The sequence below is a fragment of the Engystomops pustulosus genome, chromosome 2 (assembly GCF_040894005.1).
Source record: "Engystomops pustulosus chromosome 2, aEngPut4.maternal, whole genome shotgun sequence".
NCBI lineage: Eukaryota > Metazoa > Chordata > Amphibia > Anura > Leptodactylidae > Engystomops > Engystomops pustulosus.
In genome coordinates, this window is record NC_092412.1 from 38,575,943 (window position 1) to 38,720,121 (window position 144,179).

At 43.6% G+C, this 144,179-nt stretch overlaps 2 protein-coding genes across 5 annotated transcripts; both read right to left on the reverse strand.

The window, feature by feature from the left end:
• Positions 1–3,176: 3,176 nt before the first annotated feature.
• MIPEP (mitochondrial intermediate peptidase) lies at positions 3,177–58,253 on the reverse strand. Of its 2 annotated transcripts, XM_072134305.1 has the most exons (19): positions 58,029–58,253; positions 57,460–57,633; positions 56,275–56,363; positions 53,937–54,023; positions 51,225–51,288; positions 50,782–50,964; positions 49,812–49,968; positions 49,644–49,692; positions 49,470–49,530; positions 49,062–49,114; positions 35,481–35,634; positions 34,526–34,603; positions 34,009–34,213; positions 32,010–32,119; positions 31,202–31,276; positions 30,645–30,764; positions 22,495–22,616; positions 20,298–20,371; positions 3,177–4,487 (listed from the first exon to the last, which is right to left on the reverse strand). In XM_072134305.1, exons 1-19 carry the CDS (start codon positions 58,176–58,178, stop codon positions 4,390–4,392), a joined length of 2,103 nt encoding a protein of 700 aa, XP_071990406.1. In that variant the 5' UTR covers positions 58,179–58,253; the 3' UTR covers positions 3,177–4,389. The 2 variants fall into 2 exon arrangements, with proteins under 2 accessions (XP_071990406.1, XP_071990407.1); XM_072134306.1 differs by lacking the exons at positions 57,460–57,633; positions 58,029–58,253 and adding an exon at positions 56,496–56,630.
• Positions 58,254–59,042: 789 nt separating this feature from the next.
• LOC140117513 (complement C1q and tumor necrosis factor-related protein 9A-like) lies at positions 59,043–70,204 on the reverse strand. 3 transcript variants are annotated; one of them, XM_072134309.1, is made up of 3 exons: positions 70,119–70,204; positions 59,749–59,944; positions 59,043–59,664 (listed from the first exon to the last, which is right to left on the reverse strand). In XM_072134309.1, the coding sequence occupies exons 2-3, from the start codon at positions 59,942–59,944 to the stop codon at positions 59,156–59,158; spliced, it is 705 nt and encodes a 234-aa protein (XP_071990410.1). In that variant the 5' UTR covers positions 70,119–70,204; the 3' UTR covers positions 59,043–59,155. The 3 variants fall into 3 exon arrangements, with proteins under 3 accessions (XP_071990410.1, XP_071990409.1, XP_071990408.1); XM_072134308.1 differs by lacking the exon at positions 70,119–70,204 and adding an exon at positions 60,950–61,037 and having other exon boundaries at positions 59,044–59,664; XM_072134307.1 differs by lacking the exons at positions 59,043–59,664; positions 59,749–59,944 and adding exons at positions 64,430–65,080; positions 65,462–65,657 and having other exon boundaries at positions 70,119–70,201.
• Between the last annotated feature and the right edge of the window lie 73,975 nt (positions 70,205–144,179).

The window sequence follows — 144,179 nt, forward strand, 5'->3', positions numbered from 1 at the left end:
GACAGAACAGAGCAGCCCCAGGAGTGGTAAGTACTTGTCAGCTGTACAGTACTGCTCTCATGTCTTCTCCTGCTCCTGGAGCAATTCTGTTCTGGGCCAAAAGTTCTACTTGAGGAACGCAGAGCAGCACATGGAGAGGAGAAGAACCTGCAATGTGGTGCAGGCAGGAGAAGAGAAGTCAGGAGAGGAGAGGGTTTCTTTATTAGTCTGTCTGCTCTGGGTGTCTTCAATATTAATATTCTGCTCTGAGGGTCTTCAGTATCATTATCTGCTATGAAAGCAATATTTGGTTGTTGGGGTGATATTTATTGTTGTACTGTGTTATTTATCATTTTTAGGGTGGCATTTTGTGCTGTACTGTGGTAGTGGGTGCATCTAGGGCACTGGTTACTGGTGAGCTGTATGACAATGTATGTTGTTCATCCCTGGCCTAAATTTTAAGATCAGGAATAGGACAAACAAAGAACATTTCAGAATTTATTTTATATTTCTGGAATTGGTTCATTTTATCACAACTCCGACTCCACAGCCCCGGATACAACTATCGCTTGTCAATTCATGATCTTAAGTGAATTTTGCAGACTTTGTTTTGGCACAGATTACCTTGTAATCACAAAATACAATCCAAATCACAATACCTGGGGCTTACATGTTACATGTCTAATGCACAACGCATAACACAATGGGGCTCATTTACTAAGGGTCCGAACGCCGCACTTTCGTCGGGTTTCCCGAATATTGATCTGATTTTGGCACATCGGCGCTGACTTGCATGTGACAGAAATGGGGGGGGCATGGCCGTCGGACAACCCGACAGATTCGGACAAACCGCGGAATTTAAAAAAGGTTTTGTGTTGTAATATCAGCACTCACATGCACCAGGAAGAAGCAGGCAAACGGCGGAGCAGCGACACCTGCAGGAGCTCGGACGCACAATCTTAGTGAATCGCGCTGGACCCGAATCCTTGCCGGACAACGCACCGCGGGATCGCGATGGGACCGGCTAATTAAATGAACCCGAATGCACCAAGTAGCTATGGCCTTATGAAATTATAAGAAAAAAAGAGCAAAATCCCCATCACAGTTTGACATATTTTGGCCCTGGAATTCTCCTTTAAATCCATGTGATCTTATATATGACGTCCCGGATCAGTCCCTGTAGGATCTTTAATCATCGGCCAAATGACAGTAGGTTTCTTTCAGTAAATAGAAATAAGACGGTTGTGAATGGTGCCCATTCATCTGCCAGGTGCGGGCACATTGATAGTCTGATACTCGCTAAATAAAAGCTACGTACATAAAATCAGACTCAGACAGCGTGTAAGACAGTCTGTAATTTAGTGTGATGAGTGAAACCACGATGACTTGATCTTTTCCAGCGCTGACAACCAGTATGGAAGAACACACAATGGAAATAAACTGGGGCCGCACATTCCAAAACCGCAAAAAGCGGGGTCACACAGAGGACAGAAGATTGGCTAATAATAAAAATGTTGGCATAACCAAGATGTAAAATACATAGTGGATTACGGTAAGGAGTTCCATGTGTATCACTAGAGATAGGAGAAGGTGGGTGGAGGGAGTAGTGTGGATGAAGGATTGTGGATTTTTAGATGGTAAATGTGACAACAAGGTCTGCGTCAGAGCTGCATACCTATAACAGCAAGATGATTACTTATTATCACTTTGTATTTCAATGGGTTGTCCAAGGTTATCTGTTACAAAATTTTACCCCATTAATCTACCAGCCTCCTCAGGAAGGATATAAAATGTCCTTTCTAGAATTCCCTTTTCTATGTGAAATGTCTCCCATTTACCTATAAAAAAAAATCTCCTCCAAAGTCATGTGACAATGAGCAGAGAAGAGTCATATCCGCCTGAGATGAGACCACTTTAGAGGCATTTAGTTGTAGTGTTGCTTCAGTTGTAGTGTTGTCCCTATCTTCAGTTCAGGTCGCATCAGGCTTGTAGTTCTGTTAACTAGAGAACAGATAATTTAGAAAAGTTTATAATAGCACAAACCTGCGGTAACCAGAAAGATGAGATTATCTTTAATGTGACACCAAAAGCATATTCCTAAGCACTACAGAACTAATATATGTGTGTCTGAAGTCACACTTCCCCTACAGGAGTGGTGGCGAACCTATGGCACGGGTGCCAGTGGTGGCACTCAGGGCCCTTTCTGTGGGCACTCAGACCATCATTCCAGGACAGAGTTCACCAAATAAAACAACACTTCATTGGCTGTGTGGAACTGCGGGAAAAGAAGAGAAGGTGTTGACGGAACTGCAATATCTTTAGAGGTTCTCATTCTAGACCCACCATTTTTCCTCTACAGAGAGACCCGAGAGAGAAGGTGCAATGATGGTCTGAATTTGCCCTCCTTCTTTCAACTGTATTAGTTGCCTCAGGTGGACAATACGATTGAAAGATGTGGAGGAACAGGTAGCAATAAGTTACTGCTTAAAATGCCATGTTGGCACTTGATTGTAAATAAGTGGATTCTCGTTGCAGTTTGGGCACTCAGTCTCCAAAAGGTTCGCCATCACTGCCCTACAGCCTCATCTCAGGCAAAATATGACTCTTCTCTGTTTATTTTCACATGACGTTGGAGGAGATATTTTAAAGCAAATGAGTAAGATTTCACATAAAAGAGGGAATTCTAGAAAGGACATTTCATACCCCACCCTATATTGGTGTAATAGGGTAAACTATGGAGAAAAGTTCTCTTGAAATTGTACTTGCAATATGGATCCAAGAGACAAAGTAACTTTACATTTTTTTTTATTTTGAAAAATATATACAATTCAAAAACACATTAATATCCAACATTACTAGTTCTACCTGCATCAAAATCCATGTATGGTCCCGGAGTGGATCTCCGTTATTCTAGTTTCCCCCTTTTACAGCCATGACACCTCGCCTTCTACTACAATAACTTTTCTATTTGTATTCTTTTCGGAAGATATTTCATCTCATGAAATGAAAGCCATGTCTGCTGCAGAATAAAACTTCTTATAAAGTGGATTTGTAGAACTATGCCGCTGTATCACTGTATAGTATCGGGTCGGCCTGGAACCGTTTGACTGATCGGGTATCATGGGGGTTGCCATTTAATTGCAGAAAGTGATAGCACTGGGTTGGTTTAGTACAGTACCAGTTCAGCAACGGTTTGGTTTAGTATAGTAGCAGTTTAGCACTGGTTTGGTTTAGCATAGTACCGGTTTGGATCACTTACTACCTAGCCTGTAGTAGGTACTAAAAAAAAGTGCCCAGAACCAGGAATCTTACCCTCTTGATGTGCCAGTTATGCCCTTCATGTTATGCTGGTTATACTAAGATTCTGTGGTGTACAGTGGTACGGCCAAACTAAACTTACCCCAGGCCATGCCACAGACTTGCACAGGGTATCGCTAATTGGTTAGGGGTGTCCCCACCATGGTTAAGCAAATTCACTTTGCCTTGGGGAGTTGTAAAGGGGGGGGGGGGGGGGCAATAGTTGCAATTTCTGGTTGTGTTCCAGGAATTATGACTTTTTCATGACTTGTACAGGGCATGGAGTCCCTACAACACAGTATTATGGAGACTTTCTCCCTACATATAACTAAGCAATTCATGTTTTATTTTTATAATTTTGTTATGATAAAAAAAAAAACAGTAAAGGGCTGTTGTAGGTCGCGATCGAAGGTGTTCACAATCTCTGTTCTACAATGAAAAAATATTCTTATAATACAGAGGAACAAAAAGGTCTCTAATGTATATTATGATATGCAGGATTTTGTTTAGTATAAAAGGGATCTTCCCTAAATGACTATCCCCCCCCCACATACATAACAGATAGTAAAATTGATGTGAAATCCATTGGACCTTGTTTTTTTTTTCTTGTCATGGCTACAATATCCTAGTGGGTAAAATGTCAAGACTGATATCATGTCCCTTCGAGGCGGTTACGGCTGGAGGTGGATTACGTATGTAAAGCTTGGTGCCTTATAGCGGCTCGCAGTGAGAACTCGCCTATCATGACATCTTATTACTCTGCAGAACCACAAAAGGGTCAAAGCTGTTCCCGACAGAAAGATGGAAATGACCACAAAGAATCCTCTAGTGATAAATCTGCCCCAATGTGTTTGGTGGTGGGGGACCTCATGTCCAATGTTATACACTGTATGAGCTGCTCATGGTGATCCGTGGTGGCCCTTGCCCTCATCCGGCTCTGGTAGCCTCCGCGCTCCTGCTCAGGGCCATAGACAGAGGGGATTGGGTCTATGCTGCAGGACAGGGGAGCAGCTTTTAGGCAACGTCTGGGAAACGCCTTTAAATGTTCCTACGTTTTAGGACCCGGGTGACATCAGTGTAACACATCCAGTGTTTGGATCGCTTCGTCATCTTCTATTCGGAGTCCATAATAAACGTCTCAAAGTCTGGATCCAAGTCCGAGACCAACGCGTCCACAAAGTCATCCACCGACGGACACTTCTGGAGCATTCCTGTAAAACACAAGGTCATCCAGCATCAATATATATATAACCTACCACAGAGTCACGACTCCAGCCACATTATTATAACTGCAGTGCAATACTCCAACAAGTGTCCCACCGGATAAAACGGGCAAATCTTGGCCGCTGCATAAAGTCTAAAAACTTTCATTATATGACAGTGCTGAGTTACAGGAGGGAGTGACTGCAGGTGCAGAGGCTGCTGTGATCACAGGACCTTCCTCACACACACAGCTTGTAGGTCCCTGCACTGGTATCATATTAACCATCGCTGTATCATCGCCCAGTAGTGAGGAATGAAAGGACCGCAACAGTTATGGTGGTTTCCATCTCTATTGTAAGGTGAACAATCAAAGATCACTTCACCGTAGTGAATATTAGCGATTGTCAGGAGGCAGTGGACATCTTTGTGTGTATTAGAAGTAGCAGCAGAACTGTGGAGAAAAAAATGTAATTATATTTCAGGTTTACAATGGGGACTCTGATTGACTGTAGCATTTATTCAGATGTCTGCTACAGTGCACAGGGCTATGGCGAGTTTATTGCAGAGAGCTAAGGGCACAGCAGTGAGAGGACAATCCTAGTGCAATCCCAGTGTGAAAGTAAGTAGCATATAACAATCCTGGAATATAAATCCGCTTTTTAAATTCAATCGCGGCTGAAGGGGTTTAAAGAGAAGGCTAAACAGTGCCCTACATGGGTGCCACCGTATTGGCTAATGATCAGGCCTACTCTCCGGTGATGTCATAGGAGGGCATCGATCAGTTGCCATGACAGCTGGGAGCATGTAAGAGGCCATTCAGCAGACTCCATTACGGCCTGCCAGAGGTAGACTGTAATATAGAAGAAATATATTCACAGTAGTATTGCAGTATATAGTATAAGTGATCAGACCCCCCTAGGGTGCCTGAAATAATTGTAAAAAAAAAAAAAAAAAAAGTAAAAAAAAAAATACATGGAAAAGTAAAAAAAAAGGGGAACATTCAACTCACCCCCTTTCCCTAAAATACAATGTAAAAGTAAAAAAAACAAGTAAATCATAAACATTTGAGGCACTCCCACGTCCCAAAATGTCAATCTACCAAAATATAAAACAATTATTCCCTGCAGTGAATGCCGTAGTGGAGAAAAACCCTTCACACACATATTTGCCACTTTGTTTTCCATAAAACGTGAATAAAAAGTGGACAAATGTAAAACCAATGTAAAATCAATGAAAACATCACACCAAAAAAATGTCTCCTCACCCAACATTGCACATCGAGGTATGAAAAAGTTTGGTTGTCAGATGATGACGACGCAATGCAAAGTTTTTGAAACTTTTTTAAAGGCATTAAGACTTTATCAATCTGGTATCTCCGTGCTCCAAAGAAGAATACTTACAATTGGTAATCGTGGGTATGAGCGGTGGGTGTTTGCTGCAATATGCAGCAAACACCACCTCTGTATGAAGAGGGCTCAGCCCTCTGAAGGAGTTATCCATAGGTGCTGCTACTTTATTGGGCATCTACAGTACTGCCAGATTTTGTAGAATAGTGAAACTTGCATAAAACAGCCCGTTTGCTCTGCCCGGTGGGGACCACAACCGTCCTGTAAATAGGGGATGAGTTGGAATCACCAGAATACCTATGTAAATCCATTACCATACCCAAAAATCCTGCTGCTTCCCTGAAGCTTGGCATAAACTGGCCCGATACTTGGAGCCAGAACTTGATTCACTCTACAAACTCCTCTGCTCCTTTGATGTGGTTCTTTATCCTCCCATGTAAGAGTAAACATGACCTGGTTGTGGACAGCCACGCCTTGTGTACATCATGCAAAATAAGAATGCCTTCAACAATTTGGCTTCTCTCAGAATAATTATAGGCAGAATTTATTAAAACTACAATCCTTGCCCTATATCCCAGAATAAACATTTGCCGGAGCCGTCCCACCACCCCCCCAGCCTGCAGCCATGACGGTTGAATCAGTATCAGGCACTGAGAAGAAAGAGCCACGGGCAGTCATCAGCAGCTACACAGAGTGTTCCTGGTACACGCACTAAGCTGCTTCATGCAAGTGCCGGCACGAAGAATCAATAGTATCAGGAATAACTGCAACTTCCAAATAAAAATCTAATTACTAACATATTCCAGGCAGAAGATTGTTACAGGAATGTGGATGGAATCTAATCTCCACATTCCAAAGAGCACAAAACAGAGGAATACGCCTGGGCCATAGCCCCAATAGCCCAAACTTCTGCCCCCATGTGCATGGTTAGAAATCAGAAAAAAAGGGGGTGCACCTGTAGACACCCTTGAAATGTGTGAAATCAATGTGAAATCTCCGCCTAAGTCAGGCAAATATGACTCTTCTCAACTCATTTTCACATGAGATGAGTCAAGTTTAGTGGTTGAACGGGTAGTCTCACTTCAGATGCCCCTAAATCTGGTTCTATAGCACCTAGCAGCATGCTTTTTGTGTAATATTAAAGATAAGATCTCAGCTTTACAGAACCAGAGAGATACGGGCAGGAAAAATAAGCAGAATCAGGATCTTTATCTGCAGTTTGCATTTCCAGCTATGTCTGGAGCTGCCTGTGTCTCCAGTTGTGCCTGATGTGATCTGAAAGATGAGATCTGTATCTTTAATATGACATAAAGAATGTTTTAGGTGCTATAGAACAGAAGCTGGAGGCTTCTAAAGTGATACTGCCTTGCAACCACTAATCTTGACTCATCCCATGTAAAAAAAATGTTTTCCAGGATGGGATAAGGAGAACATTTCCTCTTTTTGCTACCTTGAAAGGCAGCTCCCTTACTATCAAGCAAGACTTTAATGGACATCTACCACCAGTGACATTGTGATTACATTAATCTTCTTATATTTGTTATTCATGGCCTCCTTTCTTCTAAAATTAACTTGAAAAATTATGCTGATGAGCCTAAGGGGCTACTGGGGCAGTTCCCAGAGCCTGTCTATGCTACAGATTCACAGACTGTTACACTGTCTCACACTACCCCTCTGCTCCTGCTCGCAAAAACTCCCAAGCGTGTGAAGCTCCAGCACAGAGGTGCACTGGTTAAACCCCTCAGAACCCTTGTGGTTCATTACCATAATTGTAAAAGTTGATTTTAGAAGGAAGGAGGCCACATATCAAGAGAAGAAGATTACCACAGAAACTTTGCCTCAATCTATGTGTCCCTGGTTTATTGCGATGGATTTTTATGGTAGATTTCCTGTAGGTTACACAGTGTATGCTCAAGATTTGCAATGAGAGATGTGGTGATGCTTGAGTAACTTCAGTGCTTTCCAAGATCAAGCTGATCAATGAAATTGTATTCTGCTGGAGACCACAAACACAATGAGACGGAGCTTACTGCCGCTTGCTTCCTAGCAGTATCCCGACATTACAGGTAGCATCAGGGGAGGGCTCTCAGCCAATCACTGGACGGCGCAGGTACTATCCTGATCTGCTATTGGCTGATCTCCAAGTGTTTCCTGTAGTGTCTGGATATATCCTGGAAGTGCACTGGGAGTGGTTTACTGGTCCCCTGTAGAGCCCTTAAAAATATCAACTTTATTCTGGGGAGAATATTCCCTTTTCCAACTGGTCCATGAAGAAGTATTACAGTGGACAATCCAGACATCGGATACACAATATACAATCGGTAAAATACCATGCAATGCATTAGCCGGTGACTACAGAGAGGAGCTGCAGAGTTTTCACAACATAGTTTAGGAGCCAGGAGTGACTAGAGCAGGGCCGCTCCCCAGCCCGGGGCCATTGTCAGACTCACCTTCCTGACTTTGAAGTTTCGTCCCTCATGAAAGGAAACAATTTCATTTAATTACGATGGTGACAAGAGCGGCTCCTGGATCAGGCGGTGATTTATGAGTCTGGGACATGTACAGAGGCTAAATGTGCTCACAGGTGGCAGGTCCTTGTCCTCCCTCTGAGCCAAACTGACCAACAAGACATGGCCGGGCCTGCAAAACTCAGGAGACAGGTGCTACACCTAGCGCAGGGCCTAAGGGGGAGAGAATCCAGCCCCGGACTCTCCAGTCCTCATCAGCACAAGCATGGGCCGTCTGTACACGTTCAGCATCGCAACACTTGGGAGGGTAGGGCTCAAAATACTTCTCATTTAAAATCTCAAAATTGGCCAAATCTAGAAAAATACACAGAATTTGGTAATCACATTGGGAAAGATTTACCAACAAGGTCTAAAAATTAGACAACAGTCTCATTATCGGTACCAGAAAAAGCACCAACAGCCACACCTCTTTCCTGCTAAGGCACACCTTTTTCCTGTTAAGCCACTCCCATTTCATGCAAAGCCACACCTCTTTCCTGCAAAGCCACACCTCTTTCCTCACTAATGTGTCTGAAATGCTTCATAGAGTCAACTACTGGAACCTGGACAGCTGTGTAATTATATATATATATATATATTATAGTTATTAGTAGCAGCCATGTATCTTCTTTGATGAAAATATATAATTTGATTTCATACATTTTGAAGCAAACATACCTTGAGAATGCTGTAGCTACACTGATGCAGCAGCATATCTTGTTAAATCCCCGTCGCTGAGTGGTTTAGCTGAAAAAACAATTATACAATTCAGGATAATGAGGTTCTGTTGCTCCTTTGCCTGGCTCAGCGCTTTTCCTCTTACACTGCTCAGGAGAATGATGTGATCACCTTGTTGTGCCTGACAGGCAGAAGTAATCAATTGTCCCACAGCTGCTGTGTATAAGTCACCCAGCTCATGTTGATTAGTCCTGTCTGGACAGTTCAGAAAGCTCTGTATAATGTGTTTATGAAGGGCAGCATTCATGCAACCCAGCTTTCCTAAGGTCCTGAATGTTATAATTGTTTTTTCAGCAAAACCACTCCGATAACGAATTAAACAAGATATGTTTCTGCATCAGTGTAGCTACAGCATTCTCAAGGTATGTTTGCTTCATAATGCATGAAATCAAATGGCGGATTTCCTTTAAGTGAACAAAAGTTGTGTCCTCACACCGCACCCTTTGCTTGAAGGAAATGCTTTATCAGGCTTCTGGTGGGACACTGGTTAAGTGAGGAGAAATTCAATACAGAGAACTAAGAGCGTAGCAGTGAGAGGACACCTCCCTGTTCACTTGTAGAAACTTAATAAAATCCATATCCACAGTCCTGCTGCTACAAACATACATAAATCCATAGGATGCCCAGAGGCACCACAATTTGTATGAAAATTCCAGTGTAGAATCTTGTGTTACGTGTTTGTTTTCAGTGTGTACAATTTATTATAATTTATTAGGAATAGGATTTCACGTCTCATTGTTCTATACGATGGAATCCCGAGCGGCGGGCCAGGACGTTATATCTGCTTGCCAGGCCTGGCTCTATCCTCCCAAGTGCAGCTGTGCCTTAGGTCTATGGACGTGGCATTGTACAGCCGCACTTATCATCCTGCACATCTGTGCTCTTTGTAGTGTCTGCCATCACAAGTAATGAGACAATTTGCCCATCGGGTCTTTGTAGAGATAAAAATCGCTGTATTGTAGAGAGGAGTGAAAGTGGATCAAAGGCGAGAACATGATGACCGAGCCAAGCAACAAAAAGTAACAGTATATCTCCAGCTACACAGGATTAGATGTCAGCCCAAAATTATGTCCTACTCCCAGGCTACAACACGATCTAGAGGCGAGATGACCTGAAACCAAAACCTCTCTTAATCAAATGAATGAAAAAAAAACAAAAAAAAAACCCTGCTGCCTTAAAGGGGCATTTTGGTTTACTAATACATACAGCAGTTATGACTGTGCCTGATAGAAACCATGGAAAGAAGTTTTTATCATGCTGTAACTTGCGTGTGAAAAATGTATAGTCTAAGAAAATAGCTTATCAAAGAGGCGTGTCCTCACACTTCTGTGCTCTGTGAACTGTCCCTCCTGCACTATGTTATATATAGCTGCAGCTGGCTTCTGGTTGTACGCTACAGCAGCACCCCCACTCTACAGTACCTTTTAGTTTTCTGTATATATGTGTCCATTGGTGCCTCTATCCATGGGATTAGTCCCCATTCCTTTAAAAAAAATACTTTTAGGCTATGTACACACATAGATTTTACACACGCAGATTTTATGCACAGAATTTGGTGCTGAATATATGCAGCGTAATACAGTAGCATTTAAGGGATTGTGGTTTTGAATACATAAAGTAAATATGGGGCAGCATGGTGGCTTAGTGGTTAGCGGGGACCTGGGTTCAAGTCCCATGGCCAACAACTGCAAAGAGTTTGTATGTTCTCTCCGTGTATGCAGGTCCTCCAAAATATATTGGTAGGTCAATTACATTGTGAGCCCCAGGGACCGATTTGGCAAGCTTTGTGCAGTGCTGCGTAATCTGTGCGCGCTATATAAAGGAATTAATAATGATGCATTTTTTCTACAACAAATTATATATCTCCCCTACTTACTCCCTACTACACCTGGATTACAGACAATCCCTAGTTGCAAATGGACCTCTGGTAATTGTTAATTTACAGTACTTTAGCCCCAGGCTACAATAAACAGCTGTAATAGTCATCACAGGTGTCTGCAATTACTGTATATACTGGAGTATAAGCCGACCCGGGTATAAGCCGAGGCCCCTGATTTTACCACCAAAACCCGGTAAAAACTATTGACTTCAGTATAAGCCGAGGGTGGGAAATGCATAGGTCACAGCCCCCCCAGTATATAGCCAGCAAGCCCCCAGTATATAGCCAGCCCCCAGTAGTATACATCCTGCCCCCCAGCGCTTAAAAAAAAAAAAAAAATTATATACTCACCATCCGATGTCAGCGCGGCTCCCCGATGCCCCTGTCTTCTTTCTTCCCCGCGGCTCTTCTTCTGTCTTGGACGCGGCCATGTTTTCTTCTAGCAGGCGCATACTAGGACGCGGCCGCTGCTGACATCATAGTATGCGCCTGGTGGAAGAAAACATGGCCGCGTCCATGATAGAAGACAGAAGAAAGAAGAAGAGCCGCGGGGAAGAAAGAAGACAGGACGCGCCGATATCGGGGAGCCGCGTGGAGCATCGGGCCGCCGGAGGGTGAGTATATAAGTTTATTTTTTTTTAAGTGCTCGTAATAGACTTGTGTATAAGCCGAGGGGACATTTTTCATCACATTATTTGTGCTGAAAAACTCGGCTTATACACGAGTATATACGTGTATATCTTTATTGTTAATCCTGGCTTTTGTGACAATCCAACATTTTTAAAATCCAATTGTCACAGAGACCAAAAAAAAATTAGTCTGGAGTTACAATTATAAAATATACAGTTCCGACTTGCATACAAATTCAATTTAAGAACAAACCTACAGAACCTAGGGGGAATGAGGTATCAGAGTGAGACATTGGGGCATATTTATCAGGACCTCTGCGCACCGCCACTGGCGCAGAGGCCCTGAAATAATCGCAAATGCTAGCTTATTGCTAGCTTTTGCGATTATTTTCCCCAATCCGCCACCTTCACGCCAGTGGGGCGTGAAGGGGGGGGTGCGGCCGGCCGAGCGGGGGGCGCGGCCGGACGGGAGTGGGCCGGCGCGGGGCGTTACTGTCCCCGCCCCTGCGCACTCGCTGCTGCCGGCGACTTTTCATACGTGAAAAGTCGCCGGTTGCGTTTTTTTCTACGCCAGGCAGAAGCCTCTTCATGTATCGGGCTGCGAATTTGCAGCGGCGGGGCTATCATACGCTGGCGCACGAGCGCCAGCGTATGATAAATATCCCCCAATGGCTGTGTGTGACTCACTGAAGATAAATAAGCTTCCTCATTCACCCCTCCTTTAGGAATTCTCTTCAGCGAGTTCCACACATCCAAGAATTTGCAGTTTGGACCATGTGCTCTCACGTGCCTTTATTGCAATGCAGTCCAAAAAACGTGCATGCCACAGTGCGACTGTCCAGGTCTAGGTTACAGTTCTTGGTATTGAAGCGTTATTAGCCTAAATACATTCAGCATTCCCTACACCAACTTAGAAACACAACTTTATTCTGAGCAATTAGACTACACCCGGATAATCTGCCCTGGATCAGAGCCATCCTTCCATTTCATATACGGCTAAATATCTCTAAACACAAGGATAAATATTTAGACACATTCTGCTCCGAAACTTTTGGCATCAGAATGAGATCTAAGTGAGTTTTTGAGGTGAAGCCATAATTCCATGTGTACACATACAGTCACATCTGGATTATCCGCCATTTTGGATTATTGGATGTTCATTCAAAGTGCATTTAAGTACATTTCATTTTCATGCAAATAAGCTTCTCGGTGCATCAGGGGTGGGGCCTTACCTGCTGGTGCACCTATTCTAATTTTTCTATACCTTACCTTCCTTGGGAGATGTTAATCATCATCATGTAAAGGGGTAATGATGTGAAATGCTCTAAAAAGCTAATTAGCATAAAGATTAAGCAAGGAATTTTCTTAGAAAAAAACAGACTACTCTACAATTTGAAAGATAGATCTGGAAACCTTATCTGGTTACCAGATAAGCAAAGTCTTGTTTGGTAACATCTGAGCAGAGCAACCCATTATAATAATAATTCCTTTATATAGCGCACACATATCACACAGAGCTGCACAGAGCTTGTCCAATCGGTCCCTGTCCCCAATGGGGCTCACAAACTAATCAACCTACCAGTACGTTTTGGAGTGTGGGAGGAAACCCACACAAACACGGAGATAACATACAAACTCTTTGCAAGTCCGTAGTGCTAACCATTGAGCCACCGTGATGCCCGAATAGTTATTAGTATGTGTGCCACTACTTTACGACTTCTTCAGTGGTTATATGGTTCCTACTCTTGTATAAATCAGTAGCACAGTGAGAATACATCTATAATCATCATTATTCAGCTTCCTCCCCCACCACAGCGAGTAGAGACCTAGGTGTGGTAACTGTACTACAACTCTGTCCCCCTCCCCTCTACACAGGACACCAAATGAAAACACGATTTCAGAGCCAAGTAACTCGAGAAAGAAGCCGATTCCTCTGCAGAGATATATGACATGGTTTTACATTTATACTATTCATTTATGCATTTTTGCACATTTAGTGACATTTAAGGGGCAATCCAAAAAAGACAAAATTCTTAAAGGAAACCTACCATTGGGAAGTACTGTAGTTACTGATGTAGCTTCCGGTGACCTTTTTTAATCTAAATCTTTTATTCAGTCATTATTGAAATAATTTTAACTATTCTTATAAAATTCATGGAAATTGATTGCAGAGACTACAGGCAGTCCCCGGGTTACTTACAAGATAGGGTCCGGAGGTTTGTTCTTAAGTTGAATTTGTATGCAAGTCGAAACTGTATATTTTATAAGTTCTACACGATTTTTCTTTTTGTCCCAGTGACAATTGGAGTTTCAAAATTTTTTGCTGTAATGGGACCAAGGATTATCAATAAAGCTTCATTACAGACACCTTACAGCTGATCATTGCAGTCTGGGACTATAGTAAAGTATCCAGAGAGCTTCACCAGAGGTCACAGTGGACAGAGGGGTCCGTCTGTAACTAGGGGTCTTCTGTAAGTCGGGTGTCATTAAGTAGGGGACCGCCTGTACTGGTGGCATGGAGTAGCCTTAGACAGCAACAAAGACGAAGACCACTCCACGCCCCCAGCCTTCCCTGCATACCCGCTTGTCGTGTCCTCTTTGTGACGCATCTCTGGCAGAAGGTGAGTTCTGCGCAAGCACCCGTTTTGATGCACTTTTTAAGTAAGGTCATTAAAAAAAAAAAAAGTTTGACGATAAAAGCAGAAATTTTTTATTCAAAAAACAGATTAGCATATTTTAAATATACTGCAAACAAAGTAATAAATCACCAGTAAAATATATGAAACCCAAAATTATGCTATTACAAACTACAATTCACCCACTAAAGAACAAGACCCCATAAAGTGACAGAAAAATATAAAAAAAAAGTTTAAGCTTTTAGAAGAAAAAAAAAAAAGCACAGAAAAATGGCCTGGGCATTAATGTGGAAAACAGGTACCAAGGGGTTAAGGACCAAGCCTGTATTATGGCCTTACCTTTCTGCCTTCAAACATCTTTAACTTTCTATTTTATTGTCCGTGTAGTTATTATGAGGGTTTGTTTTTTGCCAAGCGAGGTGTATTTTTCAGTAGCATCATTTTTTTTAAATTACACATATATTTAGAAATATACTTTTTGCACAATTTTAGATGCAGCTCATTAATCTGTGCAATGTTTGGTATAATATTGAATAATAGCTGGAATAATATTAGTGATCACTATTTATTAGGAGCTGAATTCCACGTAACCTCATGATACAATGAGCACCTCGCCCTTTGTTATCTTAGGGTGACATCCCCAGCTTATGTGCTCAATGTCTCCTGCAGATTAAGTTGATTTTAATCCTTTCTGATGTTTGTCTAGCAATTGACATAGTTAATAAGATATGTGGTAGCCAACTCCTATACCGGGCTAGGCTCATCAATAGTGATATTGTAGGACATATAATAGCAGGTCCTGAACTCTACTGTGTGTATAGAAGTGCTAGTGTATCTGCAAGGTTTCCGATTCCTGGTAGCCGGGGCTGGAATTGGGGGTAGGGGAGGAAGCATACTTAACTGGCACCCTCAGCTTTTCACCTAACCAGAAGCGTTAGAGCAGGGGGTCCCCAATCTATGGCCCGCGGGCCACATGCTAGATGCGGGCCGTTTTTATCCGGCCCCCGTTGCCTTCGGCAGTCGGGCAGGGGCCTCTTTCCGGACAGGAAGCTCCTGCCCGTCACTGTATAGCGCTCGAAACGGGTGCTCAAGCATAGGAAATAATTAATTATAAGGGGCAGCATAGGAAATGGTGAGGGGGCAGCATAGGAAATAATTAATGGTGAGGGGGCAGCATAGGAAATAATTAATGGTGAGGGGGCAGCATAGGAAATAATTAATTATGAGGGGCAGCATAGGAAATAATTAATGGTGGGGGCAGCATAGGAAATAATTAATGGTGGGGGACAGCATAGGAAATAATTAATGGTGGGGGGCAGCATAGGAAATAATTAATGGTGGGGGGCAGCATAGGAAATAATTAATGGTGGGGGGCAGCATAGGAAATAATTAATGGTGGGGGGCAGCATAGGAAATAATTAATGGTGGGGGGCAGCATAAGAAATAATTAATGGTTGGGGGCAGCATAGGAAATAATTAATGGTGGGGGGCAGCATAGGAAATAATTAATGGTGGGGGCAGCATAGGAAATAATTAATGGTGGGGGGCAGCATAGGAAATAATTAATGGTGGGGGGCAGCATAGGAAATAATTAATGGTGGGGGGCAGCATAGGAAATAATTAATGGTGGGGGGCAGCATAGGAAATAATTAATGGTGGGGGGGCAGCATAGGAAATAATTAATGGTGGGGGGGCAGCATAGGAAATAATTACTGGTGGAGGGGCAGCATATGAAATAATTAATGGTGGGGGGTGGCAGCATAGGAAATAATTAATGGTGGAGGGACAGTGTAGGAAATAATTAATTGGAACTGGACATTGACCATCTTATCAACCAAAAGCAGGCTAATACTTCCCATTATTGTATTATTGTATTTGTTCCTGCTTTGTAATATTACTTCAAAATAAGATATGTGCAGTGTACAGAGGAATTTCTTTTCTCTTTTTTTTTTTTAAACTTGAGTCCGGCCCTCCAACGGTCTGAGAGGGATCGTGAACGGCCCCCTATGTAAAAAGTTTGGGGACCCCTGCGTTAGAGGGTCAAATGATTTGCTTCAGCCAATGACTGGCCTCCTTTTGACACTTCCTGTGTTGTTCCCAGGTCCAACGGGAACACTCATTGGTTGAAGTGGGTCATGTGACCCTCTGAAACTTTCTTCTGGGGGTCAGTAGTACCGGAACAATGCAGGAACCTGGATCCAGGGCAAATTCCTGGATAACCATCTTCTATATTCTGCACACTTCAAACACTTATGGGGGGAGATTTATCAAGCTGCCTAAAGAGTAAGACTGTGCTTAGTTGCCCTTGGCAAAGTTCCTTTTAAAATATTCATGAGCACTGGTAAAATGAAAGCTGAGCTGTGATTGGTTGCCATGGGCAACTAAGCACATTCTTACCCTTAGATCCCTGGCACGTGGAGTTACAATCTGACAATTCGGAAATAGAAAGCTGTATATAAAAAATAATTCTGGATATTTCTGGTTCTATGAAGCCTCCATACACAATCTATACATCATATTAAATAGGAGATTCTTCTGTTTAAATGAATTGTGTTTCTAGGTGCCAGGGTTCAGGAGTCCGCTTGACACTGCCATGACATTTATAAACGTCCTTTCCGCAGGGGGTTATGTGCAAATAAGACGTTTATATCCATACGGCAGTCGTGAAGGGATTAATCTTATAATCATGAATACAACATCCTGGATGGGAGATGACAATAAAACATGAGGTACAGTAGCCAACCCTTTTTGATGTTTTCTTGTCCCACTGATGTATTTACGTCTGACACAACATCACAAAAGGAAAGCCAAACAATCTGCCTATTGTAGAAAGAGGAGTAAGCAAAAATAAACTGTGGTGAGACTGAAGGAATAGCACAAGGGGAAATGTATATATACATGGAAATAACATGTACAGAGGGGGATGTCTCCAGCTGGGAGAACACTATGGGATAATGGTTTATCTGGTATCCATTGTACAATGTACTCTGTATTGGAAATCAAAACATTGCTGATATTTTTAGCCCAGTGTGTCCAAAAATATATAGATATATTTATGATTTAATAAGCTATAGTCCACCACAGGCCAAAACTAAAGATTTCACTGGACCCAAGGGACATCTCATGTATATGGAGGTGCCCACGAAGAGTTGGGCATATTGGCTTTGAAGGCACAAAGACAAGTGACCACCAGACATATCCACTAGCAACTTATTTCTCCATCCCTGCCGGACTACACGCACGCACACACCGAGCTCATATCCAGATCACTAAAATTAGAATTAGAAACTACAGGACAGGCCGGCTGCCGACAAACATATTCAGTGCGTGGATACGGACATGTATGTTTATCTGATCCCACAGACTGTACATATTGCACAGGATGGGAGTCCTTGCATTATACAGAAATATAATGCAAGCACTCCCTGTCAGTTTTTGTACTGTAAGAACTGTCACAGTGTCAATATTGCAGTCCTGTTAGCAGGGACTCCTTGCATCATATGTCTGTATGATGCAATCACGCCAGTCCTGTGCAATGTGCAGTACATGGGATTGGACCAACAGTGCGCGCTGTAAGATTGTGTGCAGCAGGACTCACTGTGTAGTTTTTGTTTATGTAGTTTTGTAGTTGTCTTGGGGTTTTAACGAAAGGTTGCACTTTAAAAGGTTTTTTTTTTTTTTTTTTTTTTACAATTTTTTAAAAAAAATATTCTATGCTAAAGTAAAAAAGAAATCATTTTTATTTTTTCACCCCGTGTGCCAATTTGAGCATCAGGAGTGGCACAAGCCGCTAGTGGAGCCTATAGCTAAAATCTCCACTAGGTTAGACCTTATTTTAAAACAGGTCCGACCTGGCAGAGATTCCATCTGGAAATTTTGGCAACTGGTCTAAGTACACATCGTTTCCGGGGCAGGGGGCACCTTGGCACAAGAAAGAATATATACAGCGCGTCCCTATTATGATCATTGGCCATTAATGCCCAAGCTACTGTATTTTCAACCTATGACATTGACAATCCATGGCATTTTTTTCTTTTTCTTTCATTGTAGCTCTATGGGTCTTGGTTTTTGCAGGTTGAATCGCGGTTTTGAACAGCAAAAAATTTTTCACATCCGGGTTGCTACTGCCGAATTGACAGTAAATAAGCCGGCTACAGCTAGTGTTTGGTTATTTTATAAGGGTCCTGCGGACAATGCACTTTAGGGATCTCCTCCAGACCGGGTATGTAAATGTGCCCCAACGTATCAATCATTTCTTCTGCAGTCTATAGGGTGGCTGTTAATAAAACTGTATGACCCCTAGTGAGGACCCCCTGCATGAGAACCCAGTATTGCTCTATATATTAGTAGTAAATGTTTTATAGGGACAGCAGGAGGGACTCTTCCCTATCCCGGCTCAGCATATATTGTGTATATAATTTTCGTAGAACAGTAGGGGGACAGAAAAGTTTAATTTAAAGTTCACATAAAACATAACAGGAAGAGCAGATGTCGGCAGAGATAGACGCAAGCAGCAGCCAGAAATGTGCCCAGGAATGTGAGTGGAAATCGATCAAAGGCTTCCTGCACTTTAGTCTGGGAATTTCGATAACACTTGGACACAACATAAATATAAGGCGGATCTATGGCACGTAGATATAATGGAGGGATCCCCCTGCAGGACCTGATAATGAGAGACATTCTCTACACTGTATAAGGGGGTAATACAACCTCAATACAAGCCTCCGAGTGATCTATTATCTGTATTAGAGCAAGGGGAAAGTATGACAGGGGAGGTTTAAGTAAAAACAAAATTAAGTTTAGACCAGAATTATGTTAAAATACAAGTCCAGCCAATCAATGCTCAATTTTTGTCTGGTTATTTTCCATTCAAGAGCAGGTCCTTTCTACAGCCAACCAGTGGTGGGGATTGGGAGGTAGGGACTTCAACTGAACAAAAGAATGGGGGTCTCATTCCTACTAATCCAAGGTAACATGGCCCTCCACTCAATGTCTGTGGCTGGCTATAAAAAGGTCTGTAACATGCAGACAGGACAATATGTACAACGTGCTCAGCTCCTCCTATCGGCAGATTGTAAATGGTGTCCTATGTGCTCAGCTCCTCCTGCTCTAAAATATGCTGGCTGTAAATAGGGCACTATATACAATCTGCTCAGCTCCTCCTGCTCTATAACATTCTTGCTGAAAATAGGGCACTATATACAATCTGCTCAGCTCCTTCTGCTCTATAACATTCTTGCTGTAAATAGGACACCATGTACAATCTGCTCAGCTTCTCCTGCTCTATAACATGCTGCCTGTAAATAGGACACTGCGTACAATCAGCTCAGCTCCTTCTGCTATATTACATGCTGCCTGCAGATAGGACACTATGTACAATCTACTGAGCTCCTCGTGCTCTATAACATGCTGCCTGCAGATAGGACACTATGTACAATCTACTGAGCTCCTCATGCTCTATAACATGCTGCCTGCAGATAGGACACTATGTACAATCTACTGAGCTCCTCATGCTCTATAACATGCTGCCTGCAGATAGGACACTATGTACAATCTACTGAGCTCCTCATGTTCTATAACATGCTGCCTGCAGATAGGACACTATGTACAATCTGCTGAGCTCCTCCTGCTCTATAACATGCTGCCTGCAGATAGGACACTATGTACAATCTGCTGAGCTCCTCCTGCTCTATAACATGCTGCCTGCAGATAGGACACTATGTACAATCTGATCAGCTCCTCCTGATCTATAACATTCTGCCTGCAGACTAGTCTGTATTTTCATAGCACCAGGTTCCTTGGGATATAGAAATTGTTGTTTTTTTATTCAAAATGAACCTTTTCATGAAGTTGAGGGTTTCCTCTATTAGACAGATATTTGCTTGACCTTACCTTATTACTCATGCCATACACTGGGTATACAGTACAGGGTAGAGGGTGGGCAGCAGTGGGGGTGCTGTACGGGGCTTTGTTCCGGGCTGCGGCCATTGATAACCATCTAGTGACACAGCTGCTGTTTGCCCAGCACACACCCTGGTCAGGCAGACAGACACACAGATCAAAGAGCTCGAATTTTACTTTACCTTCAACCATGAGTGTTGGCTCCTTCCCTCCGCCATGTGCCAGCATCTCCTTGCGATAGCGCTCTCCCATCTCCCTATAGACGAGACATATCCGGTTACCAGCACCTGCACGCTCAGGAACACCAGCGGTGACAATCTCACCCTGACAGATTACATCTCCATGATACAAGGACATTCTTCATTCTAGAGAATCCCTCAGGAAGAACTGAGTGTCAGTTCTCTACTACAGCCAATTTTATTATTTATAGGGAACCTGTCACCACATTTTAACCTACTAAACCACAAACCCCCCTCAGGTAAGGTATGAAATTTCATGTGAAAACAACCATATTTTGTCTCCGATGAGTCAAGTTTAGAGGCTGCAGGAGTAGTGTCACTTCAGACGTCCCCATCTTCTGTTATGTAGTATCTAATAGTATCTAGAAACATGCTTTTAGTTTGTGGTTCTGTGAAATACAGAACCTGAGATACAGACTGTTATTAAAGAAAAAAAAAAAAATAGGTGGGAATTGGATGTTTATCTGCAGCTCACATTTCCAACTATGTCTTTATCTGTCAGTATCCTCAGTTCTGTAGATCACAAAACATCAAGCCTCATGTGATCTGAAAGAAGAGATTCTTATCTTTAATATAACACCAGCAAGTTTTTAGGTAGTATAGACACAGAGATATGGGCATCTGATGTGACACTCCCCCCTGCAGCCTCATTTCAGGCAAAATATGATGCTTCTCTGCTCATTTTCACATTACTGGAGGTATTTTACATTGATGGAGGTATTTTTTTTTACAGTAAAACAGATAAGATTTCGCATAAAGGAGGGAATTTCGAGAAGGGACATTGTATACCCTACCTAAAGGGGCTGATAGGTTCCCTTTAAAGGGTTTTCCAGAAACTATTTGCATTCCTTACATCCAAAATGACAAAAAAATAAGGTGATAAAGTGTCTTCCCCAATCTCAAACGCAAATGTACAATGAATTAATTCATGAAATGAATTCATTCATCTACTGACAGTGCAAGGAGATCTGAGGAGCTACCCGAACGTATGCTAAACCCGGGTCCCAGCTCGGGAGTAGCATACGTATGTGTGAAAGCCTTAGTGTAACTTTGTGCAGAACTGTAAAAAATTCATTAATATGTCAGGATTGTACCTTCTCAAAGTGCGCAGGGGGTGTCCTCACAGTGCTTTACACCAAGTCCTCTGCATTCATCTGCTCTTCAATCCCTCTTCTTTAACTGCTGTAGTATTTAACCAGAAGCTCAAATCAGAGCGCTAAGAGCACAGCAGTGTGAGAATGCTGCAGAGAAGCTACAGCACTGAGTATAAATGCATTTTTCACAGTCCTGCTGCTACTTATACATACAAAGATATGGTAACAGAGATCTCTCACATGGTCAGCAGACAGATTGGGGGTTATTTATCATAAAGCGGCTCCCTTGGGATACTTCAATGACTTTGGAGCTCCGCTTCCTGTTACATCCATTAATAAATGTTCTTACACTGTAAGTACGGTCTTTTTTGATTTTTTTTTTTTTTACAAAAAGTCGCAAAATGCATAAAAAGTCCCGGCACATACACCAGCAGGAGACTGGAGTGACTATGCAACTTTTTAAAAAGTCCCAAGTCATGAATCTGGCTTAGCACAGCGATGAAGCAGCAGTAGTTCTATATTTACGTCAGAATAGTGAAGTGGTGGAAATAGTCCTTGTGACATTTTAGCAGTGAAAAGTAAAAAAAAAAAACTCAATGAGACTTTGTGACCTCAAAAAAGCCTGACAAAACCAATAATAAATAACCCCCACTGCCTTTAAAGGGATTTTGTCACCATAATGGAAGCTCTAAAATGTGAGAGATTTGACACTGGCCTAACATGGTTAAAATGTCAGAAAATTACCAAAGTGCCTATTGTAAAAAATGATTTTAACAAACCTTCTAATTGGCCCCACACCCAAGGCAAACCCTCTCCGCCAGTCAGGAGCTTTAGGTTTTATATGGATCATGATGGATTAAGAGAATGATTGTAGCCTCCTAAAGTTACTGGAGGTGGAGAGGTCATAAGTGGTGTCATTCATGTGATTGTAACTTGGCACCTTCATATGTAGCAGCGATGACAAACACAGCTCTGCTAGTGCAAAGCTCTTACTATGGATCCTAAATATACACTGTAGATAAATCTAGAAGGATGAGATTACTTACCGATCAAATGGGTTTTTCACAAAACACTGTTTCCATACCATGGAGGCAACCGCCCGAGACATTAAGTAGGAGTAGTATTTGGCACCATATCCGGCTAGATGACTGAACCGCAGTTGCCAAGCCTGAAACAGACAGAGATTATTTGTATACTGTGTATGGATTGTATGACTAAATTGGGAAACGGTTTTGTAAAGTTTCCCAAAAAATAATAGATAGGATTAGATGCAATACCAGATAAGGCCTGTGGGCAGAAGTGGCGCCATTTTTTTTTTATGGTGCTCTTTCAAATAATACTCTTCATTTCGGGTGACAAGGTTCTCCCTTCAGGACATCACGCATATGTTACCGACTACACTACTTACTGGCAGCATAATGGGCTGGGGTGTTAAACCAATATATAGAGACATGTATGTAGAGAGATGTATAACAAGATCTTGCCTTCTATCTACTGATGCATCTAGCCATAGGAGAGGAAAGACGGAGTTAGAGTTACACACACAAAGCTGAGTAAGGAGGGGCAAAGCTGAGTAAGGAGAGCAGTAGAATTTAACTGCATCAGACTGAGCTGTCTGCTGTGAGACAGGAAGGGCATGGCTTAGAAAAGAGGCGTGACAGGGGAAGGAAGCAGCAGGATTGAGCTGTCTGCTGTGAGACAGGAAGGGCGTGGCTTAGAAAAAAGGCATGACAGGAAGGAAGCAGCAGGATGGAGCCATCTGCTGCGAGACAGAAAGGGCGTGGCTTAGGAAAGATGCATGGCAGGGGAAGGAAGCAGCAGGATTGAACTGTCTGCTGTGAGACAGGAAGGGCGTGGCTTAGGAAAGAGGCGTGGAAGGAAGCAGTAGGAGCATTAGGATTGAGCCATCTGCTGTGAGATCGGGGGGCATGTCTCCGTTGCAGAGTTTCCTGGTTCTTCCAAATGGGGATAGGGGGAATGTACCTTTAAGTAACCAATTAGCAAGAAAGTTCATTAGTGCAAATCTATCCATGCAAACTGCCTGGCACAAAAGGAAGGACATTATTAAACACATCCCTATTGGTAAAGTAATTTTAGTTGCTTTATAAATGCAATAGGGAGAAAAAAGTAAAGAGTGGCACAGGTGTACATAGCCTGTAATGAAGCTGACAATTTTAACCGTTCCTGTCGGAAGCATTTTCTGACTTTTTCTGCCCGATCCTTGTTTTTTTCCCACAGATCTCTGGTGCCGCAGGTATGTGGTTTGGTTTACAGGCAATAGGCTGGGGCAGATAAGCTGCTGTCAGACACATGTCAGGGGGACTCCGTGTCATTCAGACATTTGCCTGTCCCACAATTATCTTGTGTGTCATCTGTAACAGTAAGGATTATACAGTGTAGCAGCCCGTCGCTGTCATTTCCCTGACATGTCTTAGCTGGTGTGGGGGAATATTTGCCTCTTTATTTCCTAGGCCTACCCAATTGTCAGTGGCAGCTGGATGAATTTCCACAACTATACACAAAATCCTTTATACAAAATGTTATCATGCATTTGCTTGATTCCACCCCACAATCCGTTTCAGGAAAGAAATCTCGTTCCCTTCTGACACATGCACCCTTTTCTCTGCATGTAGTTTCCATGAGTAAAGGGAAGGAAGCCCCTACTACATTCCCAACACTAGCCAACATTCTTCTTTCATCATCTTCTTTCTAATCTGTTACCTACCCTTTAAGATACCCAGCCCACCCATAACAACACGTTTAGCAGTCATTACAGCCAACTTCTGTTCCAATTTCTAGCTCGGAGGATAGAAATGGGTCCAGAACCATTAATAGGCTGGTATATATTCACACTAAAAGGAGGTCGACTTGCAATACCAAAACTGACCTGAGCACAAAAGGGGGCACTGTTTTTGGAAAAACAATGCAAATAGGTTTTATGAGATGATAAAAGTTTCAAATGGAGTGCTGGATCTGTAACAGGGTGAGAAAGCAGACACTTGGAACGTATTGTGTGATGTTGGGCTGCTGAAAGATCTCTACATTTTCAGAGAAGAATGTAAGCCACAGGCAGGAGGTGCAGCGTGTGCGCCTTCTAGCTGAAGGTTACATTACAGGTAATACTGGCTCCGGAGAGTCCAGATTACATTATTCTATGCAACACCAGATGTAACAAGACCAGGAAGGGGATTAGGACGCTCCAGCCATGTAATAGGCGCATGTGCTTGGGGCCTGATATGTGCCATGTGAGGATCATGTCTCTGCCTGTTCTCAGTAGCTACACTAATCACTAGGTGAGATAATATGTCAATCTGGGATCATTAACCTGTCAAGAGAAAAGCCACTGTTTCACTTTTAAAAACTGCAGCTCAATTGAGCAAAATCAGGCTCCGTTTTTGTTCCCAAAATGTAAAGGAAATCCACCATCAAAATAATGCATGAGTAATCACGGACACTTACGTATACATCCAGGCACCGTGACTGTGGTAATCTGGTTATATATTTGTTATCCAAGGTCTCCTTCCTTCTAAAATCAACTTTTATAATTATGCTAATGAGCTTGACGGGCTCCTGGGATTGTTACCAGAGCTGCTCCGCGATACAGCTTTAAAGGTGTTTAAACTGTTTCAGCGCCCCCCCTCCCTCTGCTGCGGCAATCTTACACAATGTTAGCCTGTGAATCTACAGCACGGAGGGGCTCAAGTAACGCCCACCACATCATTTCTAGATAGATACATAGATATGAACTTTAATAATCCCAAAAAGGGAAATAGTGTTGCCACAGCAGTACATTTAACACAACAATTGCATTATTTTTTAAGTTGATTTTAGAAGGTTAGAGGCCATGGATAACAAATATAAGAAGATTACCACCGTTACAGTGCCTGGATCTATGAGTAAGTGTCCCTGGGTTATTATGCTTGGCTTTGATGACAGAAATATGACTCCAACCAAACATGATCCTTTGGGCTATTTTAGAAGTTTTAAAGGAAATCTATCACTATTCTACAATGGTTGATTTCCCAAAGCAGAGTGACTTGAAGAGGCTGGAGGTGAAACATCACTTTAGATGCCCCCAACTTGGACTCTATAGCATTTAGTCCATGTTTTGGTGTCACTGTAAAGAAAAAAATCCTCTCTCTCATTCTATATCATGTCATAAAACTAGAAATGCATACAGATAGGAAGGTAGACATCACATTTTCCAGTATGTCTAACTATATCGCCTTTTTCAGATTCTGAATCACACACATGTAAAGATGAGAATCTTATCTTTGAAACCACACCAGAAGCATGGTTCTAGCTGCTACAGAGCCCTGAAGCTCCCCATCAAGCCTTTAATCGCGACTTCAAAAAGTGACTTTTTGACTTTGGAAGAGATTTTTTTTTTTTTTTATAGGTACAACAATGAGTTTCAAAATAAAAGCAGGATTTTTTTAAAAGGACATTGAATCCCCTACCTGGGGAGGCTCAAGTTTAAAGGGGTAAAGGCTGGGGATAGGTTCCTTTATGTCCTACTGCAGAAGAGGCAGGGGAAGTGGGGAGCTGCTGCTGCAGCTAGTAGTCTTACAGCCGGTTGTCCTTTATATACTGTATATAACCTCATCTATTATTAGGAGACAAAGGTTTCTGTTTCTAGGTTTGCAGATTATGATCTGGTGGTATAGATAAAGCATCTCTCTATAGATCGTACAGTAACATGGCAGCTCCCAGGTCTGTCAGCTTCGTCTGCAGGTATGAGAGGAGTCACAATCCATCTCTTGGCAGGATTATCTATTCTGTCATCACCATGTTATTCCTGACACCCTCCCCTCAAATCCTCTCTCCATCCACAACAACATAATTATTTTTATGACTTGTCCTGCGGCTGTTTTTATAAGCAGGTAAGTTGCGTCTCAATCCTTCTTTAATTCCAGTCTTGTCAATTACTTCATCTGTACAAGAAGCAGCATTAGATATGAGGACCTGCAGAGCGATGCTCAAGAGGAGCTCCGAATATCTGCCCTCTGCTGGTTGTGAGGGGCAGAATACGAATTATAAGGTGGTTTACGGGGGTCCCACCACGGGTGGTAGGTGGTGTAGCATTCTGCTATAGTCTGTTTCGAGGGGAGACTAAAATATACATTAAAAAGAAGCACTCCAGCCTCTATCCAATAATTCTACCACTTTGAAGGAAATCTACCATGGAACATACTAAGGATCAAGTGAAGGAGATTGTACCTACCCAGGTTAATTCTCAGCAGTCCATGAGAGCCCAAGGTCACGTGACCACCTTGCAGCAGGACATGGAGCGCCCCGCCCCTGTACTGGGGAGGCACCTCCGCGCGCCCCACCCCTGTACTGGGGAGGCACCTCCGCGCGCCCCACCCCTGTACTGGGGAGGCACCTCCGCGCGCCCCACCCCTGTACTGGGGAGGCACCTCCGCGCGCCCCACCCCTGTACTGGGGAGGCACCTCCGCGCGCCCCACCCCTGTACTGGGGAGGCACCTCCGCGCGCCCCACCCCTGTACTGTGACCAGGTTTGGAGTGGCCTAGAGGTGGACAGGTGAATCCATCAGTGGGCTCCTGAGCTTGCTTGCCCAAAGGACCTTCATATGTTTTGCAAAAGCCCTAAAGTACATCATACAAATATTCAGCATTTCATTCACCCTATGATAATATAGGTAGATTATCTACCAAACTCCCCAGTTTATTTTTGGATATTGTAGGTGACTTGGGTGACATAACTATAAAGTCTTGCCCACCAGTATCCTTCATCATCACATTGCAGCATCCTCCCGGGGATAGCTACTTTATTACCACATTTTCATTGCTCACGAAGATAAGAGGGCAAAGAGCAGTAATGCAGGTTACTAACAGCGCCTCTCGGGGTTCATGTTATTTTAAGGGGTAGAACGCAAGCTATGGGTCCACTATGTTTTAGGAATTTTTGAATGGATATCAGGTATAATGGGGCACATTTACTTACCTGTCTGACGAGAATGCACTCTTGTACTTTGTCTTGCGACAGAAATTGAAAGTTAAATCCCGGGCTCAGTCCGAATCAGTCGGATCGTTCGTTGGCACGCCTCCCCCCCCCCCCCTGACGCATGGAAGCCAGCACAGCTGCGCCACAATCTGATCAGGTGCAACACAATCCCACGTTTCCAAAAAACGTGAACAGTCCCATGCGATCTTCCACCCTTAGTAAGTAAGCCCCAATATGTTGATAAGATTTAACTGGTGGGCCCTAGTCACTCCAGTCCGGCACTGACTGTGACATCGCTGTGTGCATTATCCCTGTACTGTAATGTGACATCTAATGGCTACACCTCTGCCCCCAAGCATAAAGTAAAATTTGATGAAACAAACTCTACTTTCAGTACTTACTAGAGAAATCACGAGGCCTGTACTTTCAGAAACCCTCGGCCAGATCATTTGTCTTTTTGCTGGAAAATGTGTTTGATTTAAACGACTTAAATAAACCAATGGAGAGGCCATTTCCATATTGTTAACACAGCAGAGGAGAAGATTAAAAGGTCCGGTTCACAGCACTTGACTGTTTGTATGAAGCTGTCAGGGATACATATAGAACAGCGCGCAGTGTAAATATTTGGGAGGTATGTACTCAGGGGAAGTGGGGAGGAATTTAGCGTCCGATTAACCACTTAGGGGGTTCTAGACATAAGCCAGGTGTTAGTGCAATTATTCATTCCTCATGCTATTGTGACCTGCTGCAGGGATTTACCAAAACCAAGCAGTTCATCACATTCATTACACAAAGATCAACACATCATAACAAGCAGAAAGCAGCCAGGGAGGAAGACAAAGCGGCAGGGGGACGCATGCTGGAACTGCGGGCGCAAAGAACATACACAGGCATTAGCTGCTGTATAGGTAGACTAGGGTGAACCTAGTCTCTCTGCTGCGGGAGGCAAACTATAGGGAGATGGCCTGCTCCTGACAATCCTTGATATATTACATATATGAGGTAGGGCATCATATTAGTTTGGTAAGAAAATAAAGCAGTGCAAAATGCATACAGCGTACCACCATATAGTATGAAGTTCATACATCGTACCACCATATCGCATCTATTGTCAATAGTGATGAAATGATAGGTCAGTGTTATCTATACAGGGAGGGGGAGGAGATAAGTTGTGACATCGTCTATTGTCAGTAGTGATGTAATGATGGGTCAGTGTTATCTATATAGAGGTCATTGTACAGGGAGGGGGAGGAGATAAGCTGTGACATCATCTATTGTCAGTAGTGATGTAATGATGGGTCAGTGTTATCTATATAGAGGTCATTGTACAGGGAGGGGGAGGAGATAAGCTGTGACATCATCTATTGTCAGTAGTGATGTAATGATGGGTCAGTGTTATCTATATAGAGGACATTGTACAGGGAGGAGGAGGAGATAAGCTGTGACATCATTTATTGTCAGTAGTGATGTAATGATGGGTCAGTGTTATCTATATAGATGTCATTGTACAGGGAGGAGGAGGAGATAAGCTGTGACGTCATCTATTGTCAGTAGTGATGTAATGATGGGTCAGTGTTATCTATATAGAGGACATTGTACAGGGAGGAGGAGGAGATAAGCTGTGACATCATTTATTGTCAGTAGTGATGTAATGATGGGTCAGTGTTATCTATATAGATGTCATTGTACAGGGAGGAGGAGGAGATAAGCTGTGACATCATCTATTGTCAGTAGTGATGTAATGATGGGTCAGTGTTATCTATATAGAGGACATTGTACAGGGAGGAGGAGGAGATAAGCTGTGACATCATTTATTGTCAGTAGTGATGTAATGATGAGTCAGTGTTATCTATATAGAGGTCATTGTACAGGGAGAAGGAGGAGATAAGCTGTGACATCATCTATTGTCAGTAGTGATGTAATGATGAGTCAGTGTTAGCTATATAGAGGTCATTGTACAGGGAGGAGGAGGAGATAAGCTGTGACATCATCTATTGTCAGTAGTGATGTAATGATGGATCAGTGTTATCTATATAGAGGTCATTGTACAGGGAGAAGGAGGAGGAGATAAGCTGTGACATCATCTATTGTCAGTAGTGATGTAATAATGGGTCAGTGTTATCTATATAGAGGTCATTGTACAGGGAGAAGGAGGAGGAGATAAGCTGTGACATCATCTATTGTCAGTAGTGATGTAATGATGGATCAGTGTTATCTATATAGAGGTCATTGTACAGGGAGAAGGAGGAGGAGATAAGCTGTGACATCATCTATTGTCAGTAGTGATGTAATGATGGGTCAGTGTTATCTATATAGATGTCATTGTACAGGGAGGAGGAGGAGATAAGCTGTGACATCATCTATTGTCAGTAGTGATGTAATGATGGGTCAGTGTTATCTATATAGAGGACATTGTACAGGGAGGAGGAGGAGATAAGCTGTGACATCATTTATTGTCAGTAGTGATGTAATGATGAGTCAGTGTTATCTATATAGAGGTCATTGTACAGGGAGGAGGAGGAGATAAGCTGTGACATCATCTATTGTCAGTAGTGATGTAATGATGAGTCAGTGTTAGCTATATAGAGGTCATTGTACAGGGAGGAGGAGGAGATAAGCTGTGACATCATCTATTGTCAGTAGTGATGTAATGATGGATCAGTGTTATCTATATAGAGGTCATTGTACAGGGAGGAGGAGGAGATAAGCTGTGACATCATCTATTGTCAGTAGTGATGTAATGATGGGTCAGTGTTATCTATATAGAGGTCATTGTACAGGGAGAAGGAGGAGGAGATAAGCTGTGACATCATCTATTGTCAGTAGTGATGTAATGATGGGTCAGTGTTATCTATATAGAGGTCACTGTACAGGGAGGGGGAGGAGATAAGCTGTGACATCATCTATTGTCAGTAGTGATGTAATGATGGATCAGTGTTATCTATATAGAGGTCATTGTACAGGGAGAAGGAGGAGGAGATAAGCTGTGACATCATCTATTGTCAGTAGTGATGTAATGATGGATCAGTGTTATCTATATAGAGGTCATTGTACAGGGAGAAGGAGGAGGAGATAAGCTGTGACATCATCTATTGTCAGTAGTGATGTAATGATGGGTCAGTGTTATCTATATAGAGGTCATTGTACAGGGAGGAGATAAGCTGTGACATCATCTATTAGCTTTAATTTTTTTGGTGACCGATTCACTTTAAGTAAAGTATACTCACAGTATGATGAATATAAGGCAAGCCATAGAAGGATTCCTGGGTTTCTCTCAAAATGTCTGTGGTTGAGCCTTTTAGAGGATGCTTCCCATGGTAAATTTGATCCAACATGGAGTAAAAGACCTGAAATAGTAAATACTGAGTAAAACAGAGTAAGAATTAGGACATACACAAGGAAGCCATCCAAATAAGTGGCTTTTAGAGAGATGGTCCTCTTAAAGGCATTTTTTCAGCTTCAGGGGATTGAAGACTGACACATAGTAGCTCAGCTACTACGAGAAAAAGATGTTCTTCCTGCTCCATCCTCTCTGTTGATTTCGGCTTTGAAGGTAAACAGAATCATCTTATCCGGAGTGTCAGACCCCCAAAAACTGATATTCATAGAGGGACATAGAAAACCCCTTTAAAAAGAAGATGACACAGCAAATTGGACATCTGTAACAGGAATGGGGAAGGCTCTTCTCAAAAAAAGGGGCCACTTGACTGTAATTTTTTAGGAAAATGGGAACCTCCTCCCGCACATCGGCTGCAAAAACCAACTGAGGACTGAAGTCACTGACCTGGAGCTGCATATCTGAAGCGGCACATACTTTTTTGGATTCACAAAGACGAGACACCATAGGTTTAGACAAAGCCTACGAGGGAAAATACATTTTAGACAATAATTGTCAAAATGTTCAAGAAGATATACTCGTGGCATTAGTTTTGACAATGTTAATAAAACCCTAGACGGGCTGCCATTCACAACATAACTATTGGGTTGCCTTACGAAGACACGATCAAGCATCACTTACTGTCAGATTGAGGCAGATCTAAAAATCTACATTATGCTAATGAGCCAGAAGGGCTCTAAGGAAGTTAACAGACCCTCGCTGTGCTGTATCTTCACAGGCTGTTACACTGTGCAGGAGCACTTTTCCCTCCCAGTGTGGGAAATTACATCAGGCAGAGGGAAGGTGGAAGTGCTGCTTGAGCAGGGGAGGGGGAGACAGCGTAACAGCCTGTAAAGCTAAAGCACAGTGGACTCTAGTGAGGCCCCCCAGAGACCTTTTGACGCATTACCATCATTTTAAAAGTTGATTTTAGAAAGAAGGAGGCCATGGATGACAAATACTATAAGATTACTACAGTCACACTGCCTGGATCTATAAGTAAGTGCCCCTGGTTTAGCCATGCTTGAGTTTGATGGGAGATTTCCTTTAAATTGACATTTCATGATAAAATTAAAGCTTATACTTGCTGCACCTAAAGTGTCAGCTCACTGGGGGTCTTGCGTTTTAGACATTACTGATCATGAGAACAGTGGTCCTGTGACCTCTGCCAAAATAGAGCATCAGACATATAATAGTTAATTATATAAAACGTCACCTGTCCGGTCTGGTAGTGTCGTGCAAACTGGTTTACCACGCGGTAATCACTGGCAAAGTACTCCATAAGAATAGAAGGGACCTCGGCGAAGTCTGTAGCACATCTGGTACCTAGAAGGAGGGAGAAGAGAAGGGTCCGACATTATCACCAGGAACAGGTACAGGATCACACGGCTTTTCTCTTTACTTATTCTGTGCACGGATCCCTAGTGGTGACAGACGTCACTGCAGGGGATCTGGTCCCGGTGGTCTCTACACGTATGAGGCGCTAGTTTATCACCTCACATACTCTTATTTTTTTTAGAAGTCGCCTATTAGGAGCAGGAAAGACAGCAAATTAAAACATGCAGTGGAAAATATGACACTTCTTAATGTAATAAGCGGAAATAAAGCAACATCCACCACAAGTTCATTCGTACTTGGTGAAAACTGAAAATCGAATAATATTTGCACAGCTGTGGGAGGCACATGCTCACACCCTTCCCAAACATGAAGCGGGTAGGGCAAAAAGGGCCCAACATGAAAAGCTTACATCGTCATTGTGATACAGGTGGGCTCTGCAGACCCCATGTACACAGCCTGGGCATCAGACATGGGGGAGAGGGGTAATATACTCTATTGACCTGTGGATAGGTAATCAGTGGTGATGTGCTATAGGGTACGTATAGGGGATAAGCTCCGTAACACAAGGTCTGGGCATCAAATGGCTCACAATCTGCAGAATAGGGAACCACAAGTCTGAGACTATGAATACGTTTGGATTGGTCAGAACGGGTCACTGGTGTTATGCCACTGAGTTTCCCGTATGTTTTAACTGTACTGAATAAAGGAATATAACAAAATAGAAAAATACACACAGCACATAAGGTTACAAAGCATGGGAATCGTTGCTGTGGGTAGTGAGACACATTAGAACCTCTATAACAACTGGATGGTCTTTCATTAAAGTCTTTGGGGAGCTCCAGCATCACCTGGTTTCTGGATCTGACTAGGACCGGATTGTAGAATTGGCAAAACCAGGTATTTTAGCTTGTATTGCTGAACAACGGAAGTCTGTATTATCACCTACCACTTTCGCCTGCGGAGTCGTGCTGGGACCTATGGTTCTACAGGGAACAATAAGTCCTTCTTTCAGCTCCATACCAGCTGGACTTCTGGGTTTCTGCCTTTAAGCCGATCCAGCTATCCCATAGGTGTCACTACATTGTACGATGGAGCTTCATCCTTCTTTGACTTCTATGGAACTTATGAAACCCAGAAGTCCTTATTGAACAGACTTGTGGTCTCCTAGTCTACAGATCCTGGAAAGCAGTGGGTCCTGGCTTCTCAGACCATCCATCTATATTCTATACCCTATACTCTGGATAAGGAAATTATGTAAAACCTTTAAGTCTGTGATACATTACTCCTATAGGTAGAGGCTCAATGTTCCTGAAATGTGATGGGAATGATATGAAAACTTGTAATATATTCCTGCTGCTATTCTGTAGAGAGAACATCTGTCTCACTGAGGACACTGAGCAAATGTCATCAGTGACCCAATAGCCCTTATTCATAGTGCGAGATGACAAAATGTACTAGAATTATGCAGAGTAAGGGGCATTATGAGAAAGGAATGGACACAAGCTTTCTCAGCGGAATAGAGCATGAAGATCCGGCAGGCAATGCTGGGAGAGGCCGGCTTTAAACTATATCCTGGAATGGCCACCACCAATCAGCGGTGCGCTGGCCCTTTAAATCTTTGCGAGTCAGGGACGCGCACACACAGCCGCCGGAGCAAGAACGGGGACAGGTGAGTGGCGTGGACGATGCGCTGGTGGGGCGAGAGGGGCATGGGTCACGGGAGCAGTGTCCCATTCATCGTATGGAGCTATCAGAAGACCTGCATGCTCTGTGGACATAACATTATTGTCTAAAGTGAATATATATCCCTAGTCAATTGGGCCAGCAATCACTGCACATTGTGAACAAGGCCTATAAGTCACCGATACTGCTCTTACCCGTCACATGTTGGTAGCGTGTCCTTCCCAGCATAGAATGCATAGCATGTCCCATCTCATGGAACAGGTTCTCCATCATGCCGGGGGTCAGAAGTGTCGGCGAGCTCTTTGTAGACTGAGGAAAGTTTAACATTAGGACAACGACAGGCATCTGATATTCTCCATCTTCTTTCAGCCTCCCGCCTCGAATTGTGAAGTGACAATCCTGTTGTAGATCCACAGAATAGATCATGGTTATAAATGATGTTGCACGGTATAGATTAAAGGGAACACGTAGTAGGACATGCGATGGCTCTGCTGATAGGGGCAATATTTGGTATTTTACAGATGTACAAAAGAGAAGAAGAGATGTAAAGGGGCAGGTGAATAAAAACCTATTCCACAAGACATATTTGTAACCATTCAAAAAGGAATCCGGATCAGAAGCTTCCCCTCCACTGTACATGAATATGGCTTTTCTAACTAGACAACCCTCTGTCAGGACCACACCAACATTTAGATATCCCACCGGACCTACCTGCGGAGGCTTTTCTCCCCGATGAAAGAAGTCACAATAAATATACCCCAAAAGTCCTTCACTTTCATGTACAACGGCCTAAGGGGGGAAAAAAGCAGAATAAAGCTTAATTAAAAAAATGTTTCAAATTGACAAGTTAAAAGTGTATTCCAAGCACCATGTGGATTTCACCCCATAAAACTACCAGCGCCCCCCCCCCCTGGTAAGTGAAATGTCCTTTCTAGAATTTCCTCTTATAGGAAAGCTTCCCTGTTTACCTATAAAATATTTCCTCCAAAGTCATGTGACAATAAGCAGAGAAGAGTCATATTTGCCAGATATTAGTCAAGTTTAGAGGTTGCAGGGGGCATGTAACTTCAGACACCCCTATCTTCAGCTCTATAGTACCTGGAAAAATACTGCTGGTGTCATATTAATGATGACAGATCACATCAGGCTCTGAGTTCTTTTATCTACAGTACCAGATATATATTCAGTTAAAGAGTGGAAATGAAAGCTGCCAGTAAAGCCTGATGCTATATCTTTAATATGTCACTGGGTGCTTTGAACTAAAGAAAGGGACATCTGAAGTGGCACTTTCCCTTGCAATTTCCAAACCCGACTCATCTCTGGCAAATATGACTCTTCTCTGCTCATTTTCACATGACTTTGGAGGAGTTTTTTTATTATGTAAAATAGGTGAAATATAAAATAGAAATGGAAAAACTAGAAAGGATACATCATACCCTACCCGAGGAGGTGAGTAGTTTAATGGGTTAAAATCTGGTGATAAGTTCCCTTTGAAGTGTTTTTCACTGATGCAGCCTGATGCTTCTCCCACCACGGGTCAAGTGACCAGAGCGTGGTCAATGCCAAAAATGGAAGTAGGGGGATCACCCTCTACAAGGTTCATTAGGCGAAATAGCCGATGGGGTACATGGAGGTTACCATTTTCCTCCTGAGTTTCCTGACTCACCAGTTTCCTGACGTCCTCTGACCAAACCTCCCCCTTCTCTGGCTGCTCGGAGTACAGAGAAATGCCAAGAAGTTGGTTGAAAAGTGAATTTAATCCTTCCATGCAGGCACCAAGGGAGAAGAATGGCGAGTACAGGCTGGGCTCAATGTTATACCTGAGGGAGACACACAAATGGAAAGAGCAAGTTAATGGAATGTGAGAAGAAGCAGCCAGCGCCAGCCATCAGTAATGCCGCCATCTATGTGCCAATACTAAAACAAAACTGTGTCCCACTGAGAACCAGCGCCAGGCTGAGGCCATGGAAGGATGACAAAATAACATTCTGCAGGAAAACAGAAAACTTATTTTACTTTGTTACCATTGCAGAAGTAATATGATCAAATGTGCGCCCTGTAGTAAAGATATAGCGCCCCCTGCAGGCTGCCCGCACAAACCGCACCAATACTATACTGGGCATACAGCCAGCCTTCAATAGGGGAGATGTATATACATGCATAGCATACACCCAGTATACACAGGCCGTGCATCACCAGGGTCATATCTACAGGCAGTGTAACTACTATACCCAGCACATAGCCAGCCTTCACTAGGTGATAGAGATATATATAAATACAGACACACACACACTATAAAGACACATTTTTAGCTTGAAAAAATCTTGTTAAAAAGCGCCTGCTACTTATAGAGCGAAGGTCAGGAGGATCCAGCACTGCCAGACTCTCCTGACCGCTGTAATGGTGATCGGGTGATGCCCTGACATAGAGCTGCACCCGATCTCCCAGAGAGGAGAGGCGTACTGCTCTCCCCTCTCCCGGGTGTCCTACTTCTTACATTACCACATACTGCCAAGAAGGGAAAGAAGGAAATAGGGGAAGGGGGGTAGTACGTGTGTGTGGGGTTCTTTGTGTATAGCTGAAGCTGAGCTGTGTGTGTAACTGTATGGATGATGAAGAGCTGCGTGTGTAACTGCATGGGTGATGCAGAGCTGCGTGTGTAACTGCATGGGTGATGCAGAGCTGCGTGTGTAACTGCATGGGTGATGCAGAGCTGCGTGTGTAACTGCATGGGTGATGCAGAGCTGCGTGTGTAACTGCATGGGTGATGCAGAGCTGCGTGTGTAACTGCATGGGTGATGCAGAGCTGCGTGTGTAACTGCATGGGTGATGCAGAGCTGCGTGTGTAACTGCATGGGTGATGCAGAGCTGCGTGTGTAACTGCATGGATGATGCAGGCTGTGTGTGTAACTGCATGGATGATGCAGAGCTGTGTGTGTAACTGCATGGATGATGCAGAGCTGTGTGTGTAACTGCATGGATGATGCAGAGCTGTGTGTGTAACTGCATGGATGATGCAGAGCTGTGTGTGTAACTGCATGGATGATGCAGAGTTGTGTGTATAAAAGTATGGATGGAGCAGGGCTGTGTGTGTAACTGTATGGATGGAGCAGAGCTGTGTGTGTATAAAAGTATGGATGGAGCATAGCTGTGTGTGTAACTGTATGGATGGAGCAGAGCTGTGTGTGTAACTGCATGGATGATGCAGAGCTGTGTGTGTAACTGGATGGATGATGCAGAGCTGTGTGTGTAACTGCATGGATGATGCAGAGCTGTGTGTGTAACTGTATGGATGATGCAGAGTTGTGTGTATAAAAGTATGGATGGAGCAGGGCTGTGTGTGTGTAACTGTATGGATGGAGCAGAGCTGTGTGTGTATAAAAGTATGGATGGAGCATAGCTGTGTGTATAACTGTATGGATGGAGCAGAGCTGTGTGTGTAACTGTATGGATGGAGCAGAGCTGTGTATGTAACTGTATGAATGGAGCAGAGCTGTGTGTGTAACTGTATGGATGGAGCAAAGCTGTGTGTGTAACTGTATGGATGGAGCAGAGCTGTGTGTGTAACTGTATGGATGGAGCAGAGCTGTGTGTGCTGTGCTTTAGCACGATCAACAGGGATATTTTAATTGGTGTAAAATATATATTTCCTTTTTTGGAAGCCTAAATCTGGGATGCATCCTATAGTAAGAAGAGTCTTATAGTCGGAAAAATATGGTATATACATACACAGTGCACACCTAGTATACAGACTGTACTGCTCCAGAGAGGCAGAAAAAACAGGCCTTGCCCCCCCACAGAGGCAGTATATGCAGGCCATGTGCACCTCCACAGAAGCAGTATATACAGGCGGTGCACCTCCACAGAGGCAGTATATACAGGCCATGTGCACCTCCAAAGAAGCAGTATATACAGGCGGTACACCTCCAAAGAGGCAGTATATACAGCCGGTGCACCTCCAAAGAGGCAGTATATACAGGCGGTGCACCTCCACAGAGGCAGTATATACAGGCCATACACCTCCACAGAGGCAGTATATACAGGCTGTGCACCTCCACAGAGGCAGTATATACAGGCCCTGCACCTCCAGAGGCAGTATATACAGGCCGTGCACCTCCACAGAGGTAGTATATACAGGCCGTGCACCTCCACAGAGGTAGTATATACAGGCCGTGCACCTCCACAGAGGCAGTATATACAGGCCGTGCACCTCCACAGAGGCAGTATATACAGGCTGTGCACCTCCACAGAGGCAGTATATGCAGGCCGTGCACCTCCACAGAGACAGTATATACAGGCCGTGCACCTCCACAGAGGTAGTATATGCAGGCCGTGCACCTCCACAGAGGTAGTATATACAGGCCGTGCACCTCCACAGAGGTAGTATATACAGACCGTGCACCTCCACAGAGGTAGTATATGCAGGCCGTGCACCTCCACAGAGGTAGTATATGCAGGCCGTGCACCTCCACAGAGGCAGTATATGCAGGCCGTGCACCTCCACAGAGGTAGTATATGCAGGCCGTGCACCTCCACAGAGGTAGTATATACAGGCCGTGCACCTCCATAGAGGTAGTATATACAGGCTGTGCACCTCCACAGAGGCAGTATATACAGGCCCTGCACCTCCACAGAGGCAGTATATACAGGCCCTGCACCTCCACAGAGGCAGTATATACAGGCCCTGCACCTCCACAGAGGCAGTATATACAGGCCCTGCACCTCCACAGAGGCAGTATATACAGGTGGTGCACCTCCAAAGAGGCAGTATATACAGGCTGTGCACCTCCACAGAGGCAGTATATACAGGCTGTGCACCTCCACAGAGGCAGTATATACAGGCTGTGCACCTCCACAGAGGCAGTATATACAGGCCCTGCACCTCCACAGAGGCAGTATATACAGGCCCTGCACCTCCACAGAGGCAGTATATACAGGCCGTGCACCTCCACAGAGGTAGTATATGCAGGCCGTGCACCTCCACAGAGGCAGTAGAATTCCGTGGAAAAGGTTCTTTTATTTCACAAGTGGATACAGCGACGTTTCGGCTGACTCTATGCAGCCATTCTCAAGCATAGTGCATAGTATTACAAGGCGGGCTTAAATCCCCCGCAGGATGTGACATCGTATACAACAACCAATCAGGGTACACAGTGATCGGTAACATGGTTACAAGAATTATATTAGTGCAATTAATAACATATAGTGCTATTCAATACAATGTGACAACATATGAATATTACTAAATAGAGAATGCTGAAAAACAACCACCTCAGAACGACTAATTAGTGGAAACAAAAGCACATGTCAATTGGTTGCATAGCAACTAAGAAAGCTATGCCGCATCATGAAGGCTACAGGGGTGCAGGGCACGGAGATCAAACCCAAACGTTTATAGGATAGCCATACCTATTACGCGTGATGAGGGCACACTGTGTGGCGCCACCGATTGTCGCTAGTAGTCCAGTTATGGGAGACTGCGCTCCCGGACTGTGCGATCCTGGTTTAGCCGTAAACACATCATGTGACACTCGTAATCTCGCGAGAGCTATGCTCATGCGGTTGTGGCCATCTTGAGTGAGGGAAAGTCATCCAAAGTGCCAATACACCGGTGCATAGAATTCAATGTGTAACCCCATGGTGTCCGGGCACAGCACGTTACCAGGCCAACAGGATACAGTGCGGGGCTCCCATGGCAACAAGTCCAGAGGGGCCAAACTCTGGCCAGAAATTACCCAAGACCCGGGTGTATGGCTCTATGGGCCCCACGGAGTCCGGACACTTCTGTAAGGCCTATGGTTAGCGCTGTGTTGTTTCACACCATGCATTTATGCATAATCGTGGTAATTAGCAAAAACTGGAATAATAATGACATGGCTAAAATTGTAGAATGAAGATATTGATGATGTCGCCCAACAAGGGTAAGTTGAAAAAATCACAGTGGTGGTTGTTATTCAGTGATGTGAAGATTGTGATCTAGATTAAAAGGAAGAAATGAAAAAATGGTTAATAATATATACAAAATCCCAAAGGATATAAAATATCTATTTCCTAACATGAATGTATGTGTAGCCGCAAAGACTTGGTATTTGGACCGAGGGGGACTCAATTCAGGGTGTTCAAGTTAAATTCTACATTAAGACCCATTGGTTGTAATGAGTTCAATTTATATATCCACTCAATTTCACGTTTTTTAAGAATTTTCTGTCTGTCACCCCCCCTCCTTAGTGGTGGAACGTGGTCTATGATGCAGAATCTGAGTTGGTTTAGTTTATGACCAACCTCAAGGAAGTGTCTGGGTACTGGCAAGTCAATTTTAGACGTTTTTATGGATGACCGATGATTATGCAGCCTCCGTCTGCATTCAGTGGTTGTCTCCCCAACATAAATTTTGGGGCAGGGGCATATCAACACATAAATGACATACTCGGTTCTGCATGTTAAGTGATGGTTAATCCGGTATGTGACATTGGTAGTAGGGTTGCTGAAGGTATCTCCTTTCAGCATATATTGGCAATTCTCGCAACTCATACATGGGTAGCACCCTGGTTTTAATGTAGTTGCAAGATTCGGTCTCCTATCCATGGGACCAATATCACTCGACACCAGATGGTCTTTCAAATTTCTGGAGCGTTTGTAGGAGAACACGGGGGGTGATTTAAATTCCTCAATCTCATCGTGATAATGTGTGAGGATAGCCCAGTGTTTACGGATCACTTTTGATACATGTTGGCTATGTGCGCCATAGGTGGACACAAATGGAATTCTATTTTTGATGTCACCTTCCTTCACTGTCGGTCTAAGTAAAGAGTCTTTGTGTAGACCTTTCGCTTTATCCCTATGTCTAGCTACAAGGCGAGTGGGATAACCCCTGGATAAAAATTTTTCTGACATCTCTTGTAGTCTTTTGTCCATTTGTGTGGGGTCATCAACAATCCTACGAACTCTCACCATTTGACTATACGGTAAGGAATCTATCGTCTTTTTGGGGTGGACGCTATCATAGCGTAAAAGATTGTTGCGGTCCGTAGGCTTGACATAAAGGTCTGTCTTAAGCCTATCTCCGTCAATGTAGACACTAGTGTCCAGGAATTGGATGGTCGATTTTGAGTAAGACATAGTAAACTTAATGTCACGATCCATCTGGTTAAGGGCATCAAAGAAAACTGTGAGATTGTCCATACTGTCGGTCCAAATCAGGAAGATATCGTCGATATACCGCCACCACCCCAAAACGTGTGTGTAGAGTGGTGACTGGTATATCGACGACTCCTCCAAATCCGCCATGAAGACATTGGCGTATGAGGGGGCCATATTGGCCCCCATTGCAGTCCCACGTAGCTGCAAATAGTAGTCATCTCCAAATAAAAAATAATTACACGTAAGTATAATCTCCAGTAAATCCAACACGAACTCCTGACTAGTAGGAGAGAGGTTGGTCGTGCCTAACGCTTTCCTAATGCATAATAGGCCCCGTTCGTGATTTATGCTGGTATACAGGCTTGTTACATCAAAGGAAGCCAAAATGGCGTCCGCAGGGACGCGTATATGACCTATTTTGGTGATAAAGTCTGACGTATCGCGGACAAAAGATTTAGCCGACACCGCCAGTCGGCACAAAGTTTTATCCACAAATATTGCTGCTGGTGATAGCACTGAATTCCTACCAGAGACGATAGGTCTACCCGGGGGGGAGTGTAAGTTCTTATGTATCTTTGGGAGACAATATAGCACCGGGGTAACTGGTTTCTCGGGAATCAGGAATATGTGGGTGGCTTTGTCGATGACATCATTGGCAAAAGCATCATCAACCAATAATCTAAGCCTTTTCAGAATCCAAGGTAGAGGATTCTCGGATAACTTGTGATAGACTTCCTTGTCTGCAAGTTGACCCAAAATTTCTTGTATATACTTATCCGAATCCATCACGACAATGGCTCCGCCTTTGTCGGCGGGTTTTATAACCAACTTGTCGGTATGGATAAGTTCCGTAAGTGCTAGTCTGGCAGTTCTAGGTAGATTATTATGTATCCTAGGCAGGCTATCATGTGTCCATTTATCATGTAATGCAAGTACATCTTGTTTCACCAATGATATAAAGGTTTCAATGGCACATGAATTGATAAACAGCATAAAATCACTTTTATTAAACAAATCCAGTTCTTTCAAGCAAAGTTCAGGTACATTATCACATATCAATGGTCTAGTGGGTGACTGTTGTTGGGAAAACCACACTTTCAGTTTAACAGATCTAAAGAATCTAGCCAATTCGCCCTCAAGCTTAAGCCAGTCTATCTTATCTGTGGGGCAAAAAGATAACCCCCTACTTAACAGGTCCATTTGTGTGTGGGATAATGTAATAGAGGATATATTTACCACCAAGTCTTTCTGTAGTGGACCTATCGCTTCTGGGTCGTAGTTTTCAGTGTTTTGCCGCTCCTTGTTACTGGACTGTTGGTGGTGGGGCTGATTCATGCACCGGTGTATTGGCACTTTGGATGACTTTCCCTCACTCAAGATGGCCACAACCGCATGAGCATAGCTCTCGCGAGATTACGAGTGTCACATGATGTGTTTACGGCTAAACCAGGATCGCACAGTCCGGGAGCGCAGTCTCCCATAACTGGACTACTAGCGACAATCGGTGGCGCCACACAGTGTGCCCTCATCACGCGTAATAGGTATGGCTATCCTATAAACGTTTGGGTTTGATCTCCGTGCCCTGCACCCCTGTAGCCTTCATGATGCGGCATAGCTTTCTTAGTTGCTATGCAACCAATTGACATGTGCTTTTGTTTCCACTAATTAGTCGTTCTGAGGTGGTTGTTTTTCAGCATTCTCTATTTAGTAATATTCATATGTTGTCACATTGTATTGAATAGCACTATATGTTATTAATTGCACTAATATAATTCTTGTAACCATGTTACCGATCACTGTGTACCCTGATTGGTTGTTGTATACGATGTCACATCCTGCGGGGGATTTAAGCCCGCCTTGTAATACTATGCACTATGCTTGAGAATGGCTGCATAGAGTCAGCCGAAACGTCGCTGTATCCACTTGTGAAATAAAAGAACCTTTTCCACGGAGTGCTGCCCGCCTGCCTTATTCATCTGTAACTTTGGGGTCATTGAATCAGACCCTTCGAGCCTGCTTCCAACTTTTGGATCTCAATCCGTTCTCACTGTGCCGCCCTTCTTTGACGTATGTTCCACAGAGGCAGTATATATACAGAGATACACAAAAAGGCAGAAAATCCCTTCTTTTTGCCTCATCTTATTTTCAGGTCACTTCTCTTCTATTTTAGGGTTAAGCGCTCTCTGCCTGTGATCATTTGGGCTGAATCTCACATCCATCGCCTCACTTCAAAAGTGTTTTCCCTCAGACTGAGCTAATGGGGCTCATGTGCCTTTGATTAAGTCGCAATCGTTAGGCCAAGTCTCCGTAGCAGTAATAGAAGGATCTCCCCAATTGTCATAAAAATGACAGCCAGCCCCGTTACATAAGCTTCTGGTTGGCAAAGGAGAAAGAACCACAAGATGTTTGACATCTGCTTCTCACAACGCTCCCTCTTTTCAGCCGCTGCCAGGAAAACAGATCTATTTGCCCCTCCCGATACTGTGAGCGCACAAGTCGACAATCACAAAAGGTCGAGCAAACTTAAAAGGCCACCATATGAATTCAGTCATTGATGGTTTTATATCATGGGGGGGGAGGGGGGATGAGGAGGGGTGAGAGGAGAATCCGGGTCACTACCCCAGTTGTTTGGCGAAATGTAAGAGCTGAAAGAATGAAACGCAGGCAACATCTGTGCGAAGAGAAGATTGTAAGGATGGGAAATTAATTTTATGGTAGAAACGGAGATTTCAATTACCGCTGCTCTACATGTGAAAGGAAATCTACCAAAAATCCATCATGATAAACGCGGGACGCTTACTCATAGATCCAGGCACCGGGACTGTGGTAATCTTCTTATATTTCTAAAATCTAAAAATAATTCTAAAATCACCTTTCAAAATTATGGTAATGAGCCAGAGGGCTCCTGGGGAAGAGGCGCAAAACTAGAGCCCCTCCATGCTGCAGCTTCACAGGCTGTTAGACTGTCTGACCTTCCCCCTTTCAGCACTTCCCCCGTATTCTGCTGGATGTAATCTAACAGCAGCAGAGGAAATTTCAGCACACAGTGGGAGGATGAACTGTGCTCCTGCACAGTGTAACAGCCTGAGAAGCTGAAACACGGAGGGGCTCTGGTAATATCTCCAGAAGCTCATCAGGCTCCTTAGCATAACTAAAAAAAAAAAAAAGCTCCAGGAATAGCCAAGGACATTGCCGTTTTCATCACACCCGAAGACATATAAGGTGTTGTACCAGCTTAGGGTAATCGGTGAGGGTCAAACTTTTAGGAGCCCACAGATCATGAGAATGAGACCCCCAGCGACTCTGGAGAAAACTAATGGGTGGAGTGGCAGGACGAGCACACCTTATGCTACTCCATGCTTTTGTGTGGGAGCAGTTGGAAATCGATGAGCACAGCGCTCTGGTATCTCCAATATCTCATTCACTGCCTGTGAGGGTGATGGCGATAGTTGAGCACAATGCTAAGCAATTTATGTGTCCTACCACAACACCATTAGTGAAAAGGGACCCCCGTCCTCCGTTTTCATACATGGTGTGGTCCCCTTACTAATTGCAATGTTATCCCTTATCCTGTAGGTAAAGGAAAACTTCCTAAGTTGGTACAACCCCTTTAAATGCATGCTCGACCTGCTGCTCCAACAACTATACATAAGTATATATAATACTTAATAAGACCCCATTCTCGTTAATTTGGCATTCGGCTACTTCATTCTTCTACTGACGCGAAAAGGAGTTAGGGTAAAAACCAGAGCGTCTGAGTTAGATGGGCAACAATTGGTCCATATGTCCTAATGGTGCAAATGTGTCCAGGTTGGAATCACATGTCCCGCTCTACAGATCAAAAACATGGCAAATCCTTAAAAGGTCAGGCAGTTATTGACGACCCACCACCCACTGAGGAATTTGCAAAAAAAATTACAATTTTTTGCGAGGGGACTCAACAATGTCATCCAATGCCTTCAACCCTTTAGCTTCAGGGCTATTTTCACAAGTTTGCCATAAGTAAATAACACCCGAATTACAAAAAAAAAAAAACACCACACATAAAATAAGCAACCCGGCAGCTGACACTCATAGGCACCTTCATGCAATTTTGTAACAAATCTGCACAAAATCCTCTGAAGCTCAAAGTCTTACCTAAGCAGAAAACATCTCCTAAAATGAGAGCACAAAATACAGAGTTGATACAGTTACTTATGCAAAGGTCTACATTCCTTCACAGAATTACCAACTAGGGAAAGCCAAAATATCTATTCGCCCTGTGACGCTGCAAGTGATCGTACTACTGACAGCACTGAAGTCTAATGGGGATTTTCTCATACTAGTGGCATATAAAACAGATGATTTATCACCTATGTAACATCACCTATATTCTCCAATCAAAGGGGTACACCTAGCTTGTAGTTACCCCCCATCTATAGGAAAAAATACAGCGGGTCACCAGAATGGAAATGATACCCACTGCCGCTTAAAAGGGTTTGCCCCTCAAATTTTAATCCCCTAGTGATGTTTATACAATAAAGCTCATTTTAACCCTTAACTTTACAATTTGACTCAGTTTTATTACGGTTTATAGCTTATGTAATATGCAGAGTTTGACTTTCTAAGCAGACACTTCATGATCCCTCTAGTGCTGTGAGATGCTGTGTGCTGACAATGTGCTTAGATTATCAGGGTACAGGGTTTATCTACACTTTTATTTAGCTTCTGAACATTCTACTAGTATCTGACACATCGGAAAAAGAGAGATGAGATCCACGAGATGGATATAACACACAATGACACTCTCAGTTCTGCTACATCTCAGCTATAACACACATAGGGTGCCTCCCTCCCCTAGATAAAGACCTTATCTTATCTATAGCGCATACAGTAAACTCTGCATGCTACTTGCCAGCAGGAAAGAGCAGGTCTTGTAGTGTAGGAGGGAGGGACGATGCAGAGACACTGCAGTGTGCAGATAGGAGAAGCTATTCATGAGAAAAATCTGCCCTGTCTGACCATAGTCAGAATATTTATAGTTGGATCCCAGGGCAAAACAAATTGTGTACTGTACACCAGGACTGATAGAGCCAGGTTGGAATTATATCTGTAAAATTCTGTAATTTGGTTAATAACAGTGAATTAGAGAATGTATTCTTTTGTTAACCAGAGGATATTTAAGAATCCCTTCTCATGTGAATACCCCTGTAATTATTTCTCTATGTATGGTCATGGATGGCCAAGTACAAGATTGGGCTATTTCCGGCAGCTCCATACACAGCTGTGCTCTGTTGTTCCATATATTGGGCGGATTGGGACCCTCTTTCTCATGATCAGTTGGATCTCTAATAAATAGCCAGTTCTCCTTCCTTCTTAATCTTGTTCGCTCAAGGCGAAACGTAATTTATGCAGAAACTTTATGCAGAGAGGAGGGGGAGCAGCGAGCCACAGCAGCTACCATAGGTCTCCACCGACTAAGGCCGCTTGCACACCAACTTATGATGATTGGGCCATTGTACGGGTGGGCATACAGCTGCATGCAGAAGAGAGGAGGGGTGAGCGCCGCTCTTCATAGAGAAGCAAGAGGCCAGCGCCTTAGCATGGCAAAATATAGGACATGTCCCATACTTTTCTGGTCACAGCAAGTCAAAGTGTGCTGACCGCAACGTGACTGGGCGCCATAGGGACCGATATACGGCTGCAAACTGCACAACCGGATATCGATTCCCCGCACGTTTGTAGAGGACTGAAAATTCAAGGACAGACTGCAGAGATGAGAAATACTATAAAATGAAGATTACATGTCACATATACTCAACAGGGCCACCGACTTCTGCAAAGTTTGCAAAAGATGAGGAAAACTTTAGATTGGATACTAAAGTTCTGATTTCAAGATCTGATCCCAATCCATTATATTCCAGCTGCAAGGTATGACATATTACATACGTGCATGAAAGAGGAAAGGTACAAAAATTATATAAAACTACAAGAATAATCCCACAGAATTACCACCAATGGAGGAGATTATCCTGCTGTACGACTGAGATGTTCAAATATTTTGGTTACCTCTCGCGCTTTCCTTATACTAGTTGTAACATATTTCGGCGTATGGCCCGGAGCTTTCCCAAGGCCGAGCAATTACTGGATCGCTACTATGACTGAGCTGTCGCTGACCTTGCAATGTCTGCTGCCAGATTCTCCTAAACATGCACTTACAGGATTAGAGGCTGGGAGCTAGAATAGTTACAGAAAATGACATGTGGAGCTGCAGAACTTCTCCATGAGTCATGTTCTCATTATAGGTTAGTCATCCTGCCCCAGGTCCCAGATAAATAAGAGGAGAGCCATGCCGAGAAATCACAGTCTATATGTACAGCGTCAAGGTCTTCTATAGCTTTTACATACAACAGGAGAGGAGAGGATACAGAAAAGAAAGTTTTAAAGGAAAGTGACGAAACTATAAGCACATCAGGGCAAAATAACGATTCTCAAACTTTTGGAAATGTAAAGTTCATGTAATAAAAGGGATTGTATCAAAGAGCTCAGAATGTTCTAGTTTCCATCCGTTCTGAAAATAGTAAAAAGCCAAAAAGTGTGTAATAGTCATACAATTTTCCAATATACTTTCTGTACCAATTTGTTTCTATATCTCTGCTTGCCGTCATTCGGAAGAAAGCTTCTATGTATACTTCCCGTTTCTGGTCATGTGATGTCACACAGGTACATGGCTCGTTATATCCCTGGTCATGTGATGTCACACAGGTGCACGGCTCATTATATCCCTGGTCATGTGATGTCACACAGGTGCATTGCTCGTTATATTCCTGGTCATGTGATGTCACACTGGTGCACGGCTCGTTATATCCCTGGTCACGTGATGTCACACAGGTGCACTGCTTGTTATATCCCTGGTCATGTGATGTCACACAGGTGCACTGCTTGTATATATCCCTGATCATGTGATGTCACACAGGTGCATGGCTCATTATATCCCTGGTCATGTGATGTCACACAGGTGCATTGCTCGTTATATTCCTGGTTATGTGATATCACACAGGTATACGGCTTGTTATATCCCTGGTCATGTGATGTCACACAGGTGCACTGCTTGTATATATCCCTGGTCATGTGATGTCACACTGGTGCACGGCTCGTTATATCCCTGGTCATGTCATATCAGACAGGTGCACGGCTCGTTATATCCCATGTCAAAAAAGCTGCTCTAAAGGATATCACCTCTTATTGGCGGCTATTGGAAAACTCTTCAACTTTCACATATCATCTCACAAAAATGTTGCCTTAACTGCACACAATATGAGAAGTATTCGTTTTTTTTAGCCATTTCAGACCCTAAATGAGTGAAAACTACTTCTCCTACAATTGTTATCTGAAATATTATCACAGAAATTCCACTAGTGAGATAGGGGCGCCCTCTGCTGTTCAAAACCAAGCATAACATAAAAATGAAAATCAAATCCAGATTTCACCAGGTTTCGAGGTCAGCAAATGAAAGCAGTATTTTATAACCTGGAAAACTGCAACCAACATGCACACTTGCAGGGTCAAAATCCAACCGGGGTTCCCTTCATTTGGACATATTCAATTTGTACAATACAGATTTTGTTGCCTGCAATTCCAACACTGACCCAGTACCCCCACTCCCATCATCACAGTCATATATGATGTTAAAGGTGTTGTTTGAGGGTGAAAAATATGGCTGCTTTTTTACAAAAACAGGACCATGCTGGAATAGAAATGAATGGAGTTTAGTTACAGAACATCACATTACTCTTATTATGGTGCTGATTTTGGAAGAAAACAGCCATTTTTTTTCAAACACCAATAGGGAACTGTAGTCTCATGGGGAGGCATGGACTCCTATCATCATACAAGACTATGATGCCAGGAGTCAAAGGATCTAGAACCTGAAATACGCCAGTGTGAAAGGGACCTTAAGGACTTTGTATTTCTTTATGTCTTAAAAAAAACATAACATCAATACTGTCAATCAGTTAAAGTAGCAGCTACTACAATGCAAAGACTGCAACCAATACACCAGATGCAATTAGAATATTTGGTAACCCCCTTTAAACAAAACACAAGCAGTGTCAAAAGCCTGACTTACTTCTCTGCACGTAAGACACCGGCATAATAAGGAGGATCCCACGGCAGCAATTCCTAATGGAAAAAAAAAAATGAAAGGCAAAACTTGTAAGGAATATATATTCACAGCACAGGCCATAATAAAAAAAAAAAACATACTGAATAAGGGAGAAATTACAAGATAAAAAAACAACATGACAAAGAAGAGAGAAATTGTGCTACCCATAGAATTCAAGCCGGTGTTCACATTGGAGCTGCTAGGGACCCCAATTCAGGCCAATCCCTTTATAAGCAGTTGTGAGATACAGATCATCACATACAGGACACACAAGTGTTTTACATATTCCCAGAATTCCATAAAATATCAAAATTTCTACTACTTAGTTGGTAGTCAGTAAAGCTTTAGAATGAGAAATAAAACCCTCCTTACAGGATTCATGGGATTCAGCTTCGTTTTCATTCCCAGCATCATTTCAAAATCTTTCATTGTTCTTGCGGGAAAAAAGAAACCAAAAAAACACATGTTAAATGTAAACAAAAAATAAGAAATGCACAAAATGTAGCAAATTTTTTTTTAAAAAGCCTCGGTCTTTGTGTTACTCACCGTTCTCGTAGTTTGTTGGACAACTTTTCAAGAAACGCCATCACGTTCTCTGTCAACACAATTCGATACAAAGTCAGAAATGGTAAGAAAATATTACAGTATATAGTCATGGAAAAAAAACATCAAACAGGGCACTGAGTACACATACTTTTCTAACCAAAATAGTACCTGGGGTTTTCATCATGGTTCCAAGTAACGCTCTGTGTGCAAATGTTGGATATCCGACCAGCTGAGCCAACGCATTTCTACTGCTGAGCAATTCATCCAGGCATCTCATTTGGCTACCGTTGGGGTAAAGGAAGATCTTGTAAGCAGCTTCCCGAACCTACACACACAAAAATTATAGACTATGGATAAAAACTTCAGTCCATGTTACAGTGCAGGAGGAGCTGAACAGATTATACATAGTATCCTATCTCAAGGCAGCATGTTATAGAGCAGGAGATGTGAGCAGACTATACAGTGTCCTATCTGAAGGCAGCACGTTATAGAGCAGGGGATGTGAGCAGTTTATTCAGTGTCCTGCTCTATAACATGCTACCTGCAGATAGGACACTGTATAATTTGCTCAGATCCCCTGATCTATAATGTGCTGCCTGCAGCTAGGACTCTGTATAATCTGCTCAGATCCTCCTGCTCTATAACTTCTGCTTGCAGATAGGACACAATGTACAATTACCTCAGCTCCTCCTGCTCTATAACATGCTACCTGCATATAGGAGGAGCTAATTGTACATAGTGTCCTATCTGCAGGCAGAATGTTATAGAGAAGGAGGACCTGAGCAGATTATGCAGAGTCCTATCTGCAGGCAGAACATTATAGAGCAGGGGATCTGAGCAGATTATATAGTGTCCTATCTGCAGGTAGCATGTTATAGAGCAGGAGGAGCTGAGCTAATAGTACATAGTGTCTTATCTGCAGGCAGAATTTTATAAAGCAGGAGCAGATTATACAGAGTCCTATCTGAAGGCAGCACATTGTAGAGCAGGGGATCTGAGCAGATTATACAGTGTCCTATCAGCAGGTAGCATGTTATAGAGCAGCAGGAGCGGAGCTGATTGTACATAGTGTCCTATCTACTGGCAGAAAATTATAGAGCAGCAGCAGTTATAATAATATACACCTGCAATCACTTACCAGGTCATCCGGGCAGTCTGCGTGTAATCCATTGATCTGTATGTACTTCCCATCCCAGGAAAAATAAGAGCGGATATGTTCTGGAATAACGCTGACATCTATTCTATTAGGCAGGCTGGATCCCATCAGGAAGTCACTACTTAGGTCAGAAATCGCAACATTCAGATTGACGGCTTTCTTACGCTGCATTGAAACAAAGAAATTATTAATTAGAATACAGATTCTACCTAAATTTATCCTTCAAAATCTGGTCAGAGATTGGTGGTATCGCGTAGAGATGATTGAAAGGCAATTATTAGGCAAGGGACAACCTCCTGGCCATTCATAGTGCATAACTGGTATATGCGTGACCCCTCACAGGAGAAGACAGACCACACAACACCATGAACACATGAAGAATACATAAAACACAACGTTATCTTCTCATACAAGAGCGAACTGACCTTTTCCTCATTCAGGTGGATTCCACTGATCTCAAAATCACTTAAAAACAATTCAGCCACGCGCCTGGATAGGGGAAAAGTCAAGAACTTCCGTTAATACATCTAAGACCATCATTTATCAAATGAAACAGAAAGTCATAGGAGACGTTAAATGGAGTTTATGGAGGTTTGGAATAAGAAAATATGACTGCAGCGCCACACCTGGCCACAGGTTGTTTGTAGTATTGCAGCTTAGCCCTGTTCAGTTTAGTGAAACTGAGTTGCAATACCACTCTTCACCTGGGAACATGTGTGGTGTTGTGTTTGGAAGACAGCAGTCAGGTGGTTGAGCCTGAGGCTCATTAGCATAATTTTAGAGCCTTCTTTTCTTAAAAAGAAGGATATAAAAAGCTAAAAGAAGAGTGGATCCTGCCAAAGGGGGCACACACCAGTATGTCACTGTGCTTGGCTTACAATCCTTCATTCTGGTGGTAGATGTCCTTTAATCCATGGGTTGAGTCCAAGAGGGTGCAGGAGGGCAGGTAGTGGCAAGTGAGAAGTCCTCACTGTTTCTGGGTCCTCTCCTGCTGCTCCACTCTGTGTCCTGATGGCAGATTTTCTTTAACCGGTTAAGGACCGGGCCCTTTCCTGTTTTTTCATGTCCATTTTTCACTCCCCACCTTCAAAAATCTATAACTTTTTTATTTTTACACGTAAAGAGCTGTGTGACGGCTTGTTTTCTGCGTAACAAATTGCACTTCATAATGATGGTATTGAATATTCCAAGCCATGTACTCAGAAGCGGGAAAAAAATTCCAAATGCAGTGAAAATGGTGAAAAAATGCATTTGCACCATTTTATTGTGGTTTCAGTGAGCGCCCCAAATGCCACGTCTACTTTATTCTTTGGGTCGGTACGATTACGGGGATACCAAAATTGTATAGGTTTTATAATGTTTTCATACATTTACAAAAATTAAAACCTCCTGTACAAATTTTTTTTTGATTTTGCCATCTTCTGGCGCTAATAACTTTTTTATACTTTGGTGTACAGAGCAGTGGGTGGTGTCATTTTTTGCGACATTTGATAATATTTTCAATGATATAATTTTTAGGACTGTACGACCTTTTGATCACTTTTTATAGATTTTTTAAATATTTTTCAAAATGGCAAAAAAGTTCCAGTTTCGACTTTGGGCGCTATTTTCCGTAATATTTTTAATATATTTTGATAGACCGGGCATTTTCGGACGCGGCGATACCTAATGTGTTTATGATTTTTACTGTTTATTTATATTTATGTCAGTTCTAGGGAAAGGGGGTGTGATATGCATTTTTAGGTTTTTTATTATATTTTTTTTACTTTTTTTTCTTTTTCTTTTTACTATTTTTCAGACTCCCTATACTACAGTATGGCAGTAAATCAGGATTTTCTTCCTCATTCATTACAATGTGCTATCAGCACATTGTAATAAAGAGGTTAAAACGAAATAGCATCGGGTCTTCGGAAGACCCGAGGCTACCATGGAGACGGATCGCCGCTCCCCAATGACGTCACGCCCATGCGCCGCCATCTTTTTGAGGCTGCTGGCAGCTTTGCCGGCAGCCATCGCTGTGAAAACACCCGCGATCGGTGCTAGCAATATGCAGCAAAGACTTACCGGCTATGGAGAGGGCTCAGCCCGTGAGCCCTCTCCATGCAGCGGGACCCGACCGCCGCCGTGAATACATGGTGGGCGGTCGTAAACCAGTTAAGGGGTTTTCCCCAAATCAAGATAGGCCCTATCCACAAAATTTTCGTCAGCTACATTGAGATGTATGGAGCAGAATGGTCATGCGCGGCCGTCTGCTCCATTACTCTGACAGAGCGACGAGGGGTCTGACTGAGGTAATTGGGACCCAATGTTTTCGTGATGTGTGGGGGTCTTATCACTGAGACCCCCACGATCAGCAAGTTAGGCCATCTTCTGTGGATAGGGCCTAACTTTGATTTGTGGGAAAACCCCTTTAAAGATGTTTGACACTTGCTAATAGCTGTTGTAAGATGTGTAAGGAGCTGGTGCAATCTAACCATGTGTCTCCCTGTTCATCTTGGCTAGCTACGTCCAGATACTTATCTTTTTATTATTCCACAATTGCAAATGACAAAGTCTACCTAAGGAGTCTACTTAATTCCTGGACCATCTATTCACAACTGTATCCGAAAACAAAATCCCATATGTGTCTTTGTGAGGCCACCCGATGGTTATATTGTAAATTGCAGCACGTCTAGGGTTTTATTAGCATTGACATATTGAAAGAAGGAATTGTCAAAACTAATACCACGAGTATCTCTTCTTAATGGAACCTTTCTACAATTATTGTCTAAAACTTATGGTGACTAATCTTTGTTAATCCAAAAAATTATGTGCCGCTTCAGATATGCAGCTCCAGGTTAGCGATCACTTATATAATACACTATATCATGCACCGTCAGTATTACTATTAGTACCAATAGGCTCCTGGCAGTAAACGCCAATCTTTAAATATAATATGGGTGACCCTTTTAGAGTCTTGCCCAAGTTTGCAATAAGCGACAAACCCCTATTACTCTTCTAAGCTTTCAGGAACCTGTATCATGGTGGATTGTAAAATCACAATGTTCAATGTTGGAAATCACATGGTTAATAGTAAGTGTATTGTAACCCCTGCTACATAAAACAATAGCACCCTGTTCACACAGACTAGAATGTACCTCGTTTCAGGGTCCAAAGAATCCAAAACAGATTTGTTGTCCAGAAGTTTCCTCAAACTTTCACACAGTTCAACATTTGTGTTCAACCTTAAAAAAAAAAATTATAAAAGTCCATTAAACATGCATAAAGAAAAATAAAAAAAAATGTACATTATGATTGTATATTATGCTGTACACAATAATGTGCATATAAAAGCATAAACCAAATTCTATCAGTGTTAGGCTACATTCACACAATGTATGCCCGCCGTACCGTAGTACGGCGGGCATACATCGGCGCTGCGGAGAGGAGCAGGGGATGCTCACCCCCGCCCCTCTCCATAGGAAGATACAGCGCACAGCGCCGTATTGCGTGGAAAGATAGGACATGTCCTATCTTTTCCCGGGCTACGGAGTGGTACGGTGCCGCACGTGTGCTGCACCGTACCGCTCCCGTACAGGGCCGTGAGCCCATAGAAGTGTATGGGGGACGTATATCTGCCGTATATACTTCCCCCATACATGTGTGTGAATGCAGCCTTAAGAGAGAAAGTTCTCCACTGCAGAGTAGACCACAATGTATATACCAAGGACGTCCTACAAGCTACCAATGTTCAGGGTCCTCCCAACTTACGTACTTAAAGGGGTATTCTGGGAATATGAACGTCTGACACAAAAACCCATGATGATATAAATAAATGAGTACAACAATACTCAATGTCATTAGTCACAAAACTGAGCTTAACAGACATCTACCTTCAGGTGAAGGATTGTACACCAAGCACACTGACATACTAGTGTGTGCCCTCTCTGGCAGGATCCACTCTTATTTTAGCTTTTTATATCCTTGTTTTTTGGGGAAAAAATGCTTCAAAAATTATGCAAATCACATTAACACCTATGGAGCCTGGAGCTTCTCAAGCTCATTTGCCTTAATTTTAAAAGCCTTAAAAAAAAAAAAAAAAAAAAAAAAAAAAAAACAGGGCATGAGAAGCTAAAAAAGAGCAGATCCTGCTGGTTTACAATGCTGGTCATAGATGTCCCTTAAATCTAGGTAGCCACACCACCAAATTTCAAGCTGATCATTCAACCTGTGAAGAGCCTTGAAATATATGTTATGTATGGAAGCGTAGTCATCCCTTATAGCCCAGGTTAATGGATTTTAGAAAAACTGAAGTTTACTCTCCATTAATAGAGACTAGAGTTTGCTTCTAGCCTATGACCATGGTGATGTGTATGTCTACAGAGGAGCTTGACACTTCAATACTCTCTTCACACTCTGCAGCAATGCTACATTTATTGCAAAATTTTAAAGACTCCAAATAAATTGCACCAGAACGACTTATTGTGGCAGATTTATCAAGCTGTCTAAAAGTCAGAATATTCTTAGTTGCCCATGGCAACCAATCACAGTTCCCCTTTAAAATATTCATTAGCACTGGTAAAATGAAACATGAGCTGTGATTGGCTGCCATGGGCAACTAAGAATATTCTGACTTTTAGACAGCTTGATAAATCTGCCCTGATCTGTCAACATCTACGAGACTTCTGCAATCATCCACAACAGAAGGTGGGGGAGAGGAGAGACTGCAAAACACATCAATAACAAAGGTTCAAAGGAATAAAAACACATGTGCCGGGCGAGTCAAAAGTCCTAGGACCCCCAAATGGAAAATGATGTGAATACCCCAGCAAGTAATGGGCTTATGTATTAGGCTACGGGACACATGTACCTTTGTTTTGGCTATGTGCTTTAGGCTTTTTTTTCTCTTTTTCTGCTGGTCAGTTGGGTCTTTTTGAGTTTTTCCCAAAAATTTGCAACTTTAACATTTGGCATAGAAGCCCAGAAATAATTGCAATTACTTGCTAAACACCAGTAATTGCAATTATTTTCTACTTTACAACATCTTCACACCAAGTGGGCATAGAGAAGATGTGCAGGGGCCGCAGCCTGCACGTTCCTACTAACTACATAAAGTTGTGTGTTTTTTGTGAAAAACTATGCCAGCAAGTAGCTTTTGTAGTTTTGGCCACCGGGAGAGCCACCAGCCAGATACATCGGGAGGCCTCCTAGTCTTCACGTATCTGGCTGTGCCGGGCGTATCTCCCCAATAGACTCTGAGAACTCAAAAAACACTGCCGAAAACTAGAGAATGGCAAACCATGGCTTTTAAGATGGTGGCCACATGCTGGACATAGTCTACAAGACAGACCCATCGCCCATTACTTGTAGGGTATCAGATATGAGTATCAAATAAAATAGGGTCCAGAGTGAAATGTATCTAGAAAGGAGCATCCAACCTATACTCCACATAATGTAAAGGGATAAAAGAAGATGGAAGAGACCCAGGGAACCTACTTCTCCACCATGGTACCTATGTTCCTGCAAGCTTCTTCTGCTGCATCTCGGAACGAGGGGTCCGGATGGGCGACCTTCACAAAATCCGCCTGCAATATGGAATAAAAGGATCATTATAGCAGGATATCTCATACCCACCAATTATAATAAGTATATGGGACTACATGAGAATATGCAGAAAGTTCCACAATGACCGGGCACCCACTAGGTGCTCCATTCACCTGGGTCCCTAGTGAATACTGCTCAGGCATGTGATGTCACACAGGTGCACAGCTCATCATAACACAGACAGTAATCAGAGCTGTGTGTTATAACGAGACGTGCACCGGTGTGACATCACATGACCAGCGATATAACGAGTGGTGCACCTTGGCGATATCACATGACCAGGGATATATACGTGCAGTGCACCTGTGTGACATCATATGACCAGCGATATAACAAGCTTTGCACCTTTGTGATATCACATGACTAGAGATATAACGAGCCGTGCACCAGTGTGGCATCACATGATCAGGAATATAACGAGCCGTGTACCAGTGTGACATCACATGATCAGGGATATATACAAGCAGTGCACCTGGGTGACATAACATGATCAGGGATATATACAAGCAGTGCACCTGTGTGACATAACATGACCAGAGATATAACGGCTTGTGCAGATGTGACCAGGGACCAGTTTTTAGCTTCCTATAGAATGTCAGCAAGCAGAGATCTAGAGGAGTTGATACAGAAAGTATATTGGAAAATTGTATATGATTCATTTATATAAATATATGAATGGTCCATACAAAAATATGGTGGTAAATTGTTTCAGATTAAATCAAATCAAAGGGGGCACTGTCTCCATCTGGAGAAATCAAGATTTAATCACCAGAGGCGACTTCTTTTTTTACTATGAGAACTGTCAATCTGTGGAATAGCCTGCCTCAGGCACTGGTCACAGCAGGGACAGCAGAGAGCTTCAAGAAGGGTCTAGATGACTTTTTACACCTAAATAACATTGATGGTTATGTTATATAGAACCGTTTCCCCTAAAACCCTTCCTCATCCAATCCCTTCCCTTCCTTGGTTGAACTTGATTGACATGTGTCTATGATACTATAAAATAATATCAATTATTTGTTGAAAGTGGACAACCCCTTTAATAGAAATAGGACCTCTTTACAACACACTTCTTACCAAGTCAGCTACTTTACACAGCTCATCGCTCAGCCGGTCAAACATCTTCACCGTCTCGGCACTGGGGGGCGCAGTACACACTCTCTCCACTAGGGACTCAGCATTTCTCAGGGCGTTATCTTGAACTATCCGAAATCCTTCCGGAGAACTCAGCTCGGGAACTCCGAACAATCCCTGCAGGATAACGAGATGCATAATAGATGTGAATATGGGGAGATGATATATAACTGTACCATGTGTATAAGGTTGCAGGACCCCACATCTGTGTAAGATAGATCAGGGGTCTGACTCCTGATACTGGAAATAGGGGCACAGACTTTGAGCACAGCGCCATTCATCTTATAGTGGCAGTGTTGGGTATTGCAGGTCCAATTTACTTAAAGGGGGCGGAGCTGTAACCAGATCATGTGACAATCTTGCTCTTGCATAGGATTTTATGGTGCAATACTGCAAGTTACCACTGGTGGAGCTGTTTTTAGGTGAATGACATTATTCATGACGTCTATAAGGTCAGTGCTTTCCTATGGAGACCCCAGGGATAACATACAGCAGCCATCGCCGCCTCTCACCGTGTTCTTCCCGAACACATCCAACCTCCGCTGCTGCTTCACATTGAAAGCGGCACCGACAGGAGACCAGCCGGTGCTGACCCGGCGACACGCGGGGAGACCCCCGGCCCGGAGCCGCAGGCTGCACAGGAGCCTCTGCAGGGACAGCATGGTACCGAGCAGAGGACACCGGCTGCGATACACATGTACCCAACCTCCGGCAGCACTGTGACCCCGGAATAAGGCGGCGACAAAAAAAAAACAACGAACTGATTGGTTAAATCATTTGATTGATGGCGGCTGTAACCAATAAGAAAGTAGAAAGACTGCGGTACTAGTTGTAATTGGTCTACCGCCGGTGCGCTGTTACGCATGGCATGCTGGGAGTTGTAGTTTCACATGTAGGACTGCTTTACTACTGTACTTACAGAGTCAGTGGGAGGAGGGAGAGAGAGCAGGGGGTGGATTAGACATGTTCTATTCATTGTAAAAGCCTGTGAATCTGCAGCACCGAGTGGCTATGGTAACGGCCCCAGGGCCCTTTAAGGTCATTAGAACAATTTTAAAAGTTGATTTTAGAAGGAAGGAGGCCCTGGATAACAAATATAAGAAGATTACCACAGTCAAGGTGCCTGGATCTATGGGGCACATTTACTTACCCGTCCTGCGTGATCCCCGAAAGTGCATTGTCTGACCGAAATGTACTGTGCCGCGATTCACGAAGATTGTGTGTCCGATATCCTGCATGTGTCGCTTCCCTGCTCAGGTCCGTCCGAGTTGGATCGTCCGACAGCCCGGCCCCCCGATTTCTGTCAAATGAAAGCCAATGCAACCGCGCCACAATCCGATCGCGTGCGACACAATCCCCAGTTAAACACCTGTCACAGCGACGCAATCCCCGAAAATGTAGGAAAATCCCACTAAAGTGCGGCCTATTATGGCCCCAGCCATAATGTTCCTGCGCCCTGTAGCATATGATGCCCCCTTTTGATGGAAACATGACAGTTCTGTGTCATAGATGCTGTTTTATTACTACATAATTGTATACAGGGAATGAATTATTTTATGTGCTTCATTGCATTACACTTTATGGTTATATATTCTTGTACGGGTGTTGTGCAAATTTTACGTTCTTCATCTTTCCAAACTTATGAAATTAGAAAACCTGAGAATGTAGAGTCATCATCACCATCGGCATAAAGACCATTGTTGCTGTCTACAACCTCCAGCCAAACCTCCGCATCCCGTTTCAGCGACAGAACTGAGGCCCCGGAGGCTTGATTCGTATTGGATGAAAACACATGATACATGTACTGTACAATCTTCCCATCACGCATTAGGGTAATATGTACATTTTTATTATAGACCGTGATTTGGTAGGTAAGAAAATAAAGGCCGTCTTTTGGAGCCGTGAACTTTCCACTTTCTGTGCTGTAAATACTTTGCTCGTTGTAGAAAACTTTTTGAAACTTTATTGGGCCGTCAGTAGATGGAAAAGAAGAGGTCAGTCCGACGTGAAACGCATAGGTTTCCTTTGTCACCGGTGATGCTGGTGCCCCTGGTAGACCTGGAAAACCCTGAAATCCTGGAGGCCCGGAAGATCCTGGAGGACCTAGTTTTCCAGGAGGACCTTGTGGACCTTGGTAACCAGGTGGTCCTGAAAAAAAATAGCAAAAATGATAGGATTTCCTAAAATTCCAGAATATAGACTATTTCTACCTCTTCTATCAAAGGAACATACCTGGGTCACCTTTTGGTCCTGGTTCTCCATTTTTACCATCTCTTCCTGGAGGTCCATGCTGGCCGTTCAGTCCTGGGGTTCCTGGGATTCCCGGGACTCCTGCATTGCATTCATTATGTTTGATGGCCACATCACAGTTTCCTAATAGACCATGTGTGACCAGAAGGATTGCAACCAGGAATATATCACGTCTCATCTAAGAAAACAGAACAATGGAACTGTTAGCATCTGGTCCTTTCTTTCTCATAATGAAAAGTAATAAGAATCTGTGCAATTTTCCAATATACTTCAAGATATCTGCTTGTATTCACTTAACAGCTACTGAAACCAATCATGACTTACATCAATTGCAACAATGCCACCTAATCTGTTCAAACACATGGGTTGCTTTCTATCTATCTATCTATCTATCTATCTATCTATCTATCTATCTTCTATCTATCTATCTATCTATCTATCTATCTATCTATCTATCTCTGTCTACAGTATCAATCTATATGTTAAACTATCAATCCCATTTCTCTATTAATCTATGGGGGCAATTATGAACACAAAAAGTTTTGGGCAAATGGAGTTTTGTGTCTGTCCTCACAGTTCCCCAAAAGGAGGCCAAGTGAGGGTAGGGAAAAGTCAAATAGAGTCCAATATGTACAAGATAGTTCTGTAACCCCAGTCAAATTTATTTTGGGTCTCTGCGACAATTGGATTGTAAAAATGTTGGATTGTCATAAGAACCAGGATTAACAATAAAGCTTCATTACCGACGCCTTTGATAACTGTTACAGTGGATCATTGTAGCCTATGACTAAAGTCCTTTAAATTATCAAGATCCAGAGGTCCGTTTGTAACTTGGGGTCGTCTGCAAGTTGGGTGTTCTTAAGTAGGAGACCGTCTGTAGTGTCTTTTCATATCTGTCTCTTATCTATCTATATTTTATCTATTAATCTTGTTTCTATCTATCTCTACCTCATATCTATATATCTTATATCTATCAATCTCTATCCATCTCAAATATAATCTATCCCATATCTATCTTTTTATCTCATCTGTATGTTTTAATGTAAAAAACGTGTACCAGCATTGTATTCCTTACAATGTTTCAAAATTAATTTGATTTTACCTAAGACTACACAATAAATCAACAAAAATACTAGAGGTAGTTTCTTAAATCTATGACCATATAAAATATAAGATTACTTACAGCTTTGAAGAAGTAGAGAAAATTCTAATGTTTTCCAGAGAAACACAAATGTGACAGATGTTACTCTAGGGTTGTCATCTGCTCTGTCTAATCTGGTCTATTATTAATGGGTTTGTGTATGAAGCCTGTAAATTAATAAATATCTTAGTTAATATGTGTTTTACATAACTGCTTGTGTAAGTTAAAATTAAAGGGGTTGTCCAGTCCTTTGGATAGATACTTACTTGCTAATCAGTGGTGAGACCCCAAAGGATAACAAGGAGGGGTCAGTTGCACCCCAAAAGAATGGATGAGCATGTCCAACATGCACACTACTGCTCCATTCATTGGGGGTAATTTACTAAGGGCCCGATTCGCGTTTTCCCGACGTGTTACCCGAATATTTCCGATTTGCGCCGATTTCCCCTGAAATTCCCCGGATTTGGTCGTACGCAATCGGATTGTGGCGCATCGGCGCTGGCATGCACGCGACGGAAATCGGGGGCGTGGCCGAATGAAAAACCGCCGGATTTTTAAAAAAAATCTGTCGCGGAGCTTGCACTTAACTTCACTCAGCCCGGCTCGGTGAACTCCAGCACGTTCCGATGCTTTGCAGCGTAGCAGCGCCACCTGGTGGACAGCGGGGGAACTACCTTAATGAATCCCGGCCGAATCCACCGCAGAGAACGCACCGCTGGATCGCGAATGGACCGGGTAAGTAAATCTGCCCCATTGTCTATGGAACTGACGGAGAAAGATGAGAATGGCGCTTGGCTATCTTCTTCAGCACCATAGAGATAAATAAAGCAAAAGGGCGGATGTGCAACCGGCTGCTCTTTTCGGGGGAACAATGATGGTACTACAGACCCCCATTCTCAATATCCATGGAGACCCCCATATTCAGCAAATTAGCCCCTATCCTGGGAATAGGGCCTAATTTGTGACTGGACAACCCCTTTAAGGTTCAACTTCCTGATACTAGATGCCAGAAAATTTGGCAAAAAAGAGCTGCAGAGATGATAACATTAGATGTTGTCTGCTTCAACTTATTTTTCCACAGCTGCTGCTATTGTGATAAGGTCTTGTTCACACAAACATGTGTGGTCTGTGAAACATGGACTGCCCAGGAACTGGAGCGAATGCTGAAAGTCCCTGCAGGACAGTGGTAATATACATATCACTACATGATGGCACTGTTTTCTGGTGGCAAGGCAGGGGCTCTTTAGGGGTCATTTATTTGTATTTTTCATTCTTTCTTTTTATGTGCCTTTTTGGGGACTTTTTGAAATGTGCACTGGAGTCGGCTGGACATTAGTTTTGTGTGACATTTTTGAAGCATTTGTAACAGAACCCATTTAGCGCAAGGAAAAAATACCACACTAAAAAAAGACAAAAAACAAATAGAGATACAATAAATGACCCCCTTTGAATCGTATACAGGTAGTCCCCGGGTTACGTACAAGATAGGTAGATTTGTTCTTTAGTTGAATTTGTATGTAAGTCGAAACTGTATATTTTATAATTGTAGCTCCAGACAAATTATTTTTTTTGCCCCAGTGACAATTGGAGTTTCAAAATTTTTTGCTGTAATGGGACCAAGGATTATCAATAAAGCTTCATTACAGACACCTTACAGCTGATCATTGCAGTCTGGGATTATAGTAATAGCATTCAGAGAGCTTCATCAGAGGTCACAGTGGGCTGAGGGGTCCGTCTGTAACTATGGGTCGCTGTAAGTCGGGTGTCTTTAAGTAGGGGACCGCCTATATAGCTATAATTTTTGGAGTCTCACTCCTGGATTAGTGTTTGATCTGAAAAATACAGGCATCATAGAGTTCTTGTTTCACAGATTCATGTGTATAAGCTCTGAGCCTATGTGGCTCTTCTGACGGCATAAATTGTGCTTAGAAAGATAAACACTTACAACTTTCCCCCTCTCCGTGTCCAGTACATGTTCACTTCTTGGCAGAACCTGAGAACCCAGGTGTGTGTGTAGATGTAGCTGGGTGCGAAGAAGAATCCGATGTGTTCGATGCCTACTCCTTCATTACAGGAGCTTTATTGTGGTGGTGCCGAATGAGACCTTGTCAGCCACTTTTGAGAGACAGTGGATGGTATTTTAGGTGTCAAAGGGGTTCTCCAGTGTCAATAATTTGAATACTACTGGCCTCAGATTTTCTGAAAATAATAAAGAAGTAATAGGTACCGTATATACTTGAGTATAAGCAGAGTTTTTCAGCACAAAATTTGTGCTGAAAAACCCTAACTCAGCTTATACTCAAGTCTCAAGTTTTTTGTGTTGGCTACCTCGGCTTATACTCGGGATGGTTTATATTCGAGTATATACGGTACCTCAATCAGTCCCTCAAGCACAACACCTCCTGTCAACCCCTGGCCTATGTTGGTATACATAGGCCCTGCTGTGATATCCTAGCTACTTGCTACAAACTAAGGCTACGTTCACACAAATGTGTGATTTCCTCAGTCCTGTATATTGCTGTATGAATCTGTATATACGTGACAATTTTCATCCGTATGTGCATGTATGTCACTGTATCCGTACAGTATCCGTATAAAATACAGTGCGCTGGCAAATGATGGATAGCTTTCTATTGGCTGGCTGGCAGAATGCAACGCCCGCTAGTTCCAGATACTGCACGTATATACGGCAGCATACAGTGCACACCTGTATACAGCACATATGCAAATTGTATTTTATACATTTCCATAGACTTCTATGGGGCATAATGAAATAGGACATGCTCTATATTTTTATGTTCCCATTGCCAGCCTGTGGGGGACGTATATACATCCCCCAACGGTCCTGTGAATATAGCCTAAGGCTGTTTTCACAAATACGCATGCTCGCCGTGGGCCACAAACAAATGCGTAGTGGAGAGAGGATTAACCGCTGCTTACCCCTCCCTCTCCATGCGGATGAGTGGGAAAGTAGAGAAAGCTCTACCTTTTTCCTTAGTACGGTGGGAAATATGTCCATTTAAATGGATGGAGGCATTGCCCTTTCTAATGCTTGTGGCCATATGCTACCAGTACCAAAACAGTACAGTACGGGTAGCATACACACAGTTTGTGTTAAAGAGGCCAAATACAGACCAACAGACCATAGCCAGAAGTTGTAGTGGGTGTGCGCCCCCGGAGTATATAGCCTGCCAGTCCCCTGTAGTATATAGCCAGTCAGCCCCTGTAGTATATAGCCTACCACCTGTAGTATATAGCCTGCCAGCTTGGCAGGAGCGTCAGAAGGTGAGTTGAATTTTTGTCTTTTTCCTTGACTCGAGTATAAGCCGAGTTAGGGGTTTTCAGCACATTTTTTGAGCTGAAAAACTAGGCTTATACTCTAGTATATATGGTAAGTCCTTACTTCATGGTTTAAAACTAAAATAAATCTTTTTGTCCACTACATAATGGTAGATGAGACCAGTGAGAGGATAGCAAAAAATACAAGTTTCTGCAGCAACCAAATTGCTTTTATTTGTGAACATTTTTGAATGTGTGTAATCATTCAATGAGCTTTATACATTAAGCTGTGCAGTTAAAGGTCGTGTTTCATCACATGTTTTATTTTTGGAGATAACACCATGAGATTTCAGGTTAAATGAAGGTTTGATCTGCTCTGGTTTCATGAAATCAGAAAACCTGAGAATGTAGAGTCATCATTACTATCAGCATAAAGACCATTGTTGCTGTCTACAACCTCAAGCCAAACCTCGTCACCTTCTTTTAGAGCCAGAATTGAGGCCCCGGAGGCTTGATTTGTATTAGACCCATTAAACACATGATACATGTACTGCACAATCTTCCCATCATGCATTAGGGTAATATGTACATTTGTTTTATAGACTGTAATTTGGTATGTAAGAAAATAAAGACCATCCACTGGAGCCGTGAACTTTCCACTTTCTGTGCTGTAAATATTTTGCTCGTTGTAGAAAACTTTTGGAAACTTTATTGGACTGTCGGCAGGTGGATAAGCAGATGTCAGTCCGACATGAAAGGCATAGGCTTTCTTTGTTGCTGTTGATCCCGGTAAGCCTGGAAGACCTATTATACCAGGAAGTCCTGTAGGCCCGGTAGGTCCAGGGGGGCCGATTTTACCAGGTTGACCTTGTGGACCTGGGACGCCAGGCATTCCTAGACAAAAAAAACACCTTAAATTAATATTGCTGTTAATTCTGCTATTAGGCTACATTCACACTGCCGTTGCCCGCCCGTACCGTAGCGGGCAACGGCAGTGCGCGGGGAGAGGAGGAGGAGGTGAGCGCAGCTCACCCCCGCCCTTCTCCATAGGAAGTTATGGCGCACGGCGCCATACTACGGAGAAAGATAGGACAGGTCCTAACTTTTTCCAGGGTACGGAGCAGTACGGTGCCGCACGTGTGCTGCACCGTACCGCTCCCGTAGGGCGCCGTGCGCCCATTGCCGTCTATGGGGGACTTATATCGGCCGTATATACGTCCCCAATACAGTAGTGTGAATGTAGCCTTAATATTTCAGTTTTCTCTGATAACATACCTGGGTCACCTTTTGGTCCTGGTTCTCCATTTTTACCATCTCTTCCTGGAGGTCCATGCTGGCCGTTCAGTCCTGGCGTTCCTGGGATTCCCGGGATTCCTACATTGCATTCATTATGTTTGATGGCCACATCACAGTTTCCTAGTAGACCATGTGTGACGAGAAGGATTGCAACCAGGAATGAATCCCGTCTCATCTAAGAAAATATTACATTATTTATGATGAAAAGTAATAACATATTGTACAAGGTTTTCACCAATTATTAGCTCTTGTCATTTAGGACAACTTCGCCTATTACTCTCAATTCCTATACAGGGGTGGATTAAGACCGCCATCAGTATTAGAGCTCCTACAGGTCCGGAAATTACTTCCTACATTTGGTACTAGAATCAAGCATCTTGGGTAATGAAAGATGTGTCCTTTCGGCTGCTTTCAATCTGTGGTTTTATGTGTATTGAGAGCAGGAACAGATGTGAGAGGATTTCATGGGTGAAGGTCCTTCTCAGTATAAAATTTGGTGGGTGGTTTGGTTGGCCATGGGCCCCCAGAAGGCTTGGACACTAGGCTACTGCCCAAAGCACCTGTATTATAGTCCACTACTTTTTGGTCCTATATCCACTTTCCTTTGCTATCCTCCTCAGTGTAGCCCCTCAGAGCATCGATCTGTGTTTTTTAATCACCTCACACTGTGCTGATTATTTCTATAAATCCATAAAGTATCAGGATAAGCAACAGGAGACAATTCCTACGGATGGGGTGGGGCTGGTGCATCAGTACCTACGGTGAATTAAGTTCACACCTCTACGGCAATGCCAGACAATTGAAAGGCCCAGGTCTCTTGATGTATCCGGCGTCTGGCTTTTCAGTGCATATATTTTTACACCAGATCCATTGTGAAGGAGGAAATAGTTCCCAGCAACTGCACTTTTTTCAGAGCTTCTATGACAGTCTTCTAGCGCCCTGTTAAACGTCTCCCTCCGTCCAGTGTACTCCTAAATGTCCATGTAAACCTTCACTGTCTGCAGCCCACTACCTCCAGCTCCTGCTTTCAGAATATTTATCTACACACCAGGGAAGTTGTCAACCCTTAGTGCATACACAGCATGGGCCATACTGCTAGTTATTACTACTTATTCCATATGCAATGCTCCTCCACGTGATAACAGCTTTCAGGCTACTCATTATATAGATCCCCTATGTACAGATATTGCAGCGCTCAATGAATTTACTTATTGAAATCTCATTGGATTAGCTGCTGAGCACAAGGCAACATGGGAAATGAGGGCAGTATGCAGTAGAATCAATTGTAGGGCAAAGATAGGAAGTAATGAGACCAGCCCACTTCTCTGCTGCCGAGGAAGATTTTTGATGAGTAGCTTCAGCACAGAAAATGCCATAACTCTGAAAAGAAAACAGTGAGCAGCAGAGTATGGGCATTATCCTATTTGTTTAGCCTATCTGTAGCAAAGTTACCCTTTAAGTTAAGATTTAATAAAGCCTAAAAGCCATACATTTTTTTTTCCACTGTAATTAAACTGAAGTTATATTCTCCAAGAACACTTTTGTTGGTGTAATTTTTGCTAGTTGTAACTAGTTGAATATAAATAAATATTCAGTCTATTCAGTTTTTCTGCATCATTCACCCACTAGCTGCCAAGACCCAAGAGCTAGCCACTCAGCCCCCTAAGAAGTCTGGCACCCCTGAAGGACCTCCACCAGTCTCTGCCAGGTCATTATATGGCTCAGCCACCATGTGAGGGCTACCACCATATTGGGGTCTGCAACTCCAGCAGTCGCCGTGCTCACTGCTCACTGCAAACCTTGATGGACAGTTATATTAAAACCCTGGTCATGTTAGGTATACGGCTTATTACCATAGTTTTATATTGTGTATTTTTTATGTAGCCATGCATCTCTGTAATAATATGTCTATTAGAAATTAATAAATAAACTATATTTAAAACAAACAAATTAAAAATAACGATCAAAAACATAGGGGCAAATGTGTCTTGCAATTTGCGCCTGCTTTTTATTTATTTTTTTTGGGAAGTTCTGCTCTTTGAATTATCATTGGGCTGATTTCCTTTAGATAAATTGTGGGTTTTTTGTGCAAATTTGCTGCAACCTATACAAAACAGTTTTCAACATCTGGTGGGGGGTATTTGCACATTTTTTTTAACACTTTTTAGGTGCAAATTAGTGAAACATCCTGCACAAACATCTGCCACCAGGATCAGTTTAAAGATTAATTAGGCACAAAGCAGGAAAACCAGTGCACAACAAGCTTCAGAGAACATATGCCAATAAATATGCAAAAGAAGAGAGAAAAGAATGCAAAAAAACCCCACTGTACATCTATCCCATAGTATATAATTTATATATATATATAGTCCTCTACATGTTACTTATGTATAGGATTGTGTTCTTATTTGGTTTTGCATCAAATTATATAATGATGTAACCAACATATAAATCTATGTAAAGTATAAATCTGAGTGTATGTATGTATGTATGTATGTGTGTCCACTAAAGGAATCTGCACCATAGGGTTTACCATCAGAAAATTTAGCGAAATAGACTCAGAGAACGTCATAGTTTTGAATCTAAATTTTCACCCTGTACTTTCCAAAATAAATGTATTAACCACCATATACAGGAGCCATTGTCTGCTGCGGCTGTGGCAGTTAGAAGCTGAGCCGTGATTGATCACTATTCTGTCACAGGTGATTAAAGGGGTTATCTGGTTGTTAAAAATTACTGAGGGCGGGCTATTTAAAAATAATAAACGTGTACTTACCTCCTCCGGCGCCGCCGATGCCGCGCGCCGTGGTCCCTTCGATCCCTGCTTTGGTTTGTTTACAGGTGCACAGAAGCCGGGCACAGGGAGCTTCCGGTATGCGCTGTGGCCGGCTTCTCCCATCCGTCCCTATCTCTCAGAGTTGTAAGCGCTGGGAGATGTTGTCGGATGGGAGATTTCGGCGACCGGAAGCTCCCTGTGCGCCCCTGTATACAAACCGGCACACAGAGGAAACGGACAACGGCGCGGGACATCAGCAGCACCAGACAAGTTAAGTAGATGTTTATTATGTTTAAATAGCCCGCCCCAGCCCGGCCCTCAGTAATTTTTAACAACCGGATAACCCCTTTAAGATAACCCCTTTAATATGAGCTCAGAGCTTTGATTGGTTACTATAGGCAATGAGTATAAGATACTGATGTGTGATGTAATATGGAAAGGGAGAGAGATGGGTAGGGAGAGTAAGGCCCCTTCTCCACTGGCGTTTTTCACGCGCGAGTTCTGCGCGTGCATTTGACGCTCAGAACTCGCATTGCACTCTGTCCCATTGTATTCAATGGGTCTTTCTCCATTAGCGTGGTTTTTAACGCGCGTGCTTGCGTTCGTTTGCACGCGCGTCAAAATCGCAGCATGCTCTATTTTTGCGGGTCACGCGTGTTTTTCACGCCCCATTCAAGTCTATGGAGATGCATCAAGAACGCATTGCACTCGCAATCATTGCAAGTGCAATGCGAGTGCAATGCGTTTTAAACGTAAGGGTTGCTAGGTGACCAGAATAACATTATTTCCCCTGCTCGCGATCGAGCATTTAATTAAAAAAACACAATGAAGAACAGTGAAGAATAGAATAAAATCATTGTACACAGTGAACACAGTGACCACAGGATCATTTAAGATAAAAACACAGTGCAGAACACATATATATATACACATATATATGTGTGAAGAACACATTGCAGATGTATTTAAACATCTGCAATGTGTTCTTCACACATATATATTGTTCTTCACATGCTATTTTGTTCGCGCCGTTCCGCGCGTATCTCCCGACAAGTAAGCAGATGTGCCGAACATCTGTAATCTATTCTGCACTGTGTTCTGCACTGTGTTTTTATCTTAAATGATCCTGTGGTCACTGTGTTCACTGTGTACAATGTTTTTATTCTATTCTTCACTGTTCTTCACATCTGCTAAATTGTCGGGAGATAATATACGCGCGGAACAGTGAAGAATAGATCGCAGATGTTTGCAAATTATCAGAAGACATTATTTTTCAATTAAATAACACATTTTAATCCCAAACCATGGTCCCTTTGAAATATGCTCGAGTCTCCCATTGAATCGCGCGTCAAAAATGCGCCGAAAACGCAAAAAAAACGCAAATTACTCCAAGGAAAAATGGAACAAAAACGCAGCCAAAACGTCAGTTTTTCACGCATTGCACCCTGACGTGAAACGCAACGCTAGTGTGCAAGAGGCCTAAGTGAGTGAGAGACAGGCAGGGAGAGTGAGTGAGTGAGTGAGTGAGAGACAGACAGGGAGAGTGAGAGACAGGCAGGGAGAGTGTGATAGAGACAGGCATGGAGAGTGAGTGAGATCCAGGCAGAAAGAGCGAGTGAGAGACAGGCAGGGAGACTGAGTCAGAGAGGCAAGGAAAGTGAATGAGAGACAGGCAGGGAGAGTGAGTGAGAGAGAGGCAAGGAGAGTGAATGAGAGAGAGGCAAGGAGAGTGAGTGAGAGACAGGCACGGAGAGTAAGATAGAGACAGGAAGGGAGAGTTATAGCTAAGAACAGTTATTTACGATCCCAGCGACGCCAGGATCTACAGATAGTAAATATATAAAACATAAGTTTACTTACTGCTACAAATATGTGAACAAGATTCTGAAGTGCAGAAGTGAAGCCTAGTGATACTCAGGTTGACATATCTGCTATGTCTAGTCTGATTGTACATGGAAGCCTGTAAATAATTATGTCTGTTAATGTATCCTGTAAATTATTTCTTATGTCATGTAAGATTACATATAAATTTTCTTATACTATTTACAGGCACTGTTTTTCTAACATTTAACCAGGCTATTATATGTGTACAGTATTGGCTAAAGCTGCAAATTTTGTCTGCTTCCACCTGCCATGTGATGTGAAAGGGGCCTCATGACTTTTCACAATTAGAAGATTTGGTGGGAGATAATGGTCAAATGAACTACATGAGCCTTAGTTTACAGATGTACTTTTTAGAATTTCTCAAATCTGTATTCCTCTCCAAGTAATCTCAGGCAGACTGGCTAATCTTGAGATTAGGACTAATTATGATGAAAGCAATTAATACCTGAGTAATTAAGGTGGGCATTTGAGAAAAAGTGTCACTTCTTGATTATCATAACAATGTAGCCCACCCGAGGTCATTGAAGAAGGTAGACCCCCTGATAGACTAACAGCGCGTGATTTTTTTTTTTTACCAGGTTTAAAGGGGTTATCCGGGTTTAAAAATTAGGGGCTAGTTAAACATAATAAACATGTACTTACCTCCTCCGGCGCCGCCGATGTCCCGTGCCGCGGTCCCTTCGATCCGTGCCCCTGTTTGTTTACAGGGGCACGGAAGCCGCGCACAGGGAGCTTCCGGTCCGCGATGTGGCCGGCTCCTCCCATCCGCCCCTCCTATCTCTCAGCGTTGTAAGCGCTGGGAGATGGTGCGCATGGGAGCTTCCGGCCGGCCGGAAGCTCCCTGTGCGCCCTTGGGCTGAAACTGGCGCACGGAGAAGACGGGCCGCGGCGCGGGACATCGGCAGCACCGGAGGAGGTAAGTACATGTTTATTGTGTTTAAATAGCCCTCCCCAGCCCGGCCATAAGAAATTTTTTAAACCCGGATAACCCCTTTAACTTTATGTCAACATGTACATTAAAGGGGTTGGCCACTTTTCAATAAATCTGTTCCATTAGACATGTCTTATATATGCACCTGTAATTTTGCCTCGTGTGAGAGCTTCAGCCTTTCCCTGTTCTCACCATGCTGCCCTCTGCATGTACACAACTTCTGGTCTTCTCACTGGTCTGGTCTTAGTGGCACTGGACAGACACAGGAAGAGGGGAGGGAGAAGAGCATAATCTCCTGATACATCCCCTCCTATCCATCAGTGCTCAGACACTTGAAGTAAAATCTACAGAAAGTTTGTAGACAGCACTAAAGTAAATAGCAGGAATGCTGATTCACTTGATAAACACTCAAGGATTATTATTAAGACTGTAAAGGTACAGGTAAAGGTATAAACTTTAAAGAGTATGTCCAGTAAAACAAATTCTATTTACATTTGTGCTACATTCATTGCTTTGTTTTCGCTGCTCCCGTTTCCGGCTGTATTCCACTTCCACATAAGAGAGGTGCCCCGGAAGAAGCTGGGATTTGGTTGTTAGCTTTTTTAATGGAGGAAGAGTTTTAGATCGTGAGTACACTACAATAAAGAATATTTCATTCTATCCTATGGGTTATGCTATAAAAATTCCACAGTGTGAACAGTGTTCTACTTTCTTCATCGGATAGTTGATGACAGAATAAATACGTGTTGCTGCTGCTAACCCTATACGGTATTTGGTGTTTGTAGCTGCGGCTCTGGTGGTTTGTATTATTCTACCAAGCGGTGACCGTCTCGACTGCTAATGCAGGTCTGGTAATAATTTCTTTACAGTTTGTTAATTATTTTTCTAACATGCGATTATTCCGGGAAGATCCGTGAAACGTTGCATTATTTGTTTGTTCATTTTTGGTCCATTGCTTTTTGGGTAAGCAAGACAAAAACAGAAGCAGAAAGAAGACTTTGTTCTATTGACCCTCCCCAGTAATCCCCAGACCTTACTGCTTGCTGGCAGTAAATAACAATATTCTCCTCTTGTAGAAGTCTAAAAGCAGTTTTGCGCTATTCCTGCTCTCACAGCTGAGAGTGCGCCAAAGGGTAATCTACCTGCCTCTGTACTGGGGTCTCACAGGAAACCATTATACACTGTAGGAGTAATAGGGGCCTCATACTGTGTAGGTCTAGTAAGGGGGCATAATAAAGTATAGGGACCATGAAAACGGTTATGTATTGGCAGAGCTGAATCTAAACTCTCTGCTGCCTGAAGCAAACTTTACAATGGCGACACCTCCGCCTCCTCAAGAAGAAATATACCAGTGGGTTCTCCAGGCAGAGTCTCACACCGATACTGACATCGGGTGTGAAAAGACACTATTTTTGGGTGCCAGGTCCTGATTTATATCAGGTGACAGTCCCCCTGATGCTGCCCCCATCTTTCTTCAAGTGGTGCTACCTGAGGCAAGAGGCTCAACTCTCCTTATGGATGGTCCCATGTGTAAGGGGAATAATTATATTCCACAGGGCTTTACAGATCATGGGGTATGTATACATAAAAATATGAAATTACACAGCAAAAACATAGATGAAACGACAGAAATGAGGGCCCTGATCACTAGAATCTATTAAAACCTTCTGTGCTTCACCTTCACCAATCAAAGGGCCTGCAGTCTTGTACAGTGGGTACAGAAAGTATTCAGACCCCTTTAAAGGAAACCTACCATTTAGAATGGTAGGTGTAAGCTGTAAGTACCGAGCACCAGCTCAGGGTGAGCTGGTGCTCTAAAGTTTATAAAGTGTTAAAACCGCAATACCGCGGTTTATAACACTAACAAAACTAAGCACCGGCACCAGCTCACCCTGAGCTGGTGCTCGGTACTTACAGCTTACCCCTGCCATTCTAAGTGGTAGGTTTCCTTTAAATTTTTCATTTTGTTTCATTGCAATCATTTTGTAAGTTCTTTGTTTTGCTCATTGATGTGCACTCTGCTCCCCAACTTGACAGAAAAAAACAGAAATGTAGATTTTTTTTTAACAAGAAAAACTGAAATATCACATAGTCATGAGTATTCAGACCCTTTGCTGTGACCCACATATTCAACTCACTGTCCATTTCCTTCTGATCCTCCTTGAAATGGTTCTACTCCTGCACTGGAGTCCAGATGTGTTTAATTAAATTGATTGGACTTGATTAGGAAAGGCACAAACCTGTCTATATAAGACCTCACACCTCACAGTGCTTGTCAGAGAACATGAGAATCATGAGGTCTTAGGAACTGCCCAAGGAGCTTAGAGAAAGAATTGTGGCAAGCCACAGATCTGACCATGGTTGCAAAATAATTTCTGCAGCACTCAAGATTCCTAAGAGCACAGTAAAAACCATACTACTGTGTGTAACTACAAAGTGTTATTATTGTGCCGGGCTAAAGGAGCCTCTGACTGACTGTGACTGTTAATAAATGGTTTTATATTGGTGCCCCACTTTTAGTTTGACCAGGGCCCCACTTTGTCTACAACTTGCCCTGGAAATAGTAGATCTGTGGAATTTACAGGATTATAAATCACTATGATTCTGTAAGTTTAGGTCCGATGGCCTTAAACAGATCGGGCATTAATATATCTACCTGAAGGCTACCTAAAGTCTCAATATACAGGCAGTCCCTGGGTTACATACAAGATAGGGTCTGTAGGTTTGTATGTAAGTCAGAACTGTATACTTTGGCTGTAATCCCAGCCAGAACTTTTTTGGTCTCTGTGACAATTGGATTTTAAAAATGTTGGGTTGTCATAAGAATCAGGATTAACAATAAAGCTTCATTACAGACACCTGTGATAACTGTTATAGCTGTTTATTGTAGCCTAAGGATAAAGTACAGTAAATTACCAACATCCAGAGGTCCGTTTGTAACTAGGGGTTGTATGTAAGTCGAGCGTTCTTAAGTAGGGGACCGCCTGTACTTTTGAGGGACTCCATAAATGTGTCAGGAGTTGCCTGTAATGTGACAAACAGACCTGTAGGTGGCAGTAGTATCATACAGATGATACAGACAACCACAAGCCTCTGTGTACAAGAATCATTGTTTATGAATACATATGTTTTGGGGCAGATTGAAATGGTAAATGACATTAAAAGTCATGGCTACTAATATGTAATAAAAGGTTTGGGTTCTTCAGTGATGGATACTGTAAAATAAAAAAATGATTCTGCTATGGAGGACCCGTTCTATGCTTATGCTATGAATATCTTCTCCCCTTGGCTCCTGTATCATGGTAACTGCTAGTTACTGTCTGTATCAGTGGCGTAACTAGAAGCTGATGGGCCCCAGTGCAAAGTCTGTGCCAGGCCCCCGACTATAATGTATGGTTTATAGTAATAGTCTATAATATTACTATACTAATAGTAAAAGTGGGACCATAAGGGCCCCCTAAGCCTCTTGGGCCCAGGTGCATTCGCAACCTCTGCACCCCCTAAAGTTACGCCCCTGGTATGTATGCAGAGTCGCCAACGGTGACATCACATTGATGATGGGCGTCTGCAGCAGTGATGTCATGACTGTAGCCCTGGTGGGCAAGGAGTTATAAAAGCCCCTTTGCTTCATAAGAATATAAAAGCATTGTACATAGCATAGGGGAGGTAGTGGGGTCTGTTAGACATTTTGCACTGGTTCCCAAGAGGCTCAAGTTACACATCTAAAGAGCACCCAGACACAATGTGATGTACCCATATGTCTGGTAGTTTGGTAATGAGGGCACAAGGGAGAAAGGCAGAGAAACAAGTACTGATGCAATATTGGTAGAGCCTCGGCTATCAACATCATTAGTATGGGCTGGTTTTAATGTCAACAGTGAACTCATTGTCCATATTATGAGCGCATCACCTAGCTCTCTCGCGGTTCACCTGAAGCAAATCATATGGTATAGAGCACTGTGCAAAAGTTGTAGGCAGGTAAAAATGCAGCAAAGCACAAATCTAAGTGTTAAAAGTTAATAAAAAAATATAAAAAGAGAAATCTATATCTAAGGTCATCAGTATCACCCAGGTAGATGTTCACATAGCTTTTAAAGGAACTCGGCAGGAAGGTTGTTCCAAGCATCTTGGAAAACTAAGCAGAGAACTGGATCTAGGATTGTTCAAATTGCTCTGTCTCTGTACATAATCCAATACTTTCATGTTGATATCAGGGCTCTGTGAGGTTGTCTCATCACTTTTCAAAAGATAGTTATGACATTGGCTGAATGTTAGGGATTATTGTCCTGTTGAGGAATACAGATCTGTATATATGGTACAAAGATTTTCCAACAGATACTTCTGATAAATGAAAATTAATGTATTCAGTACATGGATTCTCAACTACATGTATTGGGGCACATTAACTTACCCGTTCCTTGGAGTTCACAGAAAGTGCATTGTCCGATGATAATGTAGTCTGCCGCGATTCACTAAGATTGTGCGCCCGATATCCTGCAGGTCCGCCGGAGTTCACCTTCTTCTTCCTGGTGCATGTAAGTGCATTGTCTTGCGACACAATTTGAAAGTTAAATCCCGCGCTAAGTCCGAATCAGTCAATTCGTCCGACGGCCGCGCTCCCCGATTTCTGTCACATGAAAGCCAATGCACTGCACCAAAATGTGATCATGTGCAAAACAATCCCAGTGCAGACACCTGTTAAATACCTGTCAAAGCTGCGCAAATCCCGAAACCGCGAACAGACTGACGAAGTGCGATCCGCAACCCTTAGTAAATAAGCCCCATTGTATTTAGAAATGAAATAGTCCTGCATTTACAATCCTTTGTTCTCATTTCAGGAAATAAATGTTATTGTTTGTGTGATGAAAAGATTTTTACAATTTTCCAATATACAATTCCTTATAATATTCTAGATCTCTGCTTGCTGTCATTCTATAGGAAGCTTCATTGTTTATTTCCAGTGGAGAGAAATCTGACCATGGTGACACAGATGCACGGCTCGTTATATCACAGAAAGTAATCAGAGCTGTGTGATATAACGAGCCGTGCACCTGTGTGACCAGGGACAGATTTCTGTCCACTGGAAATAAACAATGAAGCTTTCTATAGAAGGACAGCAAGCAGAGATCTAGAAAACTGTGAGGAATTGATACAGAAAGTATATTGGAATATTGTAGAATTTTTATCTTACAAACAATAACATTCATTTGACAAAATGGGAACACCCCTTTAAGACTGTTCCCCTGTTATAATAGTCAGTGCATGGTGTGAGTATGGTGAGTGTATGGTTTCCCTCTCCCGGCACACAGGCTTTTGTGTTGTGGGTGATGGCACTCGGTAACTTCCAGCTGGAGCTGTGTGGATACAGTTTTGCAGATCTGATTATGTCATGGCTGATACACACAAGAGAGCAGAAGAAAAAACACATTCACTAAGCATTTGCTCTCGAGTCTCAGGGACGTTAATCTCCCAGGACCCTTGGTGGGGGATTTGAGGAGGCGTATACAATCTATACAATAGTTCCCTATCATGTAATGTTGTACGGAAAAATCTTTGATCTTCTCAGCATGTATCAGATACTGTGTGAGATTTGTCGTGAGGATCTATTAAGCCCTTCCCTTCAGAATTCTGGTGTCAAAGTTGAAAAGCACATTTACTTAGAACAGTGCAGTGTGCCTGTGTATAGTGCAGGGGGCGCCAGATTCAGGATTTCTGGCGTATGTTCTTCATGAATCCAGCACCCCCTGCACTTCCCCTGACAGAGTGCACCAACTTTTTTTGGTGCACCATTAACAAGGGGCGTGTAACACAATTCTTTCACACTTTGCATATTAAATCTGTTACATGCTCCGACTGAGCACCGGAACCCCCATTCAGTGCAGAAATTTGTGTCACATGAAGAATAGTGCCATGTTTATGATGCCCGTGCTGGTGTGTTACTAGAAATCCCTCTTTCCAGCAAACAGAGGTTAGACAATTCATACCACAAAAATCATACAGAGACCATCACTCCTGTGCTGGCTGGGGATGGGAAAATATTGGGGCTTATTTGTTAAGGATCCGCGCACGCACTTTCGTTGGTTTTCCAAGGTTTTCGCCGATTGCACGGCTTTGACAGGTATATAACAGGTGTGTGCGCTGGGATTGTGTCGCACACAATCAGTTTTTGGTGCAGGAGGAGAGGATGAACGCTGCTCAACCCCACCCCTCTCCATAGCAATAAATGGTTGCAGCGTATGCACCATTTGCTTTGTTTTTCCTTAGCGAATGGCGCTTTATACCGGGCTCATGTACATTCTGTACTGTGAACATTCAGCTCTTCAACTGTAAACTTATGCCCAAATCTCTGCACTAGAGAGATACTCCAACCAAGGAGAAACACTCAAGAGCCTCATAACTGGTACTTCAAGTCCTTTTCTATCTGGAGGTGACTCGATTCTTAATAACACAAGTTTCCATTACAGTTTCCTGCTCGAAATGATGTTTAAATTTGTAAAAACCCTTGAACTTTTTAGGCCAAGGCTGTAAATAAAGAGAAAGATTTGGCCTTTTGTGAACATTTCTATTTCCTATAAATGTATACTGGACCATACATAGAAATTGGAGGGCAATAGATCAAAATGAAGCCCCCTATAGTGAAGCCACATTCTTCCATCCAGAACACCAAGACTCAGTGGGGGTCATTTATCATCGCCTTTCAAACAGAAAACTGCCGTAATTTTTTTCACTTGCTGCTCCTCTTGTCGGCACCAATTTTGGAGGGTTTCCGACACTCACCACTGTTTTGGGCGCAAAATTGTCGCGGCTTGTGAATCCAACACTTTTCTAGCGCTTCTATTTTTTTGACTGGTTTTGTGGCAAAATTTCGGCGCACAAATAGAGCAGCTAAAATCTGGTCTAGGGAGTTGTCTTTCTCCTTCATGAATATGGAGACAGTTCTTAATCTTTTGGTTTGTGCTCCATATCATTAATCATTAATCAAAAACATTAGACCGAAAAATACAGCACGTTTTCAGACCCATCCTGAGCCCAAATTCTTAGAGTCCCACAATGTTGCTTCATTCATTGACCTTTAGATGATTTTTGATCAAATGTATCTTCCTCTCAGTTTGGTTGACTGCATTTTCACTATAGAGCGAAGTTTTTTGAACTATCAATAATTCCAAAATATATATTAACATAAATAATTTATAAACAAAAACTCCATCTCATCACCCTAAAAATAAGCTGCAATGTAGGTACATTGACAAAAAATTTGAAAGTTAACACAAAATCAAATGATTTCTTTTAAAGGAAATCTACAATCAGAAATCTGCAGGTAGATTGCCCAGGCTAATGTGATCCTCAATCAGTTCTTTATTACTTTATGCATGACCACCGGCACCTGCAATTAATTTTGCTTTAAAAATGGATTTTACTGTATGAATTTTAATAAAACATAAAAATACCATATTGTTATTATTAAGGTATAAATGTGAAATGTTATAGTGAAGGTTGTTACAAATGTTATAATAAAAATAACAAGGCCAGAATTATAATTTTTATTCTTCATCCACACAGAAGGGTTTAATAATAGTTTTATGTGCCTCAAATATGGTGCCATTCAAAGACTGAAACTGGTTCTGCAAAAAACAACCCCTCAGACAGTGGCGGCAGCAGAAAAATGTAAAATTTTTGGGACTAGGAAGAACCATGAAAAAATGTAGGAATGTAAGTGGTCATTAAAGGGGTTATCCGGGTATACAAATTTACTTAGGGCAGTTCTGGGGTGGGCTATTTAAAAATAACAAACGTGTACTTACCTCCTTTGTTGCCACTGATGTCCCACGCCGCGGTTCTTCTCATTTGTGCGCCGGTTTGTTCACGGGTGCACAGGGAAGCTCCCATCCGACACCATCTCCCAGCGCTTACAATGCTAAGAGATAGGGACGGATGGGAGGAGCCGGCCACATCGCAGACCGGAAGCTCCCTGTGCGGCACTGTAAACAAACAGAGGCACGACTCAGACGGACCTTGGCGCTGGACATCAGCAGCACCGGAGAAGGTAAATACACGTTTGTTATTTTTAAATAGCCCATCCCAGTCTGGCCCTAATAAATTTGTATCAGGATAACCCCTTTAAAGGAAACCTACCATGAGGAATCTGTGATCAGAAGTAGATCTGATGGTAGATCCCTCCTGTCTGCCTCTGCCCTAATCTGTAATTTAATAATCCTGAAAACTAACCTAACTTGTTAAAAACTTTATTTTAGTAATATGTAAATTAACTTCTGAGGCTACTGGGGTCTGGGCGGGCACTGGGAGCTAAGGCTAATCCACGCCCCAGTAGCCTCTGTAGTTAATTTGCATATTACTAAAATAAAGTTTTTAACAAGTTATGTTAGATTCCAGGATAATTAAATTACAGATAAGGGCAGAGGCAGATAGGAGGAATCTACCATCAGATCTACTTCTGATCATAGATTCCTCAAGGTAGGTTTCCTTTAAGATGAAAATAGTCAAAGGGTTAAACTACACTGATTGTATAGATCCAAGCTATGGATGATCCTGCATCAGTAGAATCTCTGCTCTACTATTCAGACCAGAGTTGTGGTTTGAGGCGCACACAGACATCATTTTAATTGGAGCCTCATATTAAATTCTTATCATAGGAATATGGAGATTAGTTATGGGCCCATCAAATCACAAAGGGCTAGTGCAACGTGTAGGTTATAAGAATCATAAGAATTTAGGTGGTTTGCTCCCAGACGTAATTGGATCGCTCCAATAAGGTAACTCACTATGCAATACATCAGCAGGCTGTGTTCTGAAATCTTACAAATTATATAAATATAGACATATGTAGTAATTTAAAAAATCATGTAAAATGGATACAACGCAGTATCTGAAAAGATACATAATAATTGTTCTGATGCTTTTTGCCGTTCAGTGTAAACATCTCTTATTTCTGACAAATGGATAAACATTTACTGAGGAAATTCAATAACCAAAAGGAAACATTAGGAAATATTAGCTGTTATTACATAGATTTTTTTCTCTCCATTGCTTCTAAAATTCTGTCAGTTTGGGCCCAGGATAAAACACTGAGTGATGTAACAAGAGCTTCCTCCTTCATGAAATAGGTGAATAGTGTAATCTTTACTTTTTCTCTCGAAAACTTCAACATCAGTCTCCAACGCTTTGGGGCTTATTTGCTAAGGGGCCGCGGATTGCATTTCCGTCGGGTTTTCCGGTGTTTTTGGGGATCTCGCCGCTGTGACAGGTATTTATAAGGGGATAGTAGCACACACGGCTTTCATGCGACACAAATCGGAAGGGGCGTGCCGTCGGACGATCCGACTGATTTGGACTGAGCGTGGGATTTAACTTTAAAATTGTGTCGCAAGACAATGCACTTACATGCACCAGGAAGAAGAAGGTGAACTCCGGCGGACCTGAGCGGGGAAGTGACAGATGCAGGATATCGGACCCTTAGTAAATAAGCCCCAATATGTCTCACCCTCACCCTGCTCTCTCCCTCCTCTTTCTGCCTGTGTAATCTGGAAGGGGGGGGGGCTGCTCGCCTGCTCTGCTCATTGTAACAGCCTGTGAAGCTGCAGCAGAGAGGAGATTTGAAAACACCCACCAGAGCCGTTCTGACTCATTAGCATAATTATAAAAGCTGATTTTAGAAGAAAGGAAGCCATGGATAACAAATATAAGAAGATAACCACAGTCATGGTGCCTGGTTCTATAAGTAAGTGTCCCTGGTTTATCATGATAAATTTTGAAAGTAGATTTCTTTTAAATAACTGATTCCACTGAAATGGGGGCTTCAATTACCTTTCTGTAATGTGTATGAGTGATGATGGTCTCCTGACATCTCCTTCATATATATTCTGCACATATAACATACACTGGGATCTTTTTACCAATTCCCCGGTCAGAACATGCAGTTCTTTCCCAGCTTCACATGTGAATTATTAGGATAATACTTTCTATCTACACACTTAGTGACTCCCAGCCGTGTAGAGGATCTTTTACACATATGGTTAACACTGAAATATCGGTGCTACGAGTAAACCGGGAAATGATTGAAACCAATCATGTTACCTAGCAACCAAGTAACTGTTACTGTTTAACCGGTTCTGCAACCAATCCCCCAACTCGGAGAATAAAACCACAGGAACGGGTTTAACGGCTGATCTCTCCTATTCTGATGATGGGGCAGGTTAAGCTCCTCTCATTAAAGGGTTAAGCCACACATAATCATTTCTTAAAACCAAGTTATCTAGTTTCCAAAAGTAGAGGAAGAAGGCATAAGGAAACATAGGCACACATAGGCTGCAGTTACCCCTCCCCTGGGACTCGCCACATGCTACTGTAATGTTATGTAAAATAAACTTATATAAAGTACTGAAATGATTCAGAATGCTAACAAATGCATTTTTAAAATCACTTTAAACTCCCTCATGATAAGTTGAGGGTTAAGTTGGTGTTCCAGGCGCTGCTCCATCCATTGTATAATGATAGTGTCATAGTATAAATATAAGGCTGGAAAAAGACACTAGCCCATCAAGTCCAACCTTTAGTGTCTGCTATTGCATCTAAGGCTCAATTCACACTTGTTTTAGGGGTTACCATTAAAATCTCCATTTTAGGAGAGTTCAACGTAAACCTAAAAACAGAAGTTGAATGGAAAGTCTCCATTCACTTTGCATTTCCCATTGAAGTTGTCTTCATTTACAATTCCGTTAAAATAGCGGATAATGATGCTGGCGGCTGCGCTATTTTATCGCTATTTCATAACCATTGGAGGATGCAGAACCTGTAGGATGCAAGTGTGAACTTGGCCTAAGTCTCCCATATACTATTATTGGTCTTAGCTGCAAAGAGATGCAATCGGCTTTTCTTATAATTTCTACGCAACGTTAACATTTTATTACGTAATATAAATTGTACATCATTCATTTTTGGAGGGGGGTTAGATAAATTCTTTAGATGAGATTTTGAACTCTATAAAATCATTTACTTTGCTAATTGAAGACTACTTCTCCTTTAAGAAGGCAATAAAAATGTTGATCTTATGTAGATTCAGTGAATAATAAATCTGTCCAGTTCTCAGAACAGCTGCGTGTAACTTTATGCTGTGCTGCATGTAATCCGAGGATATAACGTATGGGGGGTATTTTATATCGTCCCATCTATTCACCGGGGGCTTTTCCTGCCATATAATATAGTGTGGAGATCCAGATCCATGTGTTGTATGCACTCAGTGTTGGCACAGCAGCGTACAGCAGGGCTTGGCTTCCCTATGTGCGGATGATGTATTGCCTCACTGTTCTGGCCCGCTTGCAGGAAACATGGATAATTAACATATTAACTAACGGAGATTTAATCAGAAAGGAATGTATCATGAGGTCACCTGAGAGAGGTAGGCTACACAGCTGCTCTTCCAGGAATAACATTGTAATCTATGGAAATGTGCTGGATATATTCCGGGACATAACTAGAAGCTCCTGGGTCACAGTGTGGGGCACTGTTTTAAAAAAAATATATAATAAGGAGGGCACTGTGTAACTAAGGGGGCACAATGTTAACATTTTTATGCATTACACTCAACAACAAAACACCTAAAGCTAATCACTTATTTACATATACCCAAAGCTGGTGACAATAAGAAAACGAATTGCTCTTGTAAAAACCAAGCCCTAATATAGCAACTCTTTGGTAAAAACAAATAAATACCAAATAATCTGGTACATAGATAGCAGTATGTCAATCTTGATTACCTATATCCTGCTATCCTCCTCAGTTTAGCCTATTCCTACAGTACCTGTGTATCCTGGTTGTGCTGATTGTCCTTGTGAGTCTGTAGAGTTGCATACGGGATGGTTTAACAGAGTGAATGAGGTGAGCTGACAGGAGAGATGAGTCTATGCTGCTTTGTCGATACAATAGTCTCCTACACACAGTGGTAAAATGTCTCCATTGTTTTCTATCCTATCCTCCATCCCAGTCTGTGATTCTGCTGAACTTTCTCTGGCTCTCTCTGTACCTCAAGCTATGTCATACACTCCTCTGCAGCCCCCTCTCCCACCTCACAGGTGTACGGCTCCTTAAAACAAAAAAACTGTTATACTAACAAGCCATGCACCTGTGTTACATCACATGACCAGGGATATAACATGTTGTGCACCTGTGTGACATCACATGACCAGGGATATAACATTGTGCACCTCTGTGACATCACATGACATGGGATATAACATCTTGTGCACCTGTGTGACATCACATGACCAGGGATATAACATGTTGTGCACCTGTGTGTGACATCACATGACCAGGGACCGTTTTCAATCCACAGGAAGTAAACAGTGAAGCTTCCTGTTGAATGACATCAAGCAGAGATCTAGGAAATCAAGAGGAATTGCTACAGAAAGTTTATTGGAAAATTGTACAACTTTTCATTACACAAACAATATCAACTATTTGCTGAAAGTGGAAAACACCTTTATTGAGAAAAATCAATTGATAACCGGCATTCTAAACTGGCTTCAGGGCAGATACAGCAAGAGGTTACTCTATGGCCACTGCTGCTGAAGAGGGTTTCTGACATGTAGCTTCAGTAATGGCAGCTGTCATAACATGGGTGTCTTCCATTTTGAGAATCACATATGATAATTCAGTAAAAATCATTATAAAATCAGAATTTCACTTTATTATTCATGACATATCCACAGAAAATGTTATAAATATATCATAGATGTGGGTCCAATCCTTGGAACCTGGATCAGTCTCGAGAATGGGGCTCGCTGACACCTTTCCGGTAACCAAGCCGAATGCATAGTTTTCCGCGCATGCGCTTCCACTCTCTTTATTGAGGTCTATGGGAGCAGGGATAATAGTTGAGTCTCTTGGTCGGGCATTTGCAGCAAACCATGTATTCGGCTAGTCACAGGAGACTTCTGTTCTCAAGGTGAAGGTGCCAGTGGTGGGACCATTAACAATCATGTATTTATGAAATATCCTGTGGATATGTTATAAATATAAAGCATCTGAGCGCCCCTTTAAGGTTTCCATGCCAGAGATGGTACCAGTACTATACAACACACCTGGTAGATGGTACCTTGTATAAGATTTTGTGTTTGGGCCCATAGTTTTCCACATAGAGCCAGTGTACTGTAGCAGTGTACGGAGATGGGGCAACTCGCGTCAACAACAACCAAATTTTACTGAGATGAACTGTATCACAATTTATGTCACTATTTTACTGTCTGTTCCTCATGAAGAAATCATCAGTGAGGAGAAAGTCACCAGGAGCACATGGCTACCGCACATAATGGGATAATGTCTCCACACATGGAGGTCATTGCCAACAAGTGAGCTGGTGCCAATGTTCTTAGAGCGATAACCGTCTAATTACATTAGGACGTCTGCCAAAACTAGCTGCCTCCATAACAACCCAGAAGAAAGGAAAGTGCCTGCCGGAGGACAGAGCCCTTGTCTTTCCCAAGCAACAGCTCAGTGTCTCTGGGAGTGCAATGTGTGGGCACTGTCCTGGCACATGAGCGCTATGTGGGCATGTTAGTCCATATCCCACGCTGTGCTTAGGCTTAAGCTGCATAGTAATGTGTGTGAACAGGCCAGAAGCCAGATTGCATCTCCATATGTTAGTCTTGTCCTCTCACATCAGCCATTGCATTATCATATGCCAGTGGCCTCTCAGACAAATCATGTGGGGGTCACCTACGTGGGAGGTAAATGATGCAATTACTAAAATAATTAGTCTTCTTGCTTTACAATCCAGTGTAATACTGTATAATGGAAGACAATTAGAAAATAGTGTAACTGAACATCTCCAATATTCCCAAATATGTATGTTCTCTTTAGGTAGATGGATGGTGACCTATCCAGGTGAATAACTGGACCTGTGGAACTACAGAGGGAAAAAAGGATGTAGTAAGCCAACAATTGTGCAAGTTCTCCCACTTAAAGGAAACCTACCATGAGTAATATACCATCAGAAGTAGATCTGATGATAGACTCCTCCTGTCTGCCTCTGCCCTAATCTGTAATCTAATTATCCTGGAACCTAAAATAACCTGGAGATGCTTTTTGTAGCGGGGGATCTTATTTTTAGATGGGGAAATGTCATTATATTTTTATGAATACTTATGAATATTTAGTGTGTGTGTTTTTTTACTTTATATGTCCCCCATGAGGTCATAAAAGATGCCCGGGGGACATTTTCACTTTTTTTTTTCTTTATTTTACTTTATTTTTTTTCTTTTTCATGTTTTTCCTTATAACTGAGGCATCGGTTACAGGGGAAATGACCATCTGTGACTGGGGATTCTGATCAGAGCGGTGGCAGCCAAGGTCGAGGTACAGAATCAGCAGGCAATCTCTTAGTCGGGGACAAGCAGGTGGTCAAGACATGCGGCAATGACTCAAGGTCAGGAACAAAGCAGGAGGTCAGGGCTGGCAGCGAAGGAGTCGGGAACGGGTCTGGGCTCACAACAGGAGGTCAACCCCCGGGGTCTCAAAATATAGCTTATTCAATGGCATATACCGGCGGGGAATGCTGGGAGAAGCCGGCTTTTCAGGAATCCCGAAAATGACCAGCGCCAATCAGCGGCATGCTGGCCCATTAAATTTGCAAGGGTCGGTGCGCTAGCGAACGGGGACGTGCTGGCAAGCCGGGATGGGAGAAGGAGCGTGGAGAGGTAAGTGAGCCCAGCCGGGATGCCACCACAGAGAGGGGCACGGGTGCACCTACCACCCGAGATGTGGATCGCAGGGGCACCCGTGACACATCCAAGGACTTCTGCAATAATTTAGCAAAAGATGACATTGTCGATGACATAGATGGCTGCCTGGATGCTGCTATCTGTCAACTTTTCCCTGATGAATTATACTTTTTGAATTTTTCATATGGTGGAAAGTCTTGTCAACCAGTTCCACTGTCATAAGGTCAACTATCTGTAAAGAGATCAAGAGAGCATTTCCATCTCCTGTCCATCCATTGTATGTAGATGTTGTATTTGCTTGATGGTTTTGGGTCATCAGTTCTCAGGATTCCTATGTTACATTGATACCTGGAACACTGTCCTCTATCTGCCTGTCCAATCATGCCTCTAAAGCATTGAAGACTTCTGGCTGAGAACTGGATTCCATGATTGTGTGAATCCTAAGGCCCCTTCCACACTAGCGTTGCATTTCACGTCAGGGTGCAATGCGTGAAAAACTGACGTTTTTGCCTGCGTTTTTGTTCCATTTTTCCTTGGAGTAATTAGCGTTTTTGCGTTTTTCATGCGCGTGTTGTTAGCGTTTTTTTGCGTTTTCGGCGCAATTCAATGGGAGACTCGAGCATTTTTCAAAGGGACCATGGTTTGGGATTAAAATGTGTTATTTAAATGAAAAAGAATGTCTTCTGATAAGTTGCCAACATCTGCGATCTATTCTTCACTGTTCCGTGCGTATATTATCTCCCGACAAGTTAGCAGATGTGAAGAACAGTGAAGAATAGAATAAAAACATTGAACACAGTGAACACAGTGAACACAGGATCATTTAAGAGAAAAACACAGTGCAGAACACAGTGCAGAATAGATTACAGATGTTCGGCACATCTGCTTACTTGTCGGGAGATACGCGCGGAACGGTGCGAACAAAATAGCATGTGAAGAACAATATATATGTGTGTGAAGAACACATTGCAGATGTTTAAATACATCTGCAATGTGTTCTTCACACATATATATTGTTCTTCACATGCTATTTTGGGCGCACCGTTCCGCGTGTATCTCCCGACAAGTAAGCAGATGTGCCGAACATCTGTAATCTGTTCTGCACTGTGTTTTTCTCTTAAATGATCCTGTGTTCACTGTGTTCACTGTGTTCACTGTTTTTATTCTATTCTTCACTGTTCTTCATTGTGTTTTTTTAATTAAATGCTCGATCGCGAGCAGGGGAAATACTGTTATTCTGGTCACCTAGCAACCCTTACGTTTAAAACGCATTGCACTCGCATTGCACTTGCAATGATTGCGAGTGCAATGCGTTCTTGATGCATCTCCATAGACTTGAATGGGGCGTGAAAAACGCGCGTGACACGCAAAAGTAGAGCATGCTGCGATTTTGACGCGCGTGAAAACGAACGCAAGCACACGCGTGAAAACCAACGCTAATGAAGAAAGACCCATTGAATACAATGGGACAGAGTGCAATGCAAGTTCTGCGCGTCAAATGCACGCGCAGAACTCGCGCGTGAAAAACGCCAGTGTGGAAGGGGCTTTAGAGTACTAAGGAAATCTGGTAACGATGGAAAATTAAATGACATGACATGAAAACTATCAAAAGAAATTCTCCTTCCCATTCTAGTATTAAATACTGAATATCCCACACAGCTGCTTCAGGGCCACCAGAGGGGTCAGGTAAGTTTATTTCACTTATTCTCACACAAAGCTGCATTACCATTGATTCAGACATTTAATTAAAAAAAATTTCTCTTTATTCAGATTCACAAATTTTCCCATTCGTATTAAATCCCCATTAAATGCCACCCAGCTGCATGTAGAATGCGAATTTCCAATGTGGAATGTAAAAAAAATATAAAGCCATCACTTAATCTGTCAATCAAATCAATTTCTATGTTATTGCAGGGAAATGCATTGTCTCTGATAAAGAAATGAGGTCACCCAATATTCAGCTGTTGCTATGAACAATATGTTGCCTAAAACAACTATTTATAGGAATAGGATGTCTGCCAAGGACGGCCCCAAACTGCATTATACAGCTCAGTCTGGGATAACGTGGGACAAGAGTAAATTATCAGCCTGGATTTAGGGTGTGGTTTCGGGGTTAGGACAAATCTGTGGGTTGTTAAACAATATTTATTTAAATTTCCTTATTTAGATAAATCTTTATAAAACATTTCACTTAATTTTGTGTTTTGTAAACACAAATGTTTTGCACTATGTAGTAAACAGGTGGCAGATGATAAGCAATGGCTTCTAGTGCTTCCCGAAATCATCTGTGTGACATCACATCACTAAGATTACAGCTAAGAAAGAATCCAACATTCCTTTTCCTGCAGACTCCTTCTACCATCTATAATGACTATAGATGACTACCATCTCCTCTACAATGACTATCATCTCTTCTACAATAACTATCATTTCCTCTACAACGACTATCACTGGCAGGTTCCAGAAGTAGAACCCAAGATACTGCTCCACAGGAACCAAGAAGACCCACAAACTGATCAGCTTGTGGTCCAGGCTGAAAACTTCAATGACGCCTGGGGAGGAGCTGAGTGAAGAATACATTGCATTGAAGATGTCTAAGGTATGAAAGAAACTTATTGATAACATCACATTAAGAAAGTTCAAATGGTGAGTTTTTTTAGCCCAAGTTAGACATAATGGGGCACATTTACTTATCCGTCCCGTTGAGGCCGCCGATCCTGAATGTCCAAAGAGGATTCGGAGCTGCCGCGATTCACTAAGATCGTGCGTCCAATTTCCTGCATGTGACGCTCAGCGGGGGCATGTGACCTCAGCGGGGGAACGCTGAGGTCTGCCGGAGTTCACCTTCTTCTTCCCGGTGTTAGTGCTGACCTTGCCCAACACAATTTGGTTTTTAAATTTCGCGTTTTTTCCGAATAAGTCGTGTTGTCCGAAGTCCAAGCCCCCCGATTTGTGTTGCACGCAAGCCGGCGCCGATGCGCCACAATCCGATCACGTGTGCCAAACACTTGGGGCAATTCAGGGCAAAACGGTAAAAAGTCGGGAAACCCGACGGCAATGCGGTGTTCGGACCCTTAGTAAATGTGCCCCAATATTGTAGTTTTGTATGCTTTTTGCTACACAGATTCTTCGAGCCTATTTTGGTTGCATCAAGTACTAAAGCAAATGGTCACAGGGCTAAGGAAAGGGGGCGTCTGTACTGACAGTGACCAGGCCCCACACAGCAGTCCTGCAATGATGGCCGCCCAGCATGCATGTTGTAGAGTGGTCCTTCATCTCTTCACTGTTCCATTAGGATCATCTCAACAAGAATGAAATGTTAAGGATCACTTCAGCATCCTCAGCACATTCACTAGATATCATCTTACCACCTTGACATCAGCGATGAAGAAGATGCAGTTGGCTCCTCACCCTTCGGAAGATCCAGTGGATTCGGACAGCATGCGGGATTTAACTTTTAAAATTGTGTCGCATCCAATGCACTTACATGCACCAGGAGGAAGATGGTGAACTCTGGTGGACCTGAGTGGGGAAGCGACACTTGCAGGATATCGGGCGCACGATCTTAGTGAATCGCGGCAGACTTCATCCTCGTCAGACATTCCGGATCGGGGATTGTGCAGGGACTGGGTGAGTAAATATACCCCATTGTCTTCTTTTATTTTTTTGCTGACACATAGAATTCTATTATTTTCTGTGATTCCCAAGCCTGAAAAATTAAAAAATAATGCAAATGTGAGAACACACATAGAAATGAAAGGCTTCAGTGAAAATCATTGACGCACGGAAGTGAAAAAATAATAATTAGAGATGAGCGAGCACTAAAATGCTCGGGTACTCGTTATTCGAGACGAACTTTTCCCGATGCTCGAGTGCTCGTCTCGAATAACGAACCCCATTGAAGTCAATGGGAGACTCGAGCATTTTTCAAGGGGACCAAGGCTCTGCACAGGGAAGCTTGGCCAAACACCTGGGAACCTCAGAAAAGGATGGAAACACCACGGAAATGGACAGGAAACAGCAGGGGCAGCATGCATGGATGCCTCTGAGGCTGCTTAATCGCACCATTATGCCAAAATTATGGGCAACAGCATGGCCATGACAGAGTGACAGAATGAAGCTAGATAGCATCTAAAACATGCAATAATTGACCCTGACACTATAGGGGACGGCATGCAGAGGCAGCGGCAGCAGGCTAGAGAGTGGCATGGCGACATACCCTAAATGGACTCAGGCTTCAAACCAATGGGTGGCAGAGAGGAACCAAAGGAGGTGAGCAAGAAGCGCTCAAATAATATCGGTACATGATAAAAGTTTGCCAGTATATTTTGTGGATTACACAGCAGGGTGGCGACAAAGTTAACATAGAAGCCATGAAAACAACCCAAAATTCTGCCTGACACAGCTCGTTTGATAAGGGGACCATGTATGGAGGCAGTGAACTAGTAGTAGATTAAAGGTTCTGCAGTTAAAACTATGTTAGTTGGATCTTGGCATGGAGTTGGCGCTCCGCTGCCAGGCGAGCTTTCGCCAATCCAAGCCCCTGTCTCTAGGCTACTCCCCAAACAGCACTTCTAAGAACCTTTTGTATAAGATCAAGTGTAGTAGCGTTCTTATAAGTTTAGGATATGGCGGGTGAGGGGAATGTAAACAGATGCGCAAGAAGCGCTGAAATAATATTGGTAAATGATAAAAGTTTATTAGTATATTTTGTGGATAACACAGCTGGGTGGCGACAAAGTTAACAACTTTGATGTGGAATCCATGAAAACAACCCAAATTTCTGCCTGACACACCTCGTTTGATAAAGGGACGATGTATGGAGGCAGCTATATGGACGACTTTTGGAGGTAGCAATGGAGACAACGTGTGGAGGCTGCTATGGAGACAATTTAATTTGGATAGTGCCTGTATGTGGCAGTCCCAAAAATTTTTCAAACCAGAGGAGCAGGTAGGTGGCCCTCCAGAAAAATAGAATAGATTGAGTGCCTGTATGTGGCAGTCCCAAAAAGTTTTCAAACCAGAGGAGCAGGTAGGTGGCCCTCCAGAAAAATTGAATAGATTGAGTGCCTGTATGTGGCAGTCCCAAAAAGTTTTCAAACCAGAGGAGCAGGTAGGTGGCCCTCCAGAAAAATTGAATAGATTGAGTGCCTGTATGTGGCAGTCCCAAAAAGTTTTCAAACCAGAGGAGCAGGTAGGTGGCCCTCCAGAAAAATAGAATAGATTGAGTGCCTGTATGTGGCAGTCCCAAAAAGTTTTCAAACCAGAGGAGCAGGTAGGTGGCCCTCCAGAAAAATGGAATCGATTGAGTGCCTGTATGTGGCAGTCCCAAAAAGTTTTCAAACCAGAGGAGCAGGTAGGTGGCCCTCCAGAAAAATAGAATAGATTGAGTGCCTGTATGTGGCACTCCCAAAAATTGTTTAAAACAGAGGAACGGGTCGGTGGCCCTCCAGAAAAATTGAATAGATTGAGTGCCTGTATGTGGCACTCCCAAAAATTGTTTAAAACAGAGGACCGGGTCGGTGGCCCTCCAGAAAAATTAAATGCATAAAGTACTATAGCAAGAGCCAGTGGGCCCTGTCAAAAAATAGCCAGTTTCCTCTGCTTTACTGTACAAAGAGGAGGAGAAGGAGGAAAATGAGGAGGAGGAGTGGATCAATTATTCAGGTTGAGCTTCCTTCACCTGGTGGAGATTGGAAATTATGAGAAATCCAGGCTTTATTCATCTTAATAAGCGTCAGCCTGTCAGCGCTGTCAGTCGACAGGCGTGTACGCTTATCGGTGATGATGCCACCAGCTGCACTGAAAACCCGCTCGGACAAGACGCTAGCGGCAGGGCAGGCAAGAACCTCCAAGGCGTACAGCGCCAGTTCGTGCCACATGTCCAGCTTTGAAACCCAGTAGTTGTAGGGAGCTGTGTGATCATTTAGGACGATGGTATGGTCAGCTACGTACTCCCTCACCATCTTTCTGTAAAGATCAGCCCTACTCTGCCGAGACTGGGGACAGGTGACAGTGTCTTGCGGGGTTGACATAAAGCTGGCAAAAGCCTTGTAAAGCGTACCCTTGCCAGTGCTGGACAAGCTGCCTGCTCGCCTACTCTCCCTCGCTACTTGTCCCGCAGAACTACGCACTCTGCCGCTAGCGCTGTCAGAAGGGAAATACTGTTTCAGCTTGTGCACCAGGGCCTGCTGGTATTCATGCATTCTCACACTCCTTTCCTCTGCAGGGATGAGAGTGGAAAGATTTTGCTTGTACCGTGGGTCCAGGAGAGTGAACACCCAGTAATCGGTGCTGGAATAAATTCTTTGAACACGAGGGTCACGGGATAGGCAGCCTAGCATGAAATCTGCCATATGCGCCAGAGTACCAACGCGTAAGAATTCACTCCCCTCACTGGCCTGACTGTCCATTTCCTCCTCCTCCAACTCCTCCAACTCCTCTTCTTCTGCCCATACACGCTGAACAGTAAAGGACTCAACAATGGTCCCCTCTTGTGTCTCGCCAACATTCTCCTCCTCTTCCTCCTCATCCTCCTCCACCTCCACCTCCTCCGATATGCGCTGAGAAACAGACCTAAGGGTGCTTTGGCTATCAACAAGGGAATCTTCTTCCCCCGTCTCTTGTGACGAGCGCAAAGCTTCCGACTTCATGCTGATCAGAGAGTTTTTCAACAGGCCAAGCAGCGGGATGGTGAGGCTGATGATGGCGGCATCGCCACTGACCATCTGTGTTGACTCCTCAAAGTTACTCAGCACCTGACAGATATCAGACATCCACGTCCACTCCTCATTGTAGACTTGAGGGAGCTGACTGACCTGACTACCAGTTCTGGTGGAAGTTGACATCTGGCAGTCTACAATGGCTCGGCGCTGCTGGTAAACTCTGGATAACATGGTCAGTGTTGAATTCCACCTCGTGGGCACGTCGCACAACAGTCGGTGAGCGGGCAGTTGGAGGCGGCGCTGCGCTGCCCTGAGAGTGGCAGCATCTGTGCTGGACTTCCTGAAATGCGCACAGATGCGGCGCACCTTCGTGAGCAAATCTGACAGATTGGGGTATGTCTTGAGGAAACGCTGAACTATCAGATTTAACACATGGGCCAGGCATGGCACATGTGTCAGTCTGCCGAGTTGCAGAGCCGCCACCAGGTTACGGCCGTTGTCACACACAACCATGCCTGGCTTCAGGTTCAGCGGTGCCAGCCACAGATCAGTCTGCGCCGTGATGCCCTGTAATAGCTCTTGGGCGGTGTGCCTTTTATCGCCTAGGCTCAGCAGTTTGAGCACCGCCTGCTGTCGCTTAGCAACGGCACTGCTGCTGTGCCTAGAGCTACCGACTGATGGCGCCGTGCCCACGGATGGTAGTTCGGAGGAGGAGGTGGAGGAGGGGTGGGAGGAGGAGGAGGCATAGTAGGCCTGAAACACCTGGACCGAGGTAGGCCCCGCAATCCTCGGCGTCGGCAGTATATGACCAGCCCCAGGGTCAGACTCGGTCCCAGCCTCCACCAAGTTAACCCAATGTGCCGTCAGCGATATATAGTGGCCCTGCCCGGCAGCACTCGTCCACGTGTCCGTGGTCAGGTGGACCTTGTCAGAAACGGCGTTGGTCAGGGCACGGGTGATGTTGTCTGACACGTGCTGGTGCAGGGCTGGGACGGCGCATCGGGAAAAGTAGTGGCGGCTGGGGACCGAATACCGAGGGGCGGCCGCCGCCATGAGGTTGCGAAAGGCCTCGGTCTCTACTAGCCTATAGGGCAGCATCTCCAGGCTAAGCAATCTGGAGATGTGCACATTAAGGGCTTGGGCGTGCGGGTGGGTTGCACTATATTTGCGTTTCCGCTCCAGCGTCTGGGGTATGGAGAGCTGAACGCTGGTGGATGCTGTGGAGGATCGTGGAGGCGACGATGGGGTTTTTGTGGCAGGGTCCTGGGCAGGGGGCTGACTATCAGCTGACACAGGGGAAGGAGCAGTGGTGTGCACGGCCGGAGGTGAACGGGCTTGTTGCCACTGAGTGGGGTGTTTAGCATTCATATGCCTGCGCATACTGGTGGTAGTTAAGCTAGTAGTGGTGGAACCCCTGCTGAGCCTGGTTTGGCAAATGTTGCACACCACAGTCCGTCGGTCATCCGGTGTTTCCTTAAAGAACCTCCAGACTTCTGAAGATCTAGCCCTCGCCGCAAGAGCCCTCGCCACGGGAGCTTCACTAGTTGACACATTTGGCGCTGATGCACCAGCTCTGGCCCTGCCTCTCCGTCTGGCCCCACCACTGCCTCTTCCAACCTGTTCTGGTCGAGGACTCTCCTCCGTCTCAGAAGCACTGTGTTCACCCGGCCTCTCAACCCAGCTTGGGTCTGTCACCTCATCATCCTCCGATCCCTCAGTCTGCTCCCCCCTCGGACTTCCTGCCCTGACAACAACTTCCCCACTGTCTGACAACCGTGTCTCCTCATCGTCGGACACCTCTTTACACACTTCCACTACGTCAAGAAGGTCATCATCACCCACAGACTGTGACTGGTGGAAAACCTGGGCATCGGAAAATTGCTCAGCAGCAACCGGACAAGTGGTTTGTGACTGTGGGAAGGGTTCAGAAAACAGTTCCTCAGAGTATGCCGGTTCAAATGCCAAATTTTCCTGGGAGGGGGCAGACTGGGGGGGAGGAGGCTGAGGTGCAGGAGCTGGAGGAGTGGCGATTTCGGTGACATGGGTGGACTGCGTGGAAGACTGACTGGTGGACAAATTGCTCGAAGCATTGTCAGCAATCCACGACATCACCTGTTCGCACTGTTCTGGCCTCAACAGTGCTCTACCACGAGTCCCAGTAACTTCAGACATGAACCTAGGGAGTGTAGCTCTGCGGCGTTCCCCTGCTCCCTCATAAGCAGGTGGTGTCTCACCCCGGCCAGGACCACGGCCTCTGACCCCTGCAGTAGTTGGACGCCCACGTCCCCGCCCTCGTCCTCTACCCCTAGCCCTCGGGTTAAACATTTTTAAAATGAGAGTTATAGCTTTAATTTTTTTTTAACTTTTTTTTGTGTTTTTTTTTTTTTTTTGTGTTTTTGAGTTTTTAAAACCAAACAATGCTATCCTATTGCTATGGCTATTTTCTAGCCAAGTATGAAAGCACACTACTATGCCAGATGAGATGACGCTGAGTTATTAAACAAAATAAACGTAAAATAAAAAAGGACAAATGGCAGACTGTGCCTAATTGAAATCCAACCCCTACTAAATTTTCCCACTTCGGTCTTTGCAATGGATATGTGCGTCACTAAGCGCAAAACACAGCGGTCGCAAGTCTCACTACAAATTGCTCACAATTGGCTAGTAGATGCACTGCAGCAAGTACAGCCACCAGCAGATCAACCAGAAATCAAATATATAACGCTACTGTAGGCGTAAGCCGTTTGGATTCTCCTATGGCTATTTTCTAGCCAAGTATGAAAGCACACTACTATGCCAGATGAGATGACACTGAGTTATTAAACAAAATAAACGTAAAATAAAAAAGGAAAAATGGCAGACTGTGCCTAATTGAAATCAAACCCCTACTAAATTTTCCCACTTTGGTGTTTGAGGTGGATATGTGTGCCACTAAGAGCTAAACACAACGGTAGCAAGTCCCCCTGCTAATTCCTCACAAAATGGTACTAGATGCAAATAAAAAAAAAAAAAAGTATAACGTTATTGTAGCCCTAAGAAGGGCTGTTGGGTTCTTTGAGAATCACTCCTGCCTAACAGTAAGCTAATAGAACACCCTAACGCTTTCCCTGACCAGCAGCAGCTCTCTCCCTAGCGGCATCCAGACACAGAATGATCCGAGCAGCGCGGGCAGCGGCTAGTCTATCCCAGGGTCACCTGATCTGGCCAGCCAACCACTGCTATCGACGTGTAAGGGTACCACGTCATGCTGGGTGGAGTGCAGAGTCTCCTGGCTTGTGATTGGCTCTGTTTCTGGCCGCCAAAAAGCAAAACGGCGGGAGCTGCCATTTTCTCGAGCGGGCGAAGTATTCGTCCGAGCAACGAGCAGTTTCGAGTACGCTAATGCTCGAACGAGCATCAAGCTCGGACGAGCATGTTCGCTCATCTCTAATAATAATGTGTGAATGAGCCCTAACTTAGAAGAATTTGCTTATACATTTATATTGGAAATAAGAGCCGGGTTAACAGGTCTTTAGGATTGAATGGATTGTATTTGGATTGGAGCTACAATCAGGTATAATATAGCTCTTAATGACTCCTATTCAGTTGGTTGGGCACGTAGACAGGGTTTACAAAAATCTTACCCGTAATTGCTCAGGCATGGCAGCCATCTTTCTGGTTCAGTTTCTACTTAGTTTCATCAACAATGTCATGTTGTTAGGAATGGGCCATGGAGATGGAATTAATCAGTCTCTGGGCAGAACCAGTCCTTGCACATTTATATTCATGGGAGACAACGTCTATGTGTTATTTGTCTATAATTCTTTAAAGGAAGTGAAGGAAAATCTACCAACAAAACCAAGCATGATAAGCAAGGGATCCAAGCACCGTGACTGTGATAATCTTCTTATATGTGCTATCCATGACATCTGTCCTTCTAAAAGCAACAGAAATGATGTTAAGAGGCCCAAAGGGATCTTGTTGCTACACAGTCTCCCCTCCCCCTCTGCTTGTTGTAATGTCACACAGTGGGAAGCACAGTGTAACAGTCATCAAAGCTACAGCATAGAGGGGCTTTAATAACACCTACAGAGTCGTTCTGGCTGATCAGCATAATTTTAAAAGTTGATTTTAGAAGGAAGGAGGCCATGGATAACAAATATAAGAAGATTACCACAGTCACTGTGCCCCTAGTTTTGTCCAGTGTCCTTGGTTTTGATGGAAGATTATCAGTACAATATTCAGAAGCTGAATTTGGTAACTGTCCCATTTTGTGGTTAACGCTTTCTATAACACACATGAAAAAAGCCTCAGGAAGATTGGTTTAATGTGTGAAAATTAGCATCAAACCAAATCAAGCAATGTCAGATGATATTTTTAGACTCAAATTATTTTTACTTTTTAAACTCCACCCAAAACTTTTCAGAAAATATAGTCAGGGTGGAGTACAGTAGTGACGCTGCTTTCTATTTATTTTTGGAGATACCACATTATAGAGATGTGAGTTTTCCTGTTGATGTGGCCTATTCCCGCTCTTAAAGGGTTTTATCAGACTTACAAGAGGGGGTCGGGCCAGTGGTGAATTAAAAAAAATAATTAATACTCACTCTCCTCTATCTCCCCCCGTGCCATTGCTTTTGTTCCCTCTTGGCTGGACTAGAAGCACTGGAGAATCTGATCGCAGTGGCCAATCACTAGCCTCACCAGTCACAGGATCAAAAAAGTTTACCAATGATATTACCACTTCAGATCATGTGACCGCAGAGCACAGTGTTTGGTCCAACTTGGACTGTAAACAGAGGGAACGGGAGCTGAGATGCTCGAACTGGGAAGGTGAAGATTGGTTCCCTATATGTTATCTTATATTTTATCACTTCTTTGGCCAGGAAATATTTTTTTAATGTTGACCACAACATACCGTAAATGTTCCAAAGCTGTAAATATAGTTGTAGCTCCCTTATAGGGGAATCAATGGCTGTAGTTACATCTTCTGGCCACTAAAGATAGCACAACTGTGTTTTCTCTTTATGACAAGCCAAATAGCTGATTGACTGGGGGTGTTCGGTATCTCCCCCCTACAGTAATCAGATAGTGATTACCTCTCCATATTAATCCCTGAACATCCCCTTTAAGATTATCACAAAACTAACAGTAATGTCCTCCTGAGATAGGTAGTAAGTGAACCTAGAAGTATATTTACTACCACCCTAACCTATTTATTACTTACTGCAGAACAAATCAATTTTACACCCTACAAGCAGAGCTCGGAGATGGGAATATGCCTTTAAGACCCCTTCCATCAGTGTTGCATGGTGATAGCCATCATAGTAATATAACATAACATAACAGCGCAGCATGAGATATAATACACACAGAGCGCGGCCGGTGACTTCCCGAGGTCTCAGCTGGTGAAGGAAGAAGTGTAAATAAGACGAGGAAATGATTTATACCAATTTCTCAGTGTGTCGCATCTCCTTAACCACGCGCTGAGCTGTTCATCATGGTAATTCTGGGATATAAGGAGACGATTAACTCTTCACAGCCAACACAAACCTTGATGGAATTGGGAAATTGGAACTGTATTCCCTCTAGTGGCAGATCTCTTACTATTTATATGATACTGTTACCCTATAATCCTACTGTAGGTTACATGCGGTTAGCCTCTTGGGCATGCGGCCTCTCTGCTTCATCTTCTTCTGCTGATGGGGGGCACCACATATTCTGTTCCCTCAAAAATAAGACCTAATATAAGGCCTCCCCTGAAATTAAGATCTAGCGGCAGTCATTGCTACTGCTCCCATGTCCATCATACATTAGTATTAGTAGATGATTTAGATCTTGCAAGGGGTTGTGACAGGGTTGAAGAATTCACAGGATAAAACCAATGACTGTGAAGTAGCGACCAGGGTAAGAAGGGTCATTTAAGGAAAGTGCTAAACATGAAAGATTGGGGACAATGATTCCAATAGAAATGGAGTCACAAGAATTCAGTATGAAATCCAGAGTTTGGATGTTGGAGGAGTTTTTTTTGCACACAGAAAATTAAGACATCGGAGCAAAAATCAATATAAGACACTGGGGCACATTTACTAAGGGCTTTGTGGCACACTTTTATCGGACTTTGCGCGTTCTTGTAGTGAAAAACAGCTTGTATAGGTATTTAAGAAGTGTCTGCGCCGCTATTGTGTCGCACGCAACCGTTTTGTGGTGCAGCCGCTCTGACCTCCATGCAACACAAATTTGAAGGCTGTCCGGCACTTGGTCCGACTCTGTGGGGGTCATTTACTAAGGGCCCGATTCGCGTTTTCCCGACGTGTTACCCGAATATTTTCGATTTGCGCCGATTGTACCTGAATTGCCCCGGGTTTTTGGCGCACGCGATCGGAATTTGGCGCATCGGCGCCGGTATGCACGCGACGGAAATCGGGGGGCGTGGCCGAACGAAAACCCGACGTATTCGGAAAAACCGCCGCATTTAAAAAAAAAATTGTGTCGCGAAAATTTCACTCACCTTCATCCTGGATAGGCCGGTGTATTTCGAGGCATTCCAGCGAACTTCAGCGCAGCAGCGCCACCTGGTGGACGGCGGAGGAACTACCTTAGTGAATCCCGGCCGGACCCGAATCCAGTGCAGAGAACGCGCCGCTGGATCGCGAACGGACCGGGTAAGTAAATGTGCCCCTGTATTTAACATGCAAATTATGTTGCACGCCCTATGTTAAAGGTGCTTCACAAAAAAGTTGGTGAATGTGTCGCACTGAGCATTATACACGGGCAGAGCACTTTTAGTGCAGTTTCTGACTTTCTAAGTAAATGGGGCACATTTACTTACCCGGTCCATTCGCGATCCAGCAGCGCGTTCTCCGACGCTGATTCGGGTTCTGCTGGGATTTATTAAGGTTGGGCGCCCAATGTCCACTAGGTGTCCTTGCTGTACCGCTGAAGTCCGCCGGAATTCACCTTCTACGTCTCAGTGTATGTGAGTGCTATTTTTGTGACACAATTTTTTTTAAAATTCTGTGGCTTTTTCGAATGCGTCGGGTTTTCCAACGGCCAAGCCCCCGATTTCTGTCGCGTGAAAGCCAGCGCTGATGCGCCACAATCCCGGGGCAATTCGCCGCAAATCGGAAAAAGTCGGGAAAGCCGGCGGAAAAACGTGATTCGGACCCTTAGTAAATGTCCCGAGCGACAGATTTTCCGTTTTTAAATGCGGTGGTTTTTCCGAATACGTCGGGTTTTCGTTCGGCCACGCCCCCGATTTCCTTCGCGTGCATGCCGGCGCCGATGCGCCACAATCCGATCGCGTGCGCCAAAATCCCGGGGCAATTCAGGTACAATCGGCGCAAATCGGAAATATTCGGGTAACACGTCGGGAAAACGTGAATCGGGCCCTTAGTAAATGACCCCCAATGTGTCTTGTTTTCAGGGAAACACGGTATAACCAGATGGTTGTGCATCTCAAATAATAGAATTATATTAGATAGATAGTTTTTATATTGTTACCGCGATGGTATTATTTCTGCACCTTATGGTGGTATACCTTTTCTATATTGCTACTGTGAGGTATGTTATTGTGTGGTATGATGGTGGCACAGCATTTTACATTAGGCAGATGTATGTATTCATTACTTGACTCATGGATGACTAAACCCCCTAAAAAGCAAAAAGTTCAAATTACCCCCCTTTCCTTTGAACTGAAATAAAAATAAATAAACAAAAATAAACAAGTTGGGTGTTGCCCAACCCAAAATGTTGATCTACCAAAATCTAAAAAGGAACAGAAAATGACTTCCAAATGTCTGCATCGCCACTTTTTCACCATTTCACTCCACATAAAAATTAGAATAGAAAGTGATAAAAAGAATGTACATTCCAAAATAGAATCGATGAAAACTCCTGCTTGTCCCACAAAAAAGAATGACACCTTACCCAGCTCCATACAGCAGATATGGTGAAATTATTTTTTTGTACAAAAGATTACATTTTTTACATGTATTAAAACATTATAAACCTATATAAATTTGGTATCTGACCCAAAGAATAAAGGGGAGGTGTGATTTGGTCCACACAGTGAAATCATTTGTCCACACAGTCATTTGTCAATTTCTGGGTGAGTTCACACGTGGCAGTAGCACATGCATTTTCTAATGCATCAGAACAGCTGAGAAGATGAGATTTGCCTGATTACATAGCTGTTAACATTGCGTTTACAAAATGCTTGCATTAACATGACCAGGATAGGGTTGAGTCAGCGAAAATGACCTCCTTACCACCCACTAAATAAATACACCACCACATTTAAGTTGGAAAAGTGACTGGTCACAGCTTTATTACATGTGGAGGAGAGGGGTAAGCTGTAACTACATTTTTTTAACTTCCGAATAGTTAACAGCATGTGCCTGTAAAAAAGCAACAAAGGATGAGCTATAGAAAACAATATCCAAAATTAGTATATTGCTTTCAAGATTCCTGTTTGTCAATGTGTAGAACATATGGAAAAGTATAGAAAAATCACACATTTATACACTCATTCGGACACATAGGGGCTCATTCACTTACCTGTCCTGTCACGTTCCCCACCGCGCGTTGTCTGAGGAGGATTCGGGGTCTGCCGTTATTCACTAAGATCGTGCGATCCAATTTCCCGCATGTGTCGCTTCCCCGCTGAGGTCCGCCGGAGTTCACCTTCTTCTTCCTGGTGCATGTGAGTGCTGATCTTGCGACACAATTTAACTTTTTAAATTCTGTGGTTTGTCTGAATCAGTTGGGTTGTCCGACGTCCACGCCCCCCCGATTTGTGTTGCATGCAAGCCGGCGCCGAAGCGACACAATCCGATCCCTTGCGCCAAAAACCCAGTGCAATTCAGGGACAAACGGAAAAAAATCACGAAAATGCGGCGTACGGACCCTTAGTAAATGTGCCCCATAGAGAGTCTGTACACAAACATTAAGTGCCATAAACAAAGGTACAGCATATATACACACATTCAGTATATACACACACAATACACCATATACACATACAGCATATACAAATATATATATATACATCACATATATCTTATGTACATGGTGTACAATGTGCAGCATAATGGGGGTTATTTACTAAGGGCCCGATTCGCGTTTTCCCGACGCATTACCCGAATATTTCCGATTTGCGGCGATTTCCCCTGAATTGCCTAGGGATTTTGGCGCACGCGATCGGATTGTGGCGCATCGGCACTGGCATGCACGCGGCGGAAATCGGGGGGAGTGGTCGAACGAAAACGCGACGGATTCAGAAAAACCGCCGCATTTTAAAAAAAAAATCTGTCGCAGAGCTTGCACTTACCTTGCCCGGCTCGGTGAACTCCAGCACGTTCCGATGCTTTTCAGCGCAGCAGCGCCACCTAGTGGACGGCGGAGGAACTGCCTTAATAAATCCCGGCCGTACCCGAATCCAGCGCAGAGAACGGAAGTAAATCTGCCCCAATGGGGGTCATTTACTAACGGCCCGATTCGCGTTTTCCCGACGTGTTACCCGAATATTTCCGATTTGCGCCGCTTGTACATGAATTGCCCCGGGTTTTTGGCGCACGCGATCGGATTGTGGCGCATCGGGGCCGGCATGCGCGCGACAGAAATCGGGGGGGCGTGGCCGAATGAAAACCCGACGTATTCGGAAAAACCGCCGCATTTAAAAACCGAAATGTGTCGCTTGGGAAGCGCTCACCTTCACCTGCTATGGGATGGTGCATTCCGGGGCGTTAAGATTATTTTCGGCGGAGGAACTACCTTCTTAAATCCCAGCCGGACCCGAATCCTGTGCAGAGAACGCGCCGCTGGATCGCGAATGGGCCGGGTAAGTAAATCTGCCCCAATATGTTTATAAAGGTGCAAATCCTCCATTCTTTAGTCAAGTCGAATGACAGGGCCCCCTGTCACTTCGGGTCCCATAGCAGCTGCTATGGCAGCTACCACTGTAGTAACACCCCTGTCTTGGCATTTCTGCTGCAGACACAAAGGGCTGTTTAACATGGCTACTCCAAACGCTCTAAAAATGTTGTGCGAGTCCAGTTTCCTGATCACTGAGTTACCAATGATTATCCAACAGAACACATATCAGCACTCCTGTACACCTACAGTGATGTCATATGTGTGAAACCAACTAATGACAACAAAAACCATTTTACTATTTACCCAATGAATCACTGCTCACAGTTCGGGGAAATGCTGGTTTTGGGTTAATAATTTACTAAGAAACTTGATAACTAACGATCTGTGTCAAAAGTGACTGACATTTGGCCTTTACACACAAATAGTTTTTTTTTCTGAAGGGAATTCATTATTCTCTTGTTGAAAAGGAACAAATTATCCCAAAACAATGGGCAACTTTTCCTGTTTTACTTTCGTAGAAAGTCGGTGGGGTTGGAGGCGGAGCCTGGGAAATGTACTATAAGTTACACCAGTATCTACTGTATATTACATCAGGAATTGATACTAGTTTCACACATTTATAATCCTCACCCTCATGCGGAAGCCCTGAGACACAGTAGGTGTAGGTTCACCTGTACTTGATAAATGGGGATCAATATATCTCTCTATCTCTGATTTACTGCTATGCCTGTAATAGGCTTATGCAATACTCCTCAGCCAATGAGAAAAGGCACAGCTACAGGAAGAGGGAGCAAGCCGTAGAATGAACCAATGATGACACAGGGGGTGTGTCTTAGACTTCCACACATTCCCTTTAAATACTGTGGCTAAACTGTAGTCAAAGATCTCTGCACTACAGATGCTGAACTAGAACGTAGCCATAAAGCAACATGTTTATAAAAAAAATAATTAGCATTAAGCAACCACTACCGGTACTAAGGTATCAAGTCTGAGCACGTGACTGAACAATTACTTTAAAATAATATCAATTGATTTCTACCCTATAGTTGGCTTGGGCTTATGAGATGACATCAAAATCTACCAGGAGAATTAATTTGCATTAAGGAGAAGACTCGCAGCTTCCGTTGGGTCTTCTCTATGTGAAGCTTCTTTCATGGAGAGAATATAGTGGCTATTGTTCCTTGTATCCGGCTAGAAGCCATTGTGTCATGCACTGCAAGGCAGCGAGATATGCGATCAATGATACGCTTACTGATGTAGGGGCTTCAGGGAAGAAGATCTTTCTATAAGAAATCAGGACTTACCAGAATGGTTATGGATCTGTTATGAGGGCTATGTACAGTAGCGGATTATAATATAGGCAGTTTGGGTGGTAACCCAGGGCCCAAGCTTTCTAGGGGGCTCATGGCCACCAAAATCACAACCAAATTTCATACTGAGAAGGACCTTCATCCATGAAATCCTCCTACATCTGTTCCTACTCTCAATACACACATATACATTTCAGGACCTTTGATGGTCCCTCAGTCTTAATCCATCCCTGGCCATGTCTCATTTTTTGGCAGATCAGAAGGTTCATGATATAATGCGGTCAGTTGGGATTGGCCTTTGTAATACCTGAAAACTATGGTGACACTTACCCCCCATCTATACAGATGACCTGCAGAGGGAGGGGCAGTAATTCGAGCTGCCATTCACTAATGGTACAAATAAACTTTAGTGTTAACCAAAGACTAAACAATAAAAGTTCTGTCCATTGGCCCCCACCATCCCTTTAACCATTAGTACATATAAAGCAATCCACTACAATATTGTGTTTCAGCCACCAGGTGGAGCTGCTGGATTCTGACAGATTATACTGAACATATGTGGTGTATAACATATACAGTGACCCCTAAATTAATTATTATTAACCCTGTAGATGTATTCGGTCATGTTTTATCACACATTGCCAGGTTATCACACCTGTTGTCAGTTTTACATTATTACATTTTATCTTCCCCCGTATGCAGGTTAAGGTTTTATAGCTCAGTCTGGCAGGATCCAGTGTTATTGTTGGCCCAGCCCCGGGTCTGGGCTGGCATCCCTTCTGTTCTGGCACGGTGGCACCACACGGAGATATGCCCTCCGGCACATGCAGTGAATGTGAGTGACACATGTATAGTATCCAGCAATGAGATCACCATGTGTCAGCGAGTGGCTATGACCTGAAATGCTAAGTAGATGCCAATAAAATCCAGTCTACTGGGTAGCACACCAGAATCCCCCAACTGTCCCAAATTCTTCAGAACAGACTTTCGGGTCTGTCTCAGATGGAGGGAAGTATGTTCTTGTGAAGAGTTGGATGTAATGGAGATGCAGGAAGCCCTCGGCTCCCCACATCATCATTGAGTCTCTGCCGCTACTGTGACCAGCGGAGGCGGTCAGGTGCCATATGATGATGCCATTGCACCTGCCGGTCTCATGGCCTTGAATGAAACAATGTGATGGAGGGGGGACAACAATGTAAGGAGGTTACAAAAAGAGTGCATTATCAGTGAGAGGGCTCAATTCATCAAGGTAAAAGGGGGATTACATGCAAGAGACCAACATAAAAGTTGGTATTACAAGTGGGAGCAACAGAAACTTTAGATGGAACTGTCTCAGTCCTTAGAGTCTTGCAGTTAGGGAACAGAGCTTGGAGGAGAGACTGATTTCATTAGCCCCAAATCGCATAGAGAAGAGGCTGGGGACTGTAGGGGATTTCTGTTGATGGTGCAGAAGGCGGCTTAAAAGGCGATTGGCCCCTTCTTTAGGCGGTCCCAAAAAGGGGCTGGATTGGGCGGGCTTATTGGGGCTTTAAAAGCATTGAGGGCACGTGGCGGGGCCTCTTTCCTTCTGCCCTCAGGACCGAGCAGTGTGAAGTCGCCCACCCACCCTTGCCCTCAGGTTAATTTTCGTTTACAGGTGGTTTTCCGGTTTCTGTCTGTTCTTTCTGTCTTCCTTTCAGATGTCACAGCATTGGCGGATTTTCACATGCCCGAAGGCGAGATGAAGGTGCCCACATGACATCTGACGCCATTCGGGTGAAAGGTTTTTGCTGAAGAAGAAGCGAAGGGCCCGGATGGGCATGAATTTTGTTCCAACTATTTTGCAGTTTTTCTATTGGTTATTTAATTAATTAATTGTTTCTCTAAAAATAAATGCTGTGGCCCCCCCATATACCCACAACAAGGAACACAGTGTGGTGTCCATTGATGGCTGGTTTAATTTTGTGAGGATTTAAAATTTCCGGGTCAAGAGCCTGAATATTTTGGGCTAAGTTTACGAGTCCCTACAGTCACCTCTGTGAGCCATGTAGTGTCTATAATTGGTAATGCAGCTGGTTAATATCTGCCTGGGAAGGAATGTTATTTAATATTGACCAATGGAATGTCTTGTTTATCACCTCTGTTACAAAGGTGCTGGTTGGTTAACACCTGGGATGACCACTCCAAAAGCAAGTTTATGAAAATCCTTGGGATGGAAAGGTCGAGGCTGGTCTAGTTTAAAGAGTTCTATCTCTCTTCTCTCCTAAAGCTTCTTGAGAAGCACATGTATCTGAGGCCTGCTACACATCTGAGACACACGGCCTACAACTAAGGCCTGCGGTCTTACTTTCAAGAGTCTGTATAACCTTCATAGCCACTCATCCTTCCAGCCTGAAGCCACCTATAACAGGCTGTGAGCAACCTTTGCCGAACACCATCCAACTAGCAACCTTGGATCATTTAAATCGTTATCTGCTGTTGTTGCCGTTGTCGTTTTTTGGAATAAAGGAACTGTAAGTTGAAGGTTGACATCTCTTGTGTCTATGTGATCCCTGCCACAGCTGCTGACACCAAGGGCGCCCCATTTACCATCACCAAGGGATCCTTACACCTACATCGGAAGTGCCCCAGGGAGAACTATCATCCATCCGTGGCATCTCCCTCTTTTCTTGCAAAACCTGACGGATACGTGCCCGGTGTGGATGAGGCCCGTTCCTCTGGTACTCAGGGACCATGACCCAGACGAGCGCTTGGCTTTGCTCAGTCAGCCACTCAAGTACCAAAGGGAATCCAGCTGCCTCCAAGGACAAAAAGGCTTGAGCCCGGTGGGGGATGTTGCACATGTAGCCCTAGGATGTATGGTATTGTCAAGTTAGAATATAAAATACATCAGCTATACTCAGGTGATCAATTTTGAGGGCTGGCAAAAATCTGAGGCTCATTGCATAACAATTACATTCAAATCTATCCCTAAAACGCCATCTAACAAAGAACATAATAAATTTACGCCCTAATGTGTAACCAACATTTTTTTTTTTATTTTATGTTTTTGAAACGTAGAAATTAGGTAAAAAAAGGCAAAATATACATTAACATTGTGATAAATTTCCCACATTATATCTATGGGACATGGTTTTGGAGTGGCTGTATTTTAAGTACATGTAATGTCGCTATATTAGACTCCTCTTTCATGACAGACATTTGTCTCGCCGACGACATATAATTATCATTTCTAGAGAAAGAGACATGACCCAGAATAATGTACAATTAGACGACGCGACCATTTGAGATTTGGGGTTCAGATAAAGCTCAAGAGGAAACCAGATTTCTGACAGGAGCCATTATCTGGCGGCCATTTTAAATGTCATCGTTATACAGATAAGCTGCGGAAATCTCACAGGATGTTCTCAAACACAAATCTTTGAGGTGACTTTGTACTGAGCTCTTTTTTTCTCCTCAAAGCAATGTAATGGCTTTATCATTGTGTACAGAAATGCCTCTTAAATGTCTATCAGAAAGTCTGAAAAAGCTTTCAATAACACATTGTGCCGCAATGAGTGGGTTGTATTGAAAACAGTGTTTTATGTGGTGGGAGTTTAAAGGGGAACACTATCCAAAATGCTCTATAGAAAATAAGTGCTTTGGCTATGCAGGATAAAATACTGTGGATCCACAGACAGATTTAGTTCTGTACAAGGAGGTGAATCTATGGTAACATACACAGTCACTGTTATTGGGCAAATCTTTATTTTTTGCATCACAGATTTTATGGGCTGAAATCCATGTTTAAAGTGCATCAGGTGAACAAACCCAAACGTGTACCGTATACACTCGAGTATAAGCCGACCAGAGTATAATCAGAGGCCACTAATTTTACCACCAAAAACTGGGAAAACCTATTGACTCGAGTATAAGCCGAGGGTGGTAAATGCATTGGTCACAGCCTCCCAGTATATAGCCAACAAGCACCCAGTAGTATACAGCCAGCCCCCTTTAGTATATAGCCAGCCAGCCCCCTGTAGTATACAGCCAGCCCCCAGTAGTATACAACCAGTCCTCTTTAGTATATAGCCAGTCCCCTTTAGTGTGCAGCCATCCCCCTGTAGTATACAGCCAGCCAGCCACCTTTAGTAGCCAGCCAGCAACCTTTATTAGCCAGCCAGCCCCCTTTAGTAGCCAGCCAGCCTCCTTTAGTAGCTAACCAGCCACCTTTATTAGCCAGCCAGCCCCCTTTATTAGCTAGCCAGACCCCTTTACTAGCCAATGTTCGGCTCAGATCCTCTACTGTCTTCTCTGCGATGCTCCGGTCCCCGTGGCTCCTCTTCTGTAACAGCTGGCAGAGCCGCGGCCATGCGCTCTGCCGGCCAGCGCACACTCTGATGCGGCTGCTGATGTCATAGTATCCGATATCGTGGAGCCATGGCGAACATCGGTGGCGCCGGAAGATGAGTATGTAAGTTAATTTTTTTTATTGACTCGTGTATAAGCCGAGGTGAGGTTTTTCAGCATATTTCTTGTGCTGAAAAACTCGGCATATACACGAGTATATACGGTATGTGAAAATAACATAATTTTGCCTGCAAACCTGTAACAATAAAAAAACAGGAGTCCCAATTACAATTAAAAGCTACTCCTTGTGGTGACTTTAGGCAGAGCATTGGCCTTGAGTCTTGGTCTATTGTAGTGTAGAAGGAGCTATAAAGACCTGTCACCATAATTTGACCACCCTGACTAACAATGCCTGTTGATAAAGGGTTACAAGTCCTCCCCATATCACATAAATTAGCTCCCAGTGGGTCACTGTACCTTAATTACAGACGTTTTTCTGCAAATTAGCTTTTGTGACTCATGTCTGGTGTTTGTGACTCTTCTCTCTCAGGCTGGCAATGCACCACACACCCTCATTCTGACTGACAGCTCTGCGTCTCTTCAAATCACTGCTCTGCCTCCTTGTACTTAGGGACTGTCTGCTAATATTCAATTACAGACATTTAAAGCTCTACATACAAATGGGAAATATTGTGTCAATTTTTTTACACTGTGCCTTCTGTTACATTCATGATATGTGACCAGAGTGACCTCATCGCAGGTCCTTTAGCCTTCTAACAATAGCAAACTGTACACCATGTACATGCTTACATGAAATCACAGCAGCCTACATTGAAGATGGAGAGGAGTAGAAGTCCATGGAGGCTCCTGTGACCTCATGTGGTCAGATAAATTCATGGGGTACAGTTTGCTATTATTAAGAGGCTAAAGTACTTGAGATGATGTCACTCTGCTCACCTGACATGAACTGTGACCAGTAAGGAGACATAAGACATGGGGAGGATTAGATGGGAGGGGCCGGCTGAGCAGGACACGCCCCCCTCCGATGTCAGGGAATATAAGATAAAAGGTGATTTATGTGGATCTAAGCAAAACAATTTCTAGCTAAAAGAAGGGGGTTAGTCACTTAATAGAACTCTATCACTGGCTGTATATGTGCAAATGTGGTGATAGGTTCCCTTTAAGGTGTTTAGAAACAGCTTCGCACATATCCACAGATATTATATTGTACTTCAGTCCTATTCACTCTAACATTAAAGGAGTTGTTATAATTTTTCTAGTTATCTCCTATTGGTGGGGTTGTCCTATTGCAGGGACCTTTACTGATCACGAGATCGGGGGTCCCACTCTCAAAATTAATAGTAATAATAAAATTCGATGGAGCGGCCGGTTGAAGATGCATCCTGCTGCTCCATTAAATAAAATGGAAACATCGTATGTTGTTGAGCACGAGTTAGAGGTGGCACCAACGCTATGTTGGGTTCACCAGGCACTGTCCAGTTGTCTCCACATGTTGCTACTCTCCGGAAGGGATTGTAAGATATGGAGCACCTCAATGGGAAGTCCAGAGAGTCAGGTTCTGCAGTGAACAGTTTCCCTCTTTACTGTAGAAATTCAGGTACAAAGCAATACAAGCAAAGCAGTTTGCAGTTCCCTATATAGTGCGCAGGGGATTCAGGATTTCTGGCGCACGTTCTTCATGAATCTGAAGAAAGAGACAGAATGCACCACTTTTTTTTGGTGCACCTTTAACATGGGACGTGCAATACACCTCGGTCAAATGTGGCGCACGGTCCAATTGAGCACCGGAACTTCCCCTTTAGTGCACCGTGCAAAGTCCGCCAGAAAATTGGCACACGTCCCTTAGTAAATGTTCCTCATAAAGTCAGAAATGTCTCTCAATTAATGTTCATTAATAGTAATAGTAATTATTAACATAAATATAAACATAAAGTAAACAACAGAACACTATAGATTAATGCAAGTTAAAGGGATATTCCCACAAAGACAAGTTTCTTATATGAACCCAGGATAACAAAATAACACATTCTCTAATTCACTGTTATTAAGAAAAATGCATTTTACAGATATAAGTCCAACCTGTCTCTAACAGTCCTGCTGTACACAATTTCAGTTGCCCCTAGACACGACCCTGTAACTTCTGACTTAGGGTCATGCTGCCATCTTGGATTTCTGTGTGAGATCGTGCAGATGAGATTTCTCTCTCTCTTCTGTGTGGCTGTAGCCCCGCCCCCTGCACGGAGCTCAGAGACTCACTGATCACTTCCTGCCATTACGGAACGAAGAGCAGAGAGAGGAGCTGCAAACTACAAGCTACAAGGAGATTAGTGATCGTGGGAAGGGGGAGGCAGGCATATGTCTGGGAGATGTAGCAGTGCTCACAGTGTAACCGTCTGCAGCCCCTGTGTAATAGGCATCATGCATTTCATGCATCTCTGGTCTGTCTCATCACTCTCTATGGGGCAGATTTACTTACCCGGTCCGTTCGCAATCCAGCGGCGTGTTCTCTGCGGTGGATTCGGGTCCGGCCGGGATTCATCAAGGCAGTTCCTCCGCCGTCCACCAGGTGGCGCTGCTGCGCTGAAAAGCATCCGAATGCCCTGAAATTCACCGAGCCGGACCAAGTGAAGGTAAGCGCCTCCCAAGTTGACACTTTTATTGTTTTAAATGCGGCGGTTTTTCCGAATCTGTCGGGTTTTCGCTTGGCCACGCCCCCCGATTTCCGTCGCGTGCATGTCGGCGCCTATGTGCCACAATCCGATCGCGTGCTCCAAAATCCCAGGGCAATTCAGGTACAATCGGCGCAAATCGGAAATATTCGGGTAACACGTCGGGAAAACGCGAATCGGGCCCTTAGTAAATGACCCCCTATGTGTCAGTGTGTTAGTACAGAAGCCAGATGAAAGTGTATATATCTGTACCCTGATTATGTAACCACATTGTCATCCCACAGATATAGATGGGTCATAATGGGGCAGATTTATCAAGCAGTCTGAAAGTCAGAATATTTCCAGTTGCCCATGGCAACCAATCACAGCTCAGCTTTCATTTCACCAGTGCTCATGAATATTTTAAAGGGGAGCTGTGATTGGTTGCCATGGGCAATTGGAAATATTCTGACTTTCAGACTGCTTGATAAATCTGCCCCAATGTGTTTGCTTAGAGGGGCCCCACCCACACCCTGGAATCTTACACTGAGCAGCCTAGGGAGTGATAGGAGCTAAAACAGCAATAACACTGAGTAATATTGAAAAGTAAGGGGTTAAAATGATCCTTATTGTGTTAACATCACTAGGGGATTAAGATGTGAGAATTTTCTTTCGAGTGAAAACCCAAGGTCTGAGCATAGGGGAAATGTTCAAATGTCCAAAGTTCAATGCTTTGCTGATCCAGGGAACTGTATTCTACTTCGGAGTTTCGGAGATAGCAAATCCCCCCATAGTATTGAATGGAGCACAGGGCACCCAATAGTCGGATTAGATTGTTATACCCTATCCTGAATAAGGAATAACAATCAAACTTGGTACAAACCATTGAAGCAGAAATTCCAGACCCAACCCATGGATCCGTTTTTTTATAATCCATGACATCCCCTTTTCACAAGGTTTTCCAGGACTTTTAGAGGTCATCAATGCTAAATTTGTAAGGGTTGGACTCCCGACACCTCCAAGATCAGCATAGGGGCCTCTTTTTTGGTGGCTTATTAATAAAGCGTACTCAACGCAAGCAACTATTCACTAGAAAGAGACTATGCTGCAAAAGTACACAGCTATGCCAAGTACATGATGACAGGTCCGAAGCCACACGGTTCTGTAAATCCGCTTGGGTACCGAGAGTAAGACCCCCATTAATCTGATGTTGATGAGCTAAGGACAGGATAGCAGCTATGTAGCTGTCCCGTTCCCCCTGACGCCTCTGTGACCTCTTCTGTCCTCCTTGTTGTAGTGACAATGGCTGATCTCTTAGTAACGTGATCATGTTTCTGACATTTCGAAACAAAACCCCTTAATGACAAGCCATAAAGAGCCGCTTCACAAGCCGTGTTTACTCCAAGAGCCTCAATCCATCTTTTTGTACTTGCTTGAAAAGTTCAAGGAGGGAAATATTTACTGATGCTTTTTGTAGGACAATTGTGTTTGCAGACTTTTACTTGCCAACCATCAGATCTGGTGCCGAGGGCACTCACATGTGACACATGAAGTGACTCACTCCTGTCACTGCTGCATTCCCATCGCTTCCTCTTGGAAGTCAATCTTTGGATCAGCCTTGTAGTTTGAAGATCTGCCAAGAATATTTGCATCATTGAGAACATTATGAGACCCTGTTACTAATGTGAACATAACTTTAAAGGGAACCCTTACTTAACACGTAGATCTGGGCAGCACTGGAACCGGTCTCTGGAGCAGGATAATTATCCTTTTTTTGTCTACCCCTCTCATAGCCCCCAGGGGGTTTTCCATGGTTCATGTACATCATTTCACTAATTCTTGCCCAACTGGAATTGTTTATGCAGCATCAATCACTCTGTCAGAAGAACCTATGTTGATATCCTCTACAAGAAAAAATACATTTTTTGGATTGTGAACATGTCAAAAATGACTATTATATAGATCCAGCAAACTGTATGATGCTGTACAGAGAATATTTTCTCTCCATCGTTTCATGGTTTTAGTTGGTGTGTCAAATTTCAACAATGTACTCAAATAATTGATATGGTCAAGTCCATAGGGACCCAATCAACCTACAAGGGAAGAGACTCTGCTCAGCCAGCTATTGCAAGCATAACCCATACCATCAATTATTCCAGTGTATGGAATTAATGGAAGGGGTCAGAATGCTCCAAAAGTGGCATGAAAGCGATTCCTTTGTGGACAAGAAGTATGGCTGACTGCAAGGGTTCTCATACTAATATGTCCGACAATGCTGTACTCAGAATACATCCCATTACTTTGTTTTAGTGGGTCTCACTGCTACATTTTCCCAATTTAGGCATATAAATCCTAAGGCAAAATCTACAGGAAGGCCAAGCCAAAAATGTAATTTTCAGAGATGGGAAAGGAACTGTAGTATCCAAAAGTAACCTGAACATGCAAACTCTTAATTTTAATTTAAGGCCCTCAAGAATTGGAAAGGGTGCAATATAAAGGCTGCAGGACATTGCATTTGCTTGAGTGCAAGATTTGCTATCCCTCTAGGAGCTGGTTATATATAAGACCTCCAAGCAGTGCGGTAGGATGTAGGAACACAATGGTGAGCCTGCACTGTGGGCCCTGATAACATTTTTTAACTTTGGGACATATCAGGGTCAAGAACAGTATGTCATCTCTTGCGTAGCATCTAACCATCTTGTTGTTTGTGTTTCTCACTTTACTGAAGATAATTGGATTTTCCATTGACCTGGGTCATTTCATAAGATATTAGATTGCTTCAGGCTTGTCATTTAGGTTTCATGTTCACTGATCAGTATGATTTTGTCAACACTTAGGCTTCATGCACACAAAGGTATGCTCGCCTGTAGCATAGCACGGGAGAGCATACAGTAGAGCAGAGGGGTGCGCTCTCTTCACCCCTTCTCCCTCCATCGAAAGCTGAGCAGTCGCCACTGTAATACGGCAATATATAGGCCATGTCTGATATTATACATGGTGACACCGTGTTATTACCGCACCGTGAGTGCAATTGACCTCTATGGGGGGCTGTCATTTGGCTACATAGGTTCATGTGGATGCGGCCTTACATGTACATTGATTAAGACATAGAGGAGCACATTTACTTACCCATCCCATTGAAGCCGCTGATCCGGAATGTCCGATGAGGATTCGGAGCTGCCGCGATTCACTAAGATTGTGCGTCCGATATCCTGCATGTGTTACTTCCCCCGCTGAAGTCCACCTGAGTTCACCTTCTTCTTCCGGTGTATGTGAGTGCTGATCTTGCGACACAATTTGATTTTTAAATTCCGCGGTTTGTCCGAATCAGTCGGATTGTCTGACGGCCCCGCCCCCGGTTTGTATAGCATGAAAGCCGGTGCCGATGGGCCACAATCCGATCACGTGTGCCAAAAACCCGGGGCAATTCAGTGCACAATGGTTAAATTCAGGAAACCCGACTTAAATGGGTCCGACGGAACCTTAGTAAATGTGCCCCAAAATGTGTAATGTCCTGGAGTTGGGCCATTACTAAACTGCCATCTACTTGGTGCTGAGTGGATCCAGTTGGAACTGGCCATCCCATCTGTACCAGAAACTCAGGTACTTATTCTACTCACCCACTCTAACCTGGTACTGAAGTAAAGCTCCATTTCATTAGTCAAGCTGTACTGCACTTTATTCCTATCCCATTCTATTGTATGCCATTGCTGTGCCCCACTCGTGATGCAACACCAGTAGTATCTAGAAACTACTTCTAGAAACTACCCTGGTTGGTAGGGCCAATGGTGGACAATAATTGGCATCCCACCAGCAAAATTCCCACCCTCTTGGTTGACCTTTATGGACATGTGACCTTTTAAATTAAACTAACTATAAAATGACATCCACTAGTTGAGTGCTTCGCCAAAAGAACAAGCAGAAGCATGAAATTTTTTCTCTGCAGCCTTTTAAGCAAATAATGTTGTATATGGTCACCATAAGTATGCAAAATAGTTCTGAATTGAGGAGTAACCATAGCAACAACATTTCACAAACATGGGAATATTCATTGAACTTCAGTTACCCTGATGCAGGCAATCTGTTTTCCTCTACATAAGTGACTAAAAAGCAGCCCGCACTGGATGTCCACCTACAATATCACAGACATGTTTGCAGAATCCTCCCCAGCCCTAATGATTCTAGATCTAGAGAAACATCTTTGTTGTCAGCAATGTGTGGGACACGGTGGTCACTGTGCGGGACTTAAAAAAACATAGTTAAAAATAGACTTTATAATGACTTAATGACTTTACTAATACGAGGGGGCGCTATAACAAAAAAAACAAAGTGCAATGAGCCATCAACATGGAAAAAACTCAGTGACTCGCAGTAAATTGACCGGGAACTTGAGATGTTCTTTGGTGAAGTGTAGAAGGATATGTAAATGTAGAGAATTCATTATGTTTAAACTGGGAGGGATGCAAACAAAGACTCAGACGTATGATGTAATGCTTTTCTGAGAACTTGTCTTCTGTTGTGTAGAGCCGTCAAGGGAGACCGGTTAGTGAAAGTTACTGAAATACAATGCAGGCAACAGCTTGGAATATATACATATATTATCAGAATCTTCAAAGATCTTTATCATATGCCAGCGGTAGGGCGCTGAACCGATGGGCGCAGCGGATACTTCAAGAGGCTCTGGCCACTTGATGTATCGGATGGGGGGGGGGGGTCTGTTAAGCTTAGGCCAGGTCCTAACTAGGTAGGTATAAGCTCAGCCTTCAACTTTTCACAAGTGCACCGGCGCGGGGACAGGAATGCTGGCCCACTGCCCCATCAGCCGTTCCCCCTTCATGACCCTCCACGCCTGGGAAAAATAAAGAGGAAATAATTGCTAGCACTTGTGATTATTTAAGGGCTTCTGAACCTCTGCAGAAGCCCTGATATATCCCTCCCATTGTTTGTACAGTGCCGCTCTACCAGAGGAAAACCGGCCATTCAGGCAATACCAACTACTGGTTTGGTCCGGCACCATATCGGATGTTCGGTGGGGGGGGGGGGGTTTAGCCTTGCCACAGTAAAGTCGCCCAAGAAAAAGGAACTTACGTCCTGTGGTTCAAGGTTCAGGTTCCGTGACCCCCCAAAACCTTGGGAAAACCTCGTAGCTAGAGAGGGCTAAGTATGCATTAATGTTCCTGGAAAACCTCTTTAAGGCTTCTTGTACACAAACATTTTTCCTTTGTCCACAAACTTGCGGTTTAGGTTTTATGTTGCGTTTTTCACCCATTTTTTGCGTTATTTCTCAGCCATCTTCTGTAAAAATGGCCCTTATGTTTTCCATATGACATTCGTTTTTGAGGATCTGCAATAACGGGAGACTGGCTTAATGATGTCACTGCAAGATATCACAATCCTACAGCTCTCAAGGCAGAACAAAAATCCTAAGAGAATGTTTCCTCAGAACAGAATTCTAGGCTGCACTTGACCCTGTAGCTAAGCAACAGAATGTAAAAATGGCCTGTAAAAACTGATAACCTGACAGCAATCAGCAAAACCTGAAGACAATTTTTTATTTATTTATTATATTTCGATGCCAAACTTTAGCTTCTTTTTTGACACTCCCAACTTTTGTTTTTTGCCACCCGATTTGGGCACAGCGTTCAAATCCCAACACTTTTCCTGCACTTCTTTTGGCGCAAAATGAGACCAACAAAATTAAGTGTATTAACTTTTAACTCACTTTATGAATGTGAATGTAGTTTCACATTTCAGATGGTCATATGTTCTTCTTACAGTGCAACACAATGGGGCAGATTTACTTACCCGGTCCTGTCGCGATCCCGCGGTGCGTTGTCCGATGAGGATTCGGGTGTGCCACGATTCACTAAGCCTGTGCACCCAAGTTCCTGCATCCGTCGCTTCCGTGCCGAGGTCCGCTCAAGTTCACCTGCTTCTTCCCTATGCTTTTAAGTGCGTGTCTTGCGACACAATTCCATTTTTAAATTCCGCAGTTTGTCCAAATCCATTGGGTTGTCTGCCGGCCACGTCCCCCCGATTTCTTTCGCGTGCAAGCCGGCGCCAATGCGCAACAATCCGATCATGTGCGCCAAAAACCCGGGGCAATTCAGTGCACAATGGAAATATTCAGGAAACCCGACGGCATCGTGGTCCCGCGGACCCTTAGTAAATGAGCCCCAATATATAATCACAGTGCAAAATACTGCTAAAATCAGGCTCCAAAAAAACAACAACTAAACTACAACCAAACAACAACTTAACTAGTGCTAAAATTTCCCTCCATAGACTTTAATGGGAAGACAGTAGATGCAAAAACAGCCAAGAATAGGACCTGAGATTACAACCCCTGACAATGGATGCAGCGCTATGGGTGCAAGTCCATTTACCAAAATAGAGACCTCATTCACAAATACAAGGGCTAGAAAAGAGACCGCAAATATGTTTGTGCGCTAGAGATGACAGATCATATTCATGAAGGGGTAATGAAGTTCTTAGACTTGCTTTTTGTTAGTCTAAAGTCAGGAAACTTTGAGCTGCTCTGAAATTGAGCGACAAAAATTTTGTGCATGTCGGAAAAGAAGATAAATTGACACTATATAATAAAAATATATAACAAAAAAGAATGCAGCCACCAAAAACTGGCACAAAGCTAATAAAAATTTTTCTGTTTTTGCAGCTCAACCCTATTAACTTACATTATATTAAGCTGCACTACCTGACACGGCCTGCGGACAAGACTGGCACTGTTCCAGAGAAAAACATAATTCTAATCCTATCCTACGAGAGTCCTACAGGAGCCAAGTATTCTGGTATATGTTGCACCATTTATATCCTAGCAGCCAATGTTATGCGTGTCACATAATGGCGCTAGTAAACATATGGGATACGTTTCCCAGCTGCAGGAGCTGTAATGACACTGTTGCATAATGTATGCGCTGCACAATGTGTAGGATAAGTTTTCTTTGTACTTGCCGGCTCCCTTCTGTAGATAATACTGTAATTTGCTGTGCGGGTTGTTTGCTTGGTAACTAGGCACATAAACATGCTTAATCCCAGGCCGCCGCTATTACCAAGGGTGTTAGTTATAGAAGATCCCTTCTCTTAGTCTATGTAATCTCCTTCTATCCAATTTTCTTTAGAAGCAATTATCATCCTCATTAAACTACGTATCATTGGCGATATACTCGGGATAGGAAGAACCTGAATATCTTTGTATACTCAGTGGATGTCGGTAATTTGTAATCTAAGAAGATAACAATTATTGTCGGGTGGAAAACACAAGTTAATTATTTAAAGTTGTACGTCAAAGTTCTTTTTCCAATGCTGGAAATCCCTTTAAACCCCTGGAGCTGATATAATATACAGGCAGTCCCCGGGTTACATACAAGATAGGGTCTGTAGGTTTGTTCTTAAGTTGAATTTATATGTAAGTCGGAACTGTATATTTTATCATTGTAATCCCAGCCAGAATATTTTTGGTCTCTGTGACAATTGGATTTTAAAAATGTTGGATTGTCATAAGAATCAGGATTAACACTAAAGCTTCATTACAGACACCTGTGATAACTGTTACAGCTGTTTATTGTAGCCCAGGACTAACGCACAATAAATTACCAATATCCAGAGGTCCGTTTGTAACTAGGGGTCGTATGTACGTCGAGTGTTCTTAAGTAGGGGACCGCCTGTACTGCAATAATATCGAATGAATACAGGCGGTCCCCTACTTAAGGACACCTGACTTACAGACGACCCATAGTTATAGACGGACCCCTCTGCCCCCTTTGACCTCTGGTGAAGTCTCTGGATGTTACTATAGTCCTAGATTGCAATGATCAGCTGTAAGGTGTCTGTAATGAAGCATTATTGATAATCCTTGGTCCCATTACAGCAAAAATTTTGGAACTAAATTGTCACTCGGGCGAAAAAAATTATTTGTCTAGAACTACAATTATAAAATATATAGTTCCGACTTACATACAAATTCAATTTAAGAACAAACCTATGGACCCTATCTTGTATGTAACCCGGGGACTGCCTGTATTCTGGTTCCAAGGCCTGGGTGCTGGTTATCAGATCCAAAACCATCACTGTTTTGAGGCCATGGATAGCTTTGACTATGGCACTTGAAAGGTTATAGGGTTGACCACGACTTTGGAAAGTCCCCACATGGTCGGGGTAAAGAAAAAGAACTCTTACTTACCCTGTTCTGCCTACCAATTCCCACTTTGCTCCAGTACAGGCGGTCCCCTTCTTAAGCACACCCGACTTACAGACGACCCATAGTTACAGATGGACTCCTCTGCCCACTGTGACCTCTGGTGAAGCTCTATGGATGTTACTATAGTCCCAGACTGCAATGATCAGATGTAAGATGTCTGTAATTAAGCTTTATTAATAATCCTTGGTCCTATTACAGCAAAAAAGTCAAAAATCCAATTTTTTTTGTCTGAAACTACAATTATAAAATATACAGTTCCGATTTACATACAAATTTAACTTAAGTAGAAACTGCCCGTACTTCCAATTTCATGTCCTACACCCAACAGAAGGTTCCAGTGGATCTTTTCATCCAATGAGTGGCCTCCTCGGAGACAGGACGTCACTTCTGTTTTCCAGGCGACTTCACTGCTTATGTTTCCCCCTAGTCCAAGAAGGTAACTCACTGGATGAAGCAGGTCACATGACCTTTCAACATGACTACCAGGTGGACATAAGACCAAAACCCGGAAGTACACCCGGAAGACGTAACACAGGAGCCGGGAGCCGAAGGAGGGGTAAGTATGTGTCCTCTTTTTCATACCTCAGCCCTTTTTATAGTCAAATATTAATCAAAACCCCCAGCACCTATTACAAATTTTAAAACTAGTTGTATAATACCCCGGTATGGGCAAGGGTCAGCCAATGCCCGCATTAAAAATTATCTATATCAGAATTTATGAGTAAGTCTGACACCTGGTAAAACCCCTACACCTACCCAAAGCAGTAGTTTTCCACTTCCCAGGCCTATGACAACTTGCTCATTGACCTAGGCTGTAGCTAAGTCCCATTAAAGTGAATAGGTCTGAGCTGCAATACCAGGAACAGCCACTATCCAGTGTGTGGCAATATGCGGTGCTGTCTGAACACTGCCATCTCATAAAACATCTGATTGGTGGTGGTGAGGAGTATCAATCTGCAACTTTCCTAAGGATGTGTCATCAATATCCATGTCCTGCTGGAGAATTCCTCTAATATCCGAGAAAATCCCTTTAATGTTACAAAGACATCACTTATGCAGACAAGCGCAGGGAAAAACATAAATATATTATGAAAAATATCAATATGTACTTGTCATTCACAAAAAGCTACATAAAAATAGTTTACTATTTTCTGTTACATTGGGGGTCATTTACTAAGGGCCCGATTCGCGTTTTTCCCGACGTGTTACCCGAATATTTCCGATTTGCGGCGATTTTCCCTGTATTGCACCGGGATTTTGGCGTACGCGATCGGATTGTGGCGCATCGGCGCTGGCATGCACGTGACGGAAATCGGGGGGTGTTGCCGAACGAAAGCCCGACGGATTCGGAAAAAACACCGATTTTAAAAAAAAAGTGTCACGGGACTCGCGCTTACCTTCCCCAGGAATAGGCCGGTGAACTTCAGTGCATTCCGGCGGGCCTCAGGGAACTTCAACGCAGCAGTGCCACCTGGTGGACGTCGGAGGAACTACCTTAGTGAATCACCGGAAGATCCGAATCCACCACAGAGAACGCGTCGCTGGATCGTGAATAGGCCGGGTAAGTAAATCTGCCCCAATGTGTCACTTTAATCCTGTGCAATGTTGCATAAAATACACTTGTGGGCAGATTTACTTACCTAGCCCATTCGCGATCCAGTGGCGCGTTCTCTGCGGTGGATTCGGGTCTTCCGGCGTCTCACTAAGGTAGTTCCTCCGATGTTGCGCTGAAGTTCACCGAGGCCCGCCGGAATGCACTGAAGTTCACTGGCCTATTCCTGGTAAGCGCGAATCCCGCAACACTTTTTTTATTAAATGCGGTGGTTTTTCCGAATCCATCAGGTTTTCGTTCGGCCACGCCTTCTGATGCGCCACAATCCGATCGCGTGCGCCAAAATCCCGGGGCAATACAGGGAAAATCGACGCAAATCGGAAATATTTGGGTAACATGTCGGGAAAACGTGAATCGGGCCCTTAGTAAATGACCCCCTTGGTGTCTCAATAAATTCAATGAAAGCTTTGGAGAATGGAAGTAATTTTCACTTTGGACTTCTAAAACCCATGGGATAGATGCAAACTCTCCACACTGTAGACAGATGTAGTCTGATAAAAGTTTTGCAATCCATCCCAATCCACAATCTGATCTCTTGGTTTGTATGACATAGTGGGAACATAGGGGGAGGGGGATCCAGGCCTTGGCCGCTCTTCTCTATATACTTTCTCTGCACATTCTGCTGGATGGCAGACGCCTGTTCTGAGATGTATAGTCTAGAGAGGGTGGAGAATATCATTGGTGATGGGCTACGTTGTCAAATACCATATTCAGCACTTTATGCTAAGAAGATAGCGGTGATTACAGAACATATAACTAATGCCACATAGCCCCTTCCCCCTTTATATACACAGGACAAGATGATTGGTGACGATGTGTTCATATAACAGAAGGGCAACGTGGTAGTTTACTGTTGAAAAAGGTGGAATATAACAATTTACTATTTGCTGTATTCAATAACAGTAATCTCTGTCTCCTCATCCCCTTGTTAGGCCTAACTTGCTGAACGGTCTCAGTAAAAGATCACCAGAACAGGGGAACATCGCACCCCTCGTCAGCTCCCCGAGACGGGATCCCCAAAATAAAGTAAATCCAGACATCATTGGCTGCCATTATTTTTAACCATACAAAGCTGAAGCCAGTGTTAGGTATTGGCCCTGGTGAGATGTGTAACCATTTCTTAATGTGTGTTGTTAGCATGCTCATGTTATTAAGTTGTGCTTCGTTGTGTATTTTCATCTACGAAAATTAAAAGTAAAGTTTTATATGTCACTTTGCTGCAATACAATAATAGTGACTATACTGCATTTTTCGGTGTTTTTTTCTGTTTCTTGTTACAAGCAGCAGGACTGTGAAATGGATTTATATTCCAGGATTGTGGCTAGACTTGGAGAACTGGACTTGGTGCACTTGTGAGATCTCACAGGACATCCTCTCTCCTGTGTTGTGAGTCAGAGCAGGCTTCTGGTTGGATAATAAATCAGAGAGGAGGAGCTAGGGAACAGTTTGAATGTAGAGATCAAAGAACACAACAGTGTGAGTGAGGATACTCCTCCAAGTCCAGCTACAATCCTGCAATATAAATCCATTTCACAGTCCTGCAGCTACTGTAAACACACTAAGGTATGATTACACCTGGATTAATAGATAGAACTGTTATAAAACAGTGTCATAACTGTTGGTACACACCCTTTAGACACCCAATTCTCCAAATCAGAGATAAGAGAACTTTTGTGCAGCAGAAAATTTTTAATGCTACAGAATATAATAACCATTCCAATTTTCATGCAAAGATGTTCTGCAGCATGTACATGGGGTAGCATTGAAATCATGATATAGTATATATAATTTTCAGCAATCAAAGGATGAGGGTTTGGCTTTGCATACTATGGACTTGGATATGCCCAACAATAATTTGCTTTGTTTTAATCCTGGACTTACATATGGAAACCTTGAGTTTCGGAAACCCTGTTTAGAAAGCATTTTTAGTGAAGACTTATGGGGATGAGAGACATTCCCATAAAAAAATAAACCCTAGTGGCAGGTGATTGGATAAAAGGGGTTGTATTTTGCAGGTCCTCCGATAGTCTGATGGGTCAGTGTGACCCTGTATAGATGTTTCTTGTCCAAGTAACTTAAAATCTTCCTAGGTTCTAAGAATTGTTCCATAAATAGATAAGTACAGTTCATTCTCCTGCAGCATCAGCTGTATTGGTATTTATCCCTCCGCACGGAAAGGCTATATTTATGAGCTCAGCAGTTCCACTGGCCCATAGAAATGGAAGAAATGTCACATGTGGCAATTTTCTGTGGGAGGTCAGCAATTGATGGAGGCTTAAGTTGTCTGCAAAAACTCTGTGCAATTTACAGCTAAGTCTTTTGTGACTCATGGGAGACTGTGGGCGTTGCGAGAGCGACGTCTGTACTTAATTGCTTCATTTCCACGTGTACTTGGCTCTCGGAGGTTTAATTAGAGTGTGTGATATGCACGAAACCTCGAAGAGAAACCTGAAAGACGTTCATAATAGACCAACCAGCAGGAGCTGAATAGTTTGAGATTTGCTGCATCATTAATTCCGGCGCTTCGAGTTTAACACAAGATGTCATGGATCAAGAGGAAAGTCTTCAAGATTTAGTTCTTAGGGATAAGATGTGTGCTGTGCCAGGTGTAGGTGCACAATTTAATTAAGTTTTCCTGTATAGAGGAATATAGAGGTATCTTCTGGAGTTGGAAAATGTAGGACCTCCCATGCTTAATGTAGTGTCATCTAAGAGATGGGTGGCATTATAATGGGTTAGGATTGAGGTCAACTGCGGTATGTTTATGGGATTATCAGGTTTCCCACACTCAGCCTTCCTAAGGGGGATGAGATCAGTTTCTGGAAGAAAATATTATGAATTTATGCCAGGAACTGGAATTAGGATGTAAAAAAACCTTCACTTTTATTGGTTGGGGGTCCTGTTGTTGAGACCCCCCCACCACTGAAAGGGAACCTGTCATCGAGAGCCCTTTTTCTGGCTCCCCCAGAGAATAGTGTGCACCTTGCCAAAGTGTTTTTATAACAAAACTGTGTTTTTTCGGTAAAAAGAAAAGTTAGATGAAAGTTTACCTTTCTTTCTGCATTGCAGTGTCCTGTGTCCCGTGGGAGTGGCCAGTGAGAAGCGCTTTCCCCCCCAACCCTCGGAAAACCGTTCCAACATGCATCTATTTCAAATATTTTAAAAACGCCAATATCCCTCCTTATTGAAATAGATACATGACAGAAAGGTTTCCTGACGGTGTGTGTGTGTGTGGGGGGGGGGGGGGGGGGGGGGACTGGCCTCTCTGTCCTCACTGGCCACTCCCATGGGACACTGCTCTCCAGGTAAACTTTCATCGAAGCATAATTGCCACATGCAGGGTGCGCCCGATTATAGAAGACCATACACCAGTCTTCGAAATTCTGGCTCTCTCTGCACATTAGTGAGGCAAACTGCACTGCTCCTGATCTGAGTTTCACATATGAGCCCCCATTCTTCTCATACTGTGCTCAGACCGGAGCCTACGAAATGATATGCCTTTCCAAGTATATCTGTAAGACCACCTTCGCATTGCCGTAGAGTGGGCGAGCATACAGCGCGACTCACCCTTTCCCTCTCCTTAAGGAGGCATTGCATGGTGCACGGTGTGTGCCGGGTATCATAGGAGTCTATTGCCTGAATATACGTCCCCACAATGTCCATGTGAAAGTGACCTAAGATCAGTCTTCATTAAGAGTTTGGGGCGGGGGGGGGGGGGGTCTAATACCCAAATACCTCACTTATCAGCTGATTCCTTCAGCAACTGGATCTCAATTGGCTGGAGCTACAAAAATAGCTCTGTACTCTCTGTAGTGGCTGGCCCAGGTAACTTCAGCTCAACTACAACTCATGTAACTATAAGCTGAACTTCAGTAACTCCATTTGGCCACTATACAGAGAATGGAGCTGTTCTTCCAGCTCTGCTTTCTATGTTGATTCTGACACCAGAGGCTTCCAGATTCAACTAATAGGTGGACTCATACTGTTCTGATTGAGGATAGGAATAAGATGGAAATAATTCCGGTTCTCAAAGTGCTCTCCATGATTGTGGCTTGAAGTTTTCAAGCTTCTGCACCAGGACCGACCTTCATATAGATGTACATACACAACCTTGGAGACACTTTATCACTCTGTATACATCTCCTACATCTCTTTCTATTCCACTCAAATTTATTTATCTGTATTCTTGAAAAGTAACCACATTTGTAATGTCCCGCTGGATGGGTAATTACTAAAGTTAGCTCCAGTTAGTCTCCTGGTTGGGAGTATGGCCAGCTTCCCCATGCTACCCTTTAGGTATCCTACCTCTTTAATTCCTGAGTTCCTCTGAGTTTTATCCTTTGCTGCTACTTACTACCAGAATGTAGTAATGCCACATGCAGTACCATATGCCTGGAGGCTTAATATGTGATCTTTTGATTATGCTGCAACATTTGTAATCTTTTTCGTAGAACCCAGACTTTTGATTGGTTTAAGCTCAGCATGCTTTTCAATTAATTCTGCAAAAGTTTATGAATTAGAGCCCATTCCAAGGCTTTGGGTCCGTCTGTCTTAAGTCAGTCTTTTACACGAACGTTGTGGGGACTGATTTTTCAGCTGCACAATTTGCTGCTGGATATCAGTCCTCATGGACTCCAATGGCGCCTGGCCACAGTATGGTGAGCGCATGTGTCACTGTACCATTGACGGGAAAAAGATAGAGCATGTTCTATATTTTCCCATACATACGGCCGGGCACCACGTCTCCCTATGGAGAGGGAAGGCTATCTCCAGTGCGTGTCTGTATGCTCGCCTGAGCTACGGCTTGGGCAAGCATAAGTTCTTGTGAAAGGGACCTTAGCTGCCTTTCTACTGCCTCCTTCAGAGGGATACCCCTCTGCTAAGCCTGTGTCTCCGTGTGCTAATACCACAGAGACTGCCACCTTGCTGCCCAAGAAGCAGAACCAATCCAAGCTCCAACTAGCCTAACCACTGGACTCCGGCTGAGGTACACTCCAGATTCCGGAACCACAACCCACCAGTCCTCCACCTAGTGTGGTCCCACCAGGAAGGGAAGTTTACTAGTTATTGTTAAAGATTTCTGTCTTCACGTGTGATCTCTGGCTGCTGCCACTAACACCATGGGCCTCCAGCTTCACCACTTGCCCAGGGATTTGTTACCACACAAACTGGGAGTGCCCCAGGGGAATCCCTCCCATTCTTCTTGCATCTACCCGCTGGTCCTGTCGGCTGTGGACAGGACCTGTTCTTGTGGACTGAGCTAACATGATACATCCTGGCACTAGGCCACACTACAGCCAGCCACTTCAGTCCCCGGGGATCCAGCTGGATACAGTCAGGTCCTGGTGCCGTAATGTTACACATCCAATTAAAGAATCCCACACATTTTTACAGCTGCTGCCCAATGTATACAAGTAAAATAGGGACCTAAATATCTTCCCCCAGACTTAGGTCCTAAAAAGATCTAGAAGGAGATGAGCTAAAATATATTGGATGTATAAATTTAGTTTATTGTAATTTTTAATGACATCAGCGCTCAATGAGGAGTTTAGAGACCATATAAAAGCACAAGTCCCCAGAGAAGAAAGAATTTACACAGGTCAATAAACTTCCCTGTAACTCCTTATATTTTTATAATTAAGCTCCTGTTGATCCAGTCTTAAAATTAGCTGCTAGTCTTATATTACTTTTTATATTGCGCACCTCTGCAACGACAGGAACTATGTTTAGGTTGTTGGACAAACGGTTTAGCTGTCGGTAAGTGCCCGCAGATAACTCTACGGCTAAGGGCTCATGCACACAACCGTCTTGGGGAAGCTTGCGTACATATGTCCCCGCACAACAATTTTCTTTGGAGAGGGGCGGGGTGAGACGCTCACCTCCTCCTCTCCCATGTGCCGACATATGGGTGGGCATAGGTTCATGTGCATGAGGCCTAACCCATGGTGATTTACATTAGCAGGTGGAGAGGTGATCAGTATCTGCTTAATGGGGTCCGACTACTGACATCCCCAGCATCCTGATGATTTCCAAGAATTCAGGAAAACCTTGTGGTGGCCGAGGTAGTGATAGAAAATAGAAAGCATACCTACCATGCTCCAGCTCTCGGTTCTCACATTGTTCTACTTCTAGTTTTTGGACATGCACTGGGTCTTAAGTACCGAGAGGTCACAGAACCCACTTTAGGAAATGAGAGGCCGCCTTGGACAATGGGATGTCACTTTGTTTGTTTTCCCATGTCAAAGAAGGCCGCATATTGGCCAAACTGGATCCCGTATCCCCCAAGAACTGTAAGTTGGAACTGGGTAAGTACTCTTTCTTTTTTTGCCACCACTGCTCCCATCTATAAGGATTTTTTCACAATTCCTGGAAAACCCCTTTAGTTTTCAGACTCAATAACAGATAGTATAACTGTATACAAAGTCAATCAAAGCTGACCTTCAGTAAATGATGCCAAATCCATGTCATGTGTGGGTGATCCATTGTTTAGCTTTATACTACGCTTCATGTTTAGTACCTTACCATAACATTACACAGCCGGGATAAACATTCCCACAACATGCCCTACACTTCCCCTCATGGAGTCTATGAGGTCAGCGCTCCCAGCTCTACTCGAGCACTTTATAACGTTTAGCATAGTGATTGACCAAACAAAGTTTGATCACTTCCTAACTTTTCAATGGAAAAAAAAGATTTTGGCAGTCAAATATCTCTTGAGATTCAACCCCTACAAAGCTGCAACTTATCAACGTACCAAACATGTGTCATACAGAACATAGTAGGGCTATTATTACATGGATTCTGCCTTCCCAGTCTATAGGGAATCATTGTTAAAGGCGGAGTATTTGTTTAACCCACTTGTTGCTGAGATTCCCTGATAGAAAAAGATACTCTGGTCACTACAACCACATAACTAATAGTAGGGAAAAGCAAACAAAAAACAAACACTTATTTTACAATTTAAAGTGATGTGGATGTTTCCAAACTTAATAAAATTTGGACCTTCTTTGGGCAAGAATTTTTTATTTTTCTAAATACGGTAAGCAGAAAAAAAACTTGAATAAATGTGATCTACTACTTGCACCACAAGCAATCAGCTGTAATTTTTGTAGGAACCTTGGAAGGGAGTGTTGAGGTTTCCTAAAGTGCCACCACCACTGGAAAAATTAAGCCTTACACATTTCTTAATCGGATGAATGGATTTTCAGTGTAGCTACTGTTGCCAAAAGAAGAGGATCCTTAGAGAGGTATTCCAGGTATTCTGGAAAACCCCATGGGTGTCAGACAAATCAATAGAAATTGTTCTGGTTCAGCTCTGGAATCACTTGTGGCGTAGAGGAAGTGATATCCCATGGTCCAAGAAGGCCACTCCTTGGTTCTAAGTGGGTCCCTTGGAAATTTTGGCTGGCGCAGGGCCACAAACTGAAGGAACTGGACTGATGTTGGACCTGTAGCAGGGTAGGTCTGATGTTTTTTTTTCTATTGCCACCCCTACCCCAGTCCCCACAGGGTTTTAAAGAATTCCTAAACGAATCCTTTAAAGGAAACCGCCATGATAAATCTACTATTAGACATGGATCTGATGGTAGATTCCTCCTACTTACCTCTGCCCTAATCTGTAATTTAATAATCCTAGAACCTAACTTGTTGTAAACTTTATTTTAGCAATATGTAAATTAACTGCAGAGGCTACTGGGGTGTGTACTAGCCTGGCCAGGCACTGGGAGCTAAGGCTAATCCACGCCCCTGTAGCCTTTAAAGTTAATTTACATAAAAGTAAAATGAAGTTTTTAACAAGTTAAGTTATGTTCCAGGATTATTAAATTACATATTAGGGCAGAGACAGCAGGAGGAATCTACCATCAGATCCACTTCTGATAGTAGGTTCCTCATGGTAGGTTTCCTTTAACAGAGGACCTTCTTTACTATTGAATAAAAGAGTAAATACCAAACTACCCCTTTAAGCTAAGTGGTTAATGGATGGAACGTGAGGGTAATTTTTTGATGCTGTGAATCAACATCGATAAGCTTTGAGGGTCCCTGGGTAGGCACAAATCATCTGTAATAATCTCCCCCAGTATAGTAAAACACTCCTCTCCGGGTCTACATTCCCCTGATACTATGTCTTATCTCATAACACCCACAGATGCACATTTTTATGTAGGATGATGTTTACCCGGTACAAGGTTATTATGGCTCATCGGTGTAAGTAAACACTTGTTATATTCCTTCTGCATCGGCTAGGGGGGGAATCATTTATATAATGTAGTTATAGTATTTCCGTCACCACCACAAGCTCTTAAAGGAGCAAAAATGCATCTAAAGAACAGCTGATACAATAGATACAGTATATATCCATGGCCCTTAGTTTAGGATTTACATATCTGGAGCATGTATCCACACAGATTCTTATCAGTTGTTAACATCAACTTTCACCTAAAATGGCCTACAAAAGGTTAGTGGCTCAGAAACTAGAAAAAAAGAGAGGCAGATTGATATACAGTCCCTACCACCCTTTTTACGGGGCCAAAACAAGCACCAAATGGTGTAATAAGTAAGTGCACACAACTTTAGGCGTTGTCCATGAATTTGTGGTGTATAATGCTTCCTCGGATGTCGCACCCTTCTGGTGTCTCACTAAGGCTGCATTCACACTGCCGTATGGGGGACATATATACAACCTAAATACGTACCCCATAGACAGCAATGGACGCACGGCACCCTAAGGGAGCGGCAAACAATCCTCTATGGAAAGGGGTGGGGATGAGCGTAAAGTTTAAAGTTGATTTTAGAAGGAAGGAGGCCATGGATAACAAATATAAGAAGATTACCTCAGTCACAATGCCTGGATCTATGGGTATGTGTCCCTGGTTTATCATGATGCATCTTGATAGTAGATTTTCTTTAATTGTCCAAATCACAGTTTTTTCACCGTTTTTCTACCCATAAAATTTAGCTCAAAATCTTTTACAATTCCCGAACGCTCCGTAGGGTGGTGGTGACTGCCGCGCGTCATGCGGCAGTCACCGCCCCTAACCATGCCCCAACCCCACCCCCTCATGAATACATCGGACAGCTTTGCAAGCGGTCAGACGATTACATTGTACTCTGCCACAGTGTTAGATAGAGTTATCGGAGGTTTCCGGTAACACTATCCTTTTAACACTGCAACGTTTGTTCAAGCACCGAGTACCGAAATTTTGGGTTACAGGTCCTCTTTAACTATATAAATTTTGTATCTCCTTAAATATACTGAAGAAAAGAATGAAGAGGAGGGGTCAAGTGGACCGTACAGTAAAAACCATAAAAACAAAGCTAGAAAATGGTGCAATAATTCTTTTAATGTGAATTCCACTGCTTTTGGATTTTTTTAAATTTTCCCAGTACATGGCACAGAATACTAAAATACTGACACTAAGAATTACAATTTATCAGATAACAACTATATAGATATATATAAATATATATATATATATATATATATATATATATATATACATATATGTAAATAGAAAGCTTAAAATAATAATTCCTTTATTTGTATAGTGCACAAAGAGCTTGTCATATTGGTCCCTGTCCCCATTGGGGCTCACAACCTAATCAACCTACCAGTATCTTTTTGGAGTGTGGGAGGAAACCCACACAAACACAAACAAAGAGAACATACAAACTCTTTGCAGATGTTGACCCAGGGGACTTGAACCCAAGTCTCCAGTGCTGCAAGGCTGTAATGCTAACCACTAAGCCACTGTGCTGCCTTATGGCTTTTGCAGGAAGTGCAAAACAGAAAAACCCAAAGAACTTGAAAGGGGTTGCATCCTGAAGGGGTTAATCTGGTAATTGACAACAATCTTGCCTAACTTAGATTTTGGATGTTGGGATTCTCATTATGAAGACATATTTATAAGTTTTCTGTGTAGCCATGAGGAGCCGTCATGTTACCGCCACAGCTGGAGCTGTGGATAATATTCTTTGTCTGTGACCACCCATAGTTTTCGCACCCTCTAATATGTCCTTTAGTAACTTTCAAGCCAATGATTAGTCATGTAAATAGTAAATTACCGTTTGTCACCCCGGATTCTTTGTGTCATCCAGCTTGTAGATGTTAATTACATGGGCATCTTTCATTAGAGGGTTTTATGCCGTGCCAGAGGAATGTGATTTACTTAATGCCAACTTCAGCATGAGCAGCTTCATTAGTATTCTGTCAGTGTGATAAATACAAGCTGGCCACTCCACAGTATCTACACAAATACTTGTCTTACATCAAGGTCAAAATTCACAGCGGCCTGTATTCAACCAGAGAACTATGGATCCCCGAATGTGTGAACAAGACTGAGCGACAGGGACTACGGTGCCAACTAGAGATGAGCGAACACTAAAATGCTCGGGTACTCGTTATTCGAGACGAACTTTTCCCGATGCTCGAGTGCTCGTATCGAATAACGAACCCCATTGAAGTCAATGGGAGACTCGAGCATTTTTCAAGGGGACCAAGGCTCTGCACAGGGAAGCTTGGCCAAACACCTGGGAACCTCAGAAAAGGATGGAAACACCACGGAAATGGACAGGAAACAGCAGGGGCAGCATGCATGGATGCCTCTGAGGCTGTATAATCGCAACATTATGCCAAAATTATGGGCAACAGCATGGCCATGACAGAGTGACAGAATGAAGCTAGATAGCATCTAAAACATCCAATAATTGACCCTGACACTATAGGGGACGGCATGCAGAGGCAGCGGCAGCAGGCTAGAGAGTGTCATGGCGACATACCCTAAATGGACTCAGGCTTCAAACCAATGGGTGGCAGAGAGGAACCAAAGGAGGTGAGCAAGAAGCGCTCAAATAATATCGGTACATGATAAAAGTTTGCCAGTATATTTTGTGGATTACACAGCAGGGTGGCGACAAAGTTAACATGGAAGCCATGAAAACAACCCAAAATTCTGCCTGACACAGCTCGTTTGATAAGGGGACCATGTATGGAGGCAGTGAACTAGTAGTAGATTAAAGGTGCTGCAGTTAAAACTATGTTAGTTGGATCTTGGCATGGAGCTGGCGCTCCGCTGCCAGGCGAGCTTTCGCCAATCCAAGCCCCTGTCTATAGGCTACTCCCCAAACAGCACTTCTAAGAACCTTTTGTATAAGATCAAGTGTAGTAGCGTTCTTATAAGTTTAGGATATGGCGGGTGAGGGGAATGTAAACAGCTGCGCAAGAAGCGCTGAAATAATATCGGTAAATGATAAAAGTTTGCCAGTATTTTTTGTGGATTACACAGCAGGGTGGCGACAAAGTTAACAAGTTTGTTGTGGAAGCCATGAAAACAACCCAAAATTCTGCCTGACACAGCTCGTTTGATAAGGGGACCATGTATGCTTACAGTTCATGCCAGTCGCTGCACTGGCTGCCAGTCTCCTTTCGAATACAGTTTAAAATAATAATAACCCTCATCCATAAAGCTCTGTATAATGCTGCACCCCCCTACCTCTCCTCTCTTATCTCAGTCTATCGCCCAACCCGTGCTCTTAGATCCGCCAGTGATCTTAGATTAACCTCTACCCTAGTGCGGACCTCCCACTCGCGTCTCCAAGACTTCTCTAGAGCTGCACCAATTCTATGGAATGCTCTGCCCCGGACTATCAGACTAATACCTAACCTCCAAAGTTTCAAACGTGGTCTTAAAACCCATTTCTTTAGGCAAGCCTATAACACTCATTAACTGCATGAAGTTTTAACTCTTCTACTAACCCGTCCTGTGTCGTCCTCCCATCTGTTATCCAGCAACCAACAGGCACCAGACTTCTCTGCAGTCCCATTCACCCTGGACCTGGTATATAAGATGACGGCTGAGTGGTTCAAGCGACAGCAATTCCATTTATTATATTTTGTTCTATTCCCTAAGAAGAATGGCTTGACCATTAAATATTCTTTTACCTCGTGTTACCCCATCATCTTCATAAACCCTAAGCTCTGGCGAGCAGGGACCTCACTCCTGTTGTTCCATACAAATGTTGTGCTCTGTTACATTACATTTGTATTTGTTTCCTATGATTTGTAAAGCGCTACAGAATATGATGACACTATATAAATAAAGATTATTATTATTATTATTATGGAGGCAGTGAACTAGTAGTAGATTAAAGGTGCTGCAGTTAAAACTATGTTAGTTGGATCTTGGGATGGAGCTGGCGCTCTGCAGCCAGGCGAGCTTTCGCCAATCCAAGCCCCTGTCTCTAGGCTACTCCCCAAACAGCACTTCTAAGAACCTTTTGTATAAGATCAAGTGTAGTAGCGTTCTTATAAGTTTGGGATATGGCGGGTGAGGGGAATGTAAACAGCTGCGCAAGAAGCGCTGAAATAATATCGGTTAATCATAAAAGTTTGCCAGTATATTTTGTGGATAACACAGCAGGGTGGCGACAAAGTTAACAACTTTGATGTGGAATCCATGAAAACAACCCAAATTTCTGCCTGACACACCTCGTTTGATAAGGGGAGGATGTATGGAGGCAGCTATATGGACGACTTTTGGAGGTAGCAATGGAGACAACGTGTGGAGGCTGCTATGGAGACAATTTAATTTGGATAGTGCCTGTATGTGGCAGTCCCAAAAAGTTTTCAAACCAGAGGAGCAGGTAGGTGTCCCTCCAGAAAAATGGAATAGATTGAGTGCATGTATGTGGCAGTCCCAAAAAGTTTTCAAACCAGAGGAGCAGGTAGGTGGCCCTCCAGAAAAATGGAATAGATTGAGTGCCTGTATGTGGCAGTCCCAAAAAGTTTTCAAACCAGAGGAGCAGGTAGGTGTCCCTCCAGAAAAATGGAATAGATTGAGTGCCTGTATGTGGCAGTCCCAAAAATTTTTTAAAACAGAGGACCGGGTAGGTGGCCCTCCAGAAAAATGGAATAGATTGAGTGCCTGTATGTGGCACTCACAAAAATTGTTTCAAACAGAGGACCGGGTAGGTGGCCCTCCAGAAAAATTAAATGCATAAAGTACTATAGCAAGAGCCAGTGGGCCCTGTCAAAAAATAGCCAGTTTCCTCTGCTTTACTGTACAAAGAGGAGGAGAAGGAGGAAAATGAGGAGGAGGAGGAGTGGATCAATTATTCAGGTTGAGCTTCCTTCACCTGGTGGAGATTGGAAATTCTGAGAAATCCAGCCTTTATTCATTTTAATAAGCGTCAGCCTGTCAGCGCTGTCAGTCGACAGGCGTGTACGCTTATCTGTGATGATGCCACCAGCTGCACTGAAAACCCGCTCGGACAAGACGCTAGCGGCAGGGCAGGCAAGAACCTCCAAGGCGTACAGCGCCAGTTCGTGCCACATGTCCAGCTTTGAAACCCAGTAGTTGTAGGGAGCTGTGTGATCATTTAGGACGATGGTATGGTCAGCTACGTACTCCCTCACCATCTTTCTGTAAAGATCAGCCCTACTCTGCCGAGACTGGGGACAGGTGACAGTGTCTTGCTGGGGTGACATAAAGCTGGCAAAAGCCTTGTAAAGCGTACCCTTGCCAGTGCTGGACAAGCTGCCTGCTCGCCTACTCTCCCTCGCTACTTGTCCCGCAGAACTACGCACTCTGCCGCTAGCGCTGTCAGAAGGGAAATACTGTTTCAGCTTGTGCACCAGGGCCTGCTGGTATTCATGCATTCTCACACTCCTTTCCTCTGCAGGGATGAGAGTGGAAAGATTTTGCTTGTACCGTGGGTCCAGGAGAGTGAACACCCAGTAATCGGTGCTGGAATAAATTCTTTGAACGCGAGGGTCACGGGATAGGCAGCCTAGCATGAAATCTGCCATATGCGCCAGAGTACCAACGCGTAAGAATTCACTCCCCTCACTGGCCTGACTGTCCATTTCCTCCTCCTCCAACTTCTCCAACTCCTCTTCTTCTGCCCATACACGCTGAACAGTGAAGGACTCAACAATGGTCCCCTCTTGTGTCTCGCCAACATTCTCCTCCTCTTCCTCCTCATCCTCCTCCACCTCCACCTCCTCCGATATGCGCTGAGAAACAGACCTGAGGGTGCTTTGGCTATCAACAAGGGAATCTTCTTCCCCCGTCTCTTGTGACGAGCGCAAAGCTTCCGACTTCATGCTGATCAGAGAGTTTTTCAACAGGCCAAGCAGCGGGATGGTGAGGCTGATGATGGCGGCATCGCCACTGACCATCTGTGTTGACTCCTCAAAGTTACTCAGCACCTGACAGATATCAGACATCCACGTCCACTCCTCATTGTAGACTTGAGGAAGCTGACTGACCTGACTACCACTTCTGGTGGAAGTTGACATCTGGCAGTCTACAATCGCTCTGCGCTGCTGGTAAACTCTGGATAACATGGTCAGTGTTGAATTCCACCTCGTGGGCACGTCGCACAACAGTCGGTGAGCGGGCAGTTGGAGGCGGCGCTGCGCTGCCCTGAGAGTGGCAACATCTGGGCTGGACTTCCTGAAATGCGCACAGATGCGGCGCACCTTCGTGAGCAAATCAGACAGATTGGGGTATGTCTTGAGGAAACGCTGAACTATCAGATTTAACACATGGGCCAGGCATGGCACATGTGTCAGTCTGCCGAGTTGCAGAGCCGCCACCAGGTTACGGCCGTTGTCACACACAACCATGCCTGGCTTCAGGTTCAGCGGTGCCAGCCACAGATCAGTCTGCGCCGTGATGCCCTGTAATAGCTCTTGGGCGGTGTGCCTTTTGTCGCCTAGGCTCAGCAGTTTGAGCACCGCCTGCTGTCGCTTAGCGACGGCACTGCTGCTGTGCCTAGAGCTACCGACTGATGGCGCCGTGCCCACGGATGGTAGTTCGGAGGAGGAGGTGGAGGAGGGGTGGGAGGAGGAGGAGGCATAGTAGGCCTGAAACACCTGGACCGAGGTAGGCCCCGCAATCCTCGGCGTCGGCAGTATATGACCAGCCCCAGGGTCAGACTCGGTCCCAGCCTCCACCAAGTTAACCCAATGTGCCGTCAGCGATATATAGTGGCCCTGCCCGGCAGCACTCGTCCATGTGTCCGTGGTCAGGTGGACCTTGTCAGAAACGGCGTTGGTCAGGGCACGGGTGATGTTGTCTGACACATGCTGGTGCAGGGCTGGGACGGCACATCGGGAAAAGTAGTGGCGGCTGGGGACCGAATACCGAGGGGCGGCCGCCGCCATGAGGTTGCGAAAGGCCTCGGTCTCTAGTAGCCTATAGGGCAGCATCTCCAGGCTAAGCAATCTGGAGATGTGCACATTAAGGGCTTGGGCGTGCGGGTGGGTTGCACTATATTTGCGTTTCCGCTCCAGCGTCTGGGGTATGGAGAGCTGAACGCTGGTGGATGCTGTGGAGGATCGTGGAGGCGACGATGGGGTTTTTGTGGCAGGGTCCTGGGCAGGGGGCTGACTATCAGCTGACACAGGGGAAGGAGCAGTGGTGTGCACGGCCGGAGGTGAACGGGCTTGTTGCCACTGAGTGGGGTGTTTAGCATTCATATGCCTGCGCATACTGGTGGTAGTTAAGCTAGTAGTGGTGGAACCCCTGCTGAGCCTGGTTTGGCAAATGTTGCACACCACAGTCCGTCGGTCATCCGGTGTTTCCTTAAAGAACCTCCAGACTTCTGAAGATCTAGCCCTCGCCGCAAGAGCCCTCACCACGGGAGCTTCACTAGTTGACACATTTGGCGCTGATGCACCAGCTCTGGCCCTGCCTCTCCGTCTGGCCCCACCACTGCCTCTTCCAACCTGTTCTGGTCGAGGACTCTCCTCCGTCTCAGAAGCACTGTGTTCACCCGGCCTCTCAACCCAGCTTGGGTCTGTCACCTCATCATCCTCCGATCCCTCAGTCTGCTCCCCCCTCGGACTTCCTGCCCTGACAACAACTTCCCCACTGTCTGACAACCGTGTCTCCTCATCGTCGGACACCTCTTTACACACTTCCACTACGTCAAGAAGGTCATCATCACCCACAGACTGTGACTGGTGGAAAACCTGGGCATCGGAAAATTGCTCAGCAGCAACCGGACAAGTGGTTTGTGACTGTGGGAAGGGTCCAGAAAACAGTTCCTCAGAGTATGCCGGTTCAAATGCCAAATTTTCCTGGGAGGGGGCAGACTGGGGGGGAGGAGGCTGAGGTGCAGGAGCTGGAGGAGTGGCGATTTCGGTGACATGGGTGGACTGCGTGGAAGACTGACTGGTGGACAAATTGCTCGAAGCATTGTCAGCAATCCACGACATCACCTGTTCGCACTGTTCTGGCCTCAACAGTGCTCTACCACGAGTCCCAGTAACTTCAGACATGAACCTAGGGAGTGTAGCTCTGCGGCGTTCCCCTGCTCCCTCATAAGCAGGTGGTGTCTCACCCCGCCCAGGACCACGGCCTCTGACCCCTGCAGTAGTTGGACGCCCACGTCCCCGCCCTCGTCCTCTACCCCTAGCCCTCGGGTTAAACATTTTTAAAATGAGAGTTATAACTTTAATTTTTTTTTAACTTTTTTTTGTGTTTTTTGTTTTTTTTTGTGTTTTTTGTTTTTTTTTGTTTTTTTTGTTTTTTTTGTGTTTTTGAGTTTTTAAAACCAAACGATGCTATCCTATTGCTATGGCTATTTTCTAGCCAAGTATGAAAGCACACTACTATGCCAGATGAGATGACACAGAGTTATTAAACAAAATAAACGTAAAATAAAAAAGGACAAATGGCAGACTGTGCCTAATTGAAATCCAACCCCTACTAAATTTTCCCACTTCGGTCTTTGCTATGGATATGTGCGTCACTAAGCGCAAAACACAGCGGTCGCAAGTCTCACTACAAATTGCTCAGAATTGGCTAGTACATGCACTGCAGCAAGTACAGCCACCAGCAGATCAACCAGAAATCAAATATATAGAACGCTACTGTAGGCGTAAGTAAGCTGTTTGGATTCTCCTATGGCTATTTTCTAGCCAAGTATCAAAGCACACTACTATGCCAGATGAGATGACACTGAGTTAGTGCCTAATTGAAATCCAACCCCTACTAAATTTTCCCACTTCGGTCTTTGCTATGGATATGTGCGTCACTAAGCGCAGAACACAGCGGTCGCAAGTCTCACTACAAATTGCTCAGAATTGCCTAGTACATGCACTGCAGCAAGTACAGCCACCAGCAGATCAACCAGAAATCAAATATATAGAACGCTACTGTAGGCGTAAGTAAGCTGTTTGGATTCTCCTATGGCTATTTTCTAGCCAAGTATCAAAGCACACTACTATGCCAGATGAGATGACACTGAGTTAGTGCCTAATTGAAATCCAACCCCTACTAAATTTTCCCACTTCGGTCTTTGCTATGGATATGTGCGTCACTAAGCGCAGAACACAGCGGTCGCAAGTCTCACTACAAATTGCTCAGAATTGCCTAGTACATGCACTGCAGCAAGTACAGCCACCAGCAGATCAACCAGAAATCAAATATATAGAACGCTACTGTAGGCGTAAGTAAGCTGTTTGGATTCTCCTATGGCTATTTTCTAGCCAAGTATCAAAGCACACTACTATGCCAGATGAGATGACACTGAGTTATTAAACAAAATAAACGTAAAAAAAAAAGTTAATGGCAGACTGTGCCTAATTGAAATCAAACCCCTACTAAATTTTCCCACTTTGGTGTTTGAGGTGGATATGTGTGCCACTAAGAGCTAAACACAACGGTAGCAAGTCCCCCTGCTAATTCCTCACAAAGTGGTACTAGATGCAAATAAAAAAAAAAAAGTAGAACGTTATTGTAGCCCTAAGAAGGGCTGTTGGGTTCTTGGAGAATCACTCCTGCCTAACAGTAAGCTAATAGAACACCCTAACGCTTTCCCTGACCAGCAGCAGCTCTCTCCCTAGCGGCATCCAGACACAGAATGATCCGAGCAGCGCGGGCAGCGGCTAGCCTATCCCAGGGTCACCTGATCTGGCCAGCCAACCACTGCTATCGACGTGTAAGGGTACCACGTCATGCTGGGTGGAGTGCAGAGTCTCCTGGCTTGTGATTGGCTCTGTTTCTGGCCGCCAAAAAGCAAAACGGCGGGAGCTGCCATTTTCTCGAGCGGGCGAAGTATTCGTCCGAGCAACGAGCAGTTTCGAGTACGCTAATGCTCGACCGAGCATCAAGCTCGGACGAGCATGTTCGCTCATCTCTAGTGCCAACTTCTGCCGGTAAATAACAGAAGGGAGGACCAGGGCAGGAAGAAGCGGACATTGATGTTTCCAGGTATCTATGGATGGATAACAAAATAATTCTCTAATTTACTGTTATTAACAAAAATGCAGCATTTCACAGAAATAAGTCCAACCTGTCTCTATCAGTCCTGGTGTACACAATTTTAGTTGCCCCTAGACACGACCCTGTAACTTCTCACTTAGGGTCTGTCTGCCATTTTGGATTTCTGTGTGAGATTGTGCAGATGTGATTTCTGTCTGTCACTGCTATGTGGCTGTAGCCCCGCCCCCTGCACGGAGCTCAGAGACTCTCACTGACCACTTCCTATCAGCACATGGTGAGCAGAACGAGAGAGGCGGCAAACTACAAGCTACAAGGAGATAAGTGATCCAGGGGAAGGGGGAGGCAGGCACAGATCTGTGAGATGTAGCAGAGCTCACAGTGTAACTGTGTAAAAGTCTGTCAGCCTCTGTGTAATCTCATGCATCTCATCTTTCTATGTGTCAGTGTGTTAGTACAATGTCAGAAGCCAGATGAAAGTGTATATACACCTGTACCCTGATAATCTAACCACATTGTCACCCCCCAGAACTAGATGGGTCATGCAGTGTCTGCTAAGAGAAGCCCCGCCCACACCCTGGGAGTTTGCACTGAGAAGCCGAGAGAGTGATAGGAGGTAAAACAACAATAAAACTGACTAAAATTGTAAAGAAAGGGGTTAAAATTATCTTTATTGTGTTAACATCATTAGGGGATTGAAATGTGAGCATTTTCTACAGCTGGGAAAAACCCTTTAAATTGACCCAGTATGCCAAAGCTTTATAGAGAGCCCAATTATTTTATTCGGAATTGTGTAACACTTCACTTCACCTGTGGAATAAGAAAATTAGGCAGTATTAGAAAATTGAACTGGTGCCTGCAAAAAGTACAGCTATTACTTCAAACTACATACAGTGGATATTAAAAGTATTCAGATCCCTTTACATTTTTACTCTTTGTTTCATTGCAGCCATTTTTTAAGATCAAAAGAGTTGTTGTTTTTGCACATTAATGTACACTCTGCTCCCTATCTTGACAAAAAAAAAGAAAAACTAAAATATCCCATGGTCATATGTATTCAGAACCGTTGCTGTGACACTCATATTTAACTCATATGCTGCCCATTTCCTTCTGATCCTCCTTGAGATGGTTCTACTCCTTCATTGGACCCCAGCTGTGTATAATTAAACTGACTGGACTTGATTAGAAAAGACACACACCCTTCTATATAAGCCCTCACAGCTCACAGTGCATGTCAGAACACTTGCGAATCATGAGGTCGAAGGAACTTCCCAAGGAGCTCAGAGATAGGACTGTAGCAAGGCATAGATCTGGCCAAGGTTCTAAAAGAATTTCTCTATAATCTCTCTATAATACTTAAATTGAAAAAATTTTGGACGACCTCAATTGACCTGGCTGCCTAGTAAAACTCAGCAAACGTGGGAGAAGAAACCTTGTGAAAAAGGTAAAGAAGAACCCCAAGATCACTGTGGCTGAGCTCCAAAGATGCAGTAGGGGGATGGGAGGAAGTGCCACAAAGTCACCTATAACTGCAGCCTCCACTAGTCTGGGCTTTATGGCGAGTGTGCTGACGGAAGCCTCTCCTCCGTGCATAAAAACTGCATACAGTTTGTGAAACAACACATAAAGGACTCCCAGACTATGAGAAATAATATTCTTTTTCTGGTCTGATGAGACGAAGATGGAACTTTTTAGTGTTACTTCTAAGTGGTATGGGAGGAGAAAACATGGAAATGTCTTCCACCAACGTTCACCATCCAACCTTAGGGAACAGGAGAGGATCTGCAAGGAAGAGGCAGAGGATCCCCAAATCCAGGGGTGAGAAACTTGTTGCATCTTCCTAAGAAGACCCCTGGCTGTACTAGCTCCAAAGCTGCTTCTACTCAACACTGAGCAAAGGGGCTGAATACTTATGACCTTGTGATATTTCAGTTTTTCTTGTTTAATAAATTAGCGACAACTATATAAATTTATGTTTTTTTCTGTCACGATGGGGGCAGAGTTTTTTTTTTTTTTTTACCAATTGGCTGCAATGAAATAATGAGTGAAAAATGTAAAGGGATCTAAATACTTGCTGCACCCACAGCAGGTGAGACATGCTGTGATCAGAATATAATTTTGGTAACTATTTCAGAATGATTGCACAAAACATTCTTCTCCTAATTCTATGTCTCCATTTTTGGTGATACATAATTTTTAGCTTATTTTATGAAATAAAATATGGACACAAATTGCACACATAGGGATGTAATAAAACTGTCTCTTCCAAGTCATCATCATTCTTACTGATGGTTTCCATGTAATGTTATAGACAACCCTGCTCTATGATTTGTGTAGTTGGGATAATGATAATGAAGTTAACTGTTCTTATAGGGAAAACCCTTTTTGAAGGCATTGGCCCACATTCATCAAATGTGGAGTAATGTCTTGTCCAAATCTATTTTGCAATACACTTGTACCAAGTTTGTGAATTGCAACTTGAGGATAGGGGATGATGAGATAATTGGTTAGGGTCCTGCCTCTCCATTCATTAGTATGAGACTGCCAGAGGTACCTGAATGCTGTGCTCAGCAATTTTCGACCCTCCCGACACCTTGGCGTTGTTTTTCATTTCCGTGGTTCAGTGATTTCCATGGATGCCTCACAAAGCCATTGATCTCTATGCATGTTTTCACATTGGCTTGTATTTTCACTGATCCGTTGCCTGTGGAAAAAATAGTTATGTCCTATTTTTTTCACTGATGCGCATCACGGAAGGCAATAGAAGTCTATGGGTCTGCAAATAAAACGGGTGGAACATCCGTTTTTTTTCACTGATGAGGCTGAAAAACCAGTTGTAATGTTAAATGTTAAACTTTCAGGTTTTTTTGCGAACATGGAGACAAAACAGAACGGATGTGCAACCGAAGCTGAACATCAACGCCAATGTGAAAGAGTCCTTAGACACATGCGCGGCCTGCCGCTACACCTATTAGTTATGATGGGCCCCCCATTCTTGTGATGAGTGGGGATCCCTGCAGTCAAACACTCACCAATAACCTTGTTATCCCCTAACCTTCCATTATATGAACCCCATAGCTGTTGGATACCATGGGGCTACCTAGAAGTTGAACCCTATACTAAGTTCTTCTTAGCCACTGGCCAGGGGCGTAACTTTAGGCGGTGCAGAGGGTGCGGCTGCAACCGGGCCCAAGAGACTTAGGGGGCCCTTATGGTGTCACTTTCCCATATGAAAAGACTAGTACTATAAACCATACATTATAGTCGAGGGGCCTGGTACAGACTTTGCCCTGGGGCCCACCAGCTTCTAGTTACACCACTGCCACTGGCCACAGTTATGAGTCTTGGAAGTTTGTGAAGTGTATGGGAAGAGAAATTCGGAGAATATACTATGCGGGGCAGTCTCCATTCACATTCCATACATGCTGTACCTACAGGCTTACATTCCAATACTATGTGCGAGAGGTCACTATGAAGAATTTTTCGCCTTGTTTATAGCAATAATTTATTGACCTGCTCAATGCTATCTGGAATATGCGGCGGCTAGCACATCCTTACTCCTCAAAGTTTTCACTGTAGTTTCTTTGTTAGTTATCACTGTGATACCTACATTTACATTCACATTTGATTACTATCTTTAATGGTAATATCCTCTTTAACCCAGAACAGTGGCTACTAAATGTAGACCTAAGGATAGATCACAATAGTGTAATCCTAGAGAATCCCTTCAAGTTGTAGGCAGCTTATAGAGAACCTTTCATCTCCTCCAGAAACTCCAACTCATGGCCTCTTTTAATAGATGCTACTCTACTGATAATTGGCATGGTTTCTCATTACCATTCCCAAGTAATCAATTTATTGTATCGCTTTAGGATCCCTACTGTCAGATGGGCGAGGCCATTACAGGACCACCCATCTCACATAGAGAGTCTAATTAGCATATTGACTACTAAAATTATCCTGATACTATGCTTATTAGAATTTCTGTTGTCAGATGGGTGGTCCTGGTATGGATCAGAAAAACTGGCTCCGCCCATCTGACAGTGGAGATATTGCTGACAAAGCAGAACATACTGACACTAAGGAACGGTGGAGGCTATAGGAATGATTCCAGCCTCACGAGAATCAGTGGAATAATACCTATTAAAGAATAAAGATAAAAAACGGAGACAACGGAGGGCGGTGCCTCGGGTGATATCGTAAGGCAATTAGTAAATGTAAAGAAAGTCCCAAATTGGGTGCTCACCATTAGCCACCTTGGCTAGTATGCATCGAGCCCTAAAACAGGGTAGCAAGGGTATGGACGCGGTCACGGTCTGCTGCTCCTCTAGCCCAAAAACGAAGACGGCAATTCCAAGAAGTGAAGTCGGCAGTATACAATATATAAAGCTGGGTTGGCTAGATTCTACGGGCGCTGACCACCGACTGAGAGTATCAGCGAATGTATCAGTGGTTACAACTCCAGATTGGTAGAAATAATTTATTGATAAAACCAGAATGGTAAAACAAACGTACAGGAATGTATAGTATATCCTCCTAACGCGTTTCGGTTCAGACGACCCTTTCTCAAAGATAGGATTCCTACAGATAGGATACTACAGGGGGCAGGCTGGGCTGGCTGTATACTACAGGGGGCAGGCTGGCTGTATACTACGGGGGGCAGGCTAGGCTGGCTGTATACTACAGGGGGCAGGCTGGCTGTATACTACAGGGGGCAGGCTGGCTGTAAACTACAGGGGGCAGAATGGCTGTATACTACAGGAGGCAGGCTGGCTGTATACTACAGGGGGCAGGCTGGATGTATACTACAGGGGGCAGAGTGGCTGTATACTACAGGAGGCAGGCTGGGCTGGCTGTATACTACAGGGGACATGCTGGCTGTATACTACAGGGGGGAGGCTGGCTGTATACTACTGGGGGCTGGCTATATACTACTGGGGACTTGCTGGCCATATACTGGGGAAGGGCTGTGACCAATGCATTTCCCACCCTCGGCTAATACTTAAGTCAATAGGTTTTTCCATTTTTTTTTTTAAATTAGGGGCCTCTGCTTATACTCGGGTTGGCTTATACTCGAGTATATACGGTAGACGTCTCCATGATTCCATATAGGTGAACACTGTTTTTTATTATTTAGAGGTCACTAGAGGTGAAATGGGTATGTTTAAAATTTTTATATCCGTATTCATTTATTTTTTTTCTTGACAGTTTTTAATCAATCATTATGTTATATCGTGCTCTACCATATCACAGCCCTCGCACTGTCATAAAACCTTATCTATATTTCCTAAGAAAAAAGATTAAAGAGAACCGTCATGCAAAATAACCCCCCTAAACAAAATATATTTTCATAAACTGCCATCAGAGAGCATTGCCTCTATCCCTTCATTGTGCCGCTACATGCCTGTAAACCTAAGCAATGAGGTCCTAAAGCTGTATGCAAATGACCTGTGAAATGTCCAATGAAGCATTAGCATATTCAAGCTGTCCACTCTATTCATGAGTGG

Bases quoted from the DNA above. Each gene is read 5' to 3' on its own strand.
- MIPEP (XM_072134305.1), bottom strand. From the start codon at position 58,178: ATGCTGTCCCTGCAGAGGCTCCTGTGCAGCCTGCGGCTCCGGGCCGGG. The intron at 49,969-50,781 runs GTAAGTGATTGC...TTGTGTGTGTAG, and splicing joins CAGACTGCCCGGATGACCTG to GTTCGGGAAGCTGCTTACAA. The intron at 49,693-49,811 runs GTACTATTTTGG...TTGTGTTGACAG, and splicing joins AACCATGATGAAAACCCCAG to AGAACGTGATGGCGTTTCTT.
- LOC140117513 (XM_072134307.1), bottom strand. From the start codon at position 65,657: ATGAGACGGGATTCATTCCTGGTTGCAATCCTTCTCGTCACACATGGT. The intron at 65,081-65,461 runs GTATGTTATCAG...TTTTTTGTCTAG, and splicing joins AGGACCAAAAGGTGACCCAG to GAATGCCTGGCGTCCCAGGT.